At 50.6% G+C, this 144179-nt stretch overlaps 3 protein-coding genes across 3 annotated transcripts; all 3 read left to right on the top strand.

Moving 5' to 3' along the window:
- Nucleotides 1-40229: 40229 nt before the first annotated feature.
- On the top strand, nucleotides 40230-63449 carry LOC122393138 (putative ferric-chelate reductase 1 homolog). The gene is made up of 12 exons (XM_043388813.1): nucleotides 40230-40852; nucleotides 52297-52637; nucleotides 54454-54648; nucleotides 54947-55159; nucleotides 55666-55776; nucleotides 56037-56187; nucleotides 57607-57720; nucleotides 58155-58276; nucleotides 59152-59275; nucleotides 62111-62340; nucleotides 62550-62636; nucleotides 62882-63449. The coding sequence occupies exons 1-12, from the start codon at nucleotides 40849-40851 to the stop codon at nucleotides 62978-62980; spliced, it is 1791 nt and encodes a 596-aa protein (XP_043244748.1). The 5' UTR covers nucleotides 40230-40848; the 3' UTR covers nucleotides 62981-63449.
- Nucleotides 63450-81153: 17704 nt separating this feature from the next.
- On the top strand, nucleotides 81154-116005 carry LOC122393137 (dedicator of cytokinesis protein 3-like). The gene is made up of 33 exons (XM_043388812.1): nucleotides 81154-81340; nucleotides 83038-83218; nucleotides 91788-91884; nucleotides 93915-94063; nucleotides 99101-99185; nucleotides 99637-99672; nucleotides 100109-100254; nucleotides 101154-101238; nucleotides 102154-102457; nucleotides 102683-102815; nucleotides 103020-103134; nucleotides 103967-104132; nucleotides 104514-104644; nucleotides 105339-105480; nucleotides 105964-106154; nucleotides 106319-106419; nucleotides 106718-106961; nucleotides 107240-107426; nucleotides 107714-107838; nucleotides 108082-108354; nucleotides 108506-108628; nucleotides 109012-109171; nucleotides 109474-109708; nucleotides 111144-111306; nucleotides 111562-111999; nucleotides 112215-112523; nucleotides 112803-113021; nucleotides 113218-113349; nucleotides 113592-113818; nucleotides 114066-114323; nucleotides 114517-114653; nucleotides 114877-114971; nucleotides 115092-116005. The coding sequence occupies exons 1-33, from the start codon at nucleotides 81304-81306 to the stop codon at nucleotides 115470-115472; spliced, it is 5805 nt and encodes a 1934-aa protein (XP_043244747.1). The 5' UTR covers nucleotides 81154-81303; the 3' UTR covers nucleotides 115473-116005.
- A 695-nt stretch (nucleotides 116006-116700) lies between these two features.
- On the top strand, nucleotides 116701-139462 carry LOC122393129. The gene is made up of 5 exons (XM_043388800.1): nucleotides 116701-116893; nucleotides 121744-121827; nucleotides 135054-135237; nucleotides 137057-137213; nucleotides 138259-139462. Exons 2-5 carry the CDS (start codon nucleotides 121779-121781, stop codon nucleotides 138343-138345), a joined length of 477 nt encoding a protein of 158 aa, XP_043244735.1. The 5' UTR covers nucleotides 116701-116893; nucleotides 121744-121778; the 3' UTR covers nucleotides 138346-139462.
- Nucleotides 139463-144179: the final 4717 nt, after the last annotated feature.

Raw genomic sequence — 144179 nt, 5'->3', positions numbered from 1 at the left:
ACAATCTTGTCCAATGAAAATCTTGTTCAATCTAGCTCATTTAAAAAGAAAAGGGGAACAAAATTTGAACATTCAGCTCAGGAGTATTTCACGACGGCCATCTATAGTACACATTTTGTGCAGATAAGGTGCACATTTGGTGCAGATTTGTTCAAATTAGATGGACATTCGCCAGGAAGCCCTTCGTAAAAACGGCCATTATCCGCTCGTTTCCAGTCTTTTTGTGATCGTAAACGTTCAAACATGTGAAATTGTTATTATAGTTTTGCTATCCTCGCGTTGTGTTTTGTAATCTTAAATCTTAAATAAATGTGATACTTAATAAATAAACCAGCTTAAATTGCTAAGTACTTAATAACGGTTTAAACACTCTTAACACTTCATGTTGACTCTGTATTTTAAGTAAAAATCTTTTTTCATTTCTCGAGCAGCTCACGCTCGAGCCTCATTGATATAAAATCCTCCCAAACATCTTCCCCTCACTTTGGATTGTTCCCAATCCAACAACTACACCAGCAAGCCGCTGACATCCAGTCGGACCATCTTTGTGACTGGTCTTGTGACGATCTTGTCTCGCATCCTCACAGACGCCACTCTGACGTGACCATCGTCACCTCTCATCACTTGGTCTATGCGTCCCATCGGCCACTTTCCTCGTGGAGAAGACGGGTCGACCACCAACACCACGTCACCAGGTGCTATGTCGGGTTTCGGATCAAGCCACTTCTGTCTCCGCTGTAGCGACGGTAGATATTCTCTGAGCCATCGCCTCCAGTACTCTGTTGACAGCTGTTGTATACGTTTCCAGCGCTGCCTCACCCCCGCCTCATCGGAATCTGATGATACTGTCATCTCGATTGCTGTGTGACCCACGAGGAAGTTGGCTGGCGTGAGTGGCTGGTCATCAGTTGGGTCGTTGGATAACACCGTCAGTGGCCTTGTGTTCATCAGCGCCTCTACTTTACAGAACGCTGTCTGCAGCTCTTCATCAGAGAGGTCAGCATGCTCGAGAGTCTTCATCAACGCTCTCTTCGCGATCTTTACCATTGCTTCACACGCTCCATTGAAGTGTGGAGCACCAGGAGGAATGAACGTCCACTTCGTGCGTGACTTCAGAAGTTCACGCTGGATCTGACTGTTGTCCAATCCGTGAAAGGACTGCTGCAGTTCCTTTGAAGCCCGTGTGAAGTTTCTTCCGTTGTCAGATATGATCTCTGAGGGCTCGCCTTTTCTGGAAATGAATCTCATCAGAGCCCGAATGAAACTGGATGTATCTAGCCCGTACGTCATCTCCAGATGAACGGCTCTGACCTGGAGGCAGGTGAAGATACATAGGTACCGTTTTTGCCTGACCTTTCCACGACCTTGTTTTGTCAGGAATGGTCCTGCAAAGTCAACTGCCGTCTTGTCAAAGGCGCGGAAGCGCGTTCTCACTTGGTTGCTTTGCTTGGGCGCCATCACTTGTGTCTCGGCTGACTTTCGGAGCTTCTGACACTTTACGCACTGGTGAATGCATTTCTTGATCATCTCCCGCGCAGCAGGCACCCAGAAGCGCGTTCGTAAGCTGGCCAAGGTGTGCTCTACACCTAAGCCATGTTCAGTGTCCTCGTGCAGCTGACGAATTATCAGTCTGCTGATTGGGTGTCCCTTTGGAAGCAGAACAGGATGCTTGGCGCTGTAGCTCAAGTCGGAGCGCTGTAGCCTGCCTCCAACTCTGAGTATGCCGTCCTCGTCCATGAATGGACACAGCTTCTTCACTGAGCTTTGACGACATCTTTTGACACCGGATCCTCCACTTGTCTTCAGCTGCTTCATTTCTTCAGAGAACGACTCTTCCTGAGCTCGTTTTATCCAGATCTGTTCCGCTTCATCGACTTCAGTTGGACCTAGCTCCTCTGGTTGAGTACATCTGAGTGGGCGTTTTCTCGGTTTTTCTTTCAGTGCTTTGATGAATCGCATCACCCAGGCTGTGATTCGAATGAACCTAGTCCAGCTAGAGAATTTTTCCGGGAGGAGTCGTAACTCCGCGCTTGAGGCTGGAGCTCTTATGGCGAACGTGTTTCTTTGCTCTCGTCTGGCCAGTTCGGTTCTGTCAAAATCTTCATCACTGAAGTGTCTTTTTGTCGGCCATGTACGGTCTTCATCCACCAGGAACTCCGGCCCATGCCACCACAGCCTGTGACCTCGAAGCGCCTCGAGACTCAGTCCTCTTGTCGGCGCGTCGGCTGGGTTTTCCTTGCCTGGTACGTGCTGCCATTGCTCCGGCACCGTACACTCACGGATTTCTGACACTCGGTGGGCCACAAATGCTTGAAATCTAGAAACTTCGTTTCTGATCCAGCAGAGGACATCCATTGAGTCTGACCAGAAATGGACCTCACATAGCTCCTTTCCAAGAGCGCTGCACACTTTCTTGACTAGACGCAGTCCCAAGAGCACCCCCATGAGCTCCAGTCTGGCGATCGTCTTCTTCTTTGCTCTCGGTGCCACTCTGGCACGTGCCAGGACGAGATTGGAGCACCTCTCACCCATGCTTTCGGATACGACATATACAGCAGCGGCATATGCCTGCTCAGAGGCATCACTGAAGACATGGAGCTCTTGGTCAGGTTCACCCTTGAAGCGGTGAATACATCTCGGCACAGCTATGGTCTCCAGTTCTGCGAGTTCGGAGAACCACGCGTTCCACTGTTTCTGCTGATCCTCAGGTAGGATGTCGTCCCAGTTGATCGTGCAGTCCCAGGTTTGCTGAAATAACATCTTGGCACGGAGTGTGAATGGTGCGAATAGGCACAACGGGTCGAAGATGGCAGCCATCTCCTTCAGAACAGCTCTCTTGGTCCATCTTTCTGTCACCGGCGGTCGCTTGGACACATCCAGTGATAGAATGTCGTCTTCTGACGACCACACCACGCCGAGAGCTTTGGTTGATTCTGATCCTTTGTCTTCAATGAAGTGTTTTGAGGTGACGGCTCTATCTTCTTCTGGTACTGTTTCCATCACTTCTTGACTGTTTGATTTCCACTTCGTCATCTTCATGCCAGCATCTTCCAGCAGCTCACTAACTTGCCTCCTTGCTCCGATGGCGGATTCCGCATCCTTAAATGATGCGATCTCGTCGTCCATGTAAACGTGCTTGCTGATTACTTCAGACGCAACAGGGTACTTCACTGCGTTGAGTCGCGCATGCTCCTTCAGAACAAACTGCGCGACGAACGGTGCTGCAGCGTTTCCGAAGATCCATCTCTTGGCTTCAAAAACTGTTGGTTCTTCATCTTGCTTCATGTTGCGCCATAGAACGCGGTGGAACTTCTGATCTTTTGGCGCCAGCTCGACTTGAAGGAACATCTCCTTTACATCTCCGACTAAGGCGACAGGATGTTGTCTGAATCCGACTAGCGTTTCGATCAGGTCGCTGTAAAGCGATGGTCCCGGAAGGAGCTGTGAGTTGAGACTGATTCCCTCACTTTTGGCCGCTGCGTCGTACACGATTCGGATCTTGGATGACGCCTTGTCCTCTCGAATGACGGGAAAGTGTGGAAGGAACCACTCATCCTCTCCACTGTTTGATCTCTGCGCCGTGGGAGTTTTGGTCATATAACCTTTCTTCACGTACTCTTCAAGAATGTCGTTATACTTTGCAGCAAGATGAGCTCCCCGACGATGAAGAGAATTCTCCAGCTTCACTAGGCGAATCAGCGCAGATTCGTAGTTGCTTTTCAGCTGCGGTTCGTTTTCTCGCCATGGTACTGCAACTTGATATCTACTTCCTTGTTTCTTCAATGAACTTGCAGCTTTCTTCATAGCCACTTTTTCTTCAGCTGACAGAAGATTGGTCTCGGAAGTCTTGACGTCCAGCACCTCCAGATCTGTCATCGCTCTCATTGCTTGAATTTCTTCGTTTAGTGACTTATCTGTCAGGCAAGTTCTCAAGGTTCTTGCGACGTTTGTCATGCTCTTCAGCTTTTGTAGGTTAGAAGGATCTTCATTGTCTTGAACGCAGCCGAATGCTGTCCATCCAAGTGGCGTTAGGACAGCGACTGGGCTCGAACTCTCGCCGGAGACAGTCTTCAGAGGCACAAAGATGGGCATTGTCTCAGGGCTAAGACCGATCAGTAGGTCCACTTCCCTTCCAGCCATCTTTGGAAAGGGGATGTCCACCATGTGTGGCCAACGCTGCTTCACATCCTGCCAGCTCGTACATACGGAGGCTCCTTCCAGACTGGGAATGACGTGAACATCTAAGGACGTTTCAAACCTACTCTGGGTAGAGGCTATCCGGACAGCTCCTGACGTCATTTTCACATCCGTCTTGCCATTGACCGTCCCAAGCTCAAATTTGACTTCTTCTCCTTGTAGTCCGAGCTCATCTGCAGCAGCTTTACTTATGTAACTGGCGTCAGAGCAGGGATCTAAAAGTGCGTTCAGCTTCAGAAATCGATCCTGACAGTGCACTAATATCGGGGCCGTCTGAAACGCGACTTTTCCAGTTCGCTTCTCTTGTCTCTGGGCAGCGGTATTAAAACTTGCACCGGGAGCCGCGGACACCTGTGCACTGCTTGTTGTAGCACTATCTTCTTTAGCACAAGCGCGGCCCTGGACCGTTCTCGGAATGAATTCCTTGGCCTGGCTGCTGAGTGTCGGAGTGCTGTAAGACGGTCGGGCTACTTCAGCTGAGTTCCGAGAGTTTCCACCTCCACTGGCATGCAGGAGGCTATGATGAGTGCCACCACAGCCCTCAACAGCACAGCCGGGAAACCTGCGGCAGTTAGTTCCCCTGTGCTTGCCACGCAGACATCTAAAGCACAATCCTTCGGCTTTGCAGAATGCATATCTTCTAGCGACTTCCCAGCTCTGCAGCTCAGCGCAATCTTCAGTCGCGTGTTCTGCGTGACACACTGCACATTTCAGCCGACTGAAGACATGCCGGCTGGCCTGCCTTGTGGCAGCGTACGTCTTCTTTGTTCCGTGGCTACGCATTCTCGGCCTTGGCTCATCCTGCTCGCTACTGGCTGCTGTTGCTTCCTTGGCTCTTTTTTCCAGCATGACTTCTTCAGCTAGCCATTTTGAAAATGTTTCGAAGCTGTCTTGTTGACTCGTCGTGCTTAGCCACCTTTGATAGTTCTTGATGTAGGAGTGGTGAACTTTTTCAGACACAAGCATATAAAATGCTGATACTTCCGAAAGATCTCCGTCTGATCCATTTTCCTTCAGACTGGTGACGAGACTTGTCACCTTATCTGAGTACTCTTCAAGCTTCTTTGTATCGTTTTCACCTATCTTGGGGAAGTTGCGAATGCTGGCTATCTCTGCTCGCACTCGCCTGGCATGACCCCCATACTTTCTTTCCAACTCTTCTCTAGCTTTCTCATAACCAGCTTTCGACAACCCATATCGTTCTACCATTTGTAGGGGCTCGCCGGTCAAACTGTTCTTGAGGTAGACCATCTTGAGCTCAGCCGACGCGTTCGAGTTGCCGACGAAAGCATCGAATACCGCCCTCCAGTCACTGTAACCCTTTCTGCCATCGAATATAGGCAGTTCTGGCGGCTTTATACCCTTGATGGACGAATCCGTCGCATCTTGGGATCGGTTCGTGTTTTCCTTGTCCTTTGCTTCATTTTCTTTTTGCGTGCTCGGCTGTTCACTCGCTTCACTGCTCGCACTTGTTTCCTCACAATACAGGTTTCCTGACAGTTTCTTGCGGATATACTTGTTTGCCATGCTGACGGAATCTTGAATGCTGGCTTCTACTCCATGAAACATGTCCCATAGTGGTCCTGATTCTACTTCACCGCTGTTCTTCTCTTCCCAGATGGCCTCTACTACATCTAATAGCTCACTCGCCTGCTCTCCTAGCTCACCTGTTATCTTTTGGAGCTCTGAGAGTGAGGATTCTTGGTCGCAAATCAGCGAACTTAACTTGGATTCATTCACTCGAATCTCCTTCAGTATTCTTTGCTTCTTCTTCATTTTACTTTCCACAATCTGGCTCTCCATGATTTCTTCAACGGCTACGCCAGCGCTTGAATTGCCGGCTTTGCGCGATTTTCCCATATCCGGAGTCACATGCACCAGATGTTATTATAGTTTTGCTATCCTCGCGTTGTGTTTTGTAATCTTAAATCTTAAATAAATGTGATACTTAATAAATAAACCAGCTTAAATTGCTAAGTACTTAATAACGGTTTAAACACTCTTAACACTTCATGTTGACTCTGTATTTTAAGTAAAAATCTTTTTTCATTTCTCGAGCAGCTCACGCTCGAGCCTCATTGATATAAAATCCTCCCAAACAGAAATGATGGTGGTCCCATGCATTATGGTGGGTGTCAAGGTCAGGTGAATGTCAGGTCAAGGTCATTGACCTTTGATGACCTTAGTTCACTTCTTCTGGGCTCATATATTTTTAGGCTAGTTTTTCGAGCTGATTTCGAATTTAGCACCCATTTGAACATTTACGAAGTAATTTTGGCGCCTTCCTACAATGTCACGAAGCTGTCAGTGTTGGTTGACACCTATTATGGACAGCTAGCAAGACGCCTACTGGTTGACCTGACCTGACCTGACCCGACCTGGCCTAAAAGCATCAAGACATCATCGGTGATCAAAGCTAACATGAAATTCGTGATCAGCGCCCCGAAAAATCTCGTATCAACTAACTCTCCAAAGTATGACCTGTTAAAGGTCATAGGTCCCGATTTTCCCGACTTTTGAGTCACTGGCCTGACCTGGAAGGTCAACCAATAACCTAGCCCCGCCTTTTGCGTTTGCAGCTAGCAAAACACCAATAAGGGCGAGAGTTAACCCCGCAGGACCTGTTGGTTTTCTACATACGCGCCGGCCGGGGGGAGGGCTGGTATGTACGACCCCCTCGTCGTTTTTCGCCCCCGTTGGATTTAGAGCGTCGCGGAAAAAAACGAGCGTGTGTGCCGTTAGGAGACAAAACAGCTAGTACCCGATTTTAAGGTCTCAGGTCAACTGGTGACCTCTGAGGTCGGGTCAACAACTTGAGTTGTTGACCTCGGGTCAAGGTCAGGTCAGAGACCCCTAGTTCGTGAAATTGGTCAAAAGAGGTCATGTTGCATTTTATTCGATTCGGCAGGTCTTCCTCAGTCCATTGGTGGCTTGACCGACTCGCTAGCTCATTTTGATCGGGAGTTATTGACGAAAAGCTCGTATGACCCTAGTGACGTCATAATCACGCAACGTCAACAATGCAAAATTGAAGCTTCTAACTTTTGCAAGGAGTGCATGAAATCACGATCCGTGTGCTTGCAATAGTTTGAGATTGCTCCCGGCGCCAGAATAGCAGCTTTCATTTTTCTCAATTGACTTATAGTGTTGAGGTCACGTGACCGACCTGACCTCATGTGATCTTTAGGAAAAATCCTAGAGGTACAAGTTGTGAGACTTCTACATAGGAGATGCACGTTCTGTAAGTTTCATCCCCTGTAAAAGCTCCTCTGGGACTGAGGGCGTTGCGAAGTTGCGGCATCTGAGGACCGTCCACTTATGACGTCATAGGTCAGCAACCTGACCTGACCTGAAAATCTGGTTGGTGTCACAAGATCCGGCTTGAATCAAAGGTCAGGTATGCCTAGTTTCAGCTCTCTGTTCCTGGCGTGTTCAGAGCTATCGCGAAAAAAAACTAGGGGGCGAGGATTAAGCTACACTCAGAAAACACTTTGAGAACATTTTTGAATAAGGGCTCAATTGAGTGCCAAAACAGGGCTCAAATCTGTATGATTTTAAAATCGGTATCAGTTAGGCGCGCTTTTCGGGCATAAAGTACATTAGCCCCGAAAGCGGTTTCAGTTCGTCTTCCTTTTCGGGCTCAATTCGGGCTGCGTTTTAGGGCTCCATACGACATTCCGCCATTCCGTCTTTTGCTGTTTTCAGTGCCATGTGTTAGTGTACCTACCGCCGTGATTTCAAAATGAATGGTAAGTTATTAGTTATCAGTTATCGCTATCTTTTAGAAAAAATTCAGGATGTTGATGCTCATGCCATTTTAATCCCTTATCAATTATAATTGTGGTGGCATTTGTTCAGAAAAGGTCTGATCTACAATTGTGGCGCCGTTGATACGAATACGCACGGGTTTGATTATTCGTTTTTCTTGTATTTGCCAAGTATTTACGCCACATGAAAGCATCATATCTGGATTCAGGATGTCAAATAGTGTAAGAATGTGCAAAATTTTTGTCTGGTTCTTTGTGATGATGTGATTGAAGCAATGCTTTCAAGGGTAGGTAAGAATTTTTTTACTTGTTCATAATTGGTTATCTTGATACTCAACTAAAATTAATCCTAACCTTGCCTACTAACCTATTAAGTTAAACTTAGTACCAATACCTACCAACCTACAACCTATTTGGATCTGTCATATACTTATAACATGCTGCTGCTTCTGCTAACATGCTGCGGAATGCTGGTTGACATGACGGAATGCTGGTATCACAGTGTTCGATGTTTCAGAATTTTAGGTGAATAACCACACATGATGGGGAAAATATTTTCATCCTAAAAATATGACAAGTGGCTTTATTTCATCTTTGCTAAAGAAATATGTCAAAAGTTTTATTCAACAGCCAGCTGCCAGGTTACGCATGACTTGACAGTTGATGCATCTACTCTACATCATTTCATTTCAGATCCTGTAAAGGTTCTGACAAAATCTGAGGTAAAAAATGGCATTATGCAGTTTTGCGGAAGGACTAAATGTATCTCATTTTGTCTTCAGATTTTTTCTTTGTTGGGACACCCAATGGAAATCCAATTTTAGAACACTGACACCATGCCTGTGTGCCAAGTAAGAGGAAGGGTCTACAAGTATACATCAAGATAACCAATTATGGACAAGTTGAGACTTGAGTCATCAGCTCTTATTTGTGGTTACAATACCTTCAACTGCATGATTTTGCACAACTTCCATACAGGCATCCAGACTGGAAAAGGTTCAAGTCCATACTTATTCTGGTGCTTGAATATGGCAGTTCAAAGATGGAAGGCATATGATGCTACAAAATGAAAAAAGTAATTCAACTTACAAAAAATAGGTATTCATATCTATCCTAAACTAAACTAACCTAAACTTACCTGACCTAATCAAACCCAACCCAACCACCCCAACCAGCCCAGCCCAGCCCAACCCAGCCCAGCCCAGTCCAGCCCAGCCCAACCCAACCCAAAACATACAATCTAAAACCTAGAGCTAAAACCTGCAGCACAAACTGGAAAACATCCATATGGTACGCCGGACGCCCGTGAAGCCGTCATGCACCGAAGTTCGGCGCAAGCTATTTTGCAATTTGCGCTGAAATTTCTGCATTATTTGCGCCGAAGGTTAGTGCCTTTTTGCGTCAAAATTAAGCCACTTATACAAAAAGCACGTTTACATCTGCTGGCCAAGGTTTTATAAACCAGACAGAACGCTCTGGGCCTTAACCACTCCCGACTCCCATGTTTGAGCGACCAAATTAGTTGATATTTCCATGGAAGCTGAATACCACAATACGTGTAGCGCACTGTAGCATCGTGCCGTGAAATAAGGCTCGGGACGGAAGTTCCGGGGTCACAAAAATTGGTGTGGCGGTGTTGTCGCGGCTGGCGGGCGCCAGCAAGGGGTTTAAGTTTACGACACCACTCTTGTTTCAGGAGAGGTGTCAGCGATTCGAGACTACTTGGGCATGCGGGCAACGGGGTCGGCGTGGCTGCCTGCGGCTGCGGCCACACATCTTGGCGTCCTGGAGGCGTAGATGCTGACGGTGGCATGAGTCATCACTTGCTGCCCGATTTCCATGCTCCAAGACTCGCCGTGAGGGCAGAGGCGGGCGTCGTGCCGATGGAGAGATGAGGAGGGATGCGCTGGCATCGCGCCTACTGGCGAAGGCGCTCTCCCTCCCGTCGGAGGACCCGCCGCGTCGTGGCGGAAGCCCCCCCCCCCCAACCGTGACTGAAGTCAGTGACCGGCTGGAGCGAGCGCGGGGGAGCGGTGTGGGACCACTGGAGTGGCGCTGCCCGCCGAGGCGCGCTTATCCACGAGACTGTCCCCGTAGACGCCAACAGACGGCGTCACGGTCCACCTGGACCGGCTGCCGATCGGGGCGTCCGCGACAACGAGGAGGAGTGCTGCGGAGGCGTGCTTGGGAGCGCTCCCCCAGCGTGCGACGTGGGCCTGGATCGACGGGTCTGCGACCGGGGGAGTAATAGGAAGGCGGCGCTGGGGTCCTCACCGAGCACCCAGACAGTACAACATTGGTACTGCGGGAGGCGGCGGGGAGGATTTGCTCCAGTTACCGATCTGAGATGGTGGCGCTCAAGACGGCAAAGCAACATCTCCTGGAGCACCCGTCCTTCGAGGAAGACTCCATAATCATTTGCTCCGACTCGCAGGCGTCGCTGGCGACGCCACGAGGTGGACAAGTGGCCCAGACACCCCCCCCCCCCCTCATCCCCTAGGTGCCGCCATCTGGGAGTATATGATGGCCCTAGTGGCTGTAGGGGGCCGAAGAATCCACCATAGAAGGAGGGCGGCGATAGCCCGACTAAGCTGGGCGTCCAGTGGAGCCTCGGCTCTATCATGGGCATTGGGCAAGGACTCTGCGAGCACCCCGTCTCCTCCATCTTCGACGGCACTCCAGTCAGAAAGCTGTCCCCACCCGAGTTTCCCAGCAGCATGGGCCACATGAAACCGAACAGCGCCGAGCCGCTCGACGCTAAGGACCAGGCGAGAGGAACAGTGAAAAGGTGAAACGCTCGAAACGGCGCGCGCCGCCGGCCGAGGGCGCCGAGCCGGCCCAGGCCGGCTGCGGGTCAAACAGAAGCCGTCTCCGCGGCGGCCGCCCAGTGACACCGACTCGGACTGACGTCGAGGCACCGCTGCCGCCTCCGCCGACCAACCCGCCGCCCAGCAAGGGCAGTTTGAAGGCGGCTGCGCCGGTGGAGGTGGCGCGGCCTGGCAGGGGCCGCGGCCGGCCCACTCCCAGCTACCCGTCCCGCGAGGTGCTCAGTACCACTGACTCGTCCGATTCTGAGGCAGCGCCGTCGGCGGGCCGCCGCCAGCAGTGACGACGACCGGCTGGCGGCGTTCGCGCGGGACTTGTCCGACTCCTGGTACTCGGACTTGCCGCCCAAACTGGACGCCGGCGGCGTGAGCACCAGCAACGCCAATAAAAAGTCCACCTTCATCCGGCTCTTCTCGCACCGTGTCAAAAGGACTACGCCGCGCGGCCGGCCGGCCAACTCGAATGAGCGCAGCGAAGGGCACACGTCCCCGACGGCGGCACTGGCGCCTCCCGCCGCGCCGCTGCCGGCGTTGCTGGCAACGCCGATCCAGGCCCATCGATTTCTACTGTTTTGTTGCCTACGTGCCGCTGCCGCCGCTCAGCCAGCACAATGGCGTGCCGGTGTTGCGCTGTCGGATCGAAAAGCGGCTCGTGCAGCGGACGGACGGGTGCGGCCCGCGCGATGAACCGCCGCCGCACACCGAGCTGCGCTGCGCGGACGTGAAGGTGGAGCTGGCAGCGGCCTGCTCAGTCCCCTCGACGGCGTCGATCGGCTCTCCGGCGATTTGCGGTCAGAAACGCCGCCGCTTCTGGGACCCTGCACCCTGGGACCAAGGTGTCAGAGCGCGGCGCTGCCCGTGAGACGTTAAGTTAGCACAGGCAATGTCGTCTGCACTCCTTGCAGTTCATGTTGAATACACAACCATGTTGCGAAGTAATAGGCGCCGGGTTTTTCAGTTCATAGAACTTTTTCCCTGGCTATTACACCCCACAACCGAACACTGACACCTTGCACAAGTATGACTGTGTGTATGAATGTTAATAAATACATGAACCAATGTTGTGTTTTCGGTTCCAGTACCTTCTTTGGGCACTTCGGCAACAAGTAAGTAATCCGTTAGCTTTGCCACACCTAAGATAGGCTCCCACGTTATTTGCTCCCGGGTTAACATAAACCGGTAACTTTTGCATCCCGGCCAAAATTGCCGGGTTAACTGTCCCACCGCTCGAGACTGGCGCTAGGCTGGCCGAGCAAAAAAAAAAGTTTGTCCGCGGCTTCGTCTTATTCGCAGCTGCTGGACACGGGGGAGGGGGGAGGAGGGGCTGCATCGGACGAAAAGCGGGCTCTGGTATTAACTGGATTTTTTGCCAGCTGGCGCCGTATGGTGGCGCTAGCAGAGCTTCTTACATATCAATGCTAGATATAAAAGAATAAATATTTACCAATCAATTTTTCATTTAAAGCCATTTGAAATATTTATGTCCATCCTACTACCGCGCTTATATCTAAAATTAAATACCCTTCGTGCGTCGCCAGCTGGCCAGCCAGCTGACGCAATCCAGTTTTTACCAAAGCCCCGAAAAGCGATGAGGTGAGCCCTAATATTGGCTTCACCGCACAATTTGAGCCCTCAAACTGGATTCAGGTGAGCTCGAAAATGGGGATCGGGCTGAAAACTGGTTTCATAGTGAGACTAGTTTTGAAGCTTGACACCGATAATGGGTACTGACTGAGCTCTGTTTCTGCGATCAATGATACCGATTTAAGGGATCGTATGAGCCCATGTGGCGTTGCTCAGAAAGTATTCTCGAAATGTGCTGTCTGTTTTGGATATGGTACATTAGCCCGAAAACTGGTCTCTGAGACCGAAAATGGGGATACTGTTTTCTCAGTGTAGGCTGGTTTGGGTAAGTTTGGGTCAAGTAGTTATAGGCGTCCCACCCGCACCACCTATTTATAGCAGCTGTACCTAAACCACCAGCGACAGCTTCGTAGCAAGTTGCATTGGCACCACAACTATACGTACTTCTCAAATGTCTCAACGAATGCTGGATTCGAAATAAGCTAAAAAAATCCTTAAAATCGTACAATTTGGAACAGTCACCTGAAGTCACCAAACGTCAATGACCTTGACCTGGCCGACAACTGACAAGTCAACTTGAAACCCATCATGATGCATGGGACAACCATCAGTTCATATGTTGGCACGTTTATATGTAATCACAATAGAAGTCTGGAAACGCAATTTAGTGTGCGCTAACATAAACGGCAAATCATTTCGGTCTGCCATGGTCTCAGAAATCAGATCAAAGGTCAAAGGTCATTGGTTTCAGGATCATGTACTGTAGGTATAGGGAATGTGTAACCAGTAACGTAGATAAGTTGGAGGACACTCAAAGGTTCGTCACGATCGGCCGCTTTTAGTGCGAGATAATCGCGAAAAAACGAGGGGTTTCATCCGACCCGCACCCCTAAAAGTGTGAGGGATAACCCGCACACGGATAGCGACGGATATCCATCACACCTACCCCAGTAACTCTATTTTCCACATGTAAGCATATGCTGGCGATATAATGCAGCCAAAATTATCACAGTTACGTAAGTACATACCTTGTCCCGGGCACCACATATACTCCTGAGCTGAATGTTCAAGTTGTGTTCTCCTTTTCTCTTAAGCTGAACTAGATTGAACAAGATTTTCATTGGAAAAGATTGTTGACGGCCCTCCTGTGAAACGAGACTCGATGAATTCTTAAACTCCCTAGTTATTTTGTAACAACCCTAGGTTCGTTGCATACTAACTAGGGAGTTTGCAACGACCCTAGTTTCGTTACAACGTCCCGGAACGAGCAGTTATTTTGTAACGTCCCTAGGGTTGTTGCAAACAAACTGATCGTTCAGGGAGGTTACAACCACCCTAGGGTCGTTGCAAACTAACTGAAATCGCATACTCCCTGTAACATATATACTATATTTCCTGCTTAACACGTTTTGTTGGAAAACCAAAAGCTCTAATATCACGTCCGTTCAGTGACGTACCCAAGGGGGGGGGGGGCACGGGGGCCAAGGCCCCCCCCCTGAGCGCCTTCGGCGCTCAGGGGGCCCCTCAGGCCCCAGGATATTTTTTTTTAAACACTGGATAAAACGTCTTTTACTCGGAAGAAAAATTGATATTAAAGTTTCATTTATGTGCCCCGGGTACCCGAGGGGCCCCTGCAGTCATCCAAGGGCCCCCAGTTTCCTGGGCCCCTGGTCGCCTAGGGGGCCTCTGGTAGCCGGGGGCCTGGTCTCATGGGGGCCCCTGATAGCCTGTGGCCCCTAGTCGCCTAGGGGGCCCTGGTCGCATGGGGGGCCTCTGGTCGCATGAGGCCCCTGATCGAATGGGGGCCCCTAGTTGCCTAGGGGGCCCTGATAGCCCGGGGCCTGGTCGTATGGGCCCCTGATAGTGTGTGACCCCTAGTCGCCTAGGGGGCCCTAGTCGCATGAGGGGCCTCTGGTTGCATGATATTGAGGCCCCTGATCGCCTGGGGGTACCTAGTCGCCCAGGGGGCCCCTGGTAGCCGGGGGGCCTGGTCGCATGGGGGCCCCTGGTTGCCCGGGGCCCCCGGTCGCCTCTAGTCGCCTGGGGGACCCTGGTCGCCTTGGGCCCCTGGTAGCCTGGGATCCCCTGGTCGCCTGGGGGCCCCTGATCGCCTGAGGGCCGCTGGTCACCTAGAGGGCCCCTGGTCGCCTGGGGGCCCCTGGTAGCCGGGGGCCTGGTCGCATGGGGCCCCCTGGTCGCATGGGGGCCCCCTGGTCGCCTAGGGGCCCCTGATCGCTTTGGGGACCTGATCGCATTGGCCCTTGGTCGCCTGGAGGGCCCTGGTCGCCTGGGGCAGTGGGGCCCCTAGTCATCTGAAGGACCTGGTCGCCTGGGAACCCCTGGTCGACAGGGGGCCCCTGGTCGTCTGAAAGTACGCTTATCACCTGATTGATCCCAAATCATCTGAGTGGCTACTGGCTACTGGATATAAGTAGTGACTGGAGTAGGCACTCATCTGAAGGAGCCAATATCTTCCACGGTGCCGGAGATATCACAGAAAAACAAAAAGGCTAAACTGAATACCCCCCAACCTTGGCCCCAAAGGCGTCATTGGCTAACACAGGGATGTGGGTCGATTTGCAATCGCATTTCCTCCTAAGTCCTATTCCTCCAATTAATACAGAGTGTCCCAGAGGCCAGAATTACCCAAACATTTATTTTCTGGCTAAGAGTACAATTGCGCTCGTGAAACATATAATAGCCGCGTTTACATAGGGCTAGTTGCCAGATAGTGGAATTCCGATAACGAGACATTTATTCCCCACTATTATATCATATACCTACATATCCGGAATTGGAGGATGTTCAATGAGGCGCTCGCTCATAAAATGCCGTGCGTTTCATGCACACTCCTCAAGCAAAAACATTTTTACTTTCCAATTTTCCACATTTTCTCAAGGCTTAGAGTTAGACCGTTACAAAGACCGTTTTAATTGACTTTGATGAAGTTGAACGCGAGAAATCACAACCAAATGCTTCATTAGGTTGTAAAGAACTGAATTGCGTTTTCCCACACACGTGGCGTTTTATCACCTACGTCTGCAGGAGAGACCGGACCCACTATGCCCCCCCCCCCCCCCCACCATCGAAACGTTCTTCATGACTCCCGGGGGGTCCCCGGGGAACCTGGGGGGCCCTATACACTGTGGGGGGCCCCTTCGAAAGCAGGTGGCCCCCTCCTGGGCGAAATCCTGGGTACGTGCCTGCGTCCGTTGCTATAAAGTCTTAACTAAAAGTTATAAGAGAAAAAAAAGAAAGGTAAATCTGTTAAACAAGCGAACGTGTGATGATTAACGGGGAAAATCTGAGTAGGTAGTTCAACGGTACCGTGGCGCTTTCCGTAAAGTACAGGATGTCCCAAAACTTACGTCACACCCTCCCACAACCTTTATTTTGCCTTTTACGGCGCAACATTAAGGTCAAGGGGTGTACGGAGGTCATTTCTGGGGCAGTACCCAGCGCGCTCGGACCAGGTGTCCAGGATGGCAAAACTGCAGAGCAAATTGTCCCGCAGCGGGGCAGCCAGCATGGTTGCCGGCGGCATGACCCACGGCCAGGTCGCCGAGGCACTGGGCATGAGTTGCCGGGCACGATTCGGCGCTGATTGTCACGCGACAGAAGCTTAGAAACGCCTGAGAACAAGCTAGGTCACGATCGTCATCGCGAAGTGCGGAGCTAAAGACGGGTCAATCCACAAGGAAACTGGCAAGGAGGCTGACTGCCAACGGTCATCTAGTCTCAAGTCGACAATTCATCGGTACTGGAGGTTGTCAATGTCACTTAAGCTGAAGCCCATCAAGCCCTCCAGCGGAAAACTTCTGCTGAACATGTCCAGGGCCATCTTTCAACGGGTCGGCCCCCCGGCTTATCGAGTCAATATTATTCTACTTACAGGCTACGATATCCGGATGCGCTGAAGCGTGGGCACCTGCACCACCTAATGCACTTCCAAATACAGGTGTACGCACATCTCGGAGGGGGATGGTATACTGCAGGGATCGCTTCTACGATTACATCTGTAACAAACAGCTGAGCCAATTACACCCAAATTTGTTACGTCAGGGGCCGATTTGAAGGGTGGTCCGCACGAGCTAGTTAAGAGCTAGGCGGCCTGACTCTTGTACGACTCTTAACCCTCGCCCTGGCAGGGAGGTCGATGCGACCCCCCCCCCCCTAAGTTTTTTTCAAAGACAACGTAAAAACGGCGGCGCGCAGCGCCGCCAAATTTGACACAGCCTATGGGGCAAGTTTTTTACATATGACCTGGAAATTTCAGGTCCAGGTGACCTTGGGTCAGGTCAACAGGTCAGAAAAACCAGTACAAGGTCATGGTCAAATTTCCATTTTCTTTTTGCACCTGTCCAACTCACAGTTTTGGATTGATTTCCTTCACACTTTCAGGGTGTGTTAAGTTAACCGAGTTGTATAACATATAGTTCGGGTTTTTTTATGTCACTGACCTGAGGTCAGCTAGGGGTCCGATTACGTCGTAATGTTAAGCCTATGGGACAATACTAAATTCGAAAAATACTGGAGATAGCCGCTTCGTTCTATCACTTTTACGCATTGAAACCACAGTACTTAACCCGCGCACCGACGGGGGTCTGCGCCAACTTAGTACCGACGGGGGGGCGGATGACCGCCCCCCCCCCCCATGAGATCTCTAGAACAAAGCAAGATAGCGACAAGCGGTAAACGGCATGGGGTATGCACGGACAAGGTCTACAATTTTTACAAAGTTCATTTTCAGGTCAGGTCAAAGATGACGTGACAGAGGTAAAAAAAAAGTCAAAATGGCGGCGCTAGATATAAGGAGTTTTTTTCGAGAAAAAAAATTTTTCGAAGTAGCCATTCCAAGCTAGGAATAAACTAATCGAACCATCAGTATCTTCTCGTCAATCCACATCGAATCATATATGTATATTATGTATTGACCTCGAAAGGTCAAAGTCAAAGGTTGATTTCAGGTCACGTGACCTCAAGGTCATCATGCATAGGTATCATTTGATGCGCCTTGACGAGCTGAACACAATGTGACCATCCCCGCGGCTGTATCTCGTTCATGTAAGGAGTTGTTATAAAAAAAACTTTGGTGACCTGTGCTGACGTCACATGACCTTACAGCTGCCCAATAGCAAAGCAAGCCTCAAGGTAGTCAAGGTTGATCGCATATGAAGTCATTTATGGTATATTGGGCCATTCCAACGCGTTTAAGTGGATAAAAAATCAGGGAGTTGTTTTTCCCCATTGATTTACAATGCAGGGACTAGGGAGGTCAAGAAATTGACCTAACCTTAGGTCATCGATATGAAAACCGAGATAAACAAATTGTAGCTATTAATGACCTCATTACATCCTGCGACTTTCAAATGCCCCCGTCATCTACTGTGGCTCTGACACGGTGACAAACTAACAAAAAGTGATTTGAGGTTGGGTCCTTCGAAGTGATTTGGTGACCTGATCTTGAAAGGTAGGAGGGTTAAACTTGCACGCCGTGTGTAAAATTGACGAGGAAACATAATGCCAATTTTTGCAACGCTATGCGCCGCGATTTTCCCGGTATTCACGATAAACCTCAGCGGGGGCGGATAGCCGCCCCCCCCCCCCCGGTCTGTGCGCGGGTTAAGCGAGTGTCATTTGAGCGGATGTCATTTGAGCGAACCATTTTCAGCGATTGGCAACTTAGCGAATTATCAATTTGAGCGATCATCATCTAAATTGACTTGTCAATTTTGGCGAAAGCTATGTTTTAGCGACATCTTTTTCGTCGACGGCTATTTTAGCGATTCCCCTGTTCAGCGAAACGATGGCTTCATCCTCCCGTAATGGTGTTTTTCTTCTTTTTTTTGCGAGCGTACGAATGTTTCCAGAATTTCTCATAGTTATCAGGAAGTGGACGGCGGATGTCACTTCAATAGGTCATACATTGAGCTCCAAATTTAATGCTACATTTCTCAGATATTCCACCAGTTCAATTTCACTCCCCATGTTCTTTACCAATAGAGATAATCAAGCGTTTGTTCAGAGATTCATTACCAGCGAGCGAGCGCAGCGGGTGAAGCGAAGTCTTTTCAATGTTTCTTTTCAATGTAACGGAAAAATCTCACTATGAACGGCCCGGCCCGGCCTGTTACGCTTTTGAGAGGCTTATATCTCAGCAGCCGCGGGACCGATTGACTTGCTGTCTTTTTTGTTGGGTAGTCCTATTCCTTCTATCCCGTAATTGACTACTCTTGATACATTGCAGGGACCGTCGTGGCACGTGCCACGTGAAAAGTCAAGGGTGTTCAAGCTGTTTTACAAAAGAGGGGACTTTGAGCGGCTCATATCTCAGCAATCGCTTGGGCGATTGTCTTGCGGTAATTTTTGTATGATGGCTGCATCCCTTCTACCAAAGGTCGGATACTCCTGATGCATGTAAGTGACCTCCACTGCACGTGCAAAATGCAAAAAGAAGAGGTGCCGAATTGTTCCCATTTCAATAACTTGGTAATTACTGTGGCGATTTCGCTGAAACTTGGCATACAGTTAGGCACCCACCAGGCAATGCATTCCCATGTGTTGCGGTTAGGGGAGGCGCCTGGCGGGGAGGGGTCGCTCCTTGACTGATAGGTAGAAAGAAAACAGAGAATGAGAACAGTCCGGCGAGGGCGGTCTGTCCTCGGCGACCGAATGACCTACTCAGTGGCCTCAGTGCTCATGATATTTTTCACCGACCCCAACGGCACCAGAGTGAGCGCCACCCGGCCTCAAACTGCTCCGTATTTAAACCGAGGAAGAGGCGAGGTAAGTGGCACAACTTCTCTGTAGCCGCGAGAAGTACGGCTGATCACACCGCCCGGTGCTGATGTTACCATTAAGTCTTGGAGAGGTTAAGAAAACGCCGTCTACATCCTCCAAAGGGCGCCGTTTTGTTATCGGTTACTGTGCATCCGATCACTGTGCAGCGCCGTGCAACCACCGATCGCCCCGCACGCGGCTCCCACCGTCGACTGGTAGTCCCGCTTCTGCCGCTGCACCACTGCAGCGCAGAGTCAGCGCGCCCTCCGACTGGAGCGGCTCAATCAGCGTATACAGCAGCTGCTGACCGCCCGAGCTGCCGTAACAAAGACGACATGGAGCTGGCCCATCGTGCTGTGGCATCCCTGATGCTCATTGGATCTGCGCTAGGAAGCGCTGGCGCCCTGCCACCTGATAAAAGTGACGGCAATGACGCCGGCGTCGAGCGTCAGTTGACGACCGGGGCTCCGTTTGAGCAGCTGCTGTTAGCAGGGGGTATGGTCACTTTGGGAGCGGCTGGTATCCTGGCATCACTGGTCATGGCTCAGAACAATCCAGAGCCATCCGTGCCTCAAGTCATCAGCAGCGAGAGTACCTACAAATGTAACACAAGTGACGCCAATGCGCCAAACACCTGTCGCAACTACAACAACTACTGCTGTTACTACTACTACTTCTGCTACTACAACTACTATTGCTGCTACTACTACTACTGGTTCTAGTACCAACAGCACTGAAACGCGTCGCAGTACTCTCTGGACGAGGGACGCTTGCGGCGAAGAAGAAATGTGTGCTGCAACAACACACGGTGAGCAATGTATTTACGTTCTTACTGAGGGCGTTTGATATTGTTCATATAAAATAAGCTGTTTGCCTGACTCTGGCCTTACAGGCTCTGGCCCACCAGAACATAATATAAACTGACCCCAAAGGCTACCTGACCCACATAATCGTATTTGACATAAAATGGACCATAATACATGCATCACATGATATTTTCATATTGTGACCCTCAGTGACCTAACCTCTGTGACCTGACCTGGTATCAGTGACCTCAAATAGCAAAATATGTGTTTGAAAAACATTTCCCCATCGATGATTTTCAATGAAATGCATTTTACTCGATTTTACAACGCATTTCTTGAATTGCCTGTAAACGGTGAAAATTCGACCTTTGACTTGACCTGTGACGTCATCGGTCGGGGCGCGGGTTAAATTTTGGAGGGGGTGCGCTCGGTGGTTTGCACGTGGCGGGTGCATCTTTGCGGCATTTTGGCCGCGGCCGGCGCCGATCAGAGAGCACGCGCCTAAGGCTCAGTTTCTTCGCTTGCAAAATTTGCCTATATAAAAATTAAAGTGTCTGTACGTATGTACGTAACGCGTCAGTTCCCTTTGGCGGGCTATTGTGAGGGGATGGTATGGGCTGCGGGGGTGAAATTTTGGCGGCGGGTGGGGTGCTTGCAATCATTTGTCTTATTAAATTTTGGTGGGGGTGCGCTCGGCGGTTTGCACGTGGCGGGCGCATATTTGCGGCATTTTGGGCTGCGGCCGGCTTCGAGCAGACGGCACGTGCCCTAGGTTCAGTTTCTTCGCTTGCAAAACTGAGCGAAATCAGAGCCGGCGGGTAATTGACGGGTGAGACTAAATACTTACTTCAAAATCTAAGCTGCGTTGCGGCATTGGCGGTTATGTGCGGCGTGTATGCCGCATGATTAGTAAGCGGCGACCACTAAATGAAAAACTCAATAGCTTTGACCTGTTTTCAATGGATAACACTGCATACCGAAAATGTCCATCGCTCTCGTCATAGGATATTTAGATTTAAATAACTAACTTATCTACATCATCGTTTTGAACCAAATTAATACTTTCAACTTGACCCTCGCCCGTATTGGTGTTTTTCCAGCCGCGAACGTATAAGGTATAACCCCTTGCCGTTTCGCTCCTGATCAAGCTAGAGCTTCGCGGGAAAAACGAGCGTGTTGCCCGTGACGAGAGGAAGCCGATGATACCCAATTTTAAGGTCTTAGGTCATCGGTTGACCTTCCAGGTCAGGTCAATGACCCAAAAGGCGGGAAAATTGGGACCTGTTAGAACGTCGTAGTGTGGCTGCTATGGGGTTTTTCGGGGTGCCGATCACGAATATCATGCTAGTTTTGATCACAGATGATGTCTTCATTCATTTAGGCCAGGTCGGGTCAGGTCAGGTCAGGTCAACCAGTAGAGTTCCTGCCGGGTATTTGTAGTAGGTGTCAACCGCCTCTGACAGCCTCGTAACATGTTACGAAGGCACCAAAACTACTTTGTAAACGTTCATGTGGTTGCTAATTTCGAATTCAGCTCGAAAAACTGGCCTAGAAACGTGTCAAACTCGAAAAAGTGAACCGAGGTCGTCAAAGGTCAATGACCTGACCTGACCTTCAGGTGACCTTGACACCCACCCTAATGCATGGGGGCAACATCATATCACATGTTTGAACGCTTGAAACTACGAAAATACTGCAAACGCGCTGCTAATGCGAGCCGACATACGCTGAATCGCGGTTCCGGCCAAACATGGTCTCGAAAAGTAGGTCACAGCCCACAGGTCAAAGGTTAATTGCGTCAGGGTCATGAAATTTTCAGGGTAGGTGTAAAATTGATGAACGCGAGGGTACTAAAAGTTACGTCGTGATCGGCCGCTTTTTACGCGAGTTATTCGCGAAAAACCGAGGGGAGTCCGTTCGACCCCCCCCCCCCCCCCTAAAGGGCGAGGGTTAACTCACAGTCCGAACTCCGAACAAGTTCGGTCTTGTTTGTGAATTTGTCGGAGCATCACCTAAATCTAGTAGAAATGATGGAGGGAAACTAGGCTTTTAAGGAGGCGGAAGGGAGTCGGTGACGGTCAGGGGCACTACAAGCAGAGCAGTCATAAGCTGGTGACAGGGCTGACATACCATGCCGTTTGGCCCCTGGTCGAGCTAGAGCTTCGCGGAAAAAAACGAGCGTGTTGCCCGTGATGAGAGGAAGCCGATGATACCCAAGTTTAAGGTCCTAAATCATTGGTTGACCTTCCAGGTCAGGTCAATGACCCAAAAGTCAGGAAAATCGGGACCTGTTAGAAAGTCGTAAAGTGTGGCTGCTATGAGGTTTTTCGGGGTGCCGATCACGAATATCGTGTTAGTTTTGATCACAAATGATGTCTTTAAGCATTAAGACCAGGTCGGGTCAGGTCAGGTCAGGTCAACCAGTAGGGGTTGTGACGGGTATTCGTAGTACGTGCCAACCGCCTCTGACAGCATCGTAACATGTTACGAAGGCACCAAAACTACTTCATAAATGTTCAAATGGTTCCTAAACTCGAATTCAGCTCCAAAATTAGCCTAGAAACATGTAAAACTCGAAAAGTAAGCCGAGGTCACCAAAGGTCGAAGACCTGACCTTCATAACACCACTTGATTTCATTTCACCACTTGACCTTCATAAGACCTTAACTTCGTAACACCACTTGATCAATAAACGAAGTGATGATGATGATGATGATTCAGGTGACCTTGACATCCACCCTAATGACGGAACATCAAATCACATGTTCGAACGTTTGAAACCACGAAAAGCTTTTAGCTTGCAAACGCGCCGCTTATGCGAGCCTACATACGCCAAATAGCGATTCCGGCCAAACATGGCCTCGTACACTTATTCGCGTAAAACGACATGGAGGGACCTTCAGCGGTTTTTAATACGACCAAAGAGTGTTAGAGGAGGCTGTGAGCCGCCGGGGGGCACGGTGGAGTGGGCTGACCGATTAAATCGTCACTTTGCCGCGGTGGGCTCCCGCGTGTCTGCTGAACTCGTGGCCCAAAGAACGACTGCACCACCGCTGCCACCCTGTCCCTCTCGTGTGGTGAGCGGGACATTTAGGGTGCATCCAGTTACTCTGCCCGAGCTTCACTCGGCACTGCAGCGCTTGTCATCATCGAATGCGTGCGGTGAGGATGGGATCACAGTGAGCATGTTGCGACTTACCTTTCCGGTGATAGCCCCGCATTTGTTAAACGTGATAAATGCCTCAATCGTTACTGGAGAGCTCCCGAGCGAGAGGAAAGTCGCAACTGTGGTCCCAATCCACAAGGCGGGGTGCACAAGTGATGTTAACAATTACAGGCCAGTGTCGATCACTTCTACTGTGGCGAAGCTCACTGAGAGAGTCGTTTGTGATCAACTATTGCATTACCTGTTGTCCCACGGTGTGCTGTGTGAGGAGCAGCACGGCTTTCGGCCGGGGAGGTCCACGGAGTCGGCGGTGTTGGACGCGGTCAGCTACATCACTCGAGTCATAGACGAGGGTAAGATCGGTTGTCTGACAGCGATCGACACCTCCAAGGCTTTTGATAGCGTTCAGCATGGCCGGCTCCTGGACAAACTTGGCTGGTACGGCGTGGACACTCATTGGTTCAGTGACTGGCTCAGAGGCCGCCACCAGAGAGTACGCGGGGGATCTGCGGAGACCGCTCCAATAACGCATGGAGTGGTCCAAGGATCGATTTTGGGGCCAGTGCTGTTTTTGTTATTCACAAATGACCTGACCTCATTTTTAAGTGATACTAAGATGGTTTTATATGCTGATGACGTTCCATTCATTCACAGTGGTCACCCCAAGCATATTCAACAGTTGGAGCTTGAAATTGGACAAACGCTGAGCGGCGCTCAGCGGTGGTTTACAGAAAATTCACTAAAAATTAATCCCAAAAAGACAGAGCTCGTTCTATTCTCCACACGTCAAAGAAGAATAGGAAATGAGCTGAAAGTTCAATTTGGAGAAACAATGCTCCGCCCCACTTCAAACGCTAAAATTCTTGGGCTTGTTTTGGATGAAAACCTCACGTTTGAAAAACATATTTCGAATATAGTAAAATGTTCTTATACTATTTTGATAGGTCTCTCCAAATTCTCCCGTCGGCTGCCACAGGAAGTCAAGAAATTGATTATTGAGGCCCTGGTGTTCCCACACATAATGTATTGCGCGACAGTGTGGGCAGCATGCAACGCTACACAGCGAAAACGCGTTCAAAAAATAATTAATCATGGTGCACGAATAGTTAAACTTAAATGCTGCCGACGTCATCAGCATATCATGCCTCACCTTACTGAGCTTGAGTGGCCGAGAGTAGAGCGACTCATCACAGAACGTGACCTCGCCATGGTGCACCGCCTCCTCAACTCTGTCCATGCACCATCGCACTTGCGAGACCTGCTGCAGCGTCGCGATTGTGTAACCGAGAGGGAAACGCGAGGATCGATGGCGGGAATGCTGCAACTTCCGCGGGTCCGCACGGAGCTCGCCAGACGTTCTTTCGGGTTTCGAGCAGCAGCGAGCTGGAACGAGACGCCAAACGAGGTTCGCCACGCCAGCACGGTCGTAGCGTTCCGCGCGGGGATGCGGAAATGTCGTGCTGGTCTTACCCAGATAGAATAGATCTCATCCGCCGCTTATTTTAAAATACGTTTGTGGGTAACTTGGATTTTAATAGCATCTCTTAGATAAATGAGTATAAATGGCTTATTCTTAGTATTTTAGTGGGCTCTTAGATCATTAGCCATAGCCATACTGTCCTGGCTAGCCATTAGCCAGGACAGTGCATAGGGGAGAGTGGGGCTAGTTGTTACAGGGGTAAGTTGTTACAAAGGAAATATCTTTAAAAATACTCTTGATATGGCGCCAATATTTACGCTAGCAGAAAGGTTACGCACATTTTACATGTCAATGCAGGCTCAGACCTGGTGGAACGCCATGTCGCCCTGTAGGCGCACTGGGGTAAGCTGTGACAGCAAAAGTATTTTTTGCTGGCCAACACTTTGAGTCGTTTTTTTGTCAAGGTTATTTGTGTAAGAATGTTGAATGTATGTTCACAAAATTAAGCGATGATTTCTTTTGTGAGATCACCAAGTAAAACGCACTAGCCTCTCCATGTTAAAGGGACTATCCCACCTTTAACATGGGGTTTGAGTTGAGATATAGCCAAGTTTGCGGCGAGGTTCAGAAACCACTATCTATCTAGGTTGCAACCCCCGCCGCCTCTTGGTGTTGAAGAAATTCGTTCCCTTCATTTGAAAATGGGCCTTGCGCAAGGCCCTATCTTTAACATGGAGCGACCGTTAGTGTGACGTCACCTCGTTTAATCATTCTGATTTAAATGGGTTTGTTCGTTGAAAAATCGCTTAAAACTTGGTCAGAACTTTGTTGTGGGGCCTACAGAGTAAAAAGAATCAGCTTTATGACAGTAATGTGGCCTGGGGAAGGAGGTAATTTTGGGCTGTGACGTCACATATTTGAAAGTTTGTGTTTGGAATATGGGAAGCCTAAGATGTTTAATGAAAAATAAATGCCAGAACCGTGGTCCTGGTCATCCAGTCTATAAAGTCGGGCACAATTTAACTGGTTTTAACAACATTTTAGAAGGTGGGATGGTTCCTTTAACAAACATTTGAGTTCAGTCTCGTGAAAGTCGGCCGCCGCAGGGCCGGGGCATGTTTAAAGATGGCTACCCGAGACTGCTTATAGCGTGCTCCATTTCACCTGGGCGTAAATTTCGTGCAGAAAATCAAACTCCGGTCAGTATGGCAATGCATGGTGCCCTTGGCGTCGCAGTAAAGGCAAATCAGAGATTGAGCCATGTTTGATGAGCCTTTTCATCGTGTGGAGTACAGTAATGGTTTATGCTTAATTGTTCTTGCCTTTCAATGAGAAAGGAAAGCATGTTTAGTATTATCCATTAGGGAGGCTTACGATCGGTTCCGATAGGACGGCCAATGACCGTTATAATGATGAAGAAACTACGAAAAAAGAAGTGTAACATGTTACCCCATATCGTGTATCAAGTTGCCCCACAATTTTTCAACTTACCCCAAAAATCTTGCTTTGGTTTTCTGAATTTCACATAAAAGTGAATCGTCGTAAATAAGTGAAAATTTGCATGTGCTTTCCAAATTGATTCAGCTAGCATGTGACCAAATTTGGTGCAATTTCATTGAATAGCTTGGCCACTAAGTGCAGAAGACCAAAAAGTGTAACGCATAGCCCCACTCTCCCCTATATGGAATGACTCTTGTGCTGAAAAGCCGTGTTTTAACGGATGCCGTATGAATACATGATGATGATGATGATGATGATGAAAAATAGGTCACAGGTTAAAGGTCACTTGGGTCAGGGTCATGAAACTTTCAGAGTAGCTGTAAAATTAATCAACTCAAGGGTACTGTAGGCTTCGTCGCCATCCGCCGGCTTTTGCGCGAGTTATTCGCGAAAAAAACATGGGGGGTCCATCCGAACCCCCTCCCCCTACACATGCTTTAAGATGACTTTTTAACTTCAGATTTTAGTAAAAGTGACCATCCCACCTTAACATTAGTTTTGAGCTGAGATAGCCAAAATGGGGTCCCTGGCTTGCACTTACCGGTTTGAGCACTCACAAGATCGAGTAATGCCTCAAATCGAAAATATCTAATTTCAAAGTTGCAGCACTTGGATTCAGAGGGGCTAATGCATTAGAATGCCCCTCTGAATGTGTGACGTCAGCGCAGATTTAACGATTTTAAATCTTTTGCTAAAACGTTTGGTAGCAACTAGCACGCGGTGGTATATGCTGCTTTGCGCGCAACAAGTGCCGCACTTTCAAATAAAGTCGCTAGGAACAGCGGAGCTCCCAAAAAGTAAACAAAAGTAAAACTCTAATATATTGAAAACCGGTGAATATTTTTCGATAAAATTTGGTATATATTCGTTTTCGCTCTTTCTGAACCGAGCGACATCACTTTCATGCCAATTCATTAACTTTTTTGAAGGTGGGAGGCAGTGGCGCGGGAACGTCTTCCAGGCTGGGGGGGGGGCTGAACCATAATCGTGATCAGCCTAGGGTTACAGGGTACCCTCAAATCTAGTTTTCTCACCGGTTTTAGGCCACCTATTTTTCCAAGCTTGGCATTTTCAACAAAAAAAAAGAGAAAATATTTGCAAAAAAGTCAGGTATTCCGTCTCAGCTGAGTGAAGGAACTACCGCTTTGGCAACCTGGAATAAAGGTTTTAATCTGCCAAAGCCTAAATGAGTTGCCGAGCCAGTGAAGGAGGTGGATTTTTCACTTGCATGCTTTCTTCCTTTGTGACCCACAACCCCTAATTTGGGGAGGAAAAGCTGCCCCAACGGTTCCTGACCTCATGAAAAGTTGTGGGGCACCGCCCCCACGGCCCCAGAGCTGTGGGAGCAAGCTTCCCCCACTGCCCCCTCCCCCGGTTCCCGAGCCTGTGTATGAATCTATGAAATTATGTTGGTAGATTTCCGATTTCGATTCCTCCAGCTGGGGGGGGGGGCTCAAATACATTACGAGCCCCCCCCCCCAGCCGAAAAGTTGGAGGGGCTCAGCCCCCGCTTGCCTCCCCCCTCCGGTTCCCGCGCCACTGGTGGGAGGGTCCCTTTAATTCAACGCTTCTCGACAGCAGCAACACGGTGCTGGACATATCAACGTCATGCAAGTTTTGAGTGAAATGTTATCACTGAAAAAAATCAATAGCATCGTAAATTTTACGTTTTTCCCTCTCGAGACTACGTTGTTTACCTTACATTGTAAAAAGATCATTCAGAAACAGCCTCAAAAGAGTTATTAAATGCGCTTTTCAGCGGTGCATTGCCGCAGTACCTACATCCGTTCCCAAGTTATGCACCGGTTTGTCAAACAATGTTGAAATAGGTGAAACTTGATATTTGATGTCCTCGGGTGACCTGACTTTTAAAAGCATTATGATGCTGTACTCGTTTTTCGGCATGAATGTGCTTTCGGAGCTAACGTGTGTGGAAAGCCAAAGTTGACGTATAGCCAAAGTCCACCATTTGACCGTCCACGCGTCTGAACGTCTAAAACACGGTGGTGCCAAAAGCGCCGATTTTGGACTATCTTTGTCAAGGTTAGTTTACGAAAATAAGGCATCCCTACCTTGGGTTCTTTGAACTGACCTCAGAGGTCACCAACTGGACTGAGACCTCACAAGTGGGTGACAATCGCTGCACCTTGCTTTTCGAAGACATCTAGCCCATAAGGAAAGGAGTGCAGCGGGCCGGGAGAGGTCGCTCCGCTTGGATTCACACACACACACGCACGCACGCACGCACGCATGCACGCACGCACGCACGCACGCACGCACGCACGCACGCACGCACACAATTGGCGCAAAAGTGCCTAAAAACTTTAATCGTGGCGCTTTTTGCTTAATCAGGTAAATATTTATATATTTATCTATTTGTTTGCTTCTTTATTTTGACTGTGTTGAACGCCGCTCATAGTGTGAGTTGATTTACCTGCTCGATAATAAAGATGGATCAGTAGCCGGCAGCAGCAGCGTCAGAGGTTCCCTGAACTACATACAAAAGTATAAACGTTGTTTTCCTTTCTTTGGGGTGCATAGGCGGCGGAACGGGGAGGGCACCGGGGCACCTTGCCCCCCTTTGATTTTAGCATTTTAACATGGCCAAGCCGGGGCGGCGTCCTGTCATGGACTGAAGAACCACCCCGGCCCCGGGAAGATCTGGGGGATACCTCCCCAGCCGGGGAGAGCTGTGGGTTACCTCTCCAGCGCTTCAGGCGGGAGGCCCGTCAGCCACCGCCCGCGCCGCCCGTCGAAATAGGCATCGCGGGCGGCGCCCCCCTATCCACCGGCCGTGCGGGCGAGCCGTCGACTGCTAGGGCCGGCGCCCCGCACGCCCGGCCGGCCGACCGGCCCCAGCAAAGAGGACGATCATGATATGGTAGAAAACAGAGAACCGTCCAGCGAGGGCGGTCTATCCTCGGCGACCGAATGACCTGCTCAGTGCTCATAATATCTTTCACCGACCCCAACGGCACCAGAGTGAGCGCCACCCGACCTCAAACTGCTCCATCGGACAGTGTATTTAAACCGAGGAAGAGGCGAGGTAAGTGGCACAACCTCTCTGTAGCTGCGAGAAGTACGGCCGATCACACCGTCAGGTGCTCATGGTATTTATTACCATAAAGTCTTGGAGAGGTTAAGAAAACGCCGTCTACATCCTCCAAAGGGTGCCGTTTTGCTGTCTTCTGCCGCCCACCCGGTCGGTGAAGCGCCCTGCGGAAAACCGATCGCTTCGCGAGTGGCTCCCACCGTCGACTGGTAGTCCCGCTTCTAACGCTGCACCACTGCAGCGCAGTCAGCGCATCGGCCTCCGACTGGAGCGGCTCAATCAGCGTACGGCAGCTGCAGACCGCCCGAGCTGCCGTAACAAAGACGACATGAAGCTGGCCCATCGTGCTGTGGCATCCCTGATGCTCATTGGATCTGCACTAGGAAGCGCTGGCGCCCTGCCACCTGATAAAAGTGACGGCAATGACGCCGGCGTCGAGCGTCAGTTGACGACCGGGGCTCCGTTTGAGCAGCTGCTGTTAGCAGGGGGTTTGGTCACTCTGGGAGCGGCTGGCATCATGGCATCACTGGTCATGGCTCAGAACAATCCCGAGCCGTCCGTGCCACAAGTGGTCAGCATCGCCAGTACAAATGTAACGCAAGCGCCGCCAATGTGCCAAACACCTGTCGCAACTACAACTATTACTTCTGCTACTACTACTACTACTTCTGCTACTTCTACTACTACTACTGCTGCTGCTGCTGCTACTACTACTACTACTACTACTACCACTACTACGTCTTCTACGACTACTGCTACTGTTGCTACTACTATTACTACTGCTGCTAGTACTACTGGCTCTAGTACCAACAATGCTCGACCACCGTGTACTGTAGTTTGTTTTCCTACATAACGGGGTATGCCTTAAGTCAGCACGAGCCGGGCAGTAAAACGATTGAACAGAATGGTCAAAAAGTAAAATCAAGAGTTCGTCCCGACAAAAATAGCAAAATACGTCTTTTTGTTTGGAACGAACAAAAGAGTCAGATGACGGGGAAGGAAAGGAGGACTCCCCGTACAAAACTTCAAGATGGATGCCCCCCAATGGAAGGGATCCATGGTTAGTAGGGGTGCGGAGCCGGAGCTGGAGCTGGAGCCGCCGGAGCCGCCATATTTTGCCCGGAGACGGAACCGGAGTCGGAGCCGTGAAACAATATAGCCCGGAGCCGGAGCCAGAGCCGGAGCCGTCAAAAAAGGGGGCGACTCCGGCTCTTTTTTTAAGTGGGAAAAATTATTGACCTAGTTCGGTTTGACAGTTCAAGGTAGTAAAACATGCGGTATTAAAAATATGAAAATAACCTTGTTATGCAAATACAGAACCAACGTGCACCAATGTCTTTTTCTTCCACCCGTATTTAATTGCATGGGGGATGTACTGAGTATTGGAGCCGGAGCCGCCGGAGCCGGACCATTTTACTGGGGGCCGGAGCCGGAGCCGGAGCCGACATGACATTTCACCCGGAGCCGGAGCCGTCTGAGATTTCCACGGCTCCGCATCCCTGATGGTTAGAACTATATATATAGAGGAGGTTTCATCTAGCGTGATTATAGGGGACTGAAAAAGAGGGTTACGGCTAACCTGAACAACGCTGACGAGGAGGCACTCCTTTCACTGATAAAGGACGACTCCATAATAATCAGACCAGCTGATAAACTGTCGTCCTTCGTTGTGATGAATAAATGTGTCTGAAATTTGGTGGCGCTAAGTCTCACGTTTCTTACGCTATAAACGATAAACTCAGTGATTCCGTTGCCGCTAATATAGTACAATCTTACCCTGATATTGTACTGGTTTTGGTGACCTGGTGGCCTGATCTGAAATGGCAGAGACCTGAAATTTTTAGGGAAGGTGTTAAAAGGCTGCCCCAGATGCTATGCAAAATTTGGCGGCGCTACATGCTGTGCTGTCGTTTTCACATTATTTGCGAAAAAACCTTAGGGGTGTTGCATCAACCGGCCCGGCGAGGGGTAACATGGGTCTATGGAAACGCCAAACAGTTTGATGTACGGCGAGAGCTTTGTGACCACGCATTCTATGGTGATATGCAAGTTATTTGAGTTTTTGACGGCTAGCGTGCCGACAATCCAAAAGTCCGGTTTTGAAGCGCTCATTTTTAGTGAATTTGATCGGAACCAGAGCTGCAGTGAATCCAAAATGTTTCCAATACGGATTTTGAGTTAAGTTAAATTTTTAATCGTTTGCATGGTTGGCATGCGTGAAGACATGATAGTCGAAATTGATGTGAAAATGATCAATAATATGCCACAAATTGTGTTAGTTCTTTTAGGTTATCAAAAAGAAACAAAATAAACAAGCTTACGACAACATTGTCATGTCATGTCTGACCTGATGATCACAATATTGTTGATAGATTGTCTATTTTATTTCTATTTGGTAAACTAAAAGAACTAATATTTTTGCATGTTATTGATCATTTTCACATCGATTTTGACTATCGTGAGCTAAATTTTGGGGATTCCTAAAATTTGGGCGGCGAGTGATGGAGCAGTTGAGTGACGTCAGCGTACGCGATCACTCGGCAGCCCGGCAAGTGACAATGCAAGTCATTTGTGAACAGGCTGAAGAGGATCGGTCCGGCTTTCGAGCCCTGCGGGACGCCGAGGCTGAGCCGGCAATGTCGCCGGTCCACCCCTCACCAGCTGCCTCCGGCCACTCAGATAGTCCTGGAACCACCGAGGATCGATTCCGTACCACCCTAGCTTTGATAGGAGGACGCCGTGGTCGACGCTGTTAAAGGCCTTAGGTCAGCGGCCGTAATCGATGATATTTCACGCTCTCGAAGTTACGGTTGAACGAATCGACAGCAGCGAGCACGGCGTTTTCTGTACGGGCAGTGGCACGACCTGTAGGCATATTGGCTGTGATAAAGAATGTTGTTAGCATTCAGGTAATGAGACAGGTGATTGCAGACCATTTTGTGTGTAAGTCTCCATAGATGTGATAAAAGTTTCAATTCCCTTTCAGCTGGAGTTTTGTGACGGCCGACCCACTATTTTTTCGGAAATCTCTGGCGGCTAAGCTTCGGGCAGCGTTGTGTTTTTTGTTGTTTCATTTTTTACGTTCAGGCATTTTTTATTATTCATACCTTTAGCTGCATATTTTATTCTCATGTGATTTTATACTCATCACTGTCATTTAGCGTTTTATTACTATTGTCTTCGTCTGTAACTGGGTAGTGGGTACTATGGCCTGTAGACAATCTACTTAATACAATACAATAATATAATGCAATACAAAATATCGAGGAACTTTCTGTCGCTACTATTGCAAACCAACTAATCAATTATGTATGCCCCTTATGAAGAAAATCGATCGGTCTTACGGGATTCAGTTTTTATTTCAAAATTCCTTTTCGAAACAGCAAATCTTCTTCATTTGGGCATTGATTTATCAAGATCACTTCATTAACCCGCGCCCTGATGGGGGGCCATTTTGGCCCCCCTGTGGTTTTTCTTAAATAGCGAGAAAACGGCGGCGCGCAGCGCCGTCAAATTCTGGGTACCTTACCGGGCATCGATTTGACACCTTCACACAAAATTTCAAGTCACAGGTCACCTCGGGTCAGGAGTTATTGAGGTCAAACTGAGGTCATGTTCGAGTAAAAATGAGCAAAAAACATGACATCTTGAAACGCTCACCAATTCTACAGTTAACAAGCAATTTTAAAGCTATTTATGTGGTTGTGTAGAGAAAAGAAGGCGCTACAAAATTGCTTTCTCGGATTTCCGAACTTTTGGGTTTTTTACCCCCAAAAATAAAACATGATTCTTTAGAAAAAGTAAAAAAAAAAATCCAAAAAAAAATTCGAATGTCAAAAAAACCGGAATATATGTGATAGTCCCTGCGCTCTTCGATATACACACCAAATTTTAGATCGATACATCTTTTTTTAGTCAAGTTATAGCGAAAAAAAAAACTGTTAAAAACGCAAAACGGAGACCACCATTGAACTTCCCGTGACGAGATGCATCGAATCGATACCCATTTTAAGCAAAAGTATAAACTTTGAAATTTGACCTAATTTTCCCTGACCTTGACCTGACCTTGACCTGACCATCATCAAAACATAATCTCAACTGGCTCCAAGGGCTGCCTGTCCCACATAATTGCATTTGGCATATAAAATGGACCATAAAACATGCATCCCATGATATTTTTAATTTGTGACCCTCAGTGACCTGACCTCTGTGACCTGACCTGGTATTAGTGACCTGAAATAGCAAAATATGTGTTTGACGAACATTTCCCCATCGATGATTTTCGATGAAATGCATTTTACTCGTTTTTACAACGCATTTCTTGAAATGCCTGTAAACGGTGAAAATTCGACCTTTGGCCTGACCTGTGACGTCATCGGTTTGACCGAGGTCAATGAAATTGGGTCACAAGGTAGTTCCTCGTTGGGGCTATCCAACGCCGTTTGCCGCTTGTCGCTATGTTGCGTGGTTCTCGAGATCTTAGGGGGGGCCAAAATGGTCCCCCCATCAGACCGCGTTGCTCGGCAGACCACATCAGGGCGCGGGTTAAGAAACACACCTGGCAACTCGTGGCGCACATTTAACCACGTGCAGGGGCCACAAAAGGTGCTAAGATCGATGGTGGGCACCGGTTCGTGTCATGTCCGCTGGTCAGACACCGTCCCATTCTGTAACACTTTGTGGCGTCTTCAGCGCATTTCAGTCACATGTATATTGTATAGGTACGCCATCACAGCTCGACTCAAAGTGGCCCGATCGGTCCCTGGGAGCGTGCCTGTGAACCCTAAGATGAAAGCGGCGGCCACTGGGATCAGACCGCTGCAAAGTGTTGGTAGCATACACTGTCAGACAGGTCAGCAGCACGGAACGAATCGTTTTGTCCTCAGTATCGCCTGCATATCTAACGGGTTGTAACGGCCCAGACATTCACGTGGTTTTCTTCTGCATTAGTATTCAGCAATCATTAATTTTGTAATGGGATAAACAATGGGAACTATTTTTTTGTCCTAACGAACTATTTACTTGTCCTAAGCTCTTATCAATCATTAATTTATTTAGTTTCGCCATGGCTGGATGAACTGGATCTCAGCCGTCTCGGCGAGGCTGTATACCTAGAGAGGCGAGCGACAAAATTCAAATGCATTGCACCTATGGCCTACGGCTTGACCTATGAATATTTCCGATCTTTATCCCGCGCCCCACTGGGGTCTGCGTATAACACGCCCTACTGGGGGGGGGGGGGGGCTATTCATAGCCCCCCCTCCTAACTCCGATACTACTGGGCCGATCGTCAAAATTCAAACGGCGTCTGATAGCCCCGGAAAAACTGTCGAGCGAAACCTAATTTCATTACCTCGAGGTCACCGATGACGTCACAGGTCAGGTCAAAGTAAAAATTATTAGCATTTTGGCTTGATCACGTTTTGGGCTCTGGCCGCCGTCTTACAAGTCAGACCAGGCTCATTTTTGGATCACACACTCGGGAACAGATGCTCTAGTTACCCTGAGGGTACCAAACTTGTACTTTGATTTCCAGGTCAAGGTCAGGTCATCACAGGTCACGAAAATATTATATCATGCGTCGGTCACGTGACACATGTTTTATGGTCCATTTAGGTCAGAGATTTCGAATTTGATGTCGTCTGTGTTATTCGAGGTCATTTTGAGTCGAATTTAGCTTATGTTAGGTCACTTTCAGGTCAAAAAAGGTCAAATTTTGAAGTTAAAATTTTTTAACAAAAAAGGTGTCTATTGGATGCAGTTTGAGCTCAGGAACACGATGGTGCTATTTATATTGGCGTACGATGTCAAATACGTTCTGAAAAATTGATTTAAAAAATTAATAATTGTGAATTTTTTGCAATAATGCGTAAAACTTGGCCATTTTTGAAGATATTTAGCTGAAACTTGCTAGAGTTAGTCATAATAATGCGTTCTATCACATATATTCCGTTTTTTTTCGAAAAGTCAAAAACTTTTTGAAAAAATGTAAAAATATAAATTTTGGATATTATTATATAAAATTTTCAAAACTTTCAAAATTTCGAAAATCCGAGATAGCAGTTTGATAGCGCAGTCTATTCTGAGTCCTCTCATGCAAAGAAATTGGATCTAGATTAAAAACTGAGCTATGTAGTTAGGATTTTAAATGACCTTTTCCTCGATAATTAATGGGAAATTCAATAAAAAGTAAATATTATATTGTTTGGCAAATTTTCGAACAACAGTTCATTCTCAAGCCACATGAAACAATTGACGACGAAGTTTTATAACTGCCGCCAAGCTACATTTTTTGAATTCTCACACGTGATGTACAAGGTGCAGTCTTCTTAAAATCAGAAATCTGAACTTAATCGATCATATCCCAAGCTGTTCCTATGATCGATTAAGTTCAGATTTCTGATTTTAAGAAGACTGCACCTTATACATCACGTGTGAGAATTCAAAAAATGTAGCTTGGCGGCAGTTATAAAACTTCGTTGTCAATTGTTTCATGTGGCTTGAGAATGAACTGTTGTTCGAAAATTTGCCAAACAATATAATATTTACTTTTTATTGAATTTCCCATTAATTATCGAGGAAAAGGTCATTTAAAATCCTAACTACATATATCAAGATGTTCCTCGCTAGAGCACTGCATACTATTTCTTCATAAAAACTGAGCTCTTGGGAGCGATTGCCGTGGTTCAATGTTTTACGTCGAAATCGGCCGAACATGACGTCACTCTGACGTCATTTCCGGCCGACCTATAGTAGCTAGGAAGTTCAAATTTTGACACAAGGTGTCAAATTGATGCAGCCTAAGGTACTGAAAGTTTGGCGTCGATACGTCAAGCGGTTTGGAAGTTATTGCAGAAAAACGGGAGGGGGGGCTATAAATAGCCCCCCGCCAGTGGGGCGCGGGTTAACCTCCGCGAACAAAATGTAATGAGCGGAAGGAACGAATACAAATCAATAAGCGCCAGCTATTGGCAGAGTTCTGTTGTTATGCAAACATGCATGAATTATGGTACACTGACTGCAGTAACTGTAGCAGGCGCTCACTCATAAAAATGGCGCTATATTACTCCACGCCATAGATACTTATTTTCAGTGGCGACACCAGAGAAAATATGCATGTCTTGCATGCTTCATACACATGCCTCTCGGACAGATTTTTTCCAAAAGACTTTGTAATTCAGTTTTGGTCCAGTCAATCCTACCACCTACAAAAGGAGGTCTTAAGACACATGGCGGCAGCCGGCAGAGAATCTGATCTGATCTATTTTCATATCTTTAAATCTGATCTTCAAATATCTTCTTCTTCTTCTTCTTCTATCTCTTATCATGTATATCTATCTTCTTCAAAGATAAATCAGATTAAAGATCTCCGTTTTCACGACGGCTATCTAGTTAGTACACATTTGGTTCAGTTGGTGCAGATTTGGTGCAAATTTGGTCAAATTATGTTCATTGTACTTTTTGGAAGCTATGAGATCGGGTTGCACAGTTGCTTATACACAGTACAGTACAACACAGTAGTTATATACCTTACTTTTCAAATTATCGGACATTATGTTATATTGAAACACTGAAATAATTTCATGATATGAAGATGTTTGTTGTAAAAGAGGTTTGGTGCAGATTTGGTCAAGTTTGGCGCATTCGCCAGACAATTCGTCTTCAAAACCCACCACATGGTAATGTGACAGCGTAAGTGACGTGCATTGCTGTGCACATAACAGGGCATTCTGTTCACATTCATCCGAACCTTACAACAAGAACGATGCTGTTTTGAATTGCAAGGAAACGGCAGATGGTGATACATCTTTTGGTGGGCGGTCACTTAGTGCCGATTTGATACTATGAAAACACATTTCATTATGTGCATTTACGTGTCTGTTGTTCGCTGCGGGTAACAATCTTATCCATAAGAACACCTGCTACATTTGAATATCTGACACTCATAAATGTCAGCTAAACCTGTTCATTATTTCAATTCGTTAGTGGGGCATAAACAAAGTTCGGAGCGTGAAAGCTGACAGACGCAATTAATTTTCAGAGAAGTTGCCTGGTGGCCTTTTAATATTTATAAGCAGCCTATAACCATGAGGCTTCGGAATCTTGACCAGGTGCAAGTCTGTCGGGCGTGGGCAGATATGGCAGTTGCATCATATAACTTCAAATGCCAGTCTGGCTGGCTGGCATTGTTTGCCACCGCAGCACTCAACCCAACGTGCAGACTTAACGGGAATAACAGCTCATCCAAGGACGCGAAATATTTGGCTGTCTAATGATTTGGAAAGTGTTCCATCTATCATTTCTTTCCGTCAAAACTGCGTCCTGTCTTTTCAGTTGTGTTACTTCCTTTTGTACGCATCGTTTATTGTTTATTTTATTGTTTATTTATTGGCATAGCGTCCACAGGCAAAGCCCCACTTACGGGTGCAGTCGCACACTGACAATAACAACCACTCACACACACTGGATGGAAATAAATATGAGTGATAACACTGATCAAAATCCAAATAAATTAACAAGATGGCAAGAGCCTAAAAGTAAACCGACAGGCAACAGCCTAAGAATATAGAAGACATGAGCATTGAGCAAAAGCCTAAGAGAATATACAAGTATAGGCACCTGGCTAATGAGCGAGGCTAAAAGTATACTGACATGAGAAATCTCCTAAAAGTAATCAGCACAGGCAATAGCCTGAAATCCTAAAAGAGTGTAGGTATAAGCAAGAATGACAGTGGATGAAATAAAAAGACAAAAAAGACGAAAAATGAGCGTAGACAATGACAATGAGAATAAAACCGGTAACGGCTAGTTGCTACATGAGGAACTATATCAATGACCTTAGGCTAAGTATGTTCCCTGGTCGTCAGCAAATTTGGCTATCTCCGACCTTAGCCTGCAGCTAGGCATAAAGAAATCGGCCTCGGGGCTGCTGTGGACAAGCGAGTTCACGTGCTGGGGAAGACGAATAAGAAATCCTCGCTTCACAGTGTCCACTCTTCCGCGCGGCACATGAAAGAGCTCGGGACGGCGCGTGCGACGGCCGGGTGCCGATAGAGAAAACATGGCCAAGATGTCGGGACAGTCCAAGCGACCACTGAACACGGAGCGCATGTAGTTGATGTCACACTGTGTGAATCGTGACCTCACTGATTCGCAGCCGAACAGTTTAAGCAGCGATGCATAGTCAAGTGAAGGGCACCTCGCCTGTGTCCGGGCGCCCAGCCACATGAGAAAACGGTGCTGTAGTCGCTCTAATCGGCGCAGGTGGGTGACAGCGGCACCCGACCAGATAACACAGCCGTATTCCATTACGGAACGCACGTGCGCCTTGTAGGCGGTGAGGGCTGCGACACAGTCGAACTGCGCTCGATGCACCCACGAGACCTGCATGCTCCTCATCAGCAAGCCCAGCATGCGGTTCGACTTCGAGACTATAGTGTCAACATGGTCTGCGAAGTTAAGCTTGCTGTCACACATTGTGATGTTTATTCACATTCGATGATAACGCAAAAGCAAATATTCTCAATAGCCAGACGTTTTGGCCTCAGGGTGCCTTCGTCAGTGACATTATCGAGATACTATTACATTAACCCTCGCGGGCCCGGGGGGGGGCGTTTTTCGCCCCCCCCCCCCTGGCGAATATTTGCGATAGCTCCCGAACGCTTAGGGATAGGAAAGTGAAACTTTCAGTACCTTTTCTCCCATCAATTTGACATCTTCTGAAGTAAAAAATTTGGACCTAGCCCCCTTGATGACGTCACAAGGTCCATTTTTCTAGACCCCTGCACGGCAAACTTCGGCGTCACAGACGCAAACTTCAAATAGCTACTAAAAATAGAGTTTTAGAGATAAAGACAAATTAAGAGCACGGTTGTGTAGCGTTTGACCTAGAGAAAAATAGAAAAATAGTTTTGGTGACTGAGGTCAGAGGTCAGGTCAACGACCTCGAAATGTGGTTTTAGTTTTTCGCAAATAACTTCGACAAAAATGGTCCTAGAGCTACGGCAGTGGTACCATCGCATTCGCCTTGTCAAGCCGCGTCGAATGATATATATTTTGTTCGGAAAAGGTCAAATTTTATGTTGACCTCATGTGACCTCGAATGACCTCTGGTTGACCTTGACACATGAAAGGTCGTTTATGATGGATTTGTATCCGCTGATCACGAATCTGGCATCTATTTTCCTCTTAGCCTTCATTTAGAGCTTCCAAATGGCAAAATTGTCTTATTTATTATAACTAACTTGAATTAGTGAAATAGCCTCTAGCAGGGATACTCTTCTGTGACCTTGACCTTTGAGCAGCCTTGTATCGTAAGATGAACCACAAATAGGGAACTGATAAGCCTCAAAACATTTCAAAACATCTTGGAAGTTAGCACGCAAGATGTGCGAAAAAGTGCCAAGTTTGAGGTCAATTTTGAGCGTGACCTTGACCTTGACCTTTTCGGACTCCTCAAATTCTCTTCTTTCGTTTGACACCCAATTTTACCGGTTTGATGCAGCCTGCCGTCCTCTAGAAGGCTTACTTTGAGATCACTGCACATGTGCCGGTTTTTGCCTTTGACCTTGACCTCTGACCTTGAAAATTGACCTGAGGTCAAAAATTTTAGGTGCTTTAGAATCGTCTCGTAAGGACCTTTCGTTTGGTATCGCTTTTGTTTCCGTAGCTTCCTTATTTACGGAGTTAGACAGGGGGGCGAAAAACGCCCCCCCCCCCCCGGGCTGCGATGGTTGGGATTACCCCCCGGGCCCGGCCGGGTTAATAAATTGATCAAAATCTTTTACACTTCCAAAGTAAACATGACCTAGACTAGAGAATGGTTGAAAAATATCCAGGTCATGTTTTCCTCCAAGTCTCTTTTCCTCTCAATTAAATTTTATCGAGGAAGAAAAACATGATATTTCTCCAGATATTTACTTGGTATGGTAACGTAAGTAGCGCACGTTGTAAAAATGAATAACAATATCCAAATACATTTAAATGCCTTTGAACTTATTTCAGTGTTAAAAACCGTCTGTAACTGCAGTTGAATTACGAGCTCGCTCACGAGTTCAGCCAAGCCTTGTAAGTAGGTACCGCTGTGAGTGTGAAGGTTCACATTCCTGATGGGCAACGATGAGTGCCGCAGGCCGGGAGTCCTAAGCCCCATGCATCACCATCATCAGACCTCCGGTTCCTGAAGATTTATTTATATCGGCCTCCTTTTGTATGACCTAATCACACGATCTAGCATACAAACGTTTACAGTGGCTTGTGTGTGCTGCACCCATACAGAAGCTCTGATAGCATGTAAACAGGGAATACGGAGAACTACAGAACGGTGCTAGGTGCATCAACAAGCCTTTGTGGAGGCAGTGGGGACGCTGGACGACCAACGACCTTGCTGCTCGGGTAATACACAGAGGTCGCTCGATTCCTTGTACCGAGCCCTCGCGTCTCTGTAGTTCGGGGCCCTCATTTACCCATGGCAAAGGCATTCCATAGTAATTGCCTTCGCGAAGCTGTCCGTTGCTTTTCAATGGCCAGGCGTGTAGCGGGAGCGGCCGATTATCGGGCTGCTATCGACCCTGCGGTCGCCTGAGGCACGCGCTGCCCCCGCCGCGCGGCGCGGCGCGGACCCCGGCGGCGCCGGACCGCCCGCGGCATCAGAAGGGCCCGCGAGTCCGCCGGCGGAGGGCGCACATACCTGGCGGCTGCCGGTCAGATCACCGCCAGACTGAAGAACAATCGGAGACACACACCTTCGCCATGGGTGAGTGCCGGGTAAACAGAGCGGGGGTGCTTTGGAAATGGGTGACTTGTGGCTGGAGGAGCATCTTTTGTAAAAAAAAAAAAAAACGAAATTCCGTCGAGCACCGCGAATCACGATGTCTTGGTAGTATTTTTATCGTTGCTGTCACATTGTCAGTGAACTAAGAAAAATTGAAACAATCTATACTTGGATGATGCCCATTCGAGTATTTTCATTTTATTAATTTTCTTTTTAACCCGCGCCCCAGTGGCGGTCTCCGCCAACTTCGCCCTAGTGGGGGGGGGGGGCATATGTTACCACCCACCTCTAACTCAAAAACTAAGAGGGCTAGAAAGACGTGGTAAAAAGTAGTCAATAGCTCTCAATGCGTAGGGGAAGCCGGGGGAAGCCCGGGCGCGGGGGAAGCCCGGCCACCCCGTTTCCGGCTAAATTATTCACAATAAAATGCTCAACTGTTTGTCCTTTCAGCGTGGCAGCTAAGGTAACGCCAGCAAAAAAGTTAAGACTGACAAAAATTGCATATTGTTAAAGTTATAGCGCAAAAATGATATTTTAAGGGTTTTTAGCTAAAAAGTGAGATATGTTGCACTGTTAATGTTATACCATACAGTACTAATATTTATACGAATGTTATGTAAGGACCGTTTAAGTGTTTGTAGTGAGGGGTGACGAGGCAGGCTGGCTTAAGTATGACATTTTTTTCGAATATCGCTGTTCTAAAATAAAAATTAGCACATTTGGGTAACCCCGGGCGAGTGGCCAAGCTTACCCCAAACCGAGAGCAATGCCACTAAACCACTGTTTTCCATGAGATAATAGGTACTGAGCAGGTTTGGTTTACACCTAGATCAAAGATAAATTTCGAAAATAAACATGTTATCATAGACAAAGCCAGTCATGTCACTTAAGGTCAACTAGGGTCAAACTACGTTTTTGCAGATAACGCGACAGACAGTGAAGCTAGAGCTTCAAAAATGGTGTCGTTGTGTTCTTCTTCATCAGCCGAGTCCAGTGATATGCAATATGATGCATTAAGGTAAAAATAAAAATAAATTTTAAGGAATTTTGAAATACACATTTTTTGTCAATTTTGCATCACGATTTTCATCGACCTGTACTGTATATGTAGTAGACGCTAGCTAAAATACCAGTAGTGACATAAACTCTAAGATGTCCAGAGCTAATCAGTACCTTAATATTTCACTTTCCGTTAATATTTGGAAAACACATAATGGTTTCATCAACTCGTTGTAAAGCGCTGGGGAGGTGGCCGGCGTTACCCCTATGCCGGGCTTACCCCAGAAAAATCAACACTTTTTTAAAACTCGATTTTCTCAACCTTATACTTATTCCACGAAACCGAATTTTTGGGAAAACACGGCCAATGAACTTAGCTAGCTAGCAGGATATCAACATTTTATACAGCACGTATGGTATGTAATAAAAATGAAAAAGAGCTTACTATGCCGGGCTTCCCCCGGCTTCCCCTACGTTTGAAAGTATTTCGGTCATTTTTCATCTTAGAGCAATATTGGGGTCACCAGAGGTCATCAAAGGTCAAAATCTGCCAATGGTCATTATATTTTTCAGAAAACATGCCGTTATCTCAGGAACTATGGTAGCTAGAAAAACGCATGGAAAAACAATCGATAGCTCTTGGACTCTTCCATAGGCGTAGGAACAGGGGGGCCGGGGGGCCATGGCCCCCCCGCTTTCGGAGGTGGGGGGCCAGCAATGTTAACTGGCCCCCCCACTTTTTGCTGACTTAAGTGTCTATCTGTACCTACCACCCGGTACCCTAAACACCAGAACTTGACAACTATTCAGCTTGCCCTTTAGTGAAGATTCCCTTTTGTTTCTACAGCGTTATTGACCGCAATTTCCTTCACTCAATGAAGAAAACCATATCAGAGACAAGACTGTGAGTCCTGGTGCCGCAGCATTTTGTTGATTAAGATATACGGGACAGCGAGCACTGAAAAGGTATAAAGACAATACTAGCACGGTGCAGGAGAATGCGTATACAAACGACCAACGCTTGACCAGATCTGCTTCACGGGGTCGGCATAGTTCGTCAAAGGCGTACTAGCTGGGGACCAGGGTGACCGTGCCCCCGCCTCGGTTCAAACAGGCTGGGGGCTAGCAATGTCTGTATCTGCCCCTCTATTTGCCCCCCCCCCCAAACAAACAATGGGCCCCCATGGGCGTATGGGGCTCTGGCACTTATTCGATTGTCACGAGGCTCAAGAATCCCACGCCAGCTATTAACAGCTTCCAAACCAGTCTTTGAGGGTCCTACACTGATCTCGGAGGGCCCTTCAATGGCGGTCAAGCGCCCACATTGACCTCTGAGAACCCACATTGACCTCTGAGGGTCCTCCACTGGCATTTGAGGGCCCCTAAACCGGCCTCAAGGGCCCAGCCGACGTCTGAGGGCCTCACACCGGCCTCTGGTGGCCTCATTTCTGTCTATGGGGTCTCAATACTAGCCTTTAGGTGCCTCTGAGGGCCCCGCACTGAATTCTGGAGACCCGATGCCGACCTCTAAGGGTCTGCATCGGCCTCTGAGGGTCCATCTTGGCCTTAGGGGTCCAACGCCGGCCCATGCCGGTCTGTTACGGTCCCACACTGACCTCTAAGGGCCCATGCTGGCCTGTAAGGACCCACATTAGCCTCTGAGGGCCTTGCATTGGATTCTGAAGACCGATGCTGGCCTCAGAGGCCCATCTTGGTTTTTGAGGGCCTTCTGCTGGCCTCTGGGGTCCAACGCCGGCCCACGCCGGCATTTTAGGGTCCCACACTGACCTCTGAGGGCCTATGCTGGCCTGTAAGGACCCACATTAGCCTCTGATGGCCCAAGTCTCAAACTGCTCTTTGCAGGCCCTGTACTGGTCTCTGAGGGCCTTAACCCTCGCCGGCCGAGGGGGGGGGGGTGCCGCCCCTCCATATAGTTTTTTTCGCGATAGCTCCGAACACGCCGGCGATAGAGAGCTGAAGCTTGGCATACCTGACCTTTGAATCAAGCCGGATCTTTTGACACCAACCGCATTTTCGGGTCAGATCAGGTCACTGACCTATGAGGTCATAAGTGAACCTCTGCACGGTCTTCAGATGTCGCAACTTCGCAACGCCCTCACTGCCAGAGGAGATTTCACAGGGAAATGAACCTTGCAGGACCTAGTATCCATTAGAAGTCTCACAACTTGTACATCTCGGATTTTCTTAAGGTCATATGAGGTCAGGTCATTTTCGTGACCTCACCATTAGGTATAAGTCAATGGGGATAAACTGAAAACTTTTTCTGGCGCCGGGAACGAACTCCAACTATCTCAAGCACACCGAATCGTGATTTCATGCACTCCTTGCAAGGTTCGATGCGTCACTTTTGCAATGTTGACCTTGCGCGACGTCATTTATGACGTTATAAGGGTCATATTAGTTTTTCGTCAATAACTACCGATCAAATTGAGCTAGCGAGTCGGGAAAGCCACCAATGGACTCAGGAAGACCTTCCGAATCGAAGGATATGAGACATGACCTCATTCGACCAATTTCGTGACCTGGGGGCGCTGACCTGACCGTGACCCGAGGTCAATACTCTAAGTTTACCTCACCCAAACAAAAAGTATATCATTCGACGCGCCTGAGAGAGGCTAACACGATGCTGGCAAAATCGCGGCTCTGTGGCTGTTTTTTTGCGAAGTTATTCACCAAAAATGGAACTGTGCCTTGAGGCACTTGACTTGACCTCAGGTCAACGGTTGACCTAGGACCTTAAAATCGGGTATCGATCTCTGCGTCTCGTAACGGCGCACACGCTCGTTTTTTCCGCGACGCGCTAGCTTCACCTGGGGCAAAACGGCGAGGGGGGTCGTACCTGCTCCCCGCCCCCTCGGCCGGCGCGTATATAGAAAACTTATAGGTCCGGGCCGGCGAGTGTTAAACGGCCTCTGAGGGTCCAGACCGGCCTCTAAAAGGCCCACACCGGCCTCTGACAGTCAATCAGCCCAGTTGCAGTGGTCGCTAATATAAAACCTCTTAAAAACGTTACAGGCCTGGCTGAGCCTAGCTGGGCCGTTCATGCTGATTTTTATAGGTATATTGAAAAGACTCGCTTTGCACATTTCACGCTTGCTCTTAATGAAAAAGCTGCTGGATGCCTCTGGAATTTGCATGGGTGCCAACGGCTGCGGAGGACAGGGGAACGCGTCAATCAGTTTGAGTTTATGGACGGGACTCTCCCTGAAATTTAACTACTTTTATTTTTGGTTTTGTCTCGATTTTTTTTTACCTCTGAGCATGTTTGCGAAAACAAAGTGGCCGAAATCCGAGGAGAAATTGGATTTTGGGGGTGGGTTAGGTTTTAGACCTCTGGGAGCCTGGCCCCCCCACTTTCGAAAACGTTCCTACGTCTATGGACTCTTCTTTTGAAAAGGTCATTATCAAAATTGACCTCAGGTCACGGGTTTAGCCTCCAGAGGGCAAAAATTCCAAAAATAGCTGATTTTACGAAAAGTGTTTTTGACAATAACTTTCGACAACAAAAAGCCACGACATTTCTATTGCCAGAATCGTGTTCCTCTCGCCGAGACGCGTCGAATGAACTATAATTTGACCTTGAAAGGTCAACTTGAAAATTTGACCTCAGGTCAAGGTCATGACCTGACCGGAAAAGGTCATGTTGCATATCAGTCGATGCGTCTCGGCAAGATAAACACAATGAGACCATCCCCAGCGTTCTATCTCTTTCCAATCGCGAGCTATTGGCAAAAATCTGTTTGTAGCCTCAAATGACCTCGAATGACCTTTCTAGAGGCTATCAGCAAAAATGACACCCTGGTCATCACGGGTGGTCCAAATCATTGTGATTCTGAAATATTTGGACTGTTCCTATGCGTACACACGGATCTAGAGGCATTTTCATTTTTCTCCATTGACTTGTAATGGAAAGGTCACTCCACTGACCTGACCTTAGGTCACGGATATAAAAAATCCGAGATATACAAATTGTAGGCGCCCATAACATCATGCAATCCACCAAGTTTAAAACCTTTCTGACAAACACTACAGGCTGGACATGATTGCAAACTTTTTTAGGCTTGGTCAGTTAAGTTGACCTGGTGACCTGACCTGACATGACCTGGGGTCAAAAATTTCACACACTGTTCAAAATTGATGTACCAAAAGCTACCCCAAGCGGCGCGGCGCTACGCGCCGCGGTTTTTTATTTACACGCAAAAAACGCGACAGGGTGGTAACATATGCCCCCCCACACTGGGGCGAAGGTTAAGCGAACATGGCTAAATGGATGAGGCCGCAGCCATGAGACGTAAAAGAGCGAAGAAGTGTGTTGCCCATATGTTGTTGTTGATCAGCCCTTACCACCCTCTCCGTTTCGAAATCAGATATCTAGCAGTTAGCACTCATCAGAGGGCATCGTCTCAAACCATTCCTGGGGCGTGATCGTCATCCTTGTCCAAATGTGCTTAATGAAACATTAGCTCAGGTTATTAACCCAGATGTTTTCTTTCACTTGAAATCGTTAAGCAATTTATGCTAGTCGATATGTGTATGACCACAAAGGGCTCTATAAAACGTCACTGGCAACCGAATGGTGGCTATAAGATCTTGCGCAACAGGCGGTATTCATGGCACTTACTGTTAACGCCAGACGCCTTGAGACCCTAATTTTTCGCGATTATTTTTAAATGCGTGGAGGAATTTCAACCAAGCTCAGGACATGGCCGTTTCAAGACAGGCCGAAACTTTTACAATTTAGATATTTTATCGCCATTTCAATATTTCAGGCACTTGTCATTGACTCGTAATGTTAACTGTTTTTCCATCCTGGATAGAGGCTTTCTACGTCATATGACATTAGGCTCCGCCCACGACTGCGGCATTGACCCGTGCCCATCAGCGACCTCTGTACAAACGACACCCCTGCCATCTGTGAAGGACTATGAATTTCGCTGACGCTTCACGTGCTATGAGTCAATTGCAGCAGACGGTCAAGTAAATGTTAGGCTCTTGTTGACTCTTGTATGTATATAGGACCAAGAGGACCATCACTCCTCAACCTACTACTCAGTCGTGCTTCGAACAAACGCTAACGATTCCTAACAAATACGATTTTCGATGTAGGGTATCTGTTTGAAATACGAGCGAGCCGTATGATGTGAAGCTCAGGCAATTAACTTATTATTGCGTTGTTCGATGGTTGCATAGCGATGTACAAATCGGCAGCTACTTGGCGACATCCGACATCCCATTATCGCATTATCTGCAACGCCATAGGCTTTAAATACAGGTGAATATTTCCTAACCTTATGTCAGTTATATGCCATCTGCCCGTCATATGCAGCTTATAAAAAAAAAATATATATCAGCGAACATATCAGCATTGTAGAAGCAATGCGCATTGAGCATTTATGACTCCTTAGTCATCATATCGCTCTCTGGGCACTGTCAGCCAAGACGCTACGCACAACTCCGCCGGCTTTCGGCACCGCTCGACCGTCGCCCGTCCCCGCTCCCCGCCACAGCGAGAGTGACCGCGCGCCGGCCCGAAACCGCCGCAGGCCAAGACCACAGAGGCGGGGCTTAGCTGTGACGTCATAACGTATCACAGACTGACTGGTGATAGCCTCTACACACCGGATGAAAATCTTGCTCGAAATTTAACATTACGAGACAATGACAAGTGCCTGAAATATTAAAATGGCGATAAAATATCTAAATTGTAAAAGTTTCGGCCTGTCTTGAAACGGCCATGTCCTGAGCTTGGTTGAAATTCCTTCACGCATTTAAAAGTAATCGCGAAAAATTAGGGTCTCAAGGGGTCTGGCGTTAACAGTAGTGTTGTTTTAATAACATTGGCTTTCTACGTTTGAGACATTATTTTCTACAGCCTGCAAACCGGTTTCCGACGCGGCGAGTTTCCATTGATCCAGGCCCATTCATAAACTTCAGATGTGACGGTAAGGCGAACTGATGACCTTCACTGCACTGACCACATTTGCTATAGACTAGAGGTATAGGTATCGGGCGAAAATGAGATTTTGGCTGATTGATTTTTTTCACACTGCTCTGAAGGATATACCTAATTGTTTATCGAAATGGGCAAAATAAAAATAGTTTCACTTTGCTTGTATCGGTTTAGGAATTGAGAGGCGTGCTTAGGAGGGCACAAATCTTCAACAATTAGTCTAGTTTTCCTAACTCTTCTATTATGGCACTGTCACATATATTATGTATGGCCGGTACAGTAGCTCAGTTGGTAGAGCGTTGGATTCCGCGCGGTGAGAGCACGCGCTCCCGGTTATAACAGTCCGGGTTCGAAGCGCGGCGGCGCTTGACATTTATGGGCCTCCTGACAGGTACATATGGTTGCGGTTGGTGGCAGCCGGCAGGCCTTAGCCAGGCGAAGTCAGTGAGGGGACAGGCCGTGCGCGGCGTGCGCACGTTAAATCTTGACTCTAAATTCTGCCATAGAACCGGGATTGCGCGATCGGAGGGAAGAGGGCAGGGTCACCACAACAAGCTTCGCTTAGCAGTGGGCTCTGTCCTTGTGAAACCTACCTATCAAAAGGTTCGGACTAAATTCATTAAAATAAGAAATGGCACGAAGTTGACTAATTCATCGAAACAAAGATAGATAGGGCACTTTTCAACATATTTCTATCTTTTATTATCAGGTTCAATATTCATCTATCTGAAGGCCAATATAACTCAACTAGTCCAAAAAAAAAATGACAATGGCATTACCCCCCCCCCCAATCCTTCCCCCAAGATCTCACCTCCTATGAAAGCTAATAAGACGGAATTTGGAGGGAGGGTGGGGGTGATGGGGAAACTATGGTGTGCAAATTTCATTACATTAGTTTAATATCTTTAAGGTCAAATGAGGTCAAACGGGGTCAAATTTTTCATATCAGGGACTATTTGGTGCTTACACGCCCATAGCTGAGCAAGTTACTGGCCGACAGCACGAACATTTTTGAGCAGATATTGAGAATCTTTATTCAATCCATCCATGATAATGGAAATTAGAAGTCTGCTAAGAGTAAAATGTCTTCCGGTTCAGGCGGGGATCTGCCGACGTGGGAAGCGATTCAGTCACAATTTTGTGTTTACACCCTCGTAACTCAAGATGTTACCGGTTGATTTTCATATTTCTTTTACCATAAGATTGGCTGTACATTTATAAGTCTTCGCAGATAGGTTGACGCGAAAAGATAATCAGAACCGTTAAGCAGCGCAATGCAAAGACGGAACCGTCCAGCGCGGGCACCCGGGAGGAGCAGTCTATCAGTCCGGCGGTGAAAAGCGGCCGTCGCGCCTCCGCCCCGGCTGGATTTTGTACGCACTTAATTAACACCCCTGTTACTAGAAACGTTGTAGACTGATTTACTTATTGCTTTCACGGCAAGATGCACAATATAATTTTAGGCAGGTATATTGCACAGCTGACGTTAATATAATGATTACGGCATGAGTTATTTGGGTGTCCGTCAAAATTCGTGGAGATATGCTGTCCCACGATTTCAATAATGCCTCACGTCAATAAATGAGCTTATTTCAGCGTAACACGGGTCCGTACGCGAGATTTGGACATTTGATTGAAGAAAAAAAATCATTGAAAAGGCAACAGCAAAGTGGCAAAAAAAATTTGGACATCTTTCCAAAACCATGCTTTTGTGTGCCTATGTATTTTAGCTTGTCCCACAACCTGCGAAAAAAATCTACAGAGCTGCTGTGTAGTTATTTTTAGAGATAATTGAGCGCGAGGGAGTGTTGTGAATAGCAAATACATTGAAATTTCTCTTCATGGTTCTTATTTTTTGGTTATACAATTTAGCAAGACTGCACAACGCAAAAACGTCTGTCCCACGGTTTTTGGCAAACTTTTTTCTGGGTCACGTTTTTTTCTGGGTCACGGTACTTAGCTCCTCATTCAAAACATTACGGACCGGGTAAGCAGGGTCTGCAGACTTGCATATGGTCCTATCCCGCGAAGGCGCAGAGAGCGGGGGCGGAAACTGAAAACTGTCAGTTGGGCTGGGCGAACCCAGGGGAAATCATCTCCTGCGTGCCATAAGATTTCTTTATTCTGGGTCACACGCCCTTGTGGCTTGTGACTGGTAAGTGTCGAAAAGAATCATAGCGTCGTGTTGCTGCGTGCTCAGGTACTCCAGATAAGATGTACTTGGAGATTAGTATTCGATAACAAACTTGCCATATTCGGAAAACTGTAAAAACCATTCCCCTGGGTCACGCATTTTTTTCTTCTGGGTCACGAATTTTAGCGTGACCCAGGAAAAAAATCGTGACCCAGAAGAGAAATTCTGCCCACCTACATCATCTAGACATGCAAGTCTTTCCGCCTACGTGAGGAGAAGGTCATTGCCGATAACGGGGTTATATCGCGCATGAGGTGAGTGAACGTATCTGGTTTGATAATGCGTGACCCAGAATATTTTTTTTGTTTTCTGGGTCACGGACCATTTTACGCGCATGCGCAATGGCATTTTTTAAATAATTTCAACTGTGAACAGCCTAGGGTGCATGGTTTATGAAAAGGTAATGATTTCTAGGAAATCAGTTGTGGGACAAATATCGACCCAAATCTCCACGAATTTTGACGGGTACCCATTTGCGAAAAACAGGAGGGGTGTGCAAAATTCCTCTCCCGTCTCCCCCCTTCTCCATTGCGCATGTGAAATGCGAAAAGAAGGGAATTCGCTTACCATACGAGATCAAAACTGAACTGCATACGACATAGCGTTTTCGTATTATCGCTGGCTCACAAAATCACATGATATCCTTAATCCTATCCTTTGAATTTTGAAAAGGTCAAAGGACAAGGTCTAAAGACAAGATCAAAGGCCTTTCACATGGTCAAAGGAGGCCTGCAGAGTGCAGTGACGTACCCAAGGGGGGGCCACGGGGGCCATGGCCCCCTCTTGAGCGCCGAAGGCGCTCAGGGGGCCCCTCAGGCCCCGGTATATTTTTTGTCAAACACTGGATAAAACGTCTTTTACTAGGAAGAAAAATGATATCAAAGTTTCATTCATGTGCCCCTGGTTACCCGAGGGGCCCCTGATGACCCGATGGGCCCCTGCAGTAATCCGAAGGCCCCCGGTTTCCTGGGCCCCTGGTCGCCTAGGGGACCCCTGGTAGGCGGGGCCTGGTCGCATGGGGGCCCCTGATTGCCTGGGGTCCCTAGTCGCCTAGGGGGCCCTGGTAGCCGGGGGGCCTGGTCGCATGGGGGCCTCTGGTCGCATGGGGTCCCTGATCGCCTGGGGCCCCTAGTCGCCAAGGGGGCCCCTGGTAGCGGGGGCCTGGTCGCATGGGGGCCCCTGGTTGCCTGGAACCCCTGAGGACCCCTGGTTGCCTGGGGCCCCCTGGTCGCCTGGGCGGCCTGGGGGCCCTCGGGTGACCTAAGGGCCCCTTCGGAAGCAGGTGGCCCCCTCCTGGGCGAAATCCTGGGTACGTGCCTGGCAGAGTGTTGCATCGATCGCTGTCACATCTAAAAACTGTTTTCAGTGACGGCTGATCATTCAGGTATTTGACTTTAGCACTTGACATGATATCCTCAACTCTTTGGCTACCCAAACACACTGTTAGAAATAGCGTTGCCAAAGAAGGCTCCAAACGCTGAACATTAGCCCTGGAACCTGCAGTGACGTTGTGTTGTTCCAATCACTAAAGGATACGTCTGTATGTTACGTCTTTCACCGCGGCGGTGTACGGTCCCAATTCAGCCCGAGCCCGGCGGGCTGCGGCGCGTGTTTGGCCGCCCAGTGCAGACTCGTTGTTCTGCTAATGATGACGGTCGATACGGTCGCACATCGATCGCCCGTGGTGCGCCCCTATTGAATCATGCGGGGGACACGGTCGGTGGCGCTGAGTCGCCGCACACCTGGCTCGTTCTGGCGCACAGGTGTCGATTCCGCCGCGGTGACAATGGAGCACCGGCTGCACCCTAAAGTCGGATCTACCACCGCTTTTGCGGAACGCAGAGCCGTCTTACAATTGAGTTGGTGAAAGGCGCTCGTTTGAGGCCGTGACCGGGTTTGTTTGTTTGTTTTGTTGGGTAAGGCCCTTTCGGTCCAATTAGACCATTTCAGAGCCGGGAGGATGATAGGATATAGGGGGAGACATTGGTCTGGGCAGGCACCCTAGTGAGTCGCCGGGGCTGAGCCCGTCCAGAGGACAGGCCACCCAGCCCCAAGGCACTCACTGCACCCGGCTACGGGGTGCGCTCCCTCGGGAGCAGCGGTGCCGCTCCAAGGGAGCAGCCCGCATGAGATAAAAATGCCTGTCCAGCCCGGAAGGGGGTTGCGGCGTGGAGGAGAAGGATTTCAGTATCCTGAGGATAGAAGCACGGAACGGTGCGTGACCGGGACAGGGCGACTGACGTGCTGATGGGATGTGCGCAGTTTCAGGCTCGGGTCGTGCCCTATGTCTGCTGGTGGCGGTGACGGCACTGGCGGTGCCCGGACGCGCCCTGCCGGAGGGCGCTCCGGGAGACGGCGCCGTCTGCAGCAGCCTGCGGCCGCGGCACGGCTCCCACAAGCCTCAGCCGGGGCCGGCGCCGTTCCGTCTGGCCGCCCGCGCCGCCGAGCCGGCCGGCCAGTGGCGGGTGACGCTCAGCGGCGAGCAGCCCTTCCGAGGGGTGCTGCTGCAGGCGCGCGCCGCCGCCGGCGACGACCCGACGCCGCTCGGACGGTTCACGGCGAGCTCCGATACACACCTGATCGACTGTTCCGGCCAGCCACAGGTGCGTAACACGTCGACTTGTAACCAGCCACAGGTGCGTAACACGTCGACTTGTAACCAGCCACAGGTGCGTAACACGTCTACTTGTAACCAGTCACAGGTGCGTACCACTCTGAGCTGTAACCACTAACAGCCACAGGTGCGTAACACTTGCTGGCTCTTGCACGCTAAGCTGTAACACTCTTAGCTGTGGCACTCTAAGCTGTAATACTCTGAGCTGTAACACTCTGAGCTGCAACACTCTGAGCTGCAACACTCTGCAGCTGTTGTCATCCACAGGTACGTACAAATCTGAGCTGCACCGGCCACAGGCACGTAACTCGTAACGCCCCGTCAGTGGCTTGTATTTACTCACGAAACATCGGAGCTAACATTGCTAGCGTAGCAACAGGAACGCAAGATAGTACAGACAGACACAAGTGCGTACCTCTCTGCAGTCGGTGAGATATGCATGATAAACTCCCTCACGGGCATAAATTAACTGACACAGGGGTTGATAGTCTTGATTTCTCCTGTGACCGCAGAAAGCAACTTTAAGCTAATCGGTAAAACGAATTGACGCATGATGTAAACAAGATAACGATAACATTTGTCGAGCCTGTTGTCTTTATGCCAAGTCATCGAAAGTGCTAGCGGTGAAAAAGTGAACAAGTGTTCATGACGTCACTCTCCACCGTGCTCGAATAGAGTCTGTTATATCATTTGGGATTCGTTAGGCCTCCAACACATCGCGGGTCTCCTCACAGAAACGCTATATTAGCTGTTTTCACAGCGGGCGATCTGGCGAATGCACCTTGACCAAAGCTGCACCAAATCTCTTTTACAATAAATATCTTCGTATCATGAATTTATTTCAGTGTTTTAATCGAAAATAATATCTGATTTTGTTTTTTTAAATGAGACATTTAAGCATATGTGCAGCCCAAACTGATAACTTAAGAAATGCAATTAACCTAATTTGACCAAATCTGCAGCTAATCTGCTAAATGTGTACCACACTTTTCACTTAAGCTATGTTTATTTACGACCGAAAATACACACAGTCAATCCATCAACCAAACACTTCGATTTTTCTCAACATATCGACAGATATCACTCAAGCTCGTTAAACAGTCTCACAAAACATCCCCAGCGTTCGTTGAAATCGCCACCCTCAATGTGTGTGAAATGGCCGTCGTGAAAATGGCTATTATATGCGAGTAAATATATACTGCTGCTATAGTTTCGACTGCGGGCTAGATAGCGGTTTACAAAACAGAGCTCGCTTATTCCAACCGTCGCCCACACTACTTGCAAAAACGCCCTTATACGTCCCTGTGTGTGTTGCAAAACGCGCCGAGCATCGATCCCTCTGTTGCAGAGCGCGCTGGGTACCGATCGCTCTGTTGCAGAGTACGCCGAGTACCGATCCCTCTGTTGCAGAGCGCGCTGTTTGTTTGTTTTGTTTTGTTTTGTTGGGTTAGGCCCTTTCGGTCTGACAAGACAATTTCAGAGCCGAAAGGATGCTAGGAATTAGGGGGAGACATTGGTCTGGGCAGACACCCTAGAGAGTTGGGCAGACACCCTAGAGAGTCGCCGGGGCTGAGCCCATCCGAATAGACAGGCCGACCAGCCCCGAAGCACTCTCTGCACCCGGCTACGGGGTGCGCTCCCTCGGGAGCAGCGGTGCCGCTTCAAGGGAGCAGCCCGCATGAGATAAAGGTGCCTGTCCAGCCCGGAGTGGGGGTTGCGGCGTAGAGGAGAAGGATTTCAGTTTCCTGAGGATGGAAGCGACGGAACGGAGGAGAGCGCGCTGAGTGCCGATCCCTCTGTTGCAGAGCGCGCTGACGCACAGCACGCCCACGAGCCGGGACAGTCTGGAGGTGACCTGGAGCGCGGCCAACTCCAGTGGCCCGGTCCGGTTCGTGGCGACTGTGGTGGCCGATTACCGCACCTGGTGGGAGAATGTGCACTCCGAGCCGATCACGGTGGTCACGGCCACCAGGAACACGCTCCGCGCCGCGCCGCTCCAGGTATACCGTGCCGGCAGGCGCATACATGACAAATAGATGCCGACGTTTTATGGTTTAATATTAGCCAGACATTGTGATGGATCTGATCGGGCTGGACTGGAAGATATACGACTGCATGTCAACTGGCTAAATTAGTGCTTACATGAAATGATTCAGTGTTTGGCTATTGCTATGCATTTTGACCAATCAAAGTTAAGTGTTTTGTTGTGCTTCTATCCATGTATAAGTGAGTGCTGACATTATGACGTCGCAAATGGCTGTAGCCCGATTTAATTACAATCATTTGACGCCTGTGCAGGAGAGCGTGGCCAGCAGCGCCGAGGAGGTGTACGCCGGCTGCTCCGCGGCCGAGTACGGCTGCTTCGGAGCGCCGGCCGGCTGCGAGGCCACCAAGCAGTGCGACGTCCTCTTCACCTACGTCACTGACGGCGCCGAGTTCAAGATGCGCCTGATGGCCGCCGGCCAGGATGACACCTACGCTGCCGTCGGCTTCTCGACTGACAACAAGATGGTGAGGGCTGAGTGGAGGACATGGAGTTCGGCGCCAGCGGAAGGGAGCTTCCAAATTTCTGGGATCACAATGGAAAGAGATAGTTTATCACTCGTGTCAAACTGTCAATTACCTATTATAATAGTGAAAATTGCGAGCACCACTACTGCTTTAGAACATTAGGCGCCAACTGCAAAGAGGTCAGCTTCATGCATTCAATATTATACTATTGCACCTTCAGTTGTTGAACGCATAATGCATATTATTCGTCTTTCATTGGATGCATTTTTAGTTGTTTTTTTTTTTTTTTTTTTGCTTCGAAACTGCTTTCCGTTCCGTCCTTGTGAACGAAGTTGTTGGGGAGTAGCGGTTTCGACATTTCTTTCATAAATAATCACAAAGAAACGCTCATTGTTATAAGCAGCCCACAGATGTTTACGAATGTCGGCCATATCACATCTGTGTCTGTCACTGTGTACTCGTACCCTCTAAACGCACTATGTCCATGTCTGTTGTTTGTGTTGCAGAGCTCCGACGGTGTCATTGTCTGCGCAGCAAACGGCGCCGATAATCCACCCAAGGTGTACTATGCGAGGAACGTGGACACGGGCAGAGACTGCGAAATAACGTCTGAGGCGGTAAGAACAACGCTGCTATTTCGAGGTTTAAAGTTTGTAATTTTCACCCCCTTACGTGCGCATTTTTATGGACATATTTTACTTGGCTTGATGCACCAACACGAGGTATTGCGATATTAATCAGTGCAATATTTCTAACCATTTTATTAGCCAAACTGACCGTAGGCGATTCGTAACGACGTTTCAGAATTGTCCGTATGCAATAAAACATTGATTTCTACCACCATGTGACAATCTTTCGGGCGTTTTGTGCGTTTCAGAATCCGGAGAGCGCCAGTGCCGTGCAGACCTGGGAGAAGGATGGGTACTTCATGTGCTCATTTACGCAGGAAGCCGACCTCGTCATTTCAGATCAGATGACCATCGACTTGATGGCGGAGCACTTCTTACTGGTGGCCACGGGACCCATTGGTAAGTGTCTTCATAATGCGAGACTGTCGCATTGCTTAACGGCGCAATGAATGCTTACATGTGCAGCTGGCTAATTTAGAGGCTGATTGCACAATTGTCTTGAAAACCCGTTGGACTCTTCGGCTGTGATCCTCAGCAGATAGCGCCAACGTCTTCAATATCATCAGTCCAAACGACGATTATTTAGTCTGAAACAAAATGCTGTATGGTGCGCCAGTGACGCATATGTAAATGGCAAATGCATGTCTGAACTCTTCAAAACCTGTGCCTTGTGTGCTTGTACAATGTACATAAGTGGTTGCAAACTTTATGCTTCCAAACGCCCACTTCTGTTGCAAACCAACACCTTTTCGCTTTTGCACTTGCAGTCCTATACCCATATAACAGCTTAGACCTATGGAAATGTCACCCACAGAGTCCCTCCAGTTCGAACTAAGATTACTCGAATTTCGAACTTAGGCTGAAGTTATTGGATTGCGGTCATTGTGTGACTGCTACTTTACGCCATGTGGTATTTCCTACTTTTACAAGCCAGGAGTGACGCAATTATCGTGAATCGTGTTTTTTATGTAATAGGTAATTTCTTCGCATAAAATCAAGGTCACAGTTAGTAGTCAGTCGGATGTTTTTTATTTATTTTGCTCTTACATCTTGAACCTTACATGTAAGGTTCATGGCTCTGCGTTTATCTGTAGTATCCGATAACGTCAGCCATGACTTGCCTCCATTTGAACATGACATTGACGCAAGTTCGAGAGCCACGTATGATCCACCCTCCGCTAGTGGAGCGAGATACGGCCCGGAATTCACTGAGGCGTCGTCTGGGTACCTACGGACTCTACCCGTGGCAGTGGGAGGTTATCGGCCAAAGGCCGTAAAATTCTCCAGTCATGAGCGCAAGTCATGTGCCGCAAGATATCGGCGTGACTAGCAGTTACGATAACGTGTGTTCAAGATATTGCCACTTCATGATGATCTGTTACTATGCAGTATGATATGATTATACGAAAACAGAGGCTGTTGTTATTCGCCTGAACCCTCTGACCTGGCTGCATGAAATTCCCGGCAATTATTCGTGTTTGTTGTTAATTTGGCGGCTGCCTGTCGTTACCTAGCCATTGTATCCTACCACAGACTACTAAATATGCAGGGGTGTAGGTCCCATCCATACCTTTTGCACGCCCACGCTCCACCTGAACCGAATTGAAGTGTTTCGATGGCTAATTTTGTACACATAATGCGGCTGCAAATATAGTGAATGTCTTAATTATCAGTTCCCAGACTGAAAGTGTCTTTGAAATAGCACCTTAATTAGCCGCGCACCTGGTTCCCCCCATTGGTCGATACCAGCACCACCCTGTCCCTTGGAGGTATCTGGAGCTCTGGCCGCCCACGACTCTGCACTGTGGTCTGTTACAGACGCGTCGCTGAAACTGCGCTACCACCACAGCAAGCGGGAGGCGTCGGCCGCAGCGGTGAACCTGACCGACGCCTCCTCCCCCGGGGCCGCCGGCGTGCCCGCCCTCATCAAAGGTAGGCAGACGCGCAAATCACACCGTTCTTAGATACATCGGAGTGGCATGCGCTCGGTCGACTTGGCAATGAATATGATATTCTAGCAATCAGCTGGCTATTTTATAGTGTTTCTTCATTCTTGGGTAGGTATGCAATTAACATTGCAAAAATTTATGGTTGATAAGCAAGCATTTCGCACTTCTTTCAAACATCGCTTTCATTATGAAATGAAAGTGTAATTTTCATTACACTTCCATTGCAGCCATGCGTGTTATCCAGACAATTAGGCAACAGGCATGCTAATACATGTGTGGTTAAATGGTCTAGTTGAATGGACGAAAATGGCGAATATGGATAAACGGTTATTTGGTCTCCACTTGCGGTTTCCACGTAGAACAGAGCTGCTATTTATACCCTACCGATTATAATCGTATATCGCTCGTCGCCACCAGCCCACGGAGCGTTCATGCTGATCGCCTGGATCGGGACCTCTGGCATCGGCATCATCTCTGCGCAGTTCTTCAGGGGCGTCTGGGTGGGCAAGAAAGTGCTGGGCACCGACGTCTGGTTTACGGTAAGCTGGCGATCAAATATCAACATGTTGATAACTATCTGAGATCTGCAGATCTCAGATATCAGAGGCGGTGAGGGGATCGGATCAGTAGCCACTCGTCGCTCAAATGTCAGCATGTTCTGAGGGGATCTCAAATGTCATCGGGCGGGCTAGGGGGGGGGGGGGAAGGAGCTCCGCCAGTGCGGTATTTTGCCAATTTTGTAACCTTACTAAATTTGAGTACATTTATACTTCATACCCTAGTTATCAAAGCTGCTGCGCGGGCACAGTTTAGTTACAGCTATCAATCTTATGTAACCAATGGTAGCACACGAGCTGTTTTTATTAGATTGGTAATAGGTATGCTGTCTGGAAGAAGGGGGCAATAAAAACATAATATTAAATAATAAATAGGTATTTTTACGCATGGTTTTTGTTTTATTATAATTGTTTATATAGTTTGCGTTGTGCTATGCTTTGATGCATTATTAAAAGTAATATTTATTCACCTATAAACACATCTCAGCTTGTGACGGTAAGTGGTATCTGTAACGTGTATTTCAACGCCGTTTATGTAAACGATAGTAGCCGTTTTCACGACGGCCATCTGGTACACATTTGGTGCACATTTGGTGCAGATTAGGTGCAGATTTTGTCAAATTAGGTTTAGTGTGTCTCTTAGTAGCTGTTCTAGGGTTGCACTAATTGCTTATATGCCTGCTTTGTCATATCATCAGAGAGTATCATCGATTAAAACACTGAAATAAATTCATGAAATAAAGATATTTGCTGTAAAAGAGATTAGGTGCAGATTTGGTCAAATTAGGTGCACTCGCCGGATAGCCCGTCGTGAAAATGGCTAATATCTTTTTAGCAACTGTATTGCCTGTTTGCAGATTCACCGCGCATTGATGGTTATGACGGCGCTGTGCACCTGGATTGGATTTGCCCTAATCAGCGCCCAGCTAGGAGGCCTGGATTTTGACCACAGCCACAACATTGTTGGATTCGTCGTGTTCCGTGAGTAATGATGATCAATTGATAGATCTTTATGCACTCACTGCCAACGTGTTTAGGACGAATATTCGAAACACCAGGTACTTTTTATTTATGGTAGCTTTCGAAAGCACTGCGGCTTTCTTCCTCAGCCTAGACAGTTAGACACACATAGAATCAAATCAAAATTAACAATTCATCCTAGTCGTTCGTTTCGTGATATTAAACATCGTTTGAATACGTATAAGTGGCGCACATTCAAATTTCTAAAATTATGTGATCACATGCTTAAATTAAGTCTTCGCTTCTTGGATGAAGAGTAAAAATATCAGGTAATATCACAGACGTCAGCAACGATAAAAAAGACACATGCCTATCACCTGCGCTTCAACATCATAAGCAAATCGTCAAAACGGCGAAACAACATGCATACAAGTATACATATTACAATTCCGCAGGTCCCAGCATAGATACACCCTGCACTTTTTCACTACTTCAGCACACGGTACACATTTGCCATCGGTACACCGGGTTTTGTATTTAAAACTCTACCCTTCGCTCTTTCTATGAATATCCCTTCTTTAATCTTACGTTTCCTCCAGTCTGTTTCATACGCCAGAATTTTGACATTTTCCCATAGGATGGAGTGACCGGTTTCAATGACGTGCTTTGAAATGCCAGAGTGGTTGTCGTCCATGTTCCGTATCGCTCTCTTGTGTTCAGCTTCCCTAGCCCTTATACTTCTACACGTCTCCCCAATATAAACCTTGTTACATTCACACTCATATTGGTAGACTACCCCAGTATTTTGAATTTTTTCCCGCTTGTCCTTTGGTCTAACCAGCATGTTCCGCAGGCTCTGTCCTGGTTTTGAAGTTACCCTTGCGTAGGGTTTCAACGACCTAGTTATCCTTTCTGTGACCCCTTGTATGTAAGGCAGAACAACAAGCGGCTTTTCCTCTCGCTGTTCCCCTGTTGGCCTACTCCTTTCTCTGGTCATCTTCCTACGCGTAGCCTGTATGAAACTTTTTGGATAGTTGTTCACTTTTAAAGCTCTTTGTATGCGTTTTGTTTCTTCGGCTTTATCGCTCTCGTCTGTTGAAAAGGTCTCCCCTTGTTTTATAAGTGAGCGAACTACCGACTCTTTGTGTTGCACGCTGTGATGAGACTCAAAATTTAGATAGTTATCAGTATGCACCGCTTTTCGATATACCGTCGTTTTGACCGAACCGTCTATTTGCCGCCTGACCTCGACGTCCAAAAATGGTAAGGTACTGTCACTTTCCTTTTCTACCGTGAAATGAATGTTGTCATTCTGACAGTTCAAATGATCAAGCAAGGGGTCCACGTCGGTACCACTGATGACCACGAATGTGTCATCGACATACCGTTTCCACACCTTCACCGGTTGAGCAAAGGACCTTAGAGCTGACTGCTCCAATTCCTCCATGAAAAGGTTCGCTACAACTACACTAACCGGACTTCCCATAGCGGTTCCTTTCATTTGTTTGTGGCACTCTCCATTTACCTGAAAGTATGTTGTATCTAAACATAATCTAAGTAGAACTAGGATGTCATCTACCTCCATCCCCGTATTGGCTAAAACGACGCTGTCACCCTTCTCGTCCTCGGCCTTCAACCTTTTCTGAACTATTTCACAAGCTTCATCCGTGGGAACTGAAGTGAACAGCGACTGAACATCGAAAGATACCATGACGTCATCCTCGCTGATAGTCAAACCCTGGACGTACGTTACAAAATCTCTCGAGTCTTTGACATGATAGCCTGTCTTTCCTACCAGCGGTGCTAGAAGGCTTGCTAGGTGCTTAGCAAGAGGGTAGGTTACCGAGCCAATGGTGGACACAATCGGTCTCAGTGGGACCCCTGGTTTGTGAACCTTGGGAATCCCATAAAACAAAGGCGGCATGGGGTCTGAAGGGTAGAGTTTTAAGTACAGACTTCGTGAAATTCCCCCTTTTCTTTCTATATTCTTTAGAACTTCTCTTACTTTCCGTGAGTAACTGTTCGTCGGATCCTTTGGCAGCTTTTCGTAGGTGCCCTCATCAGAAACTAGCTCATGCACTTTTGCCTGATACTGTTCCTTGGTTAGTACACATACAGATTTTCCTTTGTCACTAGGTAGTATCACTAAATCATCCCTCCCCTTGAGGTTCCGCAAGGCACATCTTTCCTCAGCAGTCAGATTGTCGCTTTTCGGTTTAAAAGATTGTAGTGCTTTCGTAACTTCAAAACGAACTTTGTTCGCATCGTCAGGTGACAATTTACGGATGTTTTAGAATTCAAAATAGCGTTTCATGATTTAATTTACATTGCTTTTTAATCACTGATTTTTCAGATCACCAGGTCTATCAAACATATTAATTTTCCCGTCCTCCGTCTCCATCTTCTTAAACGCTTCCTTCCTGAAACACCTTCCCAGGGCTTCGCCGTCAAGTGATACAACTTCAATGCTTTATTCTATGTTCCACCAGTGCTCATCTCTACTGTCCCGTAATTCCGTCAGTGTCACTGCTCACCTTTGTTGCTTGATCCGGCCAGTGCTCACCTTTGCTGTCCGTTCCGCAGTGCTCAGTGCTCACCTCTGCTGTCCTTTCCCCCATTGTGCTCACCTCTTCTGTCCCGTCCCCCAGTGCTCAGTGCTCACCTCTGCCGTCCTTTTCCCTGTGCTCACCGCTCACCTTTGCTGTCCGTTCCCCAGTGTTAAGCGCTCACCTCTGCTGTCCGTTCCCCCAGTGTTAAGTGCTCACCTCTGCTGTCCGTTCCCCCAGTGTTAAGTGCTCACCTCTGCTGTCCGTTCCCCCAGTGCTCACCGCTCACCTCTGCTGTTCGTTCCCCCAGTGCTCACCATCGTGCAGGTGTTTGGCGCCGCGCTGCGGCCGCACCCGGACCACCGGCTGCGTCCGCTGTTCGCCTGGGGGCACCGGATCGGCGGCGTGTCGGCCTACCTGCTGGCCGTCACCGCGCTCCTGCTGGCCCAGAAGCTGGCCAAGATCATGCTGCCCGACTACTGGTTCTGGGTGGTGGTGGCCGCCGTCATTGTGCACCTGGTCATCTCTGTCCTGCTGCTGGTCAGTGCCACGACGGCAGGCTGCGGATATTTTTTTAACTTAAAAATCGTTCCGTACCTACATAATCGCTGGTATTATTTGAATTAAGTGCAATGGGTACAATATAAGGACAGCCGTATATTTCTTTTTCGAGTGATGTCTATCATCGTTAGTCACTACGCTATGGTATATGTACCCCATAACAGGTCAGTTTGCGCTCATTCCGGCAGATAACGGACAGATGCAGCAGCCCGGACCTCTCGGGCAGCCCGCAGGTGGCCCCGGACACGGGTGCCCTGGTCAAGACAGAGGCGCCGGTAAGCAACCAACACAACTCAAAACTTTTCTTTGGAAAAGAATAGATGGCTGAATAGTTGGCAACGATAATTTACTCCGGTGTTAGTACAACCAAATATTTCTTTGAGGATGTATTTAGATATTTTTCAGCATTTCGCTATAACTTGATATCTAAGGGTTCTCTTTTAATGTAAGTAGATAAGAAAAAAGAGCCGTTCTCATCACTCTTGTGAGTAGGTAGTTAATTGATTGGTATCTGTTTCAGGGCTCCCCGCTGCGCCGAGCTATGCTGGGTTTCTACGTGTTCAGCTCCGCCGGGTTCGTGATCGCCCTAGTGACCATCCTGATCGTCTCTACCGCCTGAGATCGTCTGTAGTCTCTACCGCCTGAGAGGGATAGTCTACCGCCGGAGATAGTCCCATCTACCGCCTGAGACTGTCTTTACCGCCTCAGCTAGTCACCACCGTCGGAAACAGTCTCTACCGCCTGAGCGAGACCTTGGGGGGCGTGGGGGCAGTCCGACAATCACCCAAGCTGCTTGCGCCGAGAGCGACGCGCGCTGGGAGTGACACGCGCTTAGACGGTTTGTTGTAGACAGCGACTGACGCCGAGAAGGGTGGTCTGGGGCGACGACAATTGCAGTCAACGTGAAACGTTCATAGCATTGTGTGTAGGGGTTGTAACCACCTGGGCCTGGCTCACTTTGACTGGGAGTTACGGTGCTGCAATGTGATCTGGGGCTTCTGCGGTACCTGTTTAATGTTTTGTTTGTTATTTTGATGACTGTTATGAGGCTATTATGACTGCCATGGGTCGATCTCTCATCGATTCGTTTAATTAGAAATAGGTTTGTTTACATTTTATTGACGATGTATTTATTTGCTTGTGTTCAGAAATGTGTCTTACTTTTTCATATCCAAATGGTTGGGCAAATTCAACGAATTGCTTATGAAAAGGAGTTCCATAGCTGGACCTTCATCGTGTGAAACCTAAAAATGCAGATATCTTACCTTTCGTGTGCCATACGGGTAAGAAACGGATTCGAAATAAAGTCACCAAATTGCACGTCGTTTGATCCGAGGCGATAAACACCAGGTAGCGTCACGAGAAATAACGCGCGGCTGACTCAATGGTGTGAACACTTGCGGGAGTTGAAAAAGTGTCTATGAAATAGCATTAGGAATAGAAATTACATTTTTTCGTTTAACCCGTGCTTGAATGGTGCCTGGGGGGGGGGGGCTTTACAAAGCTCCTCCAGTTTTTCTGCAATATCTTCTAAACCGCTTGACGTATCAACACGAAGCTTGCAGTCCCTACCTTCAGCGGGATCAATATGATACATTGTGTTTAAATTTCAAGCTTTTACCTATTGTAGCTCGGCCGGAAATCACGTCAGAATGATGTCATGTCGGCCGATTTTGATGCAAGCATTGAACTACGGTACCTAATCGCTCTCAAAAGCTCACTTTTTAATCTAGATCCGATTTCTTTGCATGAGTGGACTAAGAATAGGTAAATGTGGCTATCAAACTGCCATCTCAGATTTTCAAAATTTTTAAAATTCAGGAAAATATACACCTATACGATAACAAAAAAAATCTGATTTTGTCAAAAACACTTTAAAAAACGAAATACGTTGGATAATACACCCACTGATAAACTACTGTAGAAGGTTGTAGCCCAATATCTTCAAAAAAACGGCTAAGTTTTATGCATTATAGTCAAAATTTCACAAATGTAGCTTTTTAAATCCATTTCAGCACGTTTTTGACATCGTACAGTAATGCACATCGTGTTCCTGGGCTCAACCTGCATCTGATAGACACTTTTTTGTTCAAAAATTTTATTTTCAAAATTTGATCTTTTTTGACCTGAAAGTGACCTGACCTCAGCTAGTTGCAGCTAAAAAATGATCTCAAATGACTCAGACGATACTGTTTTCGAAACCTATGAGTGAAATTGATCATAAAACATGCGTGACGTGACCGGTACAGTGGGTCTATTTAAGATCTCCAGAGCCACCACGTGGCGCTACGGTCGGGGTAGGGCGAGTCCAAATCCCGAGGGAAGTGAGGTCACCGGTCATTGTGGGGGAAGGAGGGAGGGGGAGTGACGCGGTATCACGGCGCATGGGGCGTGCGTAGCGCCGGGAGTGGGTCGCCCAGGGCCGCCCGCCACTGCGCCGAGGCTGAGGGGAGGGGATGAGGGTTGCGGGTGCGTTCACTCCGGTATGGTGGTATCCTGTTCATGTGGAACCGGCAAGAATGCGACTGAAGGGAATCATTATCTCAAACAAACGGGCAAACCAGAGGCAGCATCAGTTCCAGCCAAAATGTTCAACAATGATAATTGAAAGCTAGGACGTATTCATAGCATGCAACTATTCAGTCGATAGTTGCATGATGCTTTTCATGATGCATGATGAGGCTTTCTAAACTGTTATTTGAATTAGATATTTTTCATTTGGCACGTTCAGTTTTGGTGGGTTTTATCGGGTCGAAACGAAGCAGAAAAGAAAAAAAGTTAAAATTGCTCCGGACAAATGGCAAAAATATTTTCTTAAAAAATAAAACTTAGCTTAACATTTATAAGCGATACCTAGTTTTGACTTTTGGAGAGGATATTGGGGAAAGATATTGGGGGAAAATGTCATCGTGCTTATCTGTGTTGCAGAAAGGTTTTGGTTCGTGTCTAGATAAAACAAGACCCGGGAGTGGGGCCCGAACTCACGACATCGCATTCAGCTCACAGGTTACCCAACCTCAACGCTACGAGCACCTATCGCCCTGCGCAGCTTGCTCAGTCTTTCGGCTAAAGTTCGGCCAAAGTGTCTGACGGCTGTCAATGTCACGAGGCGAAACCCCAAGGTAAATGTCCGTCCCGGTAGCTCGGTCGGTAGAGCGTTGGACTCCATGTGCCATGTGGTGAGAGCGCACGTCCCGGTTGCAAAAGTCCGGGTTCGAAACGCGACGTGTGCTTGACGTTTTTGAGCGGCTCCTGACGGGTATGGTTGTGGTTGGTGGCAGGCCGATGCCAGGCGAAGTCAGTGAGGGGACCGGCCGTGCGCGACTATGTGCGCACGTTAAAATTTGGACTCTAAATTCTGCCATAGACCAGGAATTGCTTGATCGGAGGGTAGAGAGCAGGGTCAACGCAACAAGCTCAGCTTGGCGGTGACTTTGTCCTTGTGATTCCTTTCTTTCAAAAGTTTCGGGCCAAATTTATATTAAAAAAGGTGGAGCCGAACCAGGTTGGGCCGCGTTGAACCCGGTTGGACCGGTGTCTTACGCGCAATCATGGTCAGACAAAACAGAGGCTAATTTCGGGTCAAATATTTTTATTAACTGATCTTATTGTTTTTAGCTTACACGTATAATAACTTTAAGCTTTTTTAATTCCAGACTTCATGCGCAAAAATGTGGTATTCGTCCACTTTTTCTCATCTTCTCTAAGGGACTTGATTTGACCTTAAAGGCCCATCTTACCAGCAAGAAAAAAATCACCTGCGTGATGATTATTTGCCAAAGGGCGCTCTACGCATGAAACGCCAGCCGTTCAAAAAACTGGCGAACGATACGATCCTTCTATTGCTTGAATTATATTCAATGAAAATTTCAGGAGACATAAATAATCTCAATCCTTATAGCTACTGGGCGCCCGGAGCATTCGCTAGCATTCCATTGCCAGCTGCATTACCAACATCACATTTGCATTACTTTGGGCTCACCAAAATTAACAGTAGATGAGCCGGCCACAGCAAACCCATGCCTCATTATCCTTTCCTTCCAAGCAGCCAACTGCCAACTGAGTGCCAAGCTAACCGGCCGCCCGGCCCACAACCGCGATATGGAACAACGCTGGAGTGCGCCATTTGCCTGCGGCAGTGCCACACCGCGCCGGGGCTGTTTGACAGGTCACCCGCACCGTGACCTCGCCACCCGCCCCCCCCCCCCCCCCGCCCACCTCCCCACCGGGCCCAGCTCGGTAGTGACCTCTCCTTGAATCTCACATGGACTCGACTGAGGCTCAACGCCATCTAGTTGCGTCTGGAGATCCTTACTAGATCCACTGTACATGATATAAAATTTCCGTAAACTAGTATGGCCTGACCTTGACCTAAAAAATTCGAAGTAAAAGTTTGGTACCCTCAGGATATCTAAGGCATATACCAAGGAGTGCGTAAACAAAAAATGAGCCTGCTCGGACTTGTTAGCTGGCGCCCAGAGCCTAAATTATGATCAAGCCAAAAGGCTGATAATTTTTACTTTGACCTGAGCTGAGACGTCATCAGTGACCTCACCTCGAGGTCAATAAAAATAGGATCCGCTCGACAGTTTTTCCAATGCCATCAGACGCCGTTTGAATTTCGACGATCGGCCTAGTAACGGGTGGTCAGTATGAAACTGGACAAAATTTGATTAAGCATAGCATCTCCAATTATGGACAGATTTTAATTATTTTTGGCGGGTGAATGCTTCCAGTTATTCTATATTACCAGCTCAGATTTCAACTTTCTGCTATTAACTAGAAGAAAATATTGCGCCGTTAAGTCAGCAAGCGTTCCAGGACCTGTTCGCGCAAGTTTGTGAAAATAACACAAATTACAAAAATGCTACCATTATGCGTCACATTACGCCATAGGGTGTAACCAGATCTGAAGAAAATGTGATCATCGATAAATTCTGAGGACTTGCAGATGTTTTGCATGGTGGGAACGGCAAGATCACCCAGAAAATGCTCATTCAGCACCGGAAGAAACAAACCGGCGCCGTCACCGAACAGTTGGGCTCTCCTTGTGATATCTGGGAAGAAATTTTGGAATCTTCAAAACAAATGACCAATTAATGTGTCAACAAGCAGGGATCAGGTACAAAAATAGGATAAAGGTGACGGAGGCACAATTTCATACGCAGAAAAGCCGCCTGCGCCGTCTGTCACAGGGTCGAATGCAGGGTAGCAAAAACATGGAGGTGCATATGGACGAAGAATCTTACTTCACCTGCAGTGGCAGCCAAATGCCTTTCATTGCCGAATTTTTCACCTCAGCTGGTGGAGACACTATTCCACATGTGAATCGCACCTTCGCTTTCGACCTGAGAGCAAGCATCCACCCGAGATGCCCGTCTGGCTTGTCATGAGTCCGAGGGGCTCACACGTCCAGTAACTTGCCGAGCACAGCCTGTGCTCGGTAATGTAAAGGGCGAACTGTGCTATGAAAAGTGTTTGAATGGCGTGTCGTTACCACTTATTGAGTCTCAGAACACAGAGCATGATGCTCTGTTAGGTTCCGACCTTGCAACAGTCACAGTACGCGCGCTAGAACACGAAACTTCTTGAGGAGGCTGGGGTGCCCGAAATAGCACGTGACATGAACCCACCATGGACTCCTCAGATTTAGCCCTTGAGGATCTGTGGGGGCTCATCAAACAGAAAGTGTATAAGGGAAGGTGGCAGGTCAGCTGAGACACACAATTGAAGCGGAAAATCCAGCAGGCCATCCGTCAAATCGACCCGGAGGTGCCGCGAAAGACAATAGCGGGGCTGCCAGCGCGCGTGCGCTTGGAGGCTGACAGAGGTCCAGTGTCGCACATCCATTAGGCGGAGCGTGATCACAACAAAATAATGGCACGGTAACGCGATTTTCGTTGCTTTCGCTTGAAAAGTTTCGACACAGTAACAATTCAAACTTTGTCCAGTTTCATACTGACCACCCGTTAGTTTCGGAGATAGGAATTTTTTTTACGTTGGATACTCTGGATTTTTACGTTTTTTACTCTGTAGCGCCCCCTCTCCCCAGTCACTTGCGTTATTGAAAATACCCCAGTCACGCGCGGGTTAACCCGCGCCCTGATAGAGTCTGCCGAGCAACGCGCCCTGATGGGGGGGGGGGCATTTTGACCCCCCTAAGATCTCGAGAACCACGCACATGGCGACAAGCAGCAAACGGAGTTGGATAGCCCCAACGGGGAACTACCTAGTGACCCAATTTCATTGACCTCAGTCTAACCGATGACGTCACAGGTCAGGTCAAATGTCGAATTTTCACCGTTAACAGGCATTTCAAGAAATGTGTTGTAAAATCGAGTAAAATGCATGTCATTGAAAACTATCGATGAGGAATTATCCATAAAACACATACCTATATTGCTATTTGAGGTCACTGATACCAGGTCAAGTCACAGAGGTCAGGTCACTGAGGGTCAACATATGAAATACATGTGATGCATGTTTTATGGTCCATTTTACGTGGCAAATGAGATAACGTGGGTCAGGCAGCCTTTGAGGCCAGTTTAGGTTATATGTTCTGGTGAATGTCAGGTCAAGGTCAAGTCAAATACCTAAGGTCAAATTTCAATATTGATATCTTGCATAAAATAGGTGTCGATTCGATTCAGCTCGTCATGGGTAGTCTAACGGTGGTCTTTGTTTTGCGCTACGTGGTCAAGAATTGCTAAAAAAAAAGGTTAGAAAACTCGACATCATCAATTTTGGGCAGCTTTTTCGCTATAACTTGGCCACAAAAGGAGGTATCGATCTAAAATTTGGTATGTAAATCGATAGACGAGGGTAGGGACTATCATACGTATTCCGTTATTTCGAAATTCGAAATTCTTTTGTTTTGTTTTTTTTTGCTATTTTAAAAAAAAAATCAACTTTTTTATTTTGGGGGGTCAAAATCACTAAATTTTGAAAATCCGAGAGGTCAGTTTTGTAGCGCCGTCTTTTCTCTACACGATCATATAAAGAACTTTGTAATTGCTTGTTAAACCGCGCCGGGCCGGGGGGAGTGTTTGAACACCCCCCCCCCACTTAGGTTTTTCGCAGATATCTCAAAAACGGCAGCGCGGAATGCCGCCGTTTTTGGCACACTTGTTTGTGCATCGTTTCCGCACATGTTGTAAAAATTTCAGACCCAGGTCGCCTCAGGTCAGGTCACCAGGTCACGCCAAGTGACCTCACCTCAGAAAAAAATAAGAATGCTCGTCATAGCTACACCGACTGATCGATTGCCTTGAAACTTTCAGCGATTGATTAAGGCAACATTATCTATCAAATGTTGATCTCGGAATTTTGATATCGGTGACCTAAGGTCAGGTCAATTTTGCGGCCTCTCCATTAGGTACAGGGTCAATGGCAGAAAATTGAAAAGTGTCTGTTTTGCACGAACGCTATTCTAGACACTCTCAAACATCGATATGTAGTTAAAATTGACACACTGAACCGGAAAATGACAACTCTGACCCCTTGTTATGTCCCCGAGGTTATCTCGGGTCACGAACAGAATCTAACAGTTTTTCGCTAATACCTTCTGATAGAGGCGTGCTAGAGCGCTAAAAACGCGTTAGATGTGTTCGGCTCGACGTTGCGGATCGACTGATATGCAACATGACCTTTTCCGGTCAGGTGATGACCTTGACCTGAGGTCAAATTTTCGAGTTGACCTTTCAAGGTCAAATTATAGTTCATTCGACTCGTGTCGACGAGAGGAACACGATGCTGTCAAAAGTAATGCCATGGCTCTTTTGAGTCAAAAGTTATTGCCGAAAAAACATTTTTCGTTAAAACGGCTATTTTTGGAGTTTTTGCCCTCTGGAGGCTAAGCCGTTGACCATAGGTCAAATCTCAAATCTGAGAACAAAATTCAGAAAGGCCTGTAAAAGGGCTATCGAATGCGCTTTTCCGTGGCGCTGTAGCTCTATCGGTTCCTGAGATAGCCGTCGTCGGCAGTTTCCAAAATGTTGAAATAGTCAGCATTTTACCTTTGGTGACCTCTCGTGACCTGACCTTTGACCTGACCCAAAAAATGACCGAGTGTTTTCGTCCTTATTTTAGACGTTCTTTCGATTGCCGCTTACTGCGTGTCGCTACGTGGCCCAGGAGCCGAGTTAGAAGAGGGGGGGGGGTGTCTGTCGATATTTTGCCATTTCGATATTTAGCAACTTCGATATTATGCGAGTCGATATTTTGCTATTTCGATATTTTGCTATTTCGATATTTTGCGATTTCGATATTATGCGACTCGATATTTTGCGATTTCGATATTTTGCGATTTCGATATTTTGCGGTTTCGACATTTTGCGACTTCGATATTTTGCTTTCGATAATTTGCGTTCGATATTTTGCGATTCGATATTTTGCGTTTCGATATTTTGTCATGGAATCGTTCAGACGTGTTCCGGACAAAATATCGAAATGCAAAATATCGAATCGCAAAATATCGAAGGTAAAATATCGAAGTGACAAATATCGAAAGAAAAATATCGAAATGGAAAAATATCGAAGTTGCAAAATATCGAAAAGCAGAATATCGAAATGGCAAAATATCGAATCGCAAAATATCGAAACCGGAAAATATCGAATAGCATAATATCGAAGCTGCAAAATATCGAAAGATAAAATATCAAAAGACAAAATATCGAAAAGACAGGATATCGAAAGACAAAATATCGAAAGACAAGATATCGAAATTCGAAAAGGCAAAATATCGAAAGACAAAATATCGAAAAGACAAAATATCGAATGCAGAATATAGAAAAGACAAAATATCGAAAGCAGAATTTCGAAAAGACAAAATATCGAATGCAGAATATCGAAAAGACAAATTATCGGTTAGGAGAATATCGAAAAGACAAAATATCGAAAGCAGAATATTGAAAAGAATCGCTGATGCATTGACGTTTACGACACTTCTTGCTTTGATATGCAAAAAAGGCATCACAGGATGTGTTGGGCTGGGTTGGGTTGGGCTGGGTTAGGTTAGATTAGGTTAGCGGTTAGGTTAGGTTATGTTGGGTTGGGTTAGGTTGGGCTAGGTTAGGTTTGGTTGGGTTGGGATGGGTTAGGTTAGGTTGGGTTAGGTTAGGTTGGGTTAGGCTTGACTAGGTTTGATTAGGTTTGATTATTATTTTAGATCAAATGTAACTGTTTCCTTCTATTGAAGCGCCAATAAGGTTGAATCAACTAATGGTCCAGTTGTCCACTGGTTCAGTTGTCCACTGGTTCAGCTGTTCACTGGTTAAATTGTCATCGGTTCAGCTGTGACTGGTTTAGTTGTCACTGGTTCAGTTGTCACTGGTTCAGTTGTCACTGGTTCAGTTGTCACTGGTTCAGTTGTCATGGAATCAAGTTTTAGTGCCTCGTCAATTATCACACCTTGGTGCCGCCTATGCCTTCGTCTTTTTGATATTTCGCTTTATCGATATTTTGTGTGTTCGATATTCTGCATTCGATACTTTGTCCTTTCGATTCGATATTATGCTTTCGATATTTTGTCTTTTCGATATTTTGCACTCGATATTTTGTCTTTTCGATATTTTGCTTTCGATATTTTGTCTTTTCGATATTTGGCGTTCGATATTTTGTCTTTTCGATATTTTGTCTTTCGATATTTTGCCATTTCGATATTTAGCAACTTCGATATTATGCGAGTCGATATTTTGCTATTTCGATATTTTGCTATTTCGATATTTTGCGATTTCGATATTATGCGACTCGATATTTTGCGATTTCGATATTTTGCGATTTCGATGTTTTGCGATTTCGATATTTTGCTTTCGATAATTTGCGTTGGATATTTTGCGATTCGATATTTTGCGTTTCGATATTTTGTCATGGAATCGTTCAGACCCCCCCCCCCCCCGGCCCGGCGCGGAATCTCAGAGCACCGGCCCGGCGCGGGTTAACTCTGACGAACTGAGGTCTCGAACATGACCTCAGTTTGACCTCAATAACCCCTGATGACCTATGACTTGACCTATGATGAAATATGACTTGAAACTTTGTATGAAGGTGTCAAACTGATGTCCAAAAACTTCCAAAAGGTAGGTACTGGTAATTTGGCGGCGCTGCACGTCGCCGTTTTTTCACCATTCAAGAAAAACCCCAGGGGAGGGGCAAAATGCCCGCTTCCCTTAGGGCGCGGGTTCAGTATTCCCGAATCTTAGGGAAAAAATCCAAATCAATATGTTTCGTCAAGTGGTTTCCTGAGAGAAAAAAACAACACTATTCACGCGATGACGTCACCAAAACTGAACACGTCACAGGCTTGCTAGTGGCTACGGCTGGTTTGATCCAGCCGTTTTTTTTTTTGTAGAAAACAGATAAAACTAGCCACGAGCCAGGGGTAGAATCGTGCTTACCTCTCTTCAAGTCCTCACCACCACCTACCAATAACATAACACTTACAGGCAAGCAAACGGAGAGACAACAGGCAGGTAACATACGGATTTTGAGAAAATATGTACATAAGTGAAACTTATTACGAGAGAGCGAGCGCAGCGAGCGAAGCGAGTCTTTTCAATACCTATAACGGAAAAATCTCAGTATGAGCGACCCGGTCCGGCCTGTAACGCTTTTGAGAGGCTTATATCTCAGCAACCGCTAGACCGATTGGCCTGCGGTCTCTTTTGCTGGGTAGCCCCATCCCTTTTACCCCGTAATTGACTACTTTTGATACATCTCAGTGACCGTCGTGGCACGTGCCACGTGAAAAGTCAAGGGTGTTCAAGCTGTTTTGCAAAAGTAGTGATTTTGAGAGGCTCATATCTCAGCAGCCGCTTGGGCGATTGTCATGCGGTAATTTTTATAGGGTATAGCTGTATCGGGTGCGGTTAGGGTGCTACTGCACGTGCGCACGTGCAGGGGGCGCTTCCAGATCTCGAGAACGGCTGGGCCGATTGCGCTCAAATTTGGTACACGGTTGGTGACCAGTTAGTAGGGTGCCGTGCAAAAGTCAGTTTGGACCCCAGTTGCACGTGCGCACGTGCAGAATGCCGCTTCCAGATCTCGGGAACGGCTGGGCCGATTGCGTTCAAATTTGGCACACCGCTAGCGACCGGTTAGAAGGGTGCTTTGCACAAGCCCGTTGGAAGTACAGCCCACCGCTAAAGTAATGTAGGGTTTTACTAATCTCAACGATTGGCTTTGACTGGCGATTATTTAATGCGGACTCGGAGTGATCGAAAAGAAGATGTCAATAGCTAAAATTGCAGCTGCAAGGGTGACGATACAGATAAGCTACATTCAAAGTTTCATTGTAGTCTGGCTAATCGTTCCTAAGCTTCTGAAGCAGAACATACCCATGACTGAAACCCCACATTACTTCTGCTGTGGACTGTACCTTCTCACCCTTCCGCACGTGCAGGGCTCACTATCTCGCTCGCTCGTTCTTCGCCCAAAAGGCGTTTTACTGGTAGGTAGTGCTGTAGCACTAGCAGCCTACTTACGGGAACAAGCAGATTATGATCAGAAATGGAGCTTGAATGTCATTTTACTTTGATGAAACGGTTTCCTACGGCTACCCAACTCATTCATGTCGATACTGATTTACGCCGGAGTATCACCACGGGCAGTGCACGATATTTAGAAAACTGGGCAGTTGAAGCTGGACGGACACTTTACTGTACGGGTCGAGCCGTAGTTTTGTATTAGTAACTCTCGCATGTGTAGGGGGGTCGGATGCCCTTATAGCGCAAAAAGCGGCCGATCCCGACGAAACTTTCAGTACTCTCGAGTTGATCAATTTTACACCTACTCTAAAAATTTCATGACCCTGACCCCAGTAACCTATGACCTGTGACCTATTTCTCGAGACCATGTTTGGCCGGAATCGCGATTCGGCGTATGACAGCTCGTTAACCGCGCGTCTGCAAGCTTTTCGTGGTTTCAAACGTTCAAACATGTGATTTGATGTTGCTCCCATGCATTAGGGTGAATGTCAAGGTCACCTGAAAGTCAGGTCAGGTCATTGACCTTTGGTGACCTCGGCTCACTTTTTCAAGTTTTCCATGTTTCCATGCTAGTTTTTTTAGCTGAATTCGAATTTAGAAACCATATGAACATTTATGATGTAGTTTTGGTGCCTTCATAGCATGTTACGAAGCTGTCAGAGGCAGTCGACACGTTGTACTCCAAATACCCGTCACAACCCCTACTGGTTGACCTGACCTGACCTGACCCGACCTGGTCTAAATGCTTGAAGACATCATCTGTGATCAAAACTAACACGATATTCGTGATCAGCACCCCGAAAGCCCCGCAACAGCCACACTTAACGACTTTCTAGCACGTCCCGATTTTCCCGACTTTTGGGTCATTGACCTGGCCTGGAAGGTCAACCAATGACCTAGGACCTTAAAATTGAGTATAATCGGCTTTCTCTCGTCACGGGCAGCACGCTCGTTTTTTCCGCGAAGCTCTAGCTCGATCAGGGGCCAAACAGCAAGGGGGTCCAACCGACCCCCCCCCCCCCCAAAAAAAAACGTTAGAAGCTGGCAAGTGGCAAACGTCGCTGTGTTTGTTTTGTTTTGTTGGGTTAGGCCCTTTCGGTCCAATGAGACCATTTCAGAGCCGGGAGGATGACGGGACAGGATATAGGGGGAGACATTGGTCTGGGCAGGCACCCTATAGTGAGTCACCGGGTCTGAGCCCGTCCAGAGGACAGGCCACCCAGCCCCAAGGTACGTACTCACTGCACCCGGCTACGAGGTGCGCTCCCTCGGGAGCAGCGGTGCCGCTCCAAGGGAGCAGCCCGCATGAGATAAAGTTGCCTGTCCAGCCCCGAGGGGGTTGCGGCGTGAGGAGAAGCATTTCAGTATCCTGAGGATAGAAGCACGGAACGGTGTGGGCAAACGCCGCACACATGCGACGGTAAAGTAATCTTCGGTCGAGCCACGTCAATCTAGCCCGCGCATGACTGGGGGGGGGGGGCTCTACAGAGGCCCCCCAGTCAATATCTTCTATATTTCTTTTTCGGCAATATCTTCTAAACCATTTCACAGATCAGCACGAAACTTGCAATACCCTCACACACAAAGAAATATTGACACCGTTAGCGGTGTAATTGCACAGTACATATCTGAGCACTTGAGGAAGGTTAATTTAGTCCCTTCCCCGCTTAAATTACTCGCATTGGCTTCTAAATGAACACCAAGAAGAAGGTAATAGAACACTGTTAGGAGGGTTGGGTGTTTTACTACACCATGATATAACGTTAACGGTGTTAAATTACCCTGAAGCTCTTTTTAAAAGTATGCTATTACCCTTTCGCTACCCCGTTTACGCGGTTAAAAAACACCCTAGAAGACCTTTTCAACAAATAGTACATATCTGAGCAGTTGAAGGAGGTTTTTTACACCCATGGTATATCTACGAAAACACTCCTCATCTACTAAAAATATACTTCTACGATTCTATTAATACAACGATTTTACTTTTATAAACCATATTATAGGTATTAAAACACGTGCATATTAAAATAATACCGTTGACTAATCTTAATATTTCAGGATACATAACATCCGTAGCTTCCTGCAAATGTCCAAACAAAGTGCCTCAACGAATGCAAGACATGTTTATTCGCATTTTTGAAACACTGGTGTCGTAAGCCAAGTATAACGAAATCGAAAATCACTATTTACGGCTAAGTTAGCACTTTTGCATCTCGCGATGCACAAGCTCAAGGTTCGATTGTTTCGCAAAATAAGACATCCGCTAATAAGCACAAAACAATTTGTCACCTATTGTAGGAGTTAGAACAGAACGCAGAACCACAAGTGGAACAGAACATGTGTCTTCGAATGCCTTAAACAAAGGGTACACCAAAAACTTAAGCAGCAGCAACGCGTGAAACACACTAAATGAAGTGGAAACATCCAACACCAGATACATAATCAAATCAAATTCTACTGTCTCAGTGATCCCCTAACTCGCTAATCCCAAAGTAATTTCCTGCGCATAATGACTCGCACTGCGGCACTGGTGTAGTCAACCTATATACGAAACAGGAAATCACCATGCATGGTGCTACTGCAAACAAAGATCTTGTTATCATGACAACGGCCTTTAAGAAGTGCAGCACAGCTTTTGAAAGTTTTCAGAAAATTCAGGTTTGATTTTTCAACAGAAAAAAACTCTAACCAAGTGCGTCCGCATTATTGTCCCTTATGAGATTATTGTCCTGTATCAATCACTTCGACGCCGTCTCGTTGGAGTTCGCCACTGTTTGGCTGGCCGTGATCACAACAGCTCATAAGTCCACGAAGCTGTCCCACAGCTTTGGCTGACTCTGAAACAAGCCAGAAGACCCGCGCTCATTTAAAGGTAGTGTGCCACCTTTGAAAAATTTCCCATTTTATTTTTCCTAGGATAAGAAGCTTCTGTTTTTACCTAATATCGCAAAGAAAATAAAAAATGGGCCTGGAATAGTGCCTTTTTCGCCTAAAAGTTTATCGGTGTTTCGATATGTATAACAACTGTAGTGGGTTGACTTGCAAACAGGCGTCGGCAACAATCGCGAATGCGGCGCACATGTGACAATAAGCAAAGGTCATTATAGAGTTACGACGTACGGGAATGAGTTATCAGCTGTCTAATCGTAGACAACACAATGTCGAGCCTGTTACGTTAGTCGAACTGTAAGCCTGTATTGGTATTGTTTCTTTTATTTGGCTGTCGAACATTATTTATGGTTTGAAATATGATTTTATGTAAAATAATTGATATGAAAAAGCCGTCTCTTAAGTTATGACCCCATTCCACCACACGCAAGTGGCAGAAATGACAATGATCAGCTGACGCATTTTTCTTGGCCGAAGTCAGAGCGCGCGGCCCGACGCACCACCACCGCACCACAAAGTATGAGCAGAAGCCACGCCCAAAGCCAGGGCCCCGGTAACGTGAGGTAGCCGAGTCGGGGCAGCGTGCGCTGACCCAAGCCGGGGCCGCAGCTTTGGGCGCGGTCTACTGCATCCCCGCGGGCAGCCCCGGGCTATCACATGACACCGGGAGGACGCGCGGCCCCGGCTTGGGTCAGCGCACGCTGCCCCGACTCGGCTAACTCACGTTACCGGGGCCCTGGCTTTGGGCGCGGTCTACCGCACCACCTAACAGGCGTGTTCGAAACCGCAGGAGATGATGATGAACGGGTTTATCGAAACTTGATTGGATGAGCATATCGGTAATAGCGATTTCAGTGTGTGCATTTATTGTTCATAGTGGTGTGAAATGTGGTTGGGGTACGACCGACAACCCGTCGGGGCGAATTTCGCACTGGGGTACTCAAAATTTGAAGAATTTAAGACGTTTCCATGAGTTTTGAAGGTATGGATAAGTTCTAAAAATCCGGTTCTCCTTATCTGGGCCATTAACTCCATACGGTCCAGGAAAGCTGGCACACTACCTTTAACGATCCTTCATGTAATGCCTATTTAGGTACTTTGATCAGTCATTCGATACTTGATTCGCAATTTACTTTCATATACCCTCCGGAAATAAAAACACGGTCTTGACAGGTATTAACCCGGCAGGCCTACCAGCCACCTTCCGCGCGGTGGGGGGGGGGGGCATTTTTTTGCCCCCCTCCGTATCTCCGAAACTACTGGACGGATCCGGAAAATTCAAACGGTGTTCGATAGCCCTGTCAAATTTGTCGAAAATTTCATTGACCTCGGGGTCACCGATGACGTCACAGGTCAGGTCAAAGATAAAATGTTTCACTGTTCACGGGGCTTCTAGGGAAAGCGCTATAACACCGAGTAAAACGCATTTTTTCGAAAATCAGCGATAAGGCGTCAGTTGTCTAGTACATATGTTGCTATTAGAGGTCACTGGTCATACCAGGTCAGGTCACAGGTCAGGTCACCAAAGGTCATCAAGGGTCACCACATGAGCCCAACTTTACTAAGGTTATGCGATGCATGTTTTATGGCCAGTTTTTTATTTCCAACTCAATGGTGTTGGTTATAAGACCATCAGGTACGGTTTAGGTCACTTTCTGGTGGAGGTCAGGTCAAGGTCAGGTCAAAAAAGGTCAAATTTCAAAGTTGATATTTTTGTATAAAATGGGTATCGATTCGATGCAGCTCGTCACGGGGAGTCTAATGGTGGTCTTTGTTTTGCGCTACGAAGTCTAGAATTCCTAAAAATTGAGTTTGAAAATTTGACGTCATCAATTTTGAAGTTTTTTTCGCTATAACTTGGCCAAAAAAGGTATCGATCTCAAATTTGGTATGTAGATAGAAGGCGGTAGGGACTATCACATATATTCCGTTTTTTTCGAAACTCAAATTTTTTTTTGGATTTTTTGGCTATTATATTCAAAAAATCTTTTTTTTTATTTTTGGGGGTCAAAATCCAAAAAATTCGAAAAAACGAAATAGCAGTTTTGTAGCCCTCTTGGTTCCACACCTTTTATGTCTGAAACATTTTTCTGTATCCCTAAAGCTGTAGGCCTGACAGCTCTTCCCGCGAAACCTTTTTTTGGGTCGAAAATGGCAAAAATGACGTCACTCTGACGTCATTAGCGGCCAATCTATCATAGCCTTTGGAAAAAATGTTGGTCACCATGTGCGTTAGCTGTTCCCGGGAGGGTACTGAAAGTTTGGTGACGATCGGCGCAGCGGTTCTCGAGATATATTGAAAAAACTAAACGGGGGGGGCAAAAAAATGTCCCCCCCCCCCACCGCCTGGAAGCTTAACCCGCGCCCCGCTGGGCTATTCAGCCATACGCGCCCTGCTGGGGGGGGGGGCAGATTCTGCCCCCCCTGTCTAACTTCCGAACCGATGGTCGTAGAAAGACGGGGAAAACGGCAATCGAAAGCTCTGAACAAGGCGGATCTTAAGAGCCCAAATTTTTTTGCTTAAGTAGGTCAAAGGTCAGGTCAAGGTCAGGTCAAGGGTACAAAATGCAAGTTTCTACAGTATCGGCCTTGCACCGTAGTTGCCGAAGAATGGACCGAGACTGATTGCCCAAAACGTGTTCTTAGCCTACCAAGACAATATTCGTTGCATACAATGTCATTCAAAGGTCAAGGTCAAGGTCAGGTCAGGTCATGCCAGGTCACCAAAAACAAAATATAGAAAAGGGCATGTGCGACACATGTTTTATGGGTCATTTTACTCATAGAATTCAATAGGCACACTCAATAAGTGATATGGACCACCTCTGGATGAATTTCAGGTCGAGATCAGGTCAAGGTCAGGTCAAGTGAGGTCAAATTTTGAAGTTGGTTGTTAAGGCCTAATAAGGTGTCTATCTGATGCAGTTTTTCACGACGAATCGAATGGTGCTATTTTTGTTTCCGTACGAGGTCTAGAACTTCCAAAAAAATCATTTTTCAAAATTTTTGTGTGTCGTGACGTCATAAAATTTTGAATAACTCCCACATTTTTGAACCGATTCTTCTAAAAATTGGTATGTAGGTGCACATAGACCACTTCTCTGACATATATTCCGGTTTTTTCGATACACTCAAAATTTTGGATTTTATAATTATTTTTCCAAAAAAGTCAGTTTTTTGAAAAGATTTTGGCCAAAATCCAACATTTTCAAAAAACCGAGATAGCCATTTGATAGACAAAGTAGAATCACGTATAACCTTTTTTGTTACGTCTTGATTCCTTTAAAAATGAAGATGTTAGCGGCGTTTGAAATTTTGCCGTTTTTTAGGCGAAAATGGCGAACATGACGTCACTAAAACGTCAATTTCTCAAAAAATTTCCGACGGATTTCGCTCAAATTTTCAGGGAACGTGTCAAATTGATGTATGATAAGGTACTGAAAGTTTGACGTCGCTGGCGTAACGCGTTTCGAAGTTATTGGCGAAAAACGGGAGGGGGGGCAGATTCTGCCCCCCCCCCCAGCGGGGCGCGGGTTAAGCTAGAAATGACCTCAAACGACACAGACGACATTATTTTCGAAATCTACGTGTAAAATGGACCATAAAACATTTGTCACGTGACCGATACATGATATACAATTTTCGTGACCTAGGATGACCTGGCCTTGACCCGAAAAATTCGAAGGAAAAGTTTGGCACCTTCAGGGTATCTAAGGCATATATCAAGGAGTGCGTAAACCAAAAATGAGCCTGATCGGACTTGTCAGCTGGCGGCCAGAGTCTAAATTGTTAACAAGCAAAAATGCCGATAATTTTTACTTTGAACTGACCTGTGACGTCATTGGTGACCTCGAGGTCAATGAAAATAGGTTTCGGCCGACAGTTTTTACTTTTTCCAGGGCTATCAGATGCCGTTTGAATTTTGACGATCGGCCCGGTAGTTTCGGAGATAGGAGGGGGGGGGGGCTCTGGAGAGCCCCCCCCCCCCCCCCTCAGTCACTCGCGTAATCGCGTTATGGAAAATACCCCAGTCATGCGCGAGCTAGATGTCTCTGGTCTGTAGTGGCCTGGTGGCGTCATCTATACACACAACGCATAGACTATCGTCTGACTTACCTAGTGCACGATCAGAAGAACTCCTGCTTCTTTGTCGACCGCTAGGTGGCTGACGCCGTCCGGTCCTGCGAGTTCGGCTGCTGTTCCATTTAGTAGATAGTCTCTTAATTCTTCTATACCAGTTTTACTAGTACTCTTAGCATTCATTTTACACAAATCATGATGTTTGTCAACAAATAGTATTATTTGATATTTTCATAGATAATTTTCTTATCAATGAAAGACAGCAAACATTTATCATCATAGTCTGTATATCTATGTTTATCATGCACAGTAGAAACTAACACTACTAAAAGCCTGGAACAAGTTAGTAGGACCACACCTGGCATCGGCAGTTGGGAGCGAGAAAGCGGGGTGGTGTGGGTGTGTGGTGGCGGTCTCCGGTTGAAATACAGTGGTGTGAGTTTGGATATTGTGCGTGACGCCTCCCTGAAGCGAAATGACCTAATAAGGCATGTGGACGAAACGGACAGAACGGAAGCTCGGCGTTGGTAAGTGACATTGATGAGATTCATGTGATTGTGATGTCGCATCTTTTGTTTTGGCTGGGATGTCAGGCGAATGATGAATCCCTTTCGTGCCGGAGGGAGGGGATTGGAAGCGCTGCCATTCCTCGAACTGTAGCCATATGTGCTGTTACGTAAGGCAACGCAGTTCTCATAATTCAGATCAGTGTCGCGTTTGAGCTGAAGACAAAAATGAAAGTCGTCAGGGCGCTGTGACCACCAGCTGATCCTACCCGGGGGGCGGGGGAGGGGCTCGCACAGCTGAAGCTGCTCCGGGCACCGCTTTCTTGGGAAACCGCTGAGAGGCCGGAAACTGCCGGCCGGACGACAAATTCGCTGTAACTGGACCATCATTTACCTGGGCCGTGTTCTATCAATCACGTGCCTTATTGAACACGCCTGCTCGTTGTTTGTCGTTCAACCTCGACGGTCTCGACAGTGACGATTGGACAGTGAACTCACATCATCAGATTCCTCTGTCCGCCGTCTGGTCACTGGTGGACTGCTCCTGAACTGACGCAACTGGAACTGTCTCAGTCTGGTAAACGTTCATGGACTGACGCGACTGTCTGGTGGATTTCTCCTGGACTGCCCGCTATCCAGACTGGCCTCAGGGCTGTCCAGTGTTCAGTGTCGACTTATTGACTGAAATGTCGACTTCGGTGGGCCGGCTGGCCTGTCCGTTCCAAGGTGACTGACTGGACTTGCTGTCGGACCAGACTGCGTCTGGTTGGGCGACTGGTGAGCGACTGAGGTTTACGTACTGAACTGAAATCTTTGACCAGACTGCTGCTGTCGGACTAGACTGCGGCTGTGAGATCAGACTGCGGGCTCTCAGATCAGATCGTGACTGTCAGACTGGACTGCGGAGTGCGGGATCTCAGAATGGACCGGGACTGTCAGAATGGACTGTGCTATCATAATGGACCGCGTCTGTCAGACTGGACCGAGTCCTCAGACTGGACTGCTGCTATCAGACTGGACTATGGCTGTCAGACTGGACTGGGGTTCTCGTCAGATTGCGGCTGTGAGACTGGACTATAGTCTCTTAGACTAGACAGCCCTGCCAGACTCCGTGACAACCGTCCGACTGGATAGCCCGACTATGCCTGAATATGTCTACAGTCTGCTCATTCAAACACGCATGCAGACAGACATGCGCGCAAACAAATAAAGGCACAACAAAACTTCTAAGCAATTGCAAAATCACAATAACCGGAGTCATGGGCTACACGACCCTTTTCTTGAAAAGTGCGGCTTATGTATCGGAATGACCGTGTGTCAGCCTATAAAATATGTTTACTGCAGTGTTTCCCATGAGTCATGACGTACTGTGTGGTAGAAATGTCTGTTCGGTAGAAATGCCACCTCGCCTGTTAACACGTGCGACACGTGCTGGCGAAGGCTCTCGGGGATCACGTTCTCGGGGACGGGGTCTCGGACCAAGACCATGTCCGTGTCAGGTGCGGGGCCGATGGGGACCGGTCCCGGACCTGGAGTGGAGATCTGGCACCAAAAAGGAGTTCCAGCCGTGTACAGCTGGGCGGGCTGGCTGACCTCTGTCTGTCCCTATGTTCCAGCCGTGTACAGCTGGGCGGGCTGGCTGACCTCTGTCTGTCTCTCTGTTCCAGCCGTGTACAGCTGGGCGGGCTGGCTGACCTCTGTCTGTCTCTCTGTTCCAGCCGTGTACAGCTGGGCGGGCTGTGTACGCCATGGCCTGCCTCTGTGTATCGGTGACACCGTACACATTCTGGAGGAGTGTGGCGGATGGTACCGCGGCTACACGGTGCGACACCGCGGCCGGCGCGGCCTGTTCCCCGCCTCCTACGTCCAGCTCAAACCGTGCCGCGTCGAAACGGACGGGTGAGTACCGTTTGCTGGGGTTGCAGGGCGATGGGTAGTCCCGTCCGACAGGAAGGAGAGTAAAGGACGGGGTGAGTGCGGTCTCCTGATGCTGGGCTGCGGGTACTGAATTTAAGGTGGTCCCTTCCGGTCAACTTCCGGTTATGTGCGCACTTTGAGGCTGTGCGGACTATGGTAAAAAGGTATTCTCATCAACTCAGCAAAATGGTAGAGTAATCTTAGCTCGGACAATCGGCCATCGGTTTCCACCCAACGCGAACGTATGCGTCGGCCGCAGAGCCGAACGGTCAGGTCGAACGCAGCTGTCAGGTCGAACAGGTCTATCAGCGTCGAGCGCGCGTCGCTGTCCGGCGCCGGCACCGAGCCCGACGAGAGTGGGCGCCGGGCCAACCCGTCCCAGTGGGAGCCGACGGTGTCCGACGCTCGACGGATGGCCGACCGGATGTAGGATGGGGCGAGGGATGAATGCCGCCACACCGGGCATATCCAACGCGGTCTGTCGAAACTGGCTGCTGTTCTCGTTTATTGGCATCGCCCGGTCATCGATCGAACCGTTCGATTGCAGTGCGTGTACCTACATTACAAAATGAAAAATCAGGTGGATGTCTGTTCTATTTTAAACGCCGGAAGCTCTAGTCTGGTTCATTAATTTATAAATGCATTGTTTGTGGACGTTGTTTTTATATGTTTTAGATTCCCTCTTATTTTTGAACCGAACTATGCAGCTCATTTGATATTTTGAATTTTCATTATATTTTTATGACTCAATATCATATTCCATGGACGGTATTGATTTCCCAGGATGTTACTCCAACAGCAGAGTTTTCGTTTTGTTCAGTTTGATTTACGCACGACTCGTACGGTACATCTGAGCCATTTTAAAGTGATTACATGTAAAAGAGAGATATTTCCTCGGGAGGTGACGACTAAGTAACGGACTGGCTTTGTGAGCGTCCACTGCCTACCGGGAGGGGAGACTATAATGTCAGCCTGGACGACAGGCCAGTCCCGCCTATCGATCAGGTCCTAGTCTGGAAGTTTGAAACGGAAGATGAGGCAAGGAATTGGAACAGCGGAGATATTGAGGAAGGAAGTTAAGCTGACATATCCACAACATTTTACATGGCAAGCAACAGCGTAGGTACCGTATTTATACTTAAAATGGAATTTGGTGAAAGAATTGGGTGAAGAGTCTGCAGCCACAGGCCAAATGCGCTATTATAGCACACGATGATATCCAAATTGTTTTCGCTTGTTTACCAGCTTATGACATCTGAAGCATTTTTCATGATACATGGGATGTGAAAAGCGCGCTCTCCAGCTCTGCTCGCTGCTGTTTTGGAAAGATGCGTCGCCGTGATCCAGGACACCAGCGCAAGCGTTCCCTGTCGTTCACGACATGAGAGCCTGAAAGCATACCTTCACGCTGTCATGCTCCACTGACTACCATACCAGCTCGGTCGGAGTTGACGTAGTCCCGAGCCACCCGGCCACCTTGAACTTGAGCCGCAAGGCGTGACCAATGCATGCATGCAACTGGTTAAACGTTCTTTTAGACTGTTTGTAAACTTCGTTTTAAATAGATCTGGGCTTTGTCGTTAAAACCATGCATAATGTTTCCGGAGTTGCAGCAGGCCTCTTCCGTTTTAATGTTGGTATGACATTCGGTGTAAGCAACTGATGTCTTTGTAGCACTGGGAGCGTGCACGCGATGACAGTGTCCGTTTTCCTGTGCCCGTCGCCCTACCCCTCCCCCTCGCCCACATGCCACCACGCCATGGCGTCGGTAGGACAGTCAGCATTCCTGCATTAATGCCACTGCGCACCATGGTGGCACGTATCATTGGATATTGCCCCAGCAACGTTGAAGGTCTGCCCTGTTTTGGCTGTGGGGCTTAATCGACAAATCCTGGTAGCTCCGGGCTCGTATTTATTGGAAACGTGTTGAGCTTGCATACATTGGCCCGAAATATGGTTGCATGGCTGAGCACTGGCCAATGATATTAAGTATTGATTGGGATGTTGAGGGATATTGGGATATTGAGGTGGTGCGGCGCTCGAAACACGCACTCGCACATACATCCATCGTCCCGTCCCTACAGGTAACCGGACCGGAGGCATCAGTGTGTGTGTGGGGGGGGGGGGGAGGAGGGCGCCGAGGCCGCTTCACCTGGTACTGCGGATCAAAGAGCCCCCTTTCTCTATGTAATCTGGTCTCCTGAGTTTGAGGTCTCTGGAATCCCCACACATCTAAGTCCCCCGCGCCCGCGGCCGGCTGGACTGTACAGCTGCGCACCCTCCGGCTCGTCTCAGAAGCCCGAGGCGGCGGCCGGGGGCCTCGTCTCCGCCGCGCCGCTGCTCGCCAGCTAATTGAGTCAGCCTTGGTGGCCCATTGTAGTCGGCCGCAGGACCACTGGAGACGCCCATTGTAGGCGGTCACAGGAGCCGACCACGGGATGTGGGGCAGGAGGGGACAGACGCCCGCCCAGTGGGGTCAGCGGACACCCGCCCGGCCGAGCTACCACTCTCAGGGAGAGCAGGGAGAACGCTCTGTCTCGGAGCTGATTAGTCCGCCGTGTTAGCATTTCTGCTCTGAACTAACTTAGTAATCTAATGGACTATGTTTCTTAATGCCAGAAGTCTCGCTGTAACTCGTTATAACCATGCTTTATAACAGCGTTATATCAGCTGATTACCCGCTGCTGTCCGCGGCGCGGTGGGTCGACGACATCCGGTCTGGCTAACGCCAGGTCTGAGTGGCGCGTCTGCCCGACCTCCCCCGTGACAGGCGCCGCGGCAGATGACGCCAATTTATGCGGCAGGCCCGGCCTGCAAGGCGCTCCAAGGCCGCGCTCGGCATGTAGGGTGCAGTGCGGGCCATGCTCCGGAATATGAAGTCATCTGAATCTCATTATCACAAATGCGCCGACGCTGGTGCACCATGGGGTAGGAAAGAGACGGGGGGTCCGTATATTGCAGTTGGAAAGAGACTGGCAGTCCGTATGTTGCAGTTAGAGAGGCTGCAGTGTTTCGCATAGGTATTTCATTTGATTTTACAGCACGTAATCTTTCTTGGCCATGCATAATGCTTTGTCTGCAGGGCTGATGCTGGGCTTCTATTTTGATATGTTTGAATCTTTTAGTTAGTGCGTTTCCGCTTTTTCGCTGGCCAAGTTCATACTTTTTTTGCGCCTTCCCCGCGTCTGCCAGAGACCCAGCAGTGGCTCGAGGACATTCCGATGGCATTTCTTTGTCAGTTCCGGAGTTGAGAGCGACGACTGGGCAGCAGACGGCCTCGTGACCATCCCAAGCGTGCAAAAACACCGGGCTCTGAGCCTGGCACGGCACTCGGCAGTCGCCTCGGGGGCGGTGACGGGGATGGTGTTTGCTGTGCCCGGCTTGCCACCCTGTCCCTGGTCCTGGTCCTGCTCTCGTTCCTGGTCCTGCCAGGCGGCGCACAGTGAAACCGGCCGGGCAGCCTGTTTTTCGGCCCGCCGCCCTCAGCCGCCGCGCCGGCCGCCGCTGCTTTCTCGGTGGGTGGAAACGACCGCCAGTGGCGGGAGGTTTCTCCGCGGACGACCGACTACGGACCGGCCGGACGGCTGGACTGACAATTTCAGCGGATGGACAGGCAGCTTCAGCAGCTGGACAGACAGTTTTAGCTGCTGAACAGGCAGCCCAGACGATTGTACCGACGTCTGACAGATTCCGACTGCTGGACCGACAGCTTCATTGGCTGGGCTAGAGGCCGGTGGCCGAAACGACTGCTGTTGAGGTTCAGTCAGACTATAGTGACCGGCAAATAGTTGTATTTGTCCAACTGCTGACTTTCCGAGTCTCCTACTCATTTGTCAGCAAGGAGTCACCAACTTGCTGCGTATGCTATTAAATGCCTGATAAGCTCCATGAGACAATTGTTAATAAAGCGTACGAAAGGCCATATTTACTTTAATGCGAAATATTACATTAAACTAAATGAAATTAAAGATTTTTTTGAAATTAAAGTATCATTTAGTTTAATGTAATATTTCGCATTAAAGTAAATATGGCCTTTCGTACGCTTTATTAACAATTGTCTCAAATAAAACTTCTCCATGAGACAGTTGCAGCGGGTTGAACTACCGAACTCAATGGATCACCGTGGGGATCGGACAAACTCATGAGCCGACAATGCGTCACCCCATGGGCCCCAGTGTCATCTCCCGTTCTAACCAGGAAATTCCTGCTCTGGCTACTGCCGCCGCTCAGTGTCGGTACCGGTTCACATCAGTCCAGTTTAGTATTGCAACCTCACCACGTTGCATCTTGTGCATCACGTTGTGATTGTCGGCATTCTCCGATGCCGACAATCACTGACAACAGCTAGCTTTTAAACCGATTCTTCCTACAGCTCCCTTGTTCATAACTTCGATTCTGCTGGGGACGCAAGGTTCAAACCGACGCTCCGCAATCCATTGGCATGCTTGGTTATTGGTATGTATCTACACTTCACCTATGGTTCCTCCTCAGTTTGACCCTTGCTTTGCCCCAGTCTACCAGGCATGTCTACCATCAGCAGCGGCGGTAATCGTGTGCTCCGTACTGGCTGGAGGGGAGGGAGTCCGTGGCCATATTCGATCCGAGAAAGTCCGCCCCCGGCCACCTTTCGTGACTGCCGATCGGCGCGGAATGCCAACTGCCGCCTTATCGGGCCCGCGGCGGCGGCGGCGGCGGTGGAGGCGGTTGTGGCTGGTTGATGGTGGTCTGGTGGTGTTGGCGGTGGTCTGGGGGTGGTGGTCGGGTGGGGACGGTGGAATGGTTTCTCCTGGGCACGGCGCTCTGAAGCAGCGGCTGGTGCAGTGGTGCAGTCCCGGGCAGCGACTGGCGTAGTGCAAGCATTGGGTTGCGACTACTGCACTGGAACAGCCTAAACGGTTGACTAGCAGAGGCCGTTGATGAACACAATCCATCTTCATTTGAAAAAGCTTATCTCTGTTGGACGCTCGAGCTCGCTGCCACTGACCCGACTGCTGCTCATCACCAGTCACCAGTATGGTGTATTGTCCGCAAACTGCTATCGTTTCCGTCTTTATTCGTTAGTTACAGCGCCAGTACCAATGACTGCATTCGAGTGACCACTCACGGCAACCGTCCCATCGAATCTCGGTGGTGTTCGGTCACTTTTGACTCTTGTACCGTCACTGTGACTCGCAGTTCGCAGTGTCTCCGCTCGGGAGAACACTCCGCCACCTGTTCTGTGGCTGCTGGTATGGCGCGCTTGGTGTGATATTGGAAATATTCCGCCTCTGCAGATGCCAGGCAGTCCTACACGCCAGCGGCGCCGACATACCGGAGCCAATACCACTGGCACCTGACACGCAGCACTTCGACCCCAGCCCACCTGCCTCTCAGCGGTCGCCGTCCACTTTCACTGGCTGGCAGCGCCGTAAGATAGGTCAGACAGGCCGCCTCGGTCGACCGGCGTAGAAAGCGAACGTCAAACACTCCTGGCTGTTGCTGACCGGCATCTCATGGCTGCAGGGAGGGCGCCCCTGTCGGTCAGCGTGGTGGGAGGGACAAAGGGACGGCACTTTCCTCAGGACGTCAGGGGCCGTCAGCGCTGAGAGGGGAGCAGCAGAGCTAGCCTTGCCGTCCAGGGTCCCACTATCTCTCTTGGGGTGACCCCTTCCCCTGATTGTTAATCATTATGATATATTGTATGCACCCTTAATGCGCGATTTTCCGATATTACATCGGGGCTGGGTGGGGTGGGGAGAGTCACGCACAGCACGCGCGCTTATCGGCACCATCAGTTATTGATGAGCTCCGAAAGGGGTGTATCAGAACGTTATTAATCTGGCTTGTAGCAGCGTCAGGGCGTCGGGGCCTGCTGCTATAGGACCTGCTCGCACGGCGACGCTGTTAAAGCGGCAGTGAGGACTGTTATACTGACACTGACAACTAACTCTGGCAGTGACAGTAACTGGCATTGACACTGACAGTGACAGTGACTGGGACTCATCTGGTGGTCGCACAGTCTCACCGCGTGAAGCTGGTGTGCGGCTGTTTATTTATTTATCTAGTGGACGGTTGATGAAGGGCTACGAGTCGGTGACCACGAGCCACGCTGCCTTTTGGCACAGCGGACTTAGCACCCGCTCCATCAATCCTGCGGCTGATTCACGACTGTAAAACTGATTGAAGCTCGGCTACATGGATTTTATTAGCATCCGCCCACTGTCACTGGCGGGGGTCGTCGACCGTCTGAAGTTGAACTGAGGGACTTGAAGTTCCCGAAGACAGGAGCCGCCTGGATTATGTCGGTGTTATCGTCCTCTTCCGGTCGGCGCTCATCCACATATACGCTCTCAGCCGCCGGGCCGTGGCGCAGTCGGCCCGTCCCAACATTGTCCCAACTCCTGCCCCGACCTCATGCGGTCCCCAGTTTCAGCCCATTCAGCCGGTGCCAGACGTCCGTCGGAGGGCAGATGGGTGGCTGGGCGCGGCGGCTGGTCGGTTGAATCGCCCTGCAGGCGGGCAGACGGGGGCGAGCGCGTCGGTCGCCGCTGCGGGGGTCGTCGGCAGAAATAGAGCGGCCAGCGCCCTCGGCCCTCCCACGACGGCCGACGGCCCTAGAACACCGACCGGGATGGCCTCCAATACCGCCCAGGACGGCGATTGAACGTCTTTCTGTTACAGCCCTCTTAGCAGCGCCTCCGGCGCAGCCATCGTGATACGACGTCCACCACGCTGCGCAACTTCTAACGTCCTCCTAGACTGTCCTTCTTTCATAACATCTTCCTGAAACGAACTACAACAGGCGGGACCCTGGAACGTCCTCTAAGCTTCAGCAACGCACGGGACACCCGCCACCATTGGCCCAGTACTGTCTGTCCAGCCAACCGTAGCCGCTGAGACGGAAAGTCGTACCGCCTGACGCCCACATTTCCTTGCCGACTTGCAGTACCGGTTATGTCATACGTTGGAGCGTTTGAGCCGGCCGGCCGCTGACGTTCACCCCATATTTACGCACTTAGCGGGCGAGGAGCTTAGCTTGTTGTGGCCGGTGCTTTGCATCACCGCCTCGGTCATTGATTCCACCTTACGTAAGGCATGGCTGGTAGCTCGCAGTCATGTTGTGAATCCTCACTCAGCCTTTAATATGTTTATGAGCAGCATGTTGCATCTTGGTGTTGTGCGGGAATTCACCACAATTAGCATAAATACCGCGGAATGAGTTCAACACGTGAACCGGTCGCTGGTGCCCCTGCCAGCAGTCACGGTCGGGTCTCGGGGGCTCTGCCAGCACCCGCAAACCCTCCAACAGCCAGCATCCAACCACACATTTATCTCAATTCACCCCACAGAACGAGAACAGTGGGGAGATGAATGACGAGAATTATGTGGTGAACGGTAAAGATGGCTGCCGGTAATTGGTATGTACGGCATATCGAGTGTATCTTTGGACTTCGGGAGACCATTGACGCAGGGGCACATGCCTGCGATACCTTCGTCTATCGCGGAACGCACTACAGCGAACGAACGTCACCTGGTCTCTATCTCGCGTCCATTTTACGAATGCCGCTACCAGCTCACACTGTGTCTCGATCCCCGGGCACAGGCTCCGCTGACCGTATCTGTCCCAGGTCCCGTGGCTGTGCTCCATCGTGTTAGTGTGTGCCGTCGGCAGGCCTAGGAGCTGATCACGGCCCACCTGTTGTATTGTATTGTATTGTATTGTATTGTGTTTACTACAAGCACCCACAGGCAAACGCCCTTTTAACAGGTGCAGTCAAAACAGAACGTAAAATCATAAACAAGATGAGGTGAAAACACAAACGATTCACAACACTGTAGTTAAAAGCACGGCATAACATAGGTAGGTATCTACTATAAGCAACACTAAAAAGAAAACAAGCTAAAAGTATACACTAAAAGGAAACATGCTAGTACACACTGGCGGCCTGACCGAATGAATATGCAGCAGTTCTGAAGGCTCCAAGTGTTGCCGTGAAAAAGTCAACTGTACTGTTCGCGGCTACGAGGGCGTTACAGCTACATATTAGGAATTCGCCCGAACATAGAGTTTTTGACAGTATTGACTCGTGCTGGTGGGATATTCCACAGCCTGATGTTGCGCACCCTTCTACTAGGTGCTGAGAGTGAGAACCTTGTGACCAGTTGCGGGCAGTCAATCTGACCATGGAAAATCTTGAATAAAAACATGAGGTCGTGTTGATGAAATCTCGATTAGATGGATGGAACCTGAAAGTGAGACAGTAGATGTTCGTAATCCAGGCAGTTTGTGGGATGGTCCGAACGAGATGCGAGCCAAATGAGGAACTTGTGTTGCACACCCTCTAGTCGTTTCATGTGGGTCACTGCAGCGCATCCCAGACGACACTACAATACTCCAGGAGTGATCGGACATGCGCAAAGTAGGCAGTACGCAATGCTCTGACGTCAAGGGCCCCACCGCGCAGGTTGCGAGGCTGCTGCATACCCCAACCTGACCAACTCAAGTGTGTATTTCTGTGTGTATCTCCGTGCTCTGTCAGCTCTGACCGTCTGTCTCTGTGTCTGTCGGCAGGCCCCAGGAGCTGATCACTGCCATCGAAGACGGCGTTGTCACCGAGGTTACACAGGTGCTGCGCGAGTGGAGCGAAAAATGGAAACAGCTCTTTGTGGTGAGTGCAGCCCACGCTGTCCTGCGTCCGTGTGCTTGTGTGTGCTTGTACAATTTCTAACTTGATGGCATAAAAAGATCCGCACATGCCCCCAACTCATACAGTGCTCCATGTTTTCCAGTATTTCCGACTTAGCTTGTCCCGTTTGCATGGGCATTGCATTTTTCCGTTTGCCTGGCGTCGTGTGTTCTCGGTTGTATTGACAACGTCAGTCCCCGCCCTTTGTATACCGACGTGCCTCATTTTCCACGTTTCCGTGCAGGCCGTTACCTCTGGGCCCTTTACAGCTGGCCGTTCGGGCAGTTTGCGCCGCTGCCAGCCGATACGGTCTGGCCAGACGGTACCGGCGCGGCGGTAGCGTTAATCATGCCCATCGATCCCGACTGGCGGGGGTTCTGAGCCGACACTGGCTGGCGGGGGTTCTGGGCCGACATTGGCGGCGGCGGCGCCGCGCCGTCTGCTGCCGCCGCCCCAGGGACGATATCGGAGCGAGGGAGACCGGCGACAGAGGACAGGAGACCGGCGACAGAGGACAGGGGGCCGACGAGACGTGTAGAGGGACTGGGGCAGACTGGCAGAGACTGGGACAGACTGACGTGTAGAGGGACTGGGGCAGACTGGCAGAGGGACCGGCGACAGACGGGAAGAGGGATGGAATCGGATCAGACAGCGAGCGAATCCGGTCCAGTTTTAGTCGGACTGAGACGGATTGATCCGTCCCGGTCCCCGAGTAGTTGTGCGTCGTCCAAGATAAACCAGGCCTGATAATGCCGAGTTTACCCTTGGCACTGTCTGGGAGAGCGGATTCCGTCCTCTCTCATCCTCCCCACTCCTTTTCCCTCTCTTTTTGTCACCCTCCGTTCCGACCTCCCCTGTGGCTGCTTTTCACATGAGCCCGCTGAAAGGCGCGGCACAAAACGCGCAGAGGCGGCGCGTTCCTGTGTCCTTCCCACCTCTCTCTGTGTGTCGCCTCTCACGGCCTCCGCGTGCCACGGGAGCCAGCTGGAATGTGCCGACACCGTGTGCAGAAGCGGCGCGTCAAGGTCGCTCGACGGACAGGGTCGCGGCGCCGCCCACCCGGCTATTCTATACCGCATGGTGCCGCCGCCCGCCGCCCCAGCCGCCTACACCGGCGCGGTGTGCTAGGTATGATGTGATGCTGCGCTCTGCCGCCACATACCTTCCTGGGATTAAATGGCATTTATGTCCTTTGATCATTAGTCATAAAAGATAACCAAAATATTATTCAGACAAGCTCGCATGTTTGCCGTTCGAGTGTATTTGAAGCAGGTGCTCGGTGATTCTGTCGGTGTATTGCCCCGCAGGTGTGTGTTTGGAATGTCACACCTGGTGCCTATCAGGCGCTTGTTAGCCGTCTCGCATGTGTCAATAATCAGGTGTTTGCTAGCGTGTCGCATATGCCAGTGTATCAAGTGTTTTTTAAGAGTTCTGACCCGTCGGAAGCTGGTGTGACGTGAAACCTTCATACCTCATTCATTCATTCATACCTGCTTCAGTCTTTTTATCATCCAGGTGCTGTTCAGAGGCAGCCTTGTCTATGAAGACATGCTTTTGTTCGATGGCATTGCACTTTGCATATCTGGTATTTGCTCCGATCAGGGCCACCCAGTTTCACGGGGAGGGTGTGTTTGGAGGGCGTATTTGGGTGACACCGTTTGGCGTTTGTATGAACTGCTTCAGTCTTTGCATTAGCCATCAGTCAGTTGGCTGACTCGGCCGTTAGCTGCAGACGGGAGGTCGATGACGGTGTCGCCACTCAATCGTTCAAGAGGTATCGCCCATCGATACCCGATACTGTCTATGGGTCTCTGAAGGTACTCCCTCCATCGCTGATGCCACGTATATGGTGTTGGTGTTCCTTCCGCTAACGGCGTGTTCCTTATGTCACTGACGCTGTCTGTCTTCCCCGTCGCCAGGATCGGGAGTCGCTGGAGGTGCTCGTCTTCTCCCTGTCGCTGACGGCGTGTTCTTAGGTCACTGAGTGACGTATTCCCTCTTCCCTTCGCCAGGACCGGGAGTCGCTGGAGGTCTCCTCCCTATGGAAGGTGATGCACGAACTGCTCGACTGGCGGCGGCAGCTGCTTACCGGAACACTCACCCAGGACCAAACCCGCGAGCTACGCGTCCGGGTCACCGCCAAAATCGACTGGGGAAACAGGTCAGTGTCCACGGGAAGCAGACGGGAGAGCGGGATAACGACAGGCATGCTGTAGTCTTCAGCAAAAATCGTCGTACCACCAGCGTTATTTTCGGATAAGATGCGTCGGCACGCTACCCGAACGTTTGCGCTGGTTCAGGTTTGCGCAATAGGTGTTCTGTTTATGTGCAGGGTGCTGGTAGTGGCAGCGGCACGGAATAGCTCTCCGGGATAGTGACACGGACAGCTGCTTTTGTCGGCTGCGCTCAGTCGCCACCGGCGCGGCTGTCGCCAGCAGCTACCCTATGACAACAGCTGACTGTGACAGGGCTGTCAGGGTTCTGGCACTGACTGTATCAGGGCACTGGTATATAGAGTAGGCATATCACTACACCACCTGTTAGAGACTGTCATTGCCAGCGAGGCCAACGGTCACTGTCACCGGCAGCTCTGACGACAGCTGACTGTGACAGCCTCTGTCAGGGTTTTGGCACTGTCTCCGCGGAGTATCCTACCACACCACCATCATAGGATACACCATCGTCACTCGTCAGAGACCGTCACCGCCAGCGCGAGCGGTCGGCGGGACCGCGCTGTCATGACTCATCTGTCCGTCTGTTCGGAGCTCGGGCCGTGCGAGACATTCCTGTCTGCTGTTTGTGAGTTACGGAACGTGCCTTCCCGTCTGTAGATGGGTTACGGACCGTGTTGTCCGTCCGTAGTGAGTTACGGGACATTCCGTCCCTTCAGCCTACAGTGGCCCAATATTCCGCTCCGTCCGTTCGGCAGCGGTTTCCAAGCACTCAGCTGTGGTCGATGGGTGTGGCCCGGTCGGAGCCCATCTGATACAGAGGTCAAACGGAAGGCCCATCGGTCGGCGGTGATGGCGGTCGTCTGTATGGGAGCGGCGGCACGGCAGGGCTCCACACGAACCCCCACACAATGGCGAACTGTTCCAGTGGTGATGAGTTTACCCAAGGCAGCCTCACGCTTCACTGTTAGCGATAACACTGCACGGAAACTGGTGATTCCTCATTAAATGTTTGTGGAATCGAAAGCATGAATTGGATGCGACGCATGAAAATTTGCCCTTATTTATCGCACGGTCATTGCTGAATACTTGAAACTGAAATTCCGTCTTTTTGCAGCGTATATCTCACTAAAATTTCGTCTTGCTATTCGAAAGGTCATTTATGCAGTGCGTCTGTATGTAAATACCGGCCTTCATTCGCGGTGCACCAATAAAGTGGGAGCTGTGGCACTGTTGGCGCTGTCCGAGATGTCACAGACGGCACTGACTAAGGTGCCGCCGGCGCTGACAGGTGCCACCAGCGGCGATTTGTGAGCCGTGGTGCCGCTGGCCGCCGGCCCTGTCTGAGGTGCTGCCGGCGCCGGCACCTGTGACCCGGACTCGGCGCTAATCGCTGCGGTCGCCGGCCCGCTCCACCGCGACCCCAATCGGCGTGCTGACGGCGGACGGAAGTACAGCGCCGCCGCGCCGGCTGCCGGCCGGGTCGGCGCCGGCTTCCCCACCGGGCCGGCGCGGCGGCTTCCCGACCGGGCCGGGTCGGCACGGGGCCGACAGCGTCTCCACAGGGTCGGACGGGACGCAGCGGCTGCACCGGGCTGCCCGGCGCGCTCTCGTCGACGGTCGACGGGCGCTATTTTCCACCGGGATAACCGGCTCATGAATATGAATGGGAGGCTCATATACTGCTTCATTTTATGGTTTAATAAAATCCGCCCGGCAAGAATAGTTCCAAAATACCCCTACCTACGTGTAGTGTGGGTCAATATGGCGAAAATGTGTTCTTTGGTACTTTTATTAAGTAACGACTACATTGGATCTACTGGATCTCTTTTATGAATCTCTGTATTTTTAAGTGTCATCTATTTGCGAATGAGTGAGTGCGTGTCTTCGGGTTAGTGTTAACCTTGTGTGTGTATTTTATGTTGTAGTATGACTTCACCTGTTAATGGGCCATGAGCCTGTTGGCGATTTATTTGAATAAATAAATAAAATAAATAAATAGATAAATTGCATTGGCTCAAATATTGGCCAGGTGTGTTTCTGTTTTCAAGATAAGATATGTGCTAGACCGTTTCGATATATTTGCTAATTATCCTTCGTAGACTATATGATAACCAATCACATCCGATAACGGTCAAGTGCGTCGTGCACCGTTTAAATGCACATTGCATAATATGCACTCGTGACCTAGTCCCCCTACGGACGGTAAAAGTGTCCATTCAGACGAACCACCCAATGCCCTGGGGCCGGTCTGGACCGCCGCCGTGGCCCGGCCGCTTTCCCGTCCGGTCGGCGAATTTTATCGCACGTGACGTCAGCGTTTTTCGAGAGAGCAAACATCGGATGCCGCCACACCGGTGGCCGTGCTCTAAACGCTTCGGTCGACAAATACAGGCATCTATCAGCAAGCAAACGCTATCAGGCGGTTACTGTAAACGCGTAGCCCTATAAACTGTATCGCACCGTGAGAACTACGGATTGCCCCATAAACATTTACAGTCTAAGAGGATGCCTATTATAAACAAGTCTTCCGGTCACTCGCTAAGAACCGCAACGCAATCGGTTGACACACAGAAATAGTGAGGTCAGCTGGACTGTAGGCCATTCAGCATGCTGGTTTGGGAACCCCAAAACGTCAACATTTTTTTTTTTTTTTTTGCATACAGAAGGGTACGGAATCGGCCGGACTTTGGCCTCCAGGAGAACACATTTTCTATTGTCTCCTGACTTCCGTTGTATCTTCGTCATTCATTCTCCTATCTGGGTGTCAGTCCAACAGTTTAACACCTCATCGGGGTCCGAAGTCGGACCCCGTAGCGTCACAGAAATAGATGATGACGAAGCGGCGGCAGTAAAGTGACGGTGTCAGCCAGGGGATGGAGTCGGACCGCCTGCCGCCGCCGCAGTTCTCTCTGACGGTGGCGGCCAGTAGCGCCGGCGGCGGCCGACGTCGGACCGCGGGCTGCGGACGGTCACAGCGGCTCCCGTCCGCCCTCGAGGCCCGCCGCCGGCCGGCGAGGCGAGGAGGGTCGTATTTCAGTTCCGGGCGGCTCGCCGTCGACCGCGGCTCATCGGGGCGGGACGGACTGGGGAGGAGGGGAGGGGCGTGGGACATTTAGCGGGATGGAGTCCGGAGTCGGGAGTTTATTCCTTTATTTATGGGTGAATGAAGTTGTCGGAAGATAAGTGCACTGAGGAAAAACGGGCTTCTGAGGACGCTGGCCGCGTGCGATTCGTTACATATCGCCTCGGGCATGGTGCCACTGTCTAGGCATGGTGCCACTGTCCTGCCAATTGACGACCGATCGGTGATGGATTGCGTGCCAGCTCGGCGGTGCTTCCGCGGAGAAAGGGGCGGTCGGCCTCCTCTCGAGCCGAGGAGGGAGGCTCGAGAGGAGGCCGCAGCGCCGATATCTCCTGCGCTCCGAAGGCCGACCTCTGCCGCCCGCCGCGGCTGTTTGCCGACACGGTCCGAAAGTGAAAACGCCTGCTGCGGTGGCGCCGGAATGTGGTCGGCGTCTTTCCATGCCGGCGGCGACGAACGGAGCCTGGGAGTTCGTGTGCGCCCGCGGCGTCAGCGGGCTCTGCGCTGCGGGAGTCGCTCTCGTGTTCCAGACCTGCCCCGGCGGGTGCGCCGTGCTCTGCGCAGCCCTCTGCGGTGCAGCGGCTCTGACCCGGGCCGTCAGCCCTCACCCGGTTTGGAATCCGACCCGCCGCGCCGGTCTGATGTGTTTACTCTGCGCTGGATCGTCTCCGGTACGGGTATGAGTGTCCCCGTGACCGGCGCGGCGGGGAGGGTCGGGCCGGAACTCGCCGACGGGCCGGGCCGCCCGAGTGGGTAATAGTTTCCGGCTGTGGTGGTGTGGCGTCTCGGCTGACGCGCCGCCCGCTCCCGGCGTCACTGTGCCCGGTCCGTTCTGCCCCGCTCATCATCATGAACGGTAGCTGAGAGATGGGAGGAGTGAATCTCTGTGCGAGGCAACTGGGAGATGGAATTTGGGGGGAGGTGTAACAGTGCCACTCGCCCGGGGCCTTTGTCCACTGGCAGGGGCGGTGACGGGGTACCGACACAGTGGCGATCCCATGCATGCCATACAAACTACGTATGTGGGTGCAAGCGGCGACACGTTGCGAGCTGACCAATCCCTAGATTCGAGGTGTGTTGGTCGGCCGCGGCTGCCTTTGGTCTGTATGACCGCGTCTGTCCTGACCCCGCCTACTCACCCACCCAGCCCCGCGGCTGCCGAGAGCGGCTTACTGCTGTGCCCGCCGGCGTTCGTTCGTAGTGACATTCCTGTGGACACGGCGGTGACGTGGGGTCCGCCCCGTGTTTACCACCTCCCGCAGAGGGGCGGGGCGCGCCTGCAGGCAGGGGGGGGCGTTCTCCGGCGCCGCCGGCTGGTGACTGACGGCGGTCATCCCTAGAGGGCGCCATCGCGCTGTGTCACCAATTAGTGCAGTTTCACCAGTCAGGTGCAGATCCAGGTGATGACAATAACAGTGATCATTCACTTATGATGGAATGTAAGAAGGACATTACGAATACAGTGGTCCGGCGCCGTGTTAGTCACGGGGGCACAGAGCTCACCGGGCGCTCCGTCGTTTCCGCCCAAGTTTACCCTCTGTCTCACCGCCATTGAAGGGTGCGCCCTCGGCGGCGGCGGCACCTGCTGAGCTGTCGGCTCTGACGCCACCGGGCACCTGACCGAGTGCAGAGGCACGGCGGTGTTTGCCTGTGATATCAGTCATCGAGGCGGCGCCGCGCCGACTCTGAAGTGGGCTCAGGTGTTACTGATAACAACCAGGTGCTATTTAAATGACCTGCCCGAGACTGTCGGACATTTAACCCACCTTTGACCCATGAGTCACCAATCGCCATTTCATCGTGTTCCTATCAACCGTTCTGCGTTGTCTCTACTCACGTGTTGACCGTAATGTGTTCGGTCGCCTCTATCGATGACCTTTGACCCGATATCATGTATGACGCGTCTGGCGTGATCTGACCTCATGTGACCTGTCTGTTACAGGCAGCTGGGCCTGGACCTAGTACCCCGGGTCGATGGATGTATGGTCGACCCGGACCTCCTCTCCGTGGTGGCACTTCATCAAGTGGTACGCACGCCACCTGTCTCCGCTCATCAAATAGCCGGCGGAGGGAGATACCGCTCTATCACATACCAGACAACGGGAGATCGCACTTCAACCGACAGCCCGTGGGAAGCTTGACTGGCTGAACGTGATGTGTTAGGATTTCGGGATTCTGCTCAGTCGGGGTGCCGTCAAAGCCTTTACATATATCAGAGGTGCATTATTTCTGTGTTAACGAGACATCCTACTCGTGAGTGATCCGTCTCTATGTTGTCGGGTTCCTACCATCGGAGTACATAAATGTTCGCTATTTCTGTGTCGCCGTTGAGCTTACGTCCGTTGTGTCTTCTCTTGCTGTCGGGGCGTCGTCTGCTAATGTCCATCATCTTTGTGTTGCCGTGGTTACCTCAGAGACTCGTCTCTGTGCTGTCCGGGCGCTGTCAGGGCTGATGTTCGTCCTCTCTCTATATTGCAGCACACTCAGAGCCTGGAGACATCACAGGGCATGTCGGTAAGTGGGCGCTAGTCTGTGTTTCCGTGTGTAACGGCGTTCTACGGGCTTCACCGTGGCCAGTGGACTTGGCCGACCTTGCTATCTGGCAAAAAGAACGATAACCAGTCAGCCCGAATCAGCGGGGCTTCCGCGATATCTTTCATAGCGCGTACTATCTTTCACCGAACAGTGAACATGCGTTTATGATAGCTGTGTGAGATAACGGAATCCGTGTAGTTTATGCTGTCTTTTTCATAAAGCTATGAATGGTGAGTTGACTGTATTATCACGTTTGGCTGGATGTGTGAATTGCATGCATTCATAGTTCAACTCCTTATAATCCTTCGCTGTGATTGCCGGTGGCTTGCTGCTGACGGCACTGAGTCAGCTTGGTGACGTCACTGTATCAGTCTGGTGCCGTCACTAAGACACCCTGTCTTTGATCGCTCCCCAGATCCGCGGCACGCTGCGTAAGAAGGACACCAAGCAGGCGGCGGCCCACAACCTTCACCTGGCGCTGCGGGATTTCGTGTACTTCACCGGCGAGGACGCGCAGCTGTTCTTCTCGCTGTACGACGCCAAGAGGGCGCGCTTTGTCAGGTAGGTGGCCGCGCTGTATGCGGAATACATTGCTGTATGGTTCTGATGAGCCGTGCTGTCAATATTCTGGTACTCCCAATTAGTTGGGCTGTATTGTGCCAGCAGTCCACAGAAGTGTGAAGTCAGTCCGCCTACTCTGCTCCAAGTCCGAGGAAATGTGTTGCCAGATCTAAGCTCTCAGTACCCTGTGATGCACACTCGGTTCACAGAGCGGTGTTTTCAGTGTGTGATTTTCTATCAGCCTGCCCAGCCTCGCCGCCTGTGAGCGGCGCCGGGCCGACGGTCCGACGGGCGGCTGCGTCGGCCGTCGGCCGTCGGCCCCGCGCCGTTTGTTGACGTTGGCCCTTTGTTTGCTGGCTCGAACCACAGCGCCCGGGGCGGGTGTTCAGAACTGGGCGTGCTGTGCCCGCCCCCGCGACGCGGATTCCGGGAAACCGGCCGCAGCGCCGCCGAAAGGGCTCCTTTCAGCGGAGACCGTCCCGGCTTTATGGCTAATAGTTCAGTGGGGTTTCTTTGAAGTGCTGGCATGGGAGTGATGTTCTTGCAGATAATGTTCTCAGTAGCCCCAGCAGCCGTTACCTGTTCTAACACACTTACACTCATGCTCAGACGACTAGGATTGTTTTTGGCTTGACGGTGATCGGTTTTCTGCAGCATACATCAGCTGTACCTCGTAATTAGCGTCAATAGTGGTTATACCCGATTCTAAGATCATTGCTGGTTGCCCTGGTCGGTTTTTCCATTTACCCCTTTGTTGCTATCACTGCTCTCAGACAGAAATTACACCCTTGGTATTGATATAATGTTTGTATTCCGTGTACCGTATCAGCTGGTTGACAGTCAAATGTGTTCTGGTACCTATCAAATGGACTATTGACGCCCCCTTCCTTTCGCTTCAGTGAGCGGTTTCTGGTGGAAATAGCTCGCGATGGCGCCTCGAACTTCTACAACAAGCCTGCCAACAACGCGTCTACCGTGTTCACTGTGAGTTTATTGAGCTAACGCCTCATCCCTCTTATAGATCTTGTCTTCACTAGAGTTAATTCATCCTCGTTCCTCCGAGTTGGCGTGAAGGACGCATTACACAGACTAGTAGTTATATAATTGGACATTTGACAGATACTGTACACGATTCCGTGCTGTTGCCATGCCAACCGGGTAGCAGAGCTACTTGCGGCAGCGCGCGATCACTCGCACCGGCTTATATGGCCTTGGGTTGTCCTTAATTAGTTAGACTGGATCTAAGCCTCCTTCAGGAGCCACTGAGACGAACAATCCTCCGATAGCGGTGATGGGTCGACAGTCGACACTGACCCCGCAGTGGCGATTGGTGCTGATACCCGCTCAATGAGGGTCATGGTGCACTGTCCTCCCCCTCCCTCACCCCCCTCAGCACTCTCCTCTCCCTCATGTCCCCTCAGCCCCGTCCTCCCTCCTCTCTGAATCAGCACCGGCGCACGGGAGCGGTCAGTGGCCACTGCGTGACGTCAGTCGGCCAGCGGTGCCCACTGCGCCGGCCGGCTCAAGGTCGGCACGGCCCCGGCACGTGACCGCTGTCAGCTGATTTCACCGGGTCCCTCCCCCCCCCCCCCACCCCCCAGTACACCTCCCTGACCCAGCCTGAATCATTTGCCAATACGAATTGTAGATCATTTGCCGATTCGCATCTCAGAATTGCGGTTTGGGCTCACCGCTTCCTCTACAGTCTACATCCACGTAGTAAATGATATGACGATTCAGTCTGCTGTTTTGTTCACTGTGCAGTGTTCAGTGCTTAGACGTGTCTAGTGCCCATGCGGTGTCCCTACTGACCCGTCCCTCCCTCCATCTAGGACCTGGGCTCCCTGGAGCAGTGCTCACAGCTTTACTGACCCGTACCTCCCTCCTCCCTCCCTGCAGGACCTGGGCTCCCTGGAGCAGTGCTCTCAGCTGTACCTGGTGGTTCAAGTGCTGCGGGTGGGCCGTATGCTGCCGGCCGAGTCGTCCCGTCGGCCGGCTGTACAGCGGTTCCGGCGGCCGTTCGGCTGCGCGGCGCTCAATATCGGGGACGTGCTGTGCGCCGGTCGGACGGCCGAGGCGGGCCCCGAGCGCGAGCTGACGGTACGCCTGCAGCAGGCAGAGGAGCGCGACTTCTGGCAGCTGCACGAGCTGGTCATCCGGCAGGCCAGCAAGGCCAGCGTCATCTCCGGGCAGGGCAACTACGGTGAGATAACGGGGTAACTACGATGTGCCGTTGACGGGCCGGCTAGAGAAGTTTAAGTGAGTCCGATGTTCCTTTGGACAGTTTTTATTTTGCGGCGGCATCCCTTATTTGCCGCACAGCTGCTTCGTCTTGTTTTTTCTTATGTGATGCTTTCTTCCTTATCCTGCCTCCGCTCTGCTCCAGGGCTGTCTGACAACTGATTCTCTGCCATCATCTACGTTTCAGGGGTCGTACTGTCGCTGCGGCTCCTCCAGGGCAGCCTGGCTCAGCTGCGGCGCGACAGTCCCCTTCTGTTGAAGCACTCGGCCGTCACACGCAAACTGGGCTTCCCGGACGTCATCATGCCGGGAGACGTCAGGTTCGTACTGTGCTGCTGTTTGTGGATGACTGAGAGAGCGAGTCAAGCCCTTGGGTGCGCTCAAGAGATGTGTCAGTACTGTTGCCATTTGCCAAACGCCGTGGCTTTGATCAGATTTTCTGCCCTACTCGGAAACAGCACGTAACTGACGCTCATGAATTCCCAGGAGCGATAAATGTCTGACGCCAAGTCCTCTGTCCTCAGGAACGACCTATACTTGACGCTCGAGCGGGGCGAGTTCGAGCGCGGCGGCAAGTCGACCGGCAAGAACATCGAAGTGTGTGTGATGGTGGTGCGCGACGAGGGACGAGTGCTGGAGGTGAGAGACCGCAGAGGGAGGAACGGATAGAGAGGGAGGGAGGGGAAGAGGGAGATCGCTCGCATCCGGGAGTGCATCCGAAGCTGTGAGGGGTGGTTCTACTGACCAGAGGGCAGTTTTGTCATAGATAAGTGGGAACCGTTGGGGGAAATACCTCCAGCAGTTGCAGCGGCTCGATGTCTGGAGCTCCGAGCGGTTGCTGCACGCTCCTGGTGTGTCCAGTCATAATGTGGCGGGTCTATACACGGGGAAGACCAGGCCAGTCCCGGCCCCGCACCACCCAGGCACTCTGTCGGCGCCTCGCTCCGGCCGGGCGCCGCTCTGTTGTATAATTCATCTCAGCGCTGCCCGGTGATACGTCCCTGCAGTCCCGCCGCGCCCCGCCGCATCTGACCGCTGGTGTCCCCGTGTCCTTGTAACGCGGGGTAACGACATGGGCAGTATCCTGTCTGCATGGTTCAGTGTAGGCTCTTCTGCTGCGCAGCACCCGAGGAAAATGCGCAGAGAGATGTTTGACCAGTGGCTGGGCATGGATTTGGAGCTATAAGCGAAAATTGTTCGCTGCTCTATATCGCGCTATGTAGGATATGCTATGCTATTGTCATGCATGATTTTTTTATATAAGTGTAGTATTTATTATTCCGTTTGGTCTCCAGTTTGTACTCTGCTTTCCATCCTCATTCTTCTTGTGTCACTATGGCTACTTATAGTTTTGAACACTTCCTTGTCATTTTACTGATGTAGTCATTTACTGATTCTGTGTAAATTTACCCATGGTCTCCAACTGATCGTCTCCCACGCCACCACTAACCGCCTATCCGTCCTTTCTCAGGAGTGTATCGTATCTGCGGGCGGCCAGCCGGGCCGGCGGCTGTACAACTCGCTGATCCTGTACCACAACAACGCGCCCCGCTGGAACGAAACCATCCGACTGGCGGTGCCCATTGACTCGTTCACGGGCTCCCACCTGCGGCTCGAGTTCAGCCACTGCTCCAGCAGTGAGTCACGGCCGACTTCTAGTTCTGTGTCTGTCTGCCTCCTGTGTTTTGGCTGTTTAGTGTTCAATAAGTCCTTTATGTCGACCTTGTCCACTAGCCTTGAGTATTCAGTTGACTTGCATAGTTCCGAATGGCTCCGTAACCCACAGCGTGCCCTGCGTGCTCATGCTCTGCACTTGCAGTCACCTGTGTGCCGTTATTACATCCTCCCAAAGATGCAGGGTGCTTCTGATAGACCTTCGTCTTACCGCAAGTCTTTATGTGTCCCACTGGGACCTGATCTCAGAGGTGCTAATGGCACAGTACGATCTGTTCGCCCTGAACTCTCCTCAGTCCCGATCTGCCGTATCTGACCTTCTGACCCTCACCCCGCACCCGCAGCCAAGGAGAAGGGGGAGAAGAAGCTGTTCGGGTTCGCGTTCGCCTGCCTGATGGACGACGAGGGGGCCACCATCCGCGACGGGACGCACGAGCTTTGCGTCTACAAGTGCGACGACAGGCACAAACTGCTGGTGCGTGTCCATAGTAGTCCGTTCAAATCGGCATCTAATGGCTGATGGTCGTAAAAAATATGTAGTCTGTCTTAGTTACGTTCTTTCCGAGTTGGAGTAACGGTTAATGCAATTTCTTTTTGATCTACCCAAAATCAAGAAAGTCTCCACCATCGCTGTAAATGACTCCAAATTTAAAGGGGACTGACGCTGCCTGTGTCGGTGTTGTTTGTCCGCAGAACCCCGCCTGCTACCTGCCGCTACCCTGGCACTCTGATATGTGACTGACACGACGCTGCTGTGTTATTGTGTCCACAGAACCCCGCCTGCTACCTGTCGCTACCCTGGCACTGTGATATGTGACTGACACGACGCTGCTGTGTTATTGTGTGTCCGCAGAACCCCGCCTGCTGCCTGTCGCTACCGTGGCACTGTGATATGTGACTGACACGACGCTGCTGTGTTATTGTGTCCACAGAACCCCGCCTGCTACCTGTCGCTACCCTGGCACTGTGATATGTGACTGACACGACGCTGCTGCGTTATTGTGTCCGCAGAACCCCGCCTGCTACCTGTCGCTACCGTGGCACTGTGATATGTGACTGACACGACGCTGCTGCGTTATTGTGTCCGTAGAACCCCGCCTGCTACCTGTCGCTACCGTGGCACTGTGGTATGTGACTGACACGACGCTGCTGTGTTATTGTGTCCGCAGAACCCCGCCTGCTACCTGTCGCTACCCTGGCACACGGGCCTGGCCCAGGAGCCGGCCGGCGGCAACCACCACTTTACACGGACGGGCCGCGAGCTGGTCTGCGTGCAAACGCTACTCTGCTCCACGAAACTGACACAGAACAGTGAGTCGACAGCATGTTACGCTGTTACAGTGACTCAACAGTGAGTCAACGATCTGTTACAGCGAGTCAGAAAAGTAAATTAACAAGTTTATGAGGCTGTCCCAGAACAGTGACTCAACGGGCCCTGAACGGTATTGGTTTATTAGCTTGCTCTAGAATGGGGAATAAACGTGGCATCGTGCTAACGTACCGTAGTCATGAAACAGTTAATCACACTGACCGACAATTACTGAGTCAATATTCCGTGGTGGTGACCTAGCGGAACGTGAGTGAACGTGGCATGTCATGGGACTAGCCAGCTTCAAATTGTCAGAGAACATGGACTACGTCGTGGCGCCTCAGCAGCCCTACATTCTTATTTAGATGCCGAGTATTTTCTCATTTGCACTTGTTATGTGCATATTCCAGAGTTATACCCATGCCACTCGAACTGCGTGAGCCGGTATAGACTCCGATAACCGATATCATACCGCTCCATTCCAGTTGATCTGCTGTCGCTGCTGAAGTGGAAGCAGAGCCCGGACAGGATCGTCGAGACGCTGACGCGCATGATGAAGCTGAAGGGCGAGGAGATCGTCAAGTTCTTGCAGGACGTGCTGGACTCGCTGTTCTCCATGTTCTCCACAGAGGACGGCAACTCGACCCAGCACTCCGGACTCGTCTTCCAAGTGCTGGTAGGTTTCGACTTCGGCACATTCGGTGCCACCCGATCTCCCGTTCGCATTGGTTGCTAGTCCCATCGGCTAATTTGTCTTTGTCTTTTAAGTCTTTAGAGTTATGTTATCAATGTCAGGACGTATGGTGTCTGCTGTTTCTGTCACATGTTATTCATCAACAGGTGAGTATCTTCAGCCACCTTCAGGACAGCAAGTTTGAACACTTCCGGCCCGTGGTGGACGCTTACGTCAACGGACACTTCGCAGCCGCTCTCGTATACAAGTAAGCAGCTGGTTGAGAGCTGGCCCACCGCTGAAACGTCCGTCCCCTGGTGTAGCCGGTGCTGTGAGGCTCCTATTCTTAGCTTTGTCTTTAGGGCTTGCCGTCTATTTGTGCATAGTTTCGTGAAGCGAGATGTTCCCATGCCACCGCCCGCCCAGTCCGCCTGCTTCAGCTATTTTGTCGGTCCTCCGTAAAAGGGACCGATGTGTTTCAAATGTTTGGTCGTGACACCTTCTCGGTTCCGTCTGTTATTCTCAAGTGTCCCAGCACTGACCCGAGCTCTCCATTCCGTCCGCAGGGGTCTGATCAGCTGCGTGCGCCACTACGCCGATCAGGTGTCGGTCGCCGAGAAACAGGAGCCTCTGGTCAAGTGTTTCCGCAGCCTCGAGTTCATCTTCCGGTTCGTCATCCAGTCGCGGCTGCTGTTCGCGCAGCAGAGCGGCGGCCAGAACGAAGAGAGCTTCCGCACCGACCTCTACAGCCTGTTCAACGCCTTCAACAAGATGCTGTCCACCTCGACCGAGGCGGCCACCGGCACGCAGGTGGGCGGCCGCTGATGGACGGAATAGGGGACTAACAACGGTGATGCCTCCATTATTACTGACGTTTGAGTGTGGCTGGTCTTATCTTCGCTCAATTATACTCATCGTATTTGCAATCCTTACCGGGAAGGGCATGGCCACCTGCCGCCAATTGGTCTTGTAGTGTACCTGTCGGCTGTCACATATGTCGTGGTCGTGGCCCCTATATAACTTGTGCTGTGACTTGTGGTCTGCCTCTCTCCTGACATCTTACCCACCGTATGCCCGTGTCCGGTCAGGTGGCGATGCTGCACTCTGTGCCGGCCGTGTTCGTCCAGCTGAGGGCCGTCCTCTCCGACATTGAGATCGCCCGACGGCTCTCACTGATGCTGGAGTCACTGCCGCGCGAGGCGCCCACCATCGTAGCCCAGGCCAAGCTGGCAGCCATGAGGACGGTGGCAGGCAGTCCGCTCTTCCAGGACCAGGGTCAGTGTCTTTGGTCGGTGCCGCACGCGGGGTTCGGACCCGGCGAGCCGTCAGAGTGCATAGCTTGGTGTTGCAACGAAATTGACATATTAGCGAGCAAGTGTGCTATTCTCTTGGTGTCTTCATGATAAAAGCATGGATTCGTTTGGGGCGAACAAAAGCGATCGATTGAGGTAAACAAGATATGTTTTTCCTGGCTCTTTCTGGCTGGCATAAACACCACACTTTCGTATATTGTGCGCGTGTCGTCATGCCTAATAATGAGCTCACTGTTTGTGCTCTGGCAGAATCTCGGCGACTGCTGCTACAGACAGCCTGTAAGCACCTGCGGCACCACGTCAGCCATGGACAGGAGCTGCGGCTGTGTACGGATCTGCTGGGGGAGCTGCTCACCATACTACAGACGCTACAGGTAGGGACGGGGACTATCGTACAGAGCTGCTGGGGGCCCATTCTACAGACATTGCACCTAGGAATGGGTGCCATGGTAGGTACGTTTGGTTGATCTCACGCGGCATGGTGTGTATTAAAACTGAACATGTTGATATCGGCACCGCTCCTGTGTGTATCGGCGCGTCTGGCACAATTCAGCGCTTCCAGGTGGCAAGTGTACCCCATCGATGTAGGAATATTACCCCATCCTCTCCTCCATCAGGTGGAGTCGGGCGCCGACCTGCACCGGGAGGTGGAGATCGTCTCCGTCTACCTGCTCGACACGCTGACCCGCGCCGTGCTCACGCTCGAGTCCTCGTCACCGGCGGCGGGCGGCGGTCAGCGCGGCCGGCTGGTGGCCGCCCTGGCCTCCCTGCTGCGACTGATGGCGCCGCGACACTACTGCCACCTGTGGGACGAGGTGGGAGACTCGGAGCAGCTGACCCACTTCCTGCTGCGGCTGATGGCCGTCTTCAGGGAGCTGGTCACCGAACAGGTCAGTACGGAGAGAGGGGCGAGATGTGCGCTCAATGATTTTGCTTTCTTTTTGTGCATTATTTAATGCTGGATTTTATTACAGATTCACATGTTGTAATTTTGGGATTTGTATATTGTCACTGACTGGGCCCGCCGCCTGTCCGTTTCAGATGTTCCCCAAGGACTGGTGCGTGCTGCACATGACGGTCAACAAGGTGATCCTGAACACGCTGACCGAGCTGGCCATCCCGCTGAGGGACCGCTTCCTCGAGGGAAAACACTTCAGTCAGCAGGTCAGTACAATGTCGTTACAGGGCCTGATGACACTCGGCTCGTCCATGTTTGGCTAATTTTTCTCTGGCCATATCCCGAGACGTGTGACTGGTCTGACCGTAGCAGTTAATCGACCTTGCCGTTTATTTTGCTTCTAAAGGCTGTGTCTTGACTAACATTGTTAGTGGCTATTTTCGCTGTTATGAACGAATTGACCATAATTGTTTATATTTGTTTCTTTTGTTGCGTTATCTTCGGCTTTTGCTCAGCTGGTGTCAAACGTTCTAACCTTGGACTCAATTGCCCCGTTTCAGCTGTAGCTCAACTACCTGACGCTGTCGGTGACGTTCCTGACCCAGCCGAGTACCTCTGGGATCTGACCCACTGTCCCGCTATGTTTCAGCTGTGGCTCAACTACCTGACGCTATCGGTCACGTTCCTGACCCAGCCGGCCCTGCAGCTGGAGACCTTCTCCGAGGTGAAGAGGGAGAAGCTGCTACAAAAGTACCAGGACATGCGCGTGCTCATGGGCTTCCAGCTGCTCTCAATGTGGAGTCTTCTCGGTATGTGTCGGTTCCGCCGACGACGCTGATACGAGACGCGGCATTAGTTTCATTCATTTATCTGTCATTCTTTCATTCATTCATTTCATTCATTAGCTGAACATCGGTTCGCTGTCGGCTGGTCGGTCAGCTGTCGCTTAGAGGCATCTCCGGTGACTTGGAGGCTTTCTCAGTCTTTGAGACATATTGGCCGTCTGCGCTGAAATGACGTGCTCGTTCACCTCGATCAGGCGAATTTGTAACCAAAGCGTCCGCCGACTGGCGCGGATATTAATCTGGACGCTGTGTCCCTGTTCTGTCAGGCGAGCACAAGGGCCACTTTGTGCCGGCGCTGGTTGGTCCGCTGCTGGAGGTGACGCTGGTGCCCGAGACGGAGCTGCGGCGCGCCACACTGCCCGTCTTCTACGACATGATGGAGGCCGAGCAGAACGCTAAGGGCTGCTTCAAACAGGTGGAGACGGAGCTGATCGACAAGCTGGACATCCTCGTCAGCGAGAACAAGGGCGACGACGAGTACCGACGGCTCTTCGACACCATGTGAGTGCCGAGTGGGGCCGCACAACGCCCGGGGCATTGGAGATGTGGGCTGATTGAAACAGAATATGTTTTCAAATGGCACAACGAAATCGATTTTGGTATTTCGGTGTCCTAAGTGTTCCTAACGCCAGTCACGAACAACTAACAAGCGTAGTTTCTCTTGTTGAACGGCCTGGTCTCCCGAACCCGTACACTGAGTTTCTACCGTAAAGATCAAAATGCTGTTACACGATCAACCAGTATCCGCGTGATGCTAACGGCTGTATGTATTTTCACGCAGAGACAGACTTGTGGAATTGTAAGTGCTTCTTGTGATCGTTTCCTGGCCTGGCTCCCGGCCTTTTCCCTTCGTTAACTTTGGCTAGACCATCTGTGTGTCTCCCCGGCGTTGAGCCATATCCCATGAACTGTACTATAGCGTCCATCGCTGCCATAATTGTCGTTTCTGTCTGCAATGCATACTTGTCCATTTTGTAAACATGTGTATTTTGTCTAGCTGCTAGCTTGCGCCTTGCACATAGTTGAATTATGTACACCTACACAAGCTCTGTGTTACATAGGCGTCGCTTATTTTGATGGCGATTTCAGCCAGCCAGTTAAGATCAATATTTGAAATAGGTGGTCATGTCCCGTGTTCTCAGTGGATGTGATGTCGGGGTGTATGTGCTGCCGTAATGCGCAGCTTTAACTTTCGAAAACTGAGCATTACACGGCCATTGTTCTGCCGTTTGTGGTCCCTCATCCACGATACCTTGTTCCGTCTTCGCGGCCTGTTACCCCGCCGGCTGTGAACGTCAGCTAGTCAGGGACATTCGGCAGTCGTCCATTGGCCACTACCTTTGATCACTGGTCTCTGATTTCATAACCTGTAACCTCTGATCCTGCCGCCTGTGACTACCAACCCAGTGCTGGAAATGAGGCCGCTTTCTGGTCCCGGCGTTTTATTCTCCGGGCGGGTTAACCCCGTCCAGCGTTTAGCCTTTCGGGACCCACTCAGGGTCGCGGTTGTTTTCGCCGCTCGCCCCAGTCGAGATGCAAAGTTAATAGTCACCCGAAGCTTATTTAGGGACAGCCAAACCACCCTAGTCCGGAGTTACTGTTAAATATATGCATAATGCATATAGATGAAAGAAAAAGATTTGTAGAATCGATTAATTTCGAAGTCGTATATTCAGAGGCCCCAAATAAACTTCGTGTGACTATCAGCTTTGTATCTCGAATGGGCCGAGCGGCGAAAACAACCGCGGCTCTGAGAGGGTCCCGAAAGGCTAAGCGCTGGACGGGACTAACCCACCCGGAGAATAAAACGCCGGAACCAGAAAGCGGCCTCATTTTCAGCACTGTACCAACCTCTGATCTGTGACCTCTGATCTGTAACGGTGACCTCTGACCTGTGACCTCTGGTCACCTCTGACCTGTGACCTCTGGCGGCCAGTCTGATGGAGCGGGTCAACAGCTGCGCTCCGGCCTGGCGCGAGGCCGGCGTCGGGTTCGTGTCGTCGGTGACGCGGCTGCTGGAGCGGCTGCTGGACTACCGACAGGTCATGGAGGGTGACGAGAACAGGGACAAACGGATGAGCTGCACCGTCAACCTGCTGGTTAGTGGGAGTTATGGAGCTGTCGTTTGGAAGGCTCAAGGCAGTGCTGGACACTGTTGTATTTCTGTCCGTGGGTTTAGGGTCCGTAGTTAGTCATGTGATATGTGTTAGTGCAGTTGTATCATGCAGTTATTCACTGGGAGTTGCAGGCGTGTTTACAGTCAGCGTTGTGGGCTGCCTGTACTGTTAGCATACTATCGATCAGGGCATATTGTGCGTAACTGGCTATCGTTTAATCCACCGCCACTCTCACAGAATTTCTACAAGAACGAGATCAACCGGGCCGAGATGTACCAGCGCTACATCTACAAGCTGCATGACCTGCACGTCTCGGCCGAGAACTACGTGGAGGCGGCGTTCGCGCTCAAGCTACACGCCGACCAGCTCGAGTGGAGCACCCGGGTGCTGCACGCCGACCTGCGCTTCCCCGTGCAGTGCGAGTGGCAGCGCAAGGAGCAGCTGCTCAACCTGATGGTCGACTACCTGGACAGAGGCAAGTGCTGGGAGGCCGGCATCCCGCTGTTGAAGGAGCTGGCGGAGAAGCACGAGACCAAAATCTACGACTACAGCAAGCTGAGCGAGGTGCTAAGGACGATGGCGAGGTTCTACGACCAGATTATGACGCAGCTCCGGCCAGAACCAGAGTACTTCCGAGTCGGGTTCTACGGACAGGGCTTCCCGCTGTTCGTCAGGGTGAGTCAGGGTACAGCGGACTTGAATTAGGAGTTGTTGTTTTATTGGTAAGCTTATTAGACCTAGACTTCAGCCTGAGGATACAATTGTTACGATCTTGGTCTCTGGTCTTCCTATTTTTGGTTGAACGCATTCGAGCACATGCACAGTGATCGTTCCTGCAATATTGTGTGCACACCTGACCAATTCATTGATGGTTCGTTCTCCGTCCACAGAACAAGGTGTTTGTGTATCGCGGCCTCGAGTACGAGCGGATCGCGGCGTTCACCCAGCGTCTGCAGACCGAGTTCCCGGCCGGCCGTGTGATGACCTCTCTGGCGCCGCCCGAGCCGAACCTGCTGAACGCCGACGGCCAGTGGCTGCAGATCTGCAACGTGCGGCCCGTGTCGCGCGACGTGGCCGGCCTGCAGGGCATCGAGGTGCCCGAGAAGATCCGTGCCTACTACCTGGTCAACGACATCGACACGTTCCGGTTCGACCGCCCCGTGCACCGCGGCACCGTCGACCGGGAGAACGAGTTCAAGGTGAGGGTCAAGGGTGAAGAGTAAGAATCTTACGGCGACAGTGGGGCAGCAGGGAATAGATAGTCCAATCATGGCGGATGAGAACAGGGTAAAGAATGGGAGGCAGCGTCTGAATGAGGACGAGTGGTAAAGGAGGATACAAGAACGGTAGAGGCTGTTATTAGCTAAAACGAATATAAGCTTTCGACCTGGACGTGTCTGCCCTGCCAAACTATGATCTCCTTGCTGACCTCTCGTATGAACTCTGACCTCTGCCCTGCCGTCTGACTGCCCGCTCAGACTCTGTGGCTGGAGCGGACCACGCTGCAGACGGAGGCGCCCCTGCCCGGTATCCTGCGCTGGTTCCCGGTCACCTCCAGTCGCCGGGAGATGGTCTCTCCGATCCAGCACGCGTGTGAGACCGTGCAGACGGCCAACCGGCAGCTGCGCCAGCTGATAGCCCAGCACTCGGCGCCCGGCGCTCCCGATAATGTCAGCCCGCTCAGCATGCGCCTCCAGGTGAGGGACGCTCGACCTTTCACGGCCTCTACCGGTGATTAAGAATGAAGTGACACAGCAGAAATAAATCGGGTGCGTTGCTTTGCCCGATATTAAAGCCACATAGAAATTAAGCGAACCAGGAAGGTTGTTTTCCTTATCAGTAATTGCCTGACGGTGCATGACCTGACCTGACGTGCCACTCCTCTCTGCTCAGGGTATGATCGACGCGGCGGTGAACGGCGGCATCGCCAACTTCCAGGAGGCGTTCTTCACGGGCGACTTTGCGTCTCAGCACCCGGAATTGGCTGCGCACATTCCGACACTGAAGGCGCTTATACAGGAGGAGGTGAGGTCACACTTCCCTCCTCTCCGCTCATAGCTGCTGCGATGATGCAGGCTCCGCTCTCGTATGCATGCAGGTGCAGCTTTTGTTCCTGTTTAGGGGAAAAAAAGCAAAAAATTAGTTCCTCGCCCTGCGATGAAATAGTCGTTTTTCCGTGATCTGACCGCTGCCCCGTGATGTAACATGATGACGCCCCATGATGTCCCTTGCGATATGTCTGACGTTCCCGTACTCCCGTCCTCCAGCTGGCGATTCTGGAGCACGGTCTGAAGGTGCACGGCGAGCTGGCGCCGCCGGCCGTGCAGCCGCTGCACCGCCGGCTGCGCCAGTGTTTCCAGCAGCTGCGCCAGAGCGCGGCCGCCTCGTGCAGCCTGCCGGCGGCGGCCGACTCTCCGGGACCGGCCCGGCTCAGCCGGCACAACAGCCACCGGCGCAGCGGCGGCGGCGGCGGCGACAAGCCCAGCATACTCAGGTGAGAGGCCACATACACAGCATTCTCAGGTGGGGCGAAAAACCCGGTATACTCGGGTGTGGCGACGTCACCCTTATGTGTGTCGTCCACTTGCTCCAAATGCCCTCCAAATCTGAATCTACCTTCCCTGTCTCTGTGTAAATGTCGACCGATATCTGTGCAATGTTAGCTATTGTCTGATCAATGCTCATCACCTAACAATTGATGTGTATTATCTGACCATCCCATGTCCGTTTCCCGTCGGCAGCACGCCCCTGCCGCCGGTGCCGAACGAGAAGCGCGCTCCGGGCGGCGCTGCGTCGTCCTCGTGCCGCAGCAGCCGCTCGTCCTCCTCGTCGTGCTCGGTGTACGGTCACCTGGTGGCCGGCGACTCTGTCGAGGACGACTCCATCTACTCACGGCCGTCCGAGTGGGCTGACTCGCCGGGACGTGGGTCGTTGGGCTCGCAGGGCAGCGCCGCCGTCCGGCGACACGACGACTACATCGTCATGACCTGCGGCAAGGGGTCAGTGAGGGGGTGGGCATGGATGAACGGTGGGCGGAGATGTTACTGGCAATGATAGTGTATTCTGTCAGACCAGGTTTGTTCTCGCATATGCGGAGGATATGAATTGTGATTTACACTTCTTGACTTTGATCTGTTACCTATCTTAATTCGATTCAGCACTCAGTGACCTGACCCGACCTCTGACGTCCAGGGACGGGGACGGTGTGCCGGACCGGCCCCCGAAGCGGGCCTCTGACGCCCGATCGTGGACGGAGAGCCCTCGACTGGGCGGTCGGCGGTCCCAGCTGAGTGACTGGGACCCGGCCGCACCGCCGCTGCCTCCCAAACGTAAGTCTCGAACGCTGACCGATTGACGCTGGGGAGATTGTGACGATGGGCTCTGCCGGTAGCCGCTGCTTAAAGTAATGTTTTCTACTTACTTACTATGTGAGATTTATGTACAGTGTGTCTCAACAGCTGTCATTTTCTGTCAGCTACTAAGTTTAGACGCGGTCGTATTGTGGCCGTTTATCCCGTCAGTTGTGCTGACACACTGTTTCGTCTGCCGCAGCTCCAGAGAAGCGTCACACTACCTCCGTATCATCAGTCACCTGTAATGGGGTATATGAGAACCCGCCCTCTCTGCCGTCACGCTTCTCTAAAAAGGTGAGACGCTGATTCACAGCCCGTGGGTGGTGGGGCATTGTCTTTGAATTCCGAGGTGTGTCTTCGTCCAGTCAAATGTTTGTGCTCCGTCTGACATCTAACCCGTCTCCATCCTGCCAGGTGTCCGCTCCAGCGCTGTCTTCTTCAGGCGCCGAGCGGGAGGCGGGCACGCCGCCGCCGCTGCCGCCCAAGCTGCCGGCCTCGCCCGCCGTGTCGGTGAAGACGCGCACTCCCTCCCCAGCCACGGTCTCCCTTCCTACCAGCGACCGCGGCAGTCTGGCAGACAGCGACAGTCCTCCCGACTTCGAGCCGCCTCCCCCGCCGCCGGCCGACGGCGCCGTCTCACCGGAGCAGGGTGACGGCACCGACTGCGGGACGTACAAGGTGCTGGACACGGCTCAGATGCGCGCCTACAGACAGGAGGCCAACTATAAGTTCTTCGTGTCGCCCGGACGGATCTGCGCCGATGTGGCTGGAATCAACGAGCGGCCGGAGTCGTGAGCGGTCCGGCGCCGGTCTCTGCTGCTGCGAACTATCCTGTATACCAAAGAGCTGTGTGCACACTGCGGTGTGCAAGCGTGCGTGAGAACGAATGCGTCCTTGCGTATTCGTGTGCGTGTGTAAATGCGTGTGTGTGTGCGTACATGCGCCGGGGCCAGCGGCAGAGTGCGCCGCCCCCGGCCAGAGCTAGTCACGTGTGCCTGCTGATCTGCAGCGCCCGCCTGTGATAAAAAGTGTGCGGCGCAGTGTGCTATAGTCCCATATCTTATCGTGCGCGTCGCCGCAGCCCGCTGAGGACTATCTGCTATATTGGCGGTGTGCTATTGCGTGCTCCGGTGCTCCGGCGGCGGTGCGCCGTGTGCTACAGTCCCATATCATGCCGTGTGCCAGCCGGTGCCCCGTGTGCCGTGCCGTGTCCGTGCCGCCGCGGCGACCCGTTTTATCGCCGGATATGTGCTGTCTGTGGTGGGGCAGTGCTGAGCGCCCACTGCGCCTGTTTACACTGAATTGAGCCAATATGACGAGTATTTGTAGTGCGAGTTTTGTGGGGTGCTGTCTCGACAATGGCGGTGAATGCCGCACGCATGGGAGGGCGGTGAAGGATAATTTCGAAAAATAGGGCCAAATATCTGACGCACCATAACACCGCTTTACTTGAGAACTCAAATTGAGTAGGCGGCTAACGTAACAACCATTTCTGGCCGACCTTCCGTCCCTCCTTTTGTGATGGATAACCCAGATTTTTGCACGGGAAAGGCACCCGAGCCAATGTGAAGATATGACATGTTCTGCAATAAGAGCCTTTCATTGCTTGCATCATTATTCGGAAAAAAGATCCAATTTTTATGTAACAATATCCGCGCAGATGCCTGCAACACTACGACTGGTCTGCAGTTGGTATTCATCGCACGGGTACAACGCTACAGGCTTGTTGGCCGCGTAGTAAAGTAATCAAGTAATCTTGGTTGGCCGTGCGCCTTTATCTCAAACGGATACAATAGCTCGCAGACTGGGTTAACTGTTGTCATTTACACTCGTGTACCTTACACACGCTTATCAACGACACAGCACTTAGACAGTTAGGTATATTACGAGTTACAACACTGTTCTCACGGGCGGGTACGTTACGAGTTACGACACTTCTCCCACAGACGGTTACGACACTGCTCTCACAGTCCGATCGGCGATCGCTACTACTCTCACAAACCGGGCGGTGCCGGCAGCGATTGTAGTTACCTACTCCCGGCCACCGCCCGCAGGAGAGCGGCGCTCTGTCGTTCGTCACGGTCCAGCGCGCGGCCGCCGCGCGCTGGGCAGACTCGCGGCGCGGCTCCCACTCACCGTCTGGTGTGGCGCGCGGGCAGTGTGTGTGACCAGGAGAGGAGCGACCGACAGACACCGGAGGATTCTGCTAAACACAGGTGAGATACGGACAACAAAGAGTCCTATCAAACGGCGAGCTGTCATTGACAGCGACTCGATACACAGAAAATCGTGAGGAGTGGAAACCGTGACACCATTATAGACGTGATGTTTGTGAATAGGTTCACCACGAAAAAGCGTTGCTATGTTCATTCAGACGGCGTTGTTGGAGAATAGCCACGTCCTAAGCTGATGTCTGCGAGGGAGGGAGTGGGCGGGACGGTCGGACGGCTGACGATAAGCTGAATCGTAGAGTGACCCAGGCCGATGCCGCACTGTTCCGAGGAGTGACTCGCGGTCGGACCCACTTCCTGCCCCGTTCGTGATCGGGGTCATGGCTTCACGCGGAGTTCTCTGGGCCTAAGGCAGGATGCAGTGCGGAGCAGACCACAGGTGCGGATGATAGGTGTTCCAGATGCTGCTGATCGAGATCATTGAGCGCTCTGCAGATCAGCGATCAGCATTCATCTCAGGAGTAATCGCTATTCCCCACTGATTGGAAGGCCGTTGAGATGTAGGGTAGATGAAGGACGTTTCTATAATAGTGACTTTGTAATAGCTAGAAATGATTGACCCCTAAATCGGTAGGAACGAGACGAGAGAGATAGCAGAAATAAACGCCTTATCCTAGCAGGCGCTGGACTCCGAGATCAACCCGCACCCCGTTCGGCGCTTGGTGTAATGGAGGTTAGAAAAGGTTCCCTGCCGAATAGGAAATCAGTGAGTTGAACTAGAGTCGACCGAACGGCCTATAGTTCGTGCGCGGACTTTTTCCTCCGATTTAGCTAATCGTCGAACCGTGGAAGTTAGAACGCCCGGGGGAGCTGACGGTCGTCGTCGGTGACGGGCCTAGCTCGCTGTGAGAAGTGGAGAGAGACTGCCGGTCGTCGTCTCCAGCTCAGGAGGCTGCAGATGAACTCTGTGTGAACCGGAGGGAGGATGGCTGCCTCTGTTCGCGGTCAGCCGGCGCCGTGGGAGCGTTCGGCCGCAGCCCAGCTGACGTTTTGGGTACGACCTGGCCCGGCAGGAGGCCGCACCGCCGCATACTCCCGGCAGGAGAGCTGGCGCCTGGCGCAGTCACCACAGAGCGTGGTAATTACCTCAGGTGTTACCTCAGCTCGGAACAGTGTGCTTGGGTTTCCTGGATTACCACAGCTCAGTTTCGACTGCTGCCCTGACCTCTCCCGTCGCAGTCCGGTCTGAGCCATCAGGCCCGACCGAGGGAACTGCCGTGCAGGTGGCGCTGCGGGCATCACGGTACGGCTGACAGAGGACGCGGGGCACCTCCTCTGGACCTCCCCCGATAGGTGACAGCCAGGTCCACGAGCTGTGGCCATCCGCTCTCTTGGACTAGGAAGTAGCCACTGCCAGTCTCTGTGGGATAATCGCCAGTTCCCACGAGGTGACCACCAATCCCTGTCGGTTACGTGTCTCGGTGGTGTAACTCCCGGTCTGGTGGGACGGGACAGCTCGGCCGGCGCTGCGGCGGGCGCCAGTGGGCGTGTCCGCCCCCGGTGGGCTCGTGAGTGGCCCGTTCCACACCGCTGCAGACGCTCTCACGGCGCGAGACCGACGGCAGATAACGGTACCGCTCACCTGCGCAGAGCTCACTGTTCGACTGTGGCGCGGACCGGCAGCGCGAGCATCTCACGCAGGTCGCAGACGGGCGGCGCCAGAATCCACAACTGTGTCCATACGGTGTTACACCTTTATGACGGACTCTTCTCCCGTACTAACGGTCCTGTTACCAGCCTTACCCGTACTTACCGTCCATCACACATCGTCGTCTTCTGATGGGGGGGGGGGGGGGGTGAGCAAGACGATGGGACGATCCGGGAGCCGGGGACCGTTCAACTTATTAATATGTTTTAAACAGTGCTCAAGCTCATGGTCCCGTACTTGTGTCCCGTTTGCCCTAGGCCTACATACATGTTGAATTTAATGAGAGATGCTCGCTCGGAATATAAATATTTTGTGTGCAGGTTTGAACCCCTTTCAGCCGGACCTGGCCGTGCTGCAGTATCGTCACAACTGTCAACTTTGATATAATAGCTGCAATCTCTTGCACGGTTGGGATCCGTATAATCATGATGTAATCGCGGTTTGTTTAGCTTTGCCCATTCAGTTGCATATTGTCATTACGGAGCGAGCGAAGCGAGCGGAGTCTCATACTGAATTAAGGGAAAATCCTGAGTATGAGCGGCCGGCCGGCCGTGGGGACGCTCTTCAAAAGCTAATATCTTAGGAACGGGACATCCGATTGACAAGCGGTCTTCTTTACTGAATGTCACTTGGACGTAAAAGTTCTGTGGTGTGATGGCCACCATGCGTTCTTGCCAACCACCGCACGTGGCGCGTGGTAAAGTTGGACATTTTTTAAGAACCCCCAAAATTGCAACCTCAATAACGGCACAACGGTTGGGCCGATTGAATTGAAACTCGGTACACAGTTAGGTCTCCATCAGATAATTCATCTGCATGTGTTAAGGTTGGGGTGCTACAGCACGTGCGCACGTGCAGGGGGCGCTCCCAGATCTCGAGAACGGCTGGGCCGATAGCGCTCAAATTTGGTACACGGTTGGGGACCAGTTAGTAGGGTGCCGTGCAAAAGTCAGTTTGGACCCCGCTTGCACGTGCGCACGTGCAGTGTGCCGCTTCCAGATCTCGAGAACGGCTAGGCCGATTGCGCTGAAATTTGGCACATCGCTAAAGACCGGTTAGTAGGGTGCAGTGCACAAGTTAGTTGGAGGTACCCCCTCGCAATTTCGCACGTGCAAGGCCCATCCTCTCGCTCGCTCCGTTGGTCGCCCAAAAGGCGTTTTACTGGTTTTACCGGATGTGCACTTGGTACCTACTGCTTCCTTCTTAGAAGTATAACCATGCAGCCCTTGCAAGCTGACATGACCATCTCTCTCCAGTTTTGTTGAGCACAAATGATGTAAATTTACGCTCATCTAGCGATGTAAACATAACGATTAATACGGACATGTAGCCAGCATGATATTGCTCCTATTAACCCTTGCATCAGATGCGTTAGCAACCTGTGATATCGAACGCCCTGCATCCGGGGGCTGGGAGAGCCATTTAACGGTGTCGGCCGGCGGAGGAGGGCGCTGGCAGAGCCGGCTGGCCGGTCGGACCGATTACAGGCCGGCCAGCACGTAAACACAGCCTTAATGACCGGCGTCTGTCGGCCGCGGCGTCCGCGGCGGCGCCCGGCGCCTCAGCCGTGTCCCCACACAGACCGGCTGACCGATGGGGGTGGCCGGCTGACCGATGGGGGTGGCCCACTGACCGATGGGGGTGGCCGGCTGACCGATGGGGTGGCCGGCTGACCGATGGGGTGGCCCGCTGACCGATGGGGGTGGCCCGCTGACCGATGGGGCAGTCGGCTGACCGTCCGTCAGTAGTGACTGTGACAGACGGTCGGTGCTCCCGGTACTCCATATTGAATGATGGAGAGCTCAGACTGCCCGGGGGAGGGTCAGAAGTGCTTTGTACTGATTTTATTCTTTGTTCTTTCATTAAACATAACCAGCTTGCATATTGCCAGTAAAGGTGCCTTTGCATCCCGATAAGGCTCACTTGCAGCGTGCCTCCTCTCTAAATTCTGCCTAGTCTACCAACCGAGTTACAAGCTCGTCGGCCCGCCTCCCCGGGGCCAATGGGCAGGGCTCTGGTGACCCACTCGGCCACTCGGCCCGCCCTCGGCACTGACACCGTTTGCCGAAACTGGTCTCCGGGCGGCTGGTGACGCCTGTTTTTAGCACCAGCCGTAGTAGCTGAGGGATGGGCGCGGAGGCGGCTCTGTTTGGTGATATAGACGCTGTTTGTCCGCCGTCCCGCGCTAACGGAACCCGTGCTCCGCCGAGCAGCGCCACTGCTCTGTATATCCATTTTTTTCACGGCCTGTTTCACGATGTGATGACGCGACATGCCCCGGAGGAGTCATTATCTGGTTCTATCGCGGCTCTCGGCCAAACACAGTACAGCGCTCTGCGCTGACGCCCGTGCACCACCGATCGTGACCGTCGGCCCCGGACGGACAATGGTCCGTGTCAGTCTTCTGCGCGAACGGCCGGAATAAAAACGGCTCATGGCAGCTGGGAAGTGTCCAACTGCATCCCGGGACGACCGTGGCACTTATAAATGCCAATGAGAACTGAGCATGTCGCAAATTTAGTTTTATTTAATCGTTTTAGCAATAAAGACTGCGGTTTACAACATTTTTGTCACAAACAGTTGAAATTTTTATCGCGCAGCATCCACTTCATTGGAGTGTCAGAACTCAGACATATACCTAATAAGTTCAATAATTGTCGAGAAGTGTAGTCTCCGTCAATTATTGACAGTCTGAGAATGACAAGAACCAGAAAATGCGATTCCATTTCGAGAAAGCACGACGTGTACTGTCACGCTTTGCGTGACTATTTCTATTTTCGAGAGCCGCGTAAAGGTGCTGTTGCGGTTACTTGGAGACGGCAGCCGTGCGGGTGTCTGCATCGCAACTGCACGAAAAACAATCGGTGGCGGCCGAAAGGACGCAACACATTACTTCTGGTTAGGCCGATCATGAATGCACCTGTTTTCACTGAAGCATGAAATAAAGATCAGGAAAAACGAACACGACAGCCGGGACTGAAAGCTGCTAAAATCGTACATCAGACAAAGCCGCGAAATTAAAACGACGACTGGTTGCATGTGGTAAAATGTAAATGCAATAGCATGTCGGTCGTTCACCACTGCATTACCAATTCCTGGTGACAGGTCAATGTCACTTTGGATTGTTGCACATTGCTAGTCAGTTGCACCAGCACTGGCGTCACCGACCTTTCTCTTTGCGTTCCAGGCTCGCAGTTGTCGTGTTTCGAGGCAGCGAGCGAGATGAGAGTTATCGCCCAGATCCCGCACATGCACATCTACCAGAACCCAGGTGAGTCCCAGTCCGAGCATCAGTCGGTGCTGTCGACCGTCCCGTCCCATTCCGTCCCTACCTAGTTCGTCCCATCCCAGCCCACGAAAATCAGCCCTATTCCACTCCAGACGGTGCCGTCCCGTCCTATCTTGTCCCAACACATCACAGTATCACACGCCATAATCCCATTCCGTCCTCTGTCCCGTCCGGTCACATCTCGTACCATACCATCCCGTCTCACCCTAACTCGTCCCGTCGCGTTCCGCCCCGCCTCGTTCCGTCTCGACGCCATCCGTTCGCGGTCCCATCTCGTTCAGCCTGGCTGAGCTCATGACTATCCCAGCTCCCAGCCGTGAGACCGACCGGCGGACAGCTCACCTGAGATCCGGGCCCCGCGGCGGCACACAAGGTGACTTTGGCGCCGGGAGGAGGGGATGTTTCATTGCCGCTCGTTCGGCTGCTAAAACGGCCTGGCCACACAACCGATCGTTACAGGTGCGCCCGGTGCAGCGTGCCTTCGTGCAGAGAGCTGGCTCCCCAAGGCGATGAGGCTCACGGACATGGTTATCAGGGGACAGATGACGTGTACAGCGAGTAACGCCGGCTAAAGGACAACTTCTCCAATATAAAATGCTCGAAATCTCCATGCATGCATGACCTAAACCAATGATGGTAATTAAGCTCCTCTGCCTTTCCCTTCTAAAGTTATAATCCTCGACTACTGGACCGTGGGCGGATCAGTAGCCCGTCACCGGGCAGCGTTCCTGCAGTGACGCCGGCAGTGACGGGGGCGGACGGCGGTGATATTGCAGCGCTGCCAGCGGCCCGTGCCTCCCACCATGCAGTCACAAAGGTCACCGCGCGGCAGGGAGAGGGGTGCCGCGCTGCGTGGGGCGGCCGGTTAAATATACACTGAGACGGTGCGTGGGGCAGGCCTGGCCGGAAAACGGCGTCATCCAGCTAATGGGCTGGACTCTGACTCGGCTAGATATACGAGACGCGGTCGTAAATACAGTTCACGATCGCCTGATATTTACAGAGCGCCAGCGGTGCGCTGCATCCCCGGAGTTAATTGTTTACAGCTAAACGGTACCGATATTTCAGCTAAGCTGCTGGGAAATTGATGGAAATGACTAATGTGCTTCCATTTATCAATGTAGGTCCTAATTTCCTGGCTTTTGATCCATCCCTCCCACAATGCCAACTTATCCATTTTCTCTACCGGTGAGAACATAAATGTATCGAGCTCTGAATCACGGGCAATGTATCAGGCCGGAAGCTCCGTAAATACCACTTCCACAATGCCATGACATTGGGATTGCCCGAGGCCGTTTCCCGGAAAGTTTTGCAGTTTTGTATTGCTGCACACCTACTCGAAGGCACTTCAGTTGACGTTGATATCTCAAGAATTTGTGCGTTTCGGTGTTCAAGGCAGGATGTAGCTATCGCCCGTCATCCGGCTCCGATAAGTTTGCGTGTTCCGCCCGCCCTCTTATCAAGCGAAGACCGTGACTGGGGTTGGGGAGGGGCAGCCTTAGCACGTGACTTATCTGGCTAAAACCATGGCTAATTCGAGATACCAATGAACATTGAAAAGCCATAAGCGGTGGAGCGTAGTCACACGACTACAAGACAGTGACGTGGAGAGAGAGTCAATGACGATTTTTGACCTCGGGTCACATTTCATTCAGCCCTCAGGGCACTAACTCATCCCATGGGTGTGACCTGGATGCGGGGGGGGGGGGAGTTCGGTCGGCCGGTGGTGTTGTTGGGAAATCACGCCATACCACGGCATTATCAGCAGATTGGCATTGTCAGCGGACGCGATACACCGCTCGTCTGATAGGGCGACGACGACGTGGCGCCGGAGCTCGGGACGGCAGTTCCGACCGTGAGGGCTGACGGACCCCCGTGCAGGTGACGGTACGCGAGGTGCGAGTCCTCCGTGGGAGAGTGCAGAGCGCCGGCTGCCGAGAGGCGTCTGATGAATTAGAGCAGCTGTTTGTGCGAAAGACTCGTGAAGTTTCTGAGTTAAACGCACGGGACTGAGCGTTGAGACGAACTGTGTCAGTGTCAGTCAGCCATGTCGCTCCCAACAATACCGGATATGGACGAGACCTTTGATAGAGAAGAGCTTCCTAGCCCTGAAATAAAACAGCTGCATGACAGTTTGATACGGGGTAAGTGCTATCATTGTTCAGATATGTTTAGTTGCTTAAGATACAAATCCAGATAGTTATGAAAATGTAATTCACGCAACGTTCACGCCTCCATGGCTATTTAGATGCATCAGTCATTTAAATGGTAGAGTCGATTTAAATCTCCTCACGAGAGACACCAATCAACAATGGCGTATCAAACCTCATCATCCTTCCCCTCCCCAGCCCTGTCAATTACCGCACTGCGACGCCACGCGTCCATAGGGATCAGCGCACCTGACGTCAGTTATATAGAGCCACAATGGGCCCATGTGTTTATTGTCGCTGGCGTCAGAACGAATGGGGGCGGATGTTCGCTGCCATGGCCGGTGTGATGTTTCGTATACAGATATCCATCTCGACGCCTCCCCGCGGCGGTGGAAAAATGACCGTTTATAACGCGACATTAACAGGAGGCGAGATTTGTGGTGTTTAATTGGAGGCACCTGTGGAGAGAAATATAGGCTGGCTCGATGACAGCCCACCTACTGGCTTCGATCACCTTTGTGAGGGCGAGGTGTCAGCGTTATCACCAGACGACAGGGACCGATCGAACGGGTGTCAGGGCCTGGATGGGTCATACAGGCCGCTCGCTAATCAAAAGGACACAGGTGGCCTGGTGTTAGTTCATGGCACCCTACTGGGCTAATAATAATAATAAAGGAACGTAAATGGCCAGCGAAAGGAAACGACGCGTGAAAGAGTTTATGAGACAAATACATGATGCAGAACCATTGTTCATTACCTGAGTCAAGGACGGAAGTTACCGTGAGACCGGAGCTGGCGACAGGTAGGCAACTGCACAGTGAACATTGCACTGCACATTGCATTGCATGATATATCATGCATATTGCATAGAACATTCTGCACACAGCACAACATTTCCTGAGTTTAATTCGCCGAACGAAAGAATGAACGTCTTTCTAAAATCCGCCGCGACATCTCCTAGGCATTTTCAGTTTCACTATTTTGTCCTTTCGTGCCCCGTGGATTAAACAGGATAGTCGTTAACGACCGATAAATGATAAAAATACACAATTTATTAATTGGGCTTCAGTTCCATCAATGACTACATCAGCCATCCATGCCTGTTTTGCAAAGGAAACAAAAAAAGCACAGCTCCCAAGCAGAGTTTTTTTTTTAATTTGGCAAGGACGTTTATGCACTTGAGTCAAACAAATTTCATGCTTCGTAGCTTGGCGATTTAGCCAATCTACATATATCAAACATTCAGCGCACAGTTAATTAAAATTTCAGTCAGGCGTCACTGGGTACGATTTCAATCAATCTATAAATGTTAGGCTAAGTTTTAAGCCATGATGTAAGCGCGCAATCAGTCCCGGTTCGTTCCCCCTGACCAGCTTGGTAGCAACGAGCCGATTCGGCTGTTCCCCTGGTGATTGGCCCTGACCAGCTGGGCGCCATTAGAACGGGCCGGCCTCTGTTTACATATAATACGGCAGTGGGAGCTGCGTCCGCTGACGGGCCGTGAAAGGCGTCTTATTTCACCGGTTACAGCGGGCTGGCCACCGCACGGCTCCTAGAGCGCGGCCTTAAATCTTCCGCAGTGGCTTGCATAATGTTCTCGCCTTGGGCCGGACCGGTGCGGCGGACAGCCGGTGGTCGCTGGTGGCTGACAGTAAACAGACTGCCGGCCACTGTCCGGCGCGGGCCCAGCGACAATCGGCCGCTCGGCGACCGGTGACCGCATCCAACGGAGCCGTAACCGCCGAGCCATGGACCCACCGACCGAGCCGTAATAGCGAGCTCCAACCACCGACTAGCCCAACAGAGCCATAACTAGCGAGCTGCAACCACGGACTAAACCCAACAGAGCTGTAACTGGAGTCGAGCTGCAGCCGCCAACTGCCCGGAAGCGTAACCAACGAACCATGAGCCGACCAAAAGAGCTGTAACCGAGTGAGCTGTAACCGTGGGATGACCGCATCGAACGGAGCTGTAACCATCAAATACTGACCAGCGGGCTGCAACATTGAGGCATGCAACCATGAGACTCGACTACTTGTAACCGACTGAGCTGCTGAACCTGGCTGCGACGGCCCAATCGGAACGAGCGAGCACATCTGTCCGGAGATCAATCAATTGATCAGCAGAGCTGAGATTTCCCACCGGCCTTCTTTCCGAATTCCAAATGCCTAGAGATCCGATCCACAGAAAGGCATTACAGGACCGCGTTACATTATATGCTATTAAGACGGATTTGCGTAAAACTACAAATACTTACTTAATTTCTTTTTTTCACATTTGTTCAATGTGGCTGATAAGTAGAAAACGAATGCGACGGCTTTAAATTTAAATGCCGCAGTATCGAGACTGATTGATGTTTGACATACCTATTCGTAAGATCTGACTGATGACGCCACATCTTTGGTTTTGAGGTATTTGGTTTTGAGTCCACTATAACCCATGGCCCCATGCAAACAGATACAACACATTTAACTACATACATAAGATGTAAGCGCATTAAGAGGCGGCGCCAGATAGACGTTTAGCCCGTCTCCGTCTCCGACGTTTCGCCCCCGTCGTTCTATCGGCCCCACTCGAGGGCGACTCGTGTGTTTTTGTGAGTGAACAGCCGCCGTCGCCTCAGCGGGGGCCGTGGAGCTCGGAGTAGGTAGGTTACCGTAGATCCAAATTGTAGGAGGTGGCACTATAAGCATTGCGATGCTTCCTTTTGTTTCCCATATTATGCTCCTGCATGCCATATTGCAGGGCAGGCCCAGTGACACTTGAATACCTGCATTTGTATCTTTTTTTGCTGCAGTTCCTAATTAATTTATTGCTCGCTCGTTAACTGGTTCTATAATACTTATATCATCTGTGTTAGCTGACATTATTAACAAAAGTATGTGAGGGGCTCCAGGATTAAACGTTAATGATGAATCAAATTTTATTGAACAAAATGAAACATAAATATTTAATATAAAATAATATTATGGACTGGACAGATCCATTTCCTTGGAATACCGTCATCTTTTACACTTCTTCCATGTCTCGTCACTCGAAGCGCGGCGCACTCAGTTCGATCTTTTATTCCTGAAAAGCAAATTCCTGAAATTCCTGAAATTCCTGAAATTCCTTTACTCTGGACGCATCGACTCGTCTTTTTTATTAGTCTCGTATGCACTACATGTACCAAGTCGTCCGACACGGAACGTCCAGTTGTTTAATGTGCCGTTTGCTCGAGTCTCGACGGTAAAGACAGGAACTTTTACAAGGCTGGCGGCCCAGGCAAATGATTTTATCGCCAGGAATCCTCGGGTGGATTTCATGTCGGATACCTTTGTCTCTTTTAAATCATTCGTCGTGGCCCACTGCAGGAACATACCTTTTAGATCCGTGTCTTAGATATTTTAAAGTTTATTTGTACTTTTTCTATTCTTATTGTTTTTTCTTTTCATTTAATTTTTTTTTTTACTGTGTACTTTTATATTATATCATATTATATTTCTAAGTGTCATCTATTTGCGAATCAGTGAGTGCGTGTCTTCGGGTTAGTGTTTACCATGTGTGTGTATTTTATGATGTGGTATGACTTCGCCTGTTAATGGGCCATGAGCCTGTTGGCGATTTATTTGAATAAATAAAAAAATAAAAAAATAAATATCAAATATTGGGAAAATAAATATTGTAGTTACGTATGTACATGCTTTACAATCACACTGCTGAGCAGCCAGCAGGTGAACGATGCAGCAAAAAAAGTGGAGCCGGCGCATCCGCGACTGTAACCGGATGAATTTAAACATATTCCGACTACGACCAATGGCTGTAAGCAGGTCGGTCAGTTGTAAACGATAAAAACCAGCCCAAATGGCGGCGATCTTCAATAAGGACATAAAGGGCAATTCGGCTGAAAATATAGTTTGTGATGTGGTGATGTGGTGCACCACGAAAGCACATGTACTTTCGCAAATGTTAGGTTTTAGCCGACTACATAGTTAGTGACAGTACTAAGTAAGACGTCTTTACATTTAATTCTGCTATATCAAAAGCGGCATGCTTTTACAAAAAAAGAGTTCCAGAAGAAGGCTTGCAGCAGGTCTTAGGAAGCCGCAAACAACTGTGGCGTGTTTACTTGAATCAGTCGCCAACCACGAGCAATGTCTGTGTCAGCGCTGAGAGAGCTCAGCCGACAGTCTGCCTGGAGATTATGTGATGTCAAGATAGGCGAGCACAATAAGAGCTTCGGTGACGGCTGAGGCAGGTCCGGTGTCTGTGCTGCAACCTAGAGAGACATTGCTGAGACAGCACAGAGCGAGCAGGGCAGTATCATGAACACCGGCTGACGCCGCCAGTAGCTCATCCGCAGGGCGTCAATTTGCATCGGGAGATGTTTGACTTATCTACGGCGATGCCTGTTGGATGTATCCTGCACCGTCGGCGGATATCGCCTGACCAGTGGTTTGTGTGAGGACCGGTTCTCGCTCAGGTGCTGCTATTAATGCGGAGAGATGACACTCAACCCGATGGAAATGAGCCGGCCGATTGTTATTCACGGCAGGTGCTGGCTCACCTCCGGGACCGGATCAGGTGCCACTCCTGTCACGGGATTGAAGTGACTCTGAGCTGACGGCTGTTTCGGACGGCAGAGCCGACACGACTCGATCGGACAGCCCGACACGACTCGATCGGGAAAACCGACACGACTCGGTAGGGCAGCCCGACACGGCTCGATAGGACGACCCGATACGACTCGATCGGACAGCCCGGCACGACTCGATAGAACGACCTGACACGACTCGATAGGACAGTCCGACACAACCCGATCAGGTGCCCAAACACAGCCGATCGGGAGACCGACACGACCCGATCGGCAGACCAAACACAGCCCAATCGGGCGCCCAAACACAGCCCGATCCAGAGACCCGACGAGGCTCGATCGGACGACCTGAAGATCGGATGGCCCGATCGGTAGGTTGCGGCGAGACCAGAAAAGGCCATCTGCCAGTAGATACTCGGCAGTAGGCACTTACTGACGTGTAGCGTGCAGGTGCCGATCAATGGAAGCGTGTGCTTAGAAGGAGGCTTTACCCTCCATTGCGTCGCTGCTAGACAGTGCAGCACGGATTGCGTGCCTTCACTCGGCGGAAATAAGTCGCCTCTGCACAGAACGTGAGCTGATCAGCTCGGCCATTTCGCCGTAAACACTCTAATTGTAATACGGCGGCTTTGCGTGCGGAACGTGGCGGGCGCCGTCCATCCTGTAGGTTCAATCGTATTTCCCCGGTAAGTTGTTATTGAAAGCCTACAGACACGGGCGCGCACCTGTAATACAGCGATATGCCGATTTAGGCAGTCGGCTACGAGCTCAAACACCTGGCGAGTTGCGTCGAGCGATACAGATTGACGTGTGTACCTATCACTGCCAAATCTCTGCTGTGCGAATCCGTGATACTTATAGCCCTTCAGCTCGCGACATGGTCAGTGCATTTAATATACCGATTTAGGCATTTGCAGAATCCATGGGTCGTTATTAGCACTCAGCTACCAAAGTGGCGACGGACTGACCTATACGCAGAAGAAACGGAAAGCGCAAGAAGCGTCCTACATACTACTTGGACTTCAACCAGAAGTTGACGTAAGCTCAGAAGTAATATAATGGCTGACTGCTCTGAACACTTGCCATAAATAGAGGCAGTGTCACCGAAAAGGGCTGCAGTACCGCACCGGAAGTACCGGCGGTACAGCGATAGAAGTGGCGGCGCAGCACCTGCCGGATGTAGAGGCGGCGCGGCCGGAAGTAGCGCTCGCCGGAAGTCAGTGCCGGCGCGCCAGTCTGTGTTTTGCCGGCGTGTTTTCACTTTCTATGAGACAATGGCCGGCGGCGGGGTGCGCGGGAGTCGACTGAGCGAGCTTTCACTGAGTGCGACCCATTGGGTATGTACTGAATCCCTCCCCTCCATGGGGCACCAGCCCGGCCGCCGGCGGTAATTATACTGGAGAGAGAAGCTACCAGCCAGGGTCTGAATTATATCGTATGGCAGCAGTTAGCGCCGGAGTGGCCAGAAGGCATAAAACCGTCGGCAATCAGATTATCCTGATAAAGGCGAGAGTGACAGGAATAAGACGGGCGAAAGAGTGGCCTGTGGAGAGAGAGAGAGAGAGAGAGAGAGAGAGAGAGAGAGAGAGAGAGAGAGAGAGAGAGAGAGAGAGAGAGAGAGAGAGAGAGAGAGAGAAAGAGAGAGAGAGATCCCAGTCTCTGATTTGGAACGACAGAGCTACATTCTTACCTGCTACTCACTCAATCCATCGCATGGTTTTGGCCCAATAGCTGAGGCGGTGTATGGCCCACTATTCCCATTACGCCCCAAGCCAACCGCCGTCACCTGCGCTGCTCCAATCGACAGCGAACTGCGGTCCTGACCCATTTGTCGGTACGTCAAATCCAGTGTCGACAGTGCATCAGTCCAGCAGATCCCGAACCGGTCTGCCCGTTCATATCCGGCTAGGCGGAGTGACTCGCTGTCCAACATTCAGCTTTCTGCCTTGTTTCATAAAGACATTTCAAAGACAGTCTATGTCTCCCCGACTTATCTCTTCAGCGGCCTCCGCACATCCAGCGCTTTGATCAGCACATCCTCAGTCTGTGTTCTGGTCAAACTGTTTCCCCGTCCGTCTCCGCCGCTCTTCATCAGTGTCACACGGCTCTCGGCGTCTCCTCCACACGACTCGTCGCCGTCACCGTCCGGTCGCCATTATTACGCCGTGGGGTGGGCGGCGCCGACCGCGGCCGACCGGCTCCTAGTGGCCGCGTCGCGCCGCCGCTCGCCCCAGTCGCGCACCGGTGGCCGACACGAGAGGTGTGCCTCGGAGCCTCTCTGTGCCCTCTCTCCCTCCCTCTGTCCCCTCTGTCTCGGCTGGTCCGTTCCACCTGACTGGACAGCAGCAGTAGCAGCAGCAGCGGTAGAGGCGGCCAACCCAGGTGAGCGCGCCCGCCGCGGTGGACTGAGTTTATTATTTCGTACTGTGGGTTGGAGGAAAAATAGCTGTGCGGGACTTCAAAGAACTCCCATACTGCCCTGGATGGATCAATTCTGCAAAAAAAGAGCAAAAGTGTTTCATTCGAAAATTGTGTCCACGAAGGATGTTAAACGGTTACGGTTGATTATTATTTTGCAGTAGCTCGGAAAATGCTGAAACTAAGACAAAGTAACGTAAACGTGGATATATTTTACATGCCATTGCTCTGTCAATCATAATAGGACGAAACGGAGCGAGGTAAGTATGCGGATAAACGGCTTTCCATAAACGGTTGCCGATACGTAAGTCGTTATAACTTGTGCTCAAAGTTTCTCGCAAAAGTAACTCATAAAGCAATTGTTTTGTTTTCCAAAACATCAATGACTTGCCCCTCAAAGCCATGATATTGTTAATATCTATATTTTCATCGACGCAATACATTTGTATTGTGGATATTTTTAGTTTTGATATGAAACGAATGATATCATGAATCGACATAAATAACCATCTGGTAATTTGTGAGTTTTATTCACCTAAAATCACCAATGTCGAAACGTTTAATAACTTGGTGACTTTAGGTAAATAAAGCTCATAAATTACCAGATGGTTATTTTACAAGATATATTGCGCTCGCTCGCTCCGCGCTCCGCGGCCAAGGCCGTCGCGTTGGCTATAAAATGATTGAGCGTAAAATTTTGAATCGATTAGAGGTTGAACCGAGTTGATCGGACGTCTAGACTCTAGAAGCTTAGACCCATTTGCGAAAAACTCGCTGAACTTGCCAAGGTATTTGAAACTTGCCTTAGTAATTATGCTGCTAAATAAATATGAATGAATGAATGAATGAATTAATACTTGTCGTATGCCCGGTTACTTGCTAATTTCAAAAATCACCGAGTCATCAAACGTTTCGGCATGCACTGTTTAAAAAAGTGACCACATGAAGCTCTCGGGTTTGTGGTTATAACAATTAGTCTACTCATCCAGCATGACACGTATCATCTAATGACCCCACTGACGTGCTTTATCATCCTCGAAAACAGAAACAACCATTTACCAGAGCGTTACTCTGCTGCGGTCTGTTAGCGCTGCCCTCGACTGGCCGGAGGGTAGTGTGGGCGGGCCCACTGTGCTGCGGCCCAGGACAATTAGAGTGTCGTTAGGCTCTGGCTCGGAAGGAGGTGATGTCATAGTTTATACGGCTGCAGTTGAGTCAGAGAGTGTCATGACGGCCGCGCCGGAGAGCAGCGGCCGGCGCTGCGGCGGCGGGGCTCTGATGAATGGACTGGGGACGACAGCAGCGCTCAGCCGGCACCGACGGCCAACCTGACCGGCGACGAGGATAACGCGAATAATGGGGACTATAGGTGGCTGAACGGGTGTGGGGTGGAGACAAGGCACCAGGCGGCAGGCGTTATGACTTTGCAAGGTCGTATACGTGCATACGGCGAGGAGACTGAGGAGCCGCATCAGAATGCCCCTGGCTCTCGGCCTTATGAATCAGTTCCCACAAATGGCCCAAAGGACGATAGGCAATAGGCATGCACAAGTCGTTGCTCAATGCTCATGCCAAGCCTTAGATAATTCAGACGAGCGGAATCTACATATTAAAGGGACTATCCCACCTTTAACCCGCGCACCGACGGGGGGGGGCGGATATCCGCCCCCCCCCCCCTGAGGTTTTTCGCGGATAGCGGGAAAACCGCGGCGCGTAGCGCCGCGAAATTTGGTATGACTATTCTCTCATCAATTTTACACATGGTGTGCAAGTTTGAACCTCCTAACTTTTAAGGTCAGGTCACCAGGTCACTTTGAATGACCCAACCTCAAGTCACTTTTTTGCAACTTTGTCACCGTGCCAGAGCTACAGTAGATGTCGGAGGCCTTTGAAAGTCGCAGGATGTTATTAGGTCATTAGTAGCTACAATTTTTATATCTCGGAATTTTGATGTCGGTGACCTAAGGTCAGGTCAATTTCGCGACTTCCCCATTATAAGTCAATGGGGGAAAAATCAACTCCCTGTTTTTACCACTAAAACGGGTCGGAATGGCCCCATATACCATACATGACTTCACATACGATCAACCTTCACTACCTTGAGGTCTGTTTTGCTGTTGGGCAGCTGTAAGGTCATGTGACGTCATCAAAGGTCACCAAAGGTTTTTTGCCAATAACTCCTTACAGGAACAAGATACAGCCGCGCGGATGGTCTCATTGTGTTCAGCTCGTCAAGACGCATCGAATGATATACATGATGACCTCGAGGTCACGTGACCTGAGGTCAACCTTTGACCTTGACCTTTCGAGGTCAACATATATATCATTCGATGCGGATTGACGAGAGGATCACGATGATGCCCTTAGTTTGTTCCTATCTTGACTACTTCGAAAGTTATTCGAGAAAAACCCTCTCCATATCTAGCGCCGCCATTTTGACTTTTTCGACCCCTGTGACGTCATCTTTGACCTGACCTGAAAATGACCTTAGTAAAAATTGTAGACCTTGTCCGTGCGTATCCGATGCCGTTTACCGCTTGTCGCTATCTTGCTTCGTTCTCGAGATCTCAGGGGGGGCGGTCATCCGCCCCCCCCCGTCGGTACTAAGTTGGCGCAGACCCCCGTCGGTGCGCGGGTTAACATGGGGTTTGAGTTGAGATAGCCAAGTTTGCGGCGAGGTTCAGAAACCACTATCTATCTAGGTTGCAACCCCCGCGGCCTCTTGGTGTTGAAGAAATTCGTTCCCTTCATTTGAAAATGGGCCTTGTGCAAGGCCCTATCTTCAACATGGAGCGACCGTTAGTGTGACGTCACCTCGTTTAGTCATTCTGATTTAAATGGGTTTGTTCGTTGAAAAATCGCTTAAAACTTGGTCTGAACTTTGTTGTGGTGCCTACAGAGTAGAAAGAATCAGCTTTATGACAGTAATGTGGCCTGGCGAAGGAGGTAATTTTGGGCTGTGACGTCACATATTTGAAAGTTTGTGTTTGGAATATGGGAAGCCTAAGATGTTTAATGAAAAATAAATGCCAGAACCGTGTTCCTGGTCATCCAATCTATAAAGTCGGGCACAATTTAACTGGTTTTAACAACATTTTAGAAGGTGGGATAGTCCCTTTAATATGAGACCTGAATATTGAACGCAGCATTCGCTACGTGGGCTGGAGCACTGCATCACTAATGTTCAATCACTTGGCAATATTTACAATGCAGATGACAAGTATTGTACACAAGTCAGTAGGGTGTCATTCGCTTCTATCGCCACCGATAGCGAGTGTTTTACGTTCGTCATATGCAGACGTCGCCTGTCAGTGTGTTCTGGGGTGGACAATGGCCGTCACGGGGCGGCGGACTGACATAGCTGCCAGCGCTGCCTGTCAGCGGGTCGGAGGCCAGATCGCTACGGACAGACAGCGGCGGCGGCTCTGACCGATCCCCCTGCCGAGGAGAGAAAGAATCACGGACGGGGAGGCAGCGTAAAGCTTCCTGTCTTTCTACAGTAGCTGAGCGTTACATATAGGTACCGGAACGAAAAGCGACATGCCAAATGTCAATCAACGAATGCCCACTATATCCGGCACCGGTTATTGGGACTGCAGCCTTTCGGAGTGACGTGACCGTCCAGTAGGCAGTTGGTCGCTAAGAGAGTAACCCCATATGTTGATCGGGAGCTCCATATTAATAACAGGATGTTCTCTTTCAGGAACCGCCAGGTGTTATTCCGGCGGATCAGATAATGCCCTGGTAACTGCCAGAACACCCATTGTTTGTGCCGGATCACGGAATCGTATCGCTGTGGCCTGCACACCCCTAACTTGGTCTCGGCATCACCTGTGGGCATCTGAACAGTCTATAATTCTGCCCACGCCAGCCGCCGGCCGTCTATTCCCTGCAACCGAAACCAACCGGATCCCCGTATCTTTGGTTTGAACCCATCAGACCTTTCATAGTCGGCACCTGACATTCATCCCTCTCTGTCAGTCAAATTGCTGACCACCTTTACCCGGCACCCTTACCTCTGTGCCCGACACACCGATATAGTGAACCCCAACCTCTCTGTCCGGCAGACCTGTCGACAGTGCTACCGGAGCCGGACTACTCGGACTCGGAAGAGGAGGTGCGCCCTGTCGCCGGGAGCCCCATGACCTCAGACAGCGCGCTCGCCACCCGCCGGCCGTCCGCCGGACCCCACTGCAGCATGGCCGGACCGCAGCAGCAGCTGCACAGAGAGCTCGCCTTCAACCAGAAAATGTGAGTAGCAGCGATAGTGTGGATGAAGTCTTGACATTCAATGACGGAGAAATCATTATCGACTACAACTTGAACGGTACCTACTTTGGCACCATATCCGACGGTAAACGGGCCGTCCTCAGTCCTCCCGGACCGTCCTCACTCCTCTCCACGGCAATTGACCTCGGTCTGCGTCCTCTCTCCCCCGGCGTCTGCAATAGCCGTGTCAGCGGCCTGCCAATGACGCGATCTGCGCTCTGATCCGTCCCTTGCCTACCCGGCGGCTCGTCTGATGTGGAGAGCGCCCACCCATGCACCACACAGGCAGGGCCGACTGAAGGACCTGAGCGGCACGGTGCCCAACTGTCACCACCGTCATCGCGTGGGAGGTGCATCCAGTACATGCATGCATATTGCAATGCATAGGGATGTCCCACGTAGTTGAAACATGCACCGAGTGAGCTGCATCAATTATAAGTCAGGATGGGCCGTGCGTCATTTGCTTTGTCTGCTTATGTTTTAATGGGTCTCGAAAACTCAATCCTTTCAATATTCCCAATCATACCGGTACGACTGACGTCCTGCCCTGCACCGCGCAATAGCCGTACCACTGCCGCACTAATGTCGTACCGCCTTCCCACCGGCTGCCGCGCCGGCCCGTGCTCGATATGGGCCGGCGATCTAGCTGACCTAACCTAGCAGATCGGGATCAGCTTCCTAACCAAACACCGTCAGCAGCAAACCTCCACGAGCAGCGTCAACACACACGGCTGGAGGCGGCCGCGCGCGCCCGCCCGGCTCTGTTTATTTCGGTGGGCCGGTGGCCGGCAGCAGCCGACCTTTGCGGGGTCAGCACCACCCGTCTGGTCGGGGCCAAAGGTCGCCCAAGGTCGTGGCCGTCCGGTGCGGCCGTGTGGCCTAGTTCGTGCAGTGACCGTCGTGCTGGGCGCGGCCCTGGTCGGGGCAGAGGTCCGCGGTTCGGCCGCGGGCCGCCGGACCGCTCCGACCCCCCACCGGCCCCGCTAAACACATCCGGCGTGGCCCGGTGGGTCGCGAGGGTCGGATCTGGACCGGAACGGGCCCACCCACCGGGCGGCCCGCGTCACGGAGATGCCACAAACACAGCACGGCCGTCACGGTCAGCGGCACTGGCCGGCGCCGGCCGGGCGAGACCGACCCTTCCGAGCCGGCGCCGGCCGCGCAGGACCGGCACTCCGCACCCACACAGGGGTCACCAGAGAGGGCACCCAGCCGTGACGGACAGCAGCCTCTTACGACCGACCGTGTGACGCAAAAGCTGAGTCTGGGACTGGACTGCCTCTGTCACGGGAAGCTGCGACGTAACGGGCTGAGGCCCTCGGTCGAGACCCCGATGTAGGACTCAAACAAACACGGTCCGTCGACCCTGCCGGGGTGCGGACCCAGTTCCACGGATATGACCCGCCGAGTGACGTCGGCCAGGTCCCGTGGTTTCTCGGTGCCTGAGTCATTACCAGGAGGCAAGACTGGTGATTCCCATTTCTTGGATACCCAGCTCCGGGTCTGCCTCGGTTTTCCCGCATCGATGGTCACTGACCAGTGCCCAACACCAGATGTTCTCGTCGAAAGTGCAGCTTTGCGACAACTCTTGGAGACGAAAACCCAGTGACCAAATTTAAGCTACTAAACACTGCAGAACCTGCTTGGCGTGACCCATGAGTCGTAACCAGTCGCCCGTAAAAGTCTGCCACTGCGGTAAAAACCTGTCTGGCCACCCCACTGACCTCTGTGACCGCGTCTATTCGCAGCGCTAAGAGCCTGTCCGGCCACCCCTCTGACCTCTGACTGCGTCTATTCACAGCGGTAAGAACCTGCTGGGTCAGAAGACGGAGCTGCAGAAGGCGATGGAGCGTCACCGCGACCAGCAGCAGCGCCGGCAGCAGCAGACAAGTCGGCACAACAACCGCAGCAGCTTTGAGATGGTCATGGAGCAGCGTCTGTCGCGCGCTGAGCCCAGGGTGAGCCGCCAGAGACGAGCGAGTCTACAGCGAGTCTGCCTTCCATCTCCCATCCACACAGCATAGCTTCCCTGACCGCAGCGTGTCTGCCTGATGTTCTCATGTCCACCTACCGTATATCTACCAGCACATAAAGTGCCCAGTCCACGGCACGGCCGAACGATATGTTTCCGGGATGTGCACACATTTAGTGCACTGTCATTAAGACTATTAGTCATAATGTGCACGTTCGCGTGCGCCGCGCTCATAAACATAACGCTAAAGTGGCCGTCACACTGCGTCACGACCGGGTCTACTGCGCCATTTCCGAGTCACCCTCGCCACTCCTTGACGCCGTGCTGTAAAGCAGTCACGTGACTTCATCAGGAGCACTGCCAAACTTCGCGGGGGTGCAGCGTAACGCTGATTTCGGCGCGAGCACTGGCCTGGCGTCCCCAGGACACCGGCGGGTCCCGGCGGCCCCGCTCTGTCTCCCTGTGTCTGAGCTCAGACGCGGCGCAGGCTCTGTCAGCCGGCTGACACGGCGCACGTATGCCCGGCGCGGCGCGTGTTTGTTGACGCCAGCCGCCCGCCGTGACGGTCGCCCGTGACGCGCCGTGACGGTGTGCCGGGCCGCGTCCGTCACCGCCGGTCACGGGGAGCGGTCCCCGGCGACCCTTCTGAGAAGGCCCGCCCCGCCCCGGCGACAGCCGAGTCGGTCAGGAGCCGGCCGCTCCCCAGGGACTGCTAAAGGCTCCAGGGCGCTGCAGAGAGGTCACGACACGCACACAACACAGGGTGTGCAGTGTTTACTGATCAGATTGGCCAGAGGGTAAACGACCCAGCAGCAGCAGCTGGTCATTGGGGACTGTGTAATTTGTGTGACTAGCATGAGCAGTTTACAGCAGAGATGTGCGATTCTGGTGTGGCTTCACTCAGCTAGGCGGCACGGACATCTATGTCGTTGGCTGCAAGCCGATAAGCACTTGCCGTCTTTAAACCAGCAGCTGACGGCTGTGAGCACCGACCTTCCGACTGACGCCCTTTACCCTGTCTCTGTTCACAGGCCGCGCCGGCTGCCTCATCCGAGAGCACACCCGAGTTCCTCCAGGTGCACGCGCGCATGAGGTCAAAGCTGAACGCCTCCTCGTGAGGGAGCGGCTGCAGCTGAAGGAACGCTCCGGTCGAGTTGCCGCTGCGCTGTGTTCTGGTGTGGAATCCGCTGGACGGAGGGAGGGCAGAGCGACCCGGCCGGACCACTCGAGCCCGCGGGAGAGAGGGCAGCGCTGTAGTGCAGTCGCAAAGTAGGCTGTAGCGATCTGCGCCCGTCGTGATCCCGGCCGACGGGTCGCTTCGGCCCGGACCGGCTTCTGTAACAGTTGTCGTCTCGTCAGTATTTTAAGCGGCGCGGTATTGTCGAAGCGTTCACTGAGTGACGGGTCCGGCTGGTATCCGGGAGGCGATGCCTGAGCACCGGAACGTCTGTAGCAGACCGACGTCTTGAAGCGACGGAGCGACGTCTATGACCGACCAAGTCTGCGAGGGATGAACTGACGCCTGTGAGGGACCGATGTCTGTAGTGGACCAACGTCTGGGAGGGCCTGACCGACGTCCAAGAGGGACGGACCGTGGCGTTAGACCAACGTCCGACAGGGACGACGCGACGTCTGGAAGGGACGGACCGACGTCCAAGAGGGACGGACCGACGTCTGAGTGACGAACTAACGTCTAAGAGGGCGGATCCAGGTGTACGAGGAATTAATCAACGCCTGCAATCAACGGACCGACGCGCTTGTAACGTCTTACGGCGTACGGACTGACGTCTTAAAACAACGGGGTGGTGTCTGGGAGACGGCCCGAACCACAACAGCACGACCGACGTTCGAAATGGGCCAACGTGTGAGAGGGATAGGGCGACGCCTGAGAGAGCTAGGCGTCTGAGAGGGATAGAAAGACGCCTGAGAGAGTTAGGCGTCAGAGAGGGATAGAAAGGCGCCTGAGAGGATTAGGCGTCTGATATAGAACAATGCCTCTAAGGGATAGAGTGACGCCTGAGCCGGATAGAGTAGCGTCTGAGATGGACCGACGTCTGGGGCGACGACCAACGAAGGAGGGGATGATCGTCGCCTTACAAAGTACATTTACGTGTAGCTGAGCCGTGAGACGTAGCCAGCATCGCATTATACCTGCTCTTGTTATATTGTGCTGACATGTGTACAAATGTTCTGTCAATAAGCCGCCTTTTGTAAATATACACCGATGGAAAGATCTCCTGATTTGTGACTCGGTAGCATAAACATACGTTATGTATCGAGACAAACAGAGAAATGTTTGCTTTAGACTGATATACTATGAAGCAGGGCTGCGGAGTCGGAGTCGGAGTTGGAGTCGGTCGGAGCTGACAGGAGTCGGAGTCGGAGTCGGAGTCGATTTTGGAAACCGGAGCCGGAGTCGGAGTCGGAGTCACCGAAAAATCCATCAACTCCGCAGACCTGGCAGGGCTGCGGAGTCGGGAGTCGGAGTTGGAGTCGGTCGGAGTCGATAGTTCTGCCCGGAGTCGGAGTCGGAGTTGGTTTTTTGAAGCCGGAGTCGGATTCGGAGTCACTGAAAATCCATCGACTCCGCAGCACTGCTATGAAGCCCAAAGACCAGGCATAAACACAGCTGATTCTGGTCGCAAAAGGTTAAGCATCTATCCAAGTCAGATAATGTCCTATACATAGGAAATATGAGTAGGTATTAAGAGAAAATAAATGCAGTCAGTCTGAGCACATATAGGACTAACACAATCGAGCAACGTTCATATTTCACAGCATTACAATACCACTGAACGATTATCGCCTCACACAAAGGCTCAAGGGGGACATTGCGGCACATTCCTCTGTGACGTAAGGGTGTATGTATCGGCTACCCGAGCTGGGTATCGGTGCAGCTGTCATTCATGAGGAGGGCCGAGATGCTGACCAGTGACAGGTGACCTGCACCCATATAAGAAGGTGCTGAGGAGGGTCACTATAATGACGACAGCAGCTGACGTGGATATAAATGCATTTCAACCGATAGTAGACAGTTGTCTTGTTTGATGCCTCGTAGGTACCCAGGACAGAAATTATCCAATATCCAGTGTCCCGTAAGGATATCCAGCTGAACGCAAGATTACTTTACTAATAGCTGAACGCACTCTGCTGGGTGGAAGAGAAAAATCCCCCTATAGGAAGCATGGGTACCTACCTACTAAGAGATAATATCTACAGAATACCCCTCCACCTCAGCGGGACAGGAAAGGTCGAGCGTCCTACACAGTACCCACTTGAACCCATCACCTCGATAAACAGGCTGAGCCTGTCCCACTCAGGCCGTGACAATAGGCACTTATGCAGCACTCGACTAAGCCGATAGCTTCGTTATCGCCTGGAGATGCGACGTCCGAATTAAACTCTGACTCAGACATCCTGCACAACAGAGAAACGTCAAACGACTAGCACCAAACGCACTTTGGCTCCGGTTATCCCAACAAGGTCGCTGACGTCTCGTGACCCCGACGGTAACGAATCACTTCACAACATTGACAACTGCAAGTAGCGAGTTTTTCAGCGCTGATACAAGTGGTCATCCCACGCCCCCGAGAGCTAAACTGCTGCAGACTGCAATTCACCTAGCTCAACTACAAATTCAACACATGTAAACCAGATCAGATGCTTTGTGTCCAACACATGCTACTCTTACTCTCATGCTACTCTTGAATGGCATCGCACCATTCCAGTTCTGTAATGGTCTTGTCCTTTCTGAGATGACATCGACCGATTCCAGCCTTCAATGACAGCACCATCCAGGTTGTCGTTGGATCCACTCGAAGTCGAACCAGCACAGTTGACCGTTTGAAGCGCATAGATTCAGTCGCCGAGGTCGCGGCGATCTGGTCGCTCCGCACCCCCTCCAGGTTGGGTTTGAAATCCTTCCTTCGAGACCAACCAACGAGCAGTTGGGATATTCCATGTTGACACCAACCGAGCTAGATCTGTCATACTGATACTGACCAATCCAAGTGTTCCACATTGATGCCGACCAGCCCATACCGTGTATCCCCTGTTGACGCCGGAGTGAGTTTTCCATGTTGTCGCGCCGGCCGGCCGGCCCAGTCACCATGTCGCCAGAGGCGCGGCGATTAGTCCGAGGAGACGGCGCCAGGCAGCCCAACGTCAACATACACCGGCGCCGGGCGAACGGACCCCGGGGACCCATCCCGTATCGCACCAGAAAGAAAACAGACCACGCCACGGAACAAACTGTGACCAGCATAATCTAAATTGACGTGTCCTCTCCGGTCGAGATGGACAAGTATCGCAGATCCATCTTGCACGGTTTCATATTGCAGCGACTTTCAGCTTCGTGAGATGAAGTTCCACGAAAGGAAGTGCAGGAAGACCCGTTTGCGATAGTCAGTGCGATTGCAAGACCACGAGAGCAGTGCGCAGTAAACAAAACCGATGTCAATCAGCTTGATCGTATGAATCATTCATCCCATTTCCAGAATAGGTTCGCCTATACGTCAGTCTGTTTTGGAGATAGTTCCACGCCACTGCGGCTCTGTGATACCGTGCAGATCAACAAACATAAACTGAACGTCAGAGAAAGTGGGTACTGTTTCTGGTAAAGATGAGATATCAGTGTGCGCAATATCAAGTATCACTTATGCACTGCATCCATTAAAAACTCCCTTCACAGTGGAAAGACTATGATGTGACAATGACAAGAACGAACGTGACAAGCGGCAAAGGAAAGCGCAGCACTGCACAGGGAACACTAACACAATAAGTAAGCCGAACAATTATACATCGATCAACCTGATCCAGAATAAGCGCAACAACTGATTGTAACCACAAATAAGCTGCGGTTCACCACATGCGAGTCAGTAGACCGACGGTCACGTGATGTATGACGTAGTCCATTTGTTTATAGATACGGTCAATGTGTGCAGTGTTATTCCAGCCGCTATCACGTATATTTAGTTTGTGACTTTCAGAGCGCTAGTTTCTCAGAATGGGTTCTGCGTATATTGGAGCTATAACTGATTAGAACCGAGTTCCGGTCAACAGATCCAGTGGCACCGATGTTAGAATCCAGATGATTTCCATTCAATACCCAATGCCACGGTGATCCTGAAAACCTCACATAAAGCTTTGTGACCGCGGCTTTGCCAAATCAGGAGAGGAACACCAGGCGGAAAACAAATCACCAAAGAACCGAAATGAGAACTAATATTCATTAATTTTGGTTACAGGAAATCTGGCAGAATTCACAGAAGAACTAAATACACCTAACCTAAGATTGGCAACCAATCGGCTTCAAATGACCCCCCAGCATTGGCCTGTGATGAAGTCCCGGCATTGGTGAAGTAATCTTGGTCCCGGCTGGTGGCTACCCATTTAATTGGTTACACAATACTGAAAACCGTTTTATCAATCATCGTTATAGGAAAGGGCAGCATGAAACCCAGACATTAGCAGTCTCAAAATGTATTGTCTGAAACCTTTAGCCTAAAACAGACCATTCAACAAATAATGGTAGGCCTTTATGAGATATATCACTGCGAACTATGCCGCATAGGCTGTGCCTCGATATGACACGAAAACCACCTCATTACGTTGCACTCTGGCTCAAAATTGTCCTATAAAGGGCGTGGGAGGGCGACTACACCATTTTCGAACCAAGTTAAGACAAATGAAGCCCAATTTAAAACTGTTGATTTCTGAATTAAAACAATCGAAAAGTGGGTTAAAACACGTGACATTCAGCTTAAAACAACTGACACGCGAAATCACGTGTTAGTCGTTTTAAGCTGAATGTCACGTGTTTTAACACACTTTTCGATTGTTTTAATTCAGAAATCAACAGTTTTAAATTGGGCTTCATTTGTCTTAACCTGGTTCGAAAATGGTGTAGATGGGAGGAAATGTTATGCTATCGCCTCCCATCCCTGCCGACTCAATAAATACCCTCCGTCCCGCCCCAACAGTCAGAAACTAGCAGCCGAGCGCGGCGGTCACCGTTTTCTCCTGGCCTTCTTGTCGGCTGTGGCCGGTGGCGCGCCCTCTTTGCCAGACGCCTTCTTTATCACAGCGTGGCCGGTCTTCTTGAGGTGGTCAAACAGTTTGTTTTTGGAGGGGAAGGAGGACCGACATACCTCACAGGCCAGGACGGCGGCTGCTGAGTCGGGCGCCTCGGACGGTGGCGCCGCCTGCCGACAGAGAACAGTGCGTTAGGAGCACGCTAAGAATACGGAGACCGGTGTGTCAGCGCGTGAAACAGATGCGTACAAGGCAGCAGTGTGTCATGTTGTGCGCAAAACACTCCTATCGATACACGAATTGTCACGCAGCGCACATAAAAACGACTTGCTTTGACCTTTCCAAGCAAGTAGTAGCAAAATGCAAAATACAACCTGACAAAACGAAGAAAAGTCAAACAGATTTGGACCTGAGTAGTGACTGGCTGGCTGGGCTGGCTGGGCTGCCTGGGCTGCCTGGGCTGCCAGGGGGCTGCCAGGGGGCTGCCAGGGGGCTGCCAGGGGGCTGCCAGGGGGCTGCCAGGGGGCTGCCAGGGGGCTGCCAGGGGGCTGCCAGGGGGCTGCCAGGGGGCTGCCAGGGGGCTGCCAGGGGGCTGCCAGGGGGCTGCCAGGGGGCTGCCAGGGGGCTGCCAGGGGGCTGCCAGGGGGCTGCCAGGGGGCTGCCAGGGGGCTGCCAGGGGGCTGCCAGGGGGCTGCCAGGGGGCTGCCAGGGGGCTGCCAGGGGGCTGCCAGGGGGCTGCCAGGGGGCTGCCAGGGGGCTGCCAGGGGGCTGCCAGGGGGCTGCCAGGGGGCTGCCAGGGGGCTGCCAGGGGGCTGCCAGGGGGCTGCCAGGGGGCTGCCAGGGGGCTGCCAGGGGGCTGCCAGGGGGCTGCCAGGGGGCTGCCAGGGGGCTGCCAGGGGGCTGCCAGGGGGCTGCCAGG

Source organism: Amphibalanus amphitrite, unplaced genomic scaffold, assembly GCF_019059575.1.
Source record: "Amphibalanus amphitrite isolate SeventyFive unplaced genomic scaffold, NRLGWU_Aamphi_draft 000517F_arrow, whole genome shotgun sequence".
Taxonomy (NCBI): domain Eukaryota; kingdom Metazoa; phylum Arthropoda; class Thecostraca; order Balanomorpha; family Balanidae; genus Amphibalanus; species Amphibalanus amphitrite.
Note: the sequence above shows the minus strand (reverse complement) of the source record. Positions and strands in the feature narration are given on the sequence as shown.

Coding starts and splice junctions, on each gene's coding strand:
- LOC122393138 (XM_043388813.1), top strand. Junction 52,638..54,453: donor ACTGTTCCGGCCAGCCACAG/GTGCGTAACACG, acceptor CCTCTGTTGCAG/AGCGCGCTGACGCACAGCAC. Junction 55,777..56,036: donor GCGAAATAACGTCTGAGGCG/GTAAGAACAACG, acceptor TGTGCGTTTCAG/AATCCGGAGAGCGCCAGTGC.
- LOC122393137 (XM_043388812.1), top strand. CDS start 81,304: ATGTGGACGAAACGGACAGAACGGAAGCTCGGCGTTG. Junction 112,000..112,214: donor GCTTCCCGCTGTTCGTCAGG/GTGAGTCAGGGT, acceptor CTCCGTCCACAG/AACAAGGTGTTTGTGTATCG. Junction 113,819..114,065: donor GACAAGCCCAGCATACTCAG/GTGAGAGGCCAC, acceptor TCCCGTCGGCAG/CACGCCCCTGCCGCCGGTGC.
- LOC122393129 (XM_043388800.1), top strand. CDS start 121,779: ATGAGAGTTATCGCCCAGATCCCGCACATGCACATCTACCAGAACCCA. Junction 121,828..135,053: donor GCACATCTACCAGAACCCAG/GTGAGTCCCAGT, acceptor TCTGTCCGGCAG/ACCTGTCGACAGTGCTACCG. Junction 135,238..137,056: donor CTCGCCTTCAACCAGAAAAT/GTGAGTAGCAGC, acceptor GTCTATTCACAG/CGGTAAGAACCTGCTGGGTC.